The 121,896-nt window shown below is 43.3% G+C and overlaps 1 protein-coding gene across 1 annotated transcript; it reads left to right on the top strand.

Annotated features, from left to right (window-relative positions):
* The first annotated feature begins 264 nt into the window (after positions 1 to 264).
* myo6a (myosin VIa) lies at positions 265 to 103,519 on the top strand. Its single transcript, XM_070925343.1, has 36 exons — positions 265 to 281; positions 15,995 to 16,129; positions 20,939 to 21,008; positions 21,315 to 21,388; positions 22,658 to 22,787; positions 23,624 to 23,729; positions 25,099 to 25,154; positions 25,261 to 25,358; positions 25,912 to 26,076; positions 29,627 to 29,707; positions 35,337 to 35,517; positions 40,095 to 40,239; positions 52,625 to 52,782; positions 53,635 to 53,726; positions 55,107 to 55,179; positions 58,393 to 58,520; positions 60,007 to 60,102; positions 60,532 to 60,702; positions 66,365 to 66,403; positions 66,570 to 66,663; positions 71,161 to 71,291; positions 71,378 to 71,455; positions 72,771 to 72,900; positions 74,966 to 75,056; positions 77,425 to 77,575; positions 79,702 to 79,910; positions 82,091 to 82,169; positions 84,652 to 84,812; positions 85,597 to 85,635; positions 86,796 to 86,831; positions 87,545 to 87,583; positions 90,514 to 90,617; positions 94,152 to 94,283; positions 96,632 to 96,658; positions 100,095 to 100,313; positions 103,320 to 103,519. The coding sequence occupies exons 2-36, from the start codon at positions 16,013 to 16,015 to the stop codon at positions 103,517 to 103,519; spliced, it is 3,900 nt and encodes a 1,299-aa protein (XP_070781444.1). The 5' UTR covers positions 265 to 281; positions 15,995 to 16,012.
* Positions 103,520 to 121,896: the final 18,377 nt, after the last annotated feature.

The raw sequence follows: 121,896 nt of genomic DNA, 5'->3' as shown, positions 1-121,896 counted from the left end.
CCCCACCCCGGACCCGGACAGCGCCCCCTGCAGGGAGACCCGCTCAGCAGGGCACTATTTATCCAGCTCGTGACGTCACGGGGCCAGCTTCCCAGGCTTGCTGCGGGAGTCGGAGGCTGCAGGGCGGGGAGAGTGTGGCCCAGGCTGCCGGAGCGGACGCCTATCATCTGGAGACACCCGGCACGGCTGTGTTCGGGACGTGCGCTTCATCCCTGGGATTTAAAAAAAAAGAAATTCCTTAAAACAAGTTGCGGAGTCCCGGGAGTTCACGCACAAACGAGGTAGGCAGCACCGGCAGACGCTTGCATGCACCGGGGGAGAACCGATCGCAGTAAGACGGTGATGTTAGCTAGCTGACACACAGCAGCGTCCCGGTGCTAGCAGCCAGCAGCACAGGGAGCCTGTCAACACACATTGTGGCTTTCCCAGGAGGAAAACCGTCAACACATAGCTGAGAGCTCTGGCACATATCCTTTGCTAAACAGCAGTTTACTCCGAGCTGTAGTGGCCACCGGGTTTTTGTCGGTCCTGCACTCAGCGACGGGAAATTTGACGTTTTAACAACATAAATGGAGCTTGGGTTCGTCTAGCTTTGTCGAGAGGAGTCGACGCCAGACTTCCTTCGAACATATTTCAAGTTCAAGTGTTTTTTGAGGATCAATAGAGGCACGTTAAAGATACATCGCCCAATACATATTTTGAAGAAATACTAGACAATCTATAATTCGGCATATAAAGAATCCACCGTGCCTCCCTTTATTTCAGAAGGGCTTCAACTTTTTCAATTCTCTCATCATCGCTGCCATTTCCACCATAGGGTGTATTCTGGTGAAAGAACACAGTGGAAATGACCGGCAAACAATATTTAAAAGTTGGATTATTCAATAAATGGTGTTGCTTTGTGGATTATGTACATGCCGAATTGAAGAGACTTATCTCCCGAAACTGTAAACATGATGGTTGATTGTTCATAGCGTGTCAATGTGGCTATTAAGCAACGCGATTCCAAATTCTCGAGTTTTTTGAATGGGGTTCGGCTCGGCGTGAGATAGTGGCTACACCGCTACAGCGGGGCGCACATCGGAGCGAGCATTTAGCACGAGCCTCATTACATTAGAGGGAGTTCAGAGGGGACACAGCTTGGCAGCCGCGAGGAGAATCCACTGGTGCGTACATGACACGGGAGGCTATGTTGTTGTACAGCAGCAGCACCAACATGTCAGACCTCACTATATAACCACGGCTGCGGCCTGCACACACACACCCACACCGCTGCTGCTGAGCCTGGGACGAAGAATCAATGGACACGCTTTGCATAAGACAAAAAAAGCTGAGGCCGGTGGGCTTGGCCATTGTGCTGTTATTGCCTGAGAAATGATGAAAGATAATGTGGCATCTACAGAAGCCTGGACGCAGGGAACAAGCTCAGCCAGTGCTGTGGTTTCATCTGTGTTGCATGATTACATAAGAGCTCTCATTGTGTTTGTCCTGAGCTTGTTTTTTTATGCTGAAGCTGCTTTGAAATCACTATTATGGTCATTTTATTCTCCCAAAGCCTCTCAAAATCTGAATTACTCACAGAAGCACATTGTGTTGTCTATTTTTTATGTCCTGCATTGTCACTGTGATATTTCTTTATGGACCTACATGCAGTTTGTGGTATGAATGTACTGTTCCCATAGTGCTGTGGTTGTGTCCGTCTATCATGTATTTGTTTGGGCAGAGGCCTCCAACAGCAAGCTCCTGATCTCTGAAGGGACTTTGACTGTTGCACTCCATATCCTCCTTTTATGGCCGTATTGACATATAATTACGTTATGTCACCACTCAATAGTGCTTATTGTAACCAAGCTGTCCTTCCTGAGTTCAGGGAGGTTCAGTAACTTCAGGGATCAAAGTCCTCTTCGGGAAACAATCCTGAATATCTGTCTGATTATTCAATTACTTGGATGAGCTTTCTTGTGAAGCTGTTGCCACGGTGATATGCATCTCACAGCCTTGAGGACTTGGATTGTAAAAGTGATTGGTGTTAAGTAAGAAGTCAGAGCATGCTTGCTTCTTTGGCTGCAGAGATGTGACCAATGAAGTGCGCTTGGCATCTTTTGCAATGGCTCATGTCCAAGTGTCTTATTCAGGATAAGCTGTTTATATGCTGCTTCATCCACTTAACAAGTCCTTGTATACATGAGAAAGCTGAAGATTCAGAAAATTAGACAACTACGGTAGCTGGCAGTAGGCGAGTGAAGGCCTCCGTATACTCACGTTCTGGTTAAAATGCTCGTGTTAGGTGCACGTTTTCTTTCTGTAAACGGCTGTATTGTGTTGTACTTTCCTCACATGGAGGAAGCAGCTGGAGGAGGAAGAGGGAAAGAAACCTAGTCAAGGAATTCCTGGAATATCCTGGAAATGTCAGGGAATGTGGTTAATTATATATGATATACTTGTGACACATGTAAGAAAACGTTCATCCTAGAGTCGACCAAACACAGTCACAGTAGCTCCTGCAGCTTCTCTCTGCCGTTCTTTTTACGTCCCCCCGTCATTGTGTTCACCATTGTTCACCATTTAGTTCAGTACAAAGTTATTGGATAGAGAGAATAAAGCTTTCCGTGCTAACAGCCTCGCTAACAGGTCAGTTAGAAACCTCTTTAGCTGCTAGCTGAACGTTTGTTCAGTAGACGTGTTTGTATCATCAACTGAACACCTCTGTTACATCATACAGTCACAGAGGCCCTGATTGGCTGTGTTATTTCCCCACCAGAACTTTTGATTGGTGCCTGAATGTGAGACGTTAGCTTAATGCTAACCGCTCTGCAGCATCTACTTTCTCCTCACTGGTGAAGATGGAGCAGGAGGGTTCATACATATCTTGTTTCTGATGGAGGTGGTTCTGGAGGGCTTTGGGACCCCCCTGCCCCCCCCCCCCCCACCCCCCCCCCCCCCCCGTCAGCCTTTTGTAATTAGGGGAATGTGAGCTGAATTAGTCACGCCACACTGAGCAGACCACAGTCTCCTGTTGATGGTGATGAAGAGTGTCGACTTACACGCCGTCTGCGAGCCCGGCCGCCTCGCTCCGGGGGGTTTTCTGATCTCCGAGGGAGCTGAGACGTCGTGGAAGGAGTTCACTTTGTTGTTGTGTTTTGGTTCACACACACGCTGCTGGATTACGAGCGAAGCAGGGCTTGTAAACACAAGTCACGTGGACCCACATGTAGATCAGTTGCTGTGAGGGGCCATAGAGAGTGAAGACAGACCTGAATCCAGCTTCTGTAACTTAAACGTCACCTGAGGATACTTCACTATCATATTATGTTGAGGTCACATCATCTTTCCTCTACGCTTTCCCTCCGTCGGCTTTTTAAACAAAGATTTTGAACCCATAGGAACCGCTGGCTATCAGATGTCAACATCGGTCTCTTTCTACCCATGAAGCTTTGCATTTCACGAGCTCTTTCCTGTAGTCGGCTCAGATTTCCTTCTCACTCCGAATGACAAACCAAACTTTATTCAAACCGCTTTTAAGTTGATTATTTAGTCCTTTAATCAAGTAGTCAGTTGACAGAAAATGCTAATGTTGAGACCGTTGCATGTAGTGTTTCAGAAAAACTGATGCAGCCTCAAAATCTGCTGATTCATGAAAGCACATCATATTTACAAGATTGACCGAAAGAACGTATGAGATGAGATGTAAATGACCACTGTTGACGTCAGAGGAGCTGTGGTCTGTATTATGTGATCATGACTCTGAATGTTTGGTTCTGTTATCGTACATGAGTCAATGTGGCTTCTCGACATGAAGTGCGATCATCATCGTCAGCCTCACTCGCCTTCGCAGGAAGTAGTTTTGTTGCTGTGTTTTTTTTTTTTTTCAGTTTGAAAGTGGCGCCGCTAGCTGCAGAGCCACGTTAGCAACATTAGCTTTTTTTTTCCTCAAGATATTCCTCTTTTTCTTTGACTAAGAAACGGCCCCATGTTACCATCTCTTTATATTTTAAGCGTTTAGCCGACAGTCCAGCTGATCAGGACACATTGTTCACCTCTAAAGAGGACTGAACCTTTACCTCCGGGTCACCGTGACGCTTTTAAATTTGAACTGATCACTGACAGCCTCCTTCACAAGCTGTCTCTTATAGAGCTACTGTTGGACTCCCATGTACCAGCCAGTGGCTTCAAACCCTTTTCTCCCCCAACAAAGCTGCAACGCTGTATTCTCAACAGTATTTCAAAATCAACATTCAGACATTTAGCTCACTGTGAATCCCACAGGAAGCTTCAGTGAGAGTAAGAGTATATCAAGCTTCAGCGTTACAAGCGGCTGGTGGTAACAAAGGAAGACGGGGTCTGACAGAACACTACAAACATCCTCAGAAACTATTTTTACTCTCCAGGTTTGGTGAAGTTTATTCTTAGTCGTCGCTGTCGCCTCGTCTGCTTTAATCACTAGTTTCTGTGTTGAGCGGCAGACCTGCGCTCCCCCTCCCTTCAGGCTGCTTGGCTCCTGCGCGACCGAATCATGTCACGTCATGTCAACATGCAAATGAGCCCAACCCGTCATTATGGTGGTGGCGGCTGTAACCGTAGCAACAGGGAGCGCAGCCCCTTTTGTCCGCTGATCCCCGCAGGATCACGCGTTGTTGACCTTTGGAACCCAAAGGCCTCCTGGTACGGAGTCAGACTCGAGGTCTGGTGCCACAGATGTTGAATTCTGGGTAATATTTTCTGGAGGAGGGCCTGCTTTGACATGATATGGGCGCGTGTTTTGGCTGGTCTGAATATGTTTTAGATTCAAAAGAAGAGCGGTGGACTGAAACTCGGAGACAGTCCCTCCTCTGCCTCCAGCTGTTCGTCTAAAGAGATTCATGCTGCTGACTCAAACACGAAGAAAGGAAAATATAGATTCCTTCCTCTGAAATGGTGTTTCCTGCCCTGGTTTATCACATTGCTCATTAGTTTCTGTGGCTTTACTCCAAGAGGACTTTGACCCGAGTTAATCCGGCTCTCTGTAACACTTCTCTTAAATATTCCAGTGACACAGGAATACTTGTTTTTAGCGTTTTACAGCTCTGAGCCATGTACTTCTACCTGCTGCTTTCTTGTGATGTTGCTGATTTGGGGAGTTTGGGATAAAACTGTCAGTTACATGCCTCTAAATTATCGGGGGGAATCTTGGCACCGGTGGACATGAAAAGCTGGTATTTTACTGATAAATTGTCCATTTAATCAGTTGAGTATGGTGGATTCTCTCCTCTCAGAACGTGTCTAATATTAGAGGCCTCACAGTGTTTTCATTCAGAGATCTCTCTCTGGTTTCCTGGCTGTTATATTTAGCCGGTCCTCCTCAGGACCTTCACACTTGGTCGCTATGAGTTACGCAACTGCACGTCTTCCACACTGGACGTGTTCAGGAGAAACCTGAGGTTCAGGTTCATTTTCTTGGCTGCATAAACACAGAGAGTGTGTGTGTGTGTTTTTTCCCAGGATGCCTTTGGCTAAAGAAGTCGATTCAGCTCCGGTCTTTTGATCCTTGTTGTCCTCTTTGTCTGTCCGATGTCTCGGTGTCTCAGTGGAGCCGGACGCTTCCTCTCTTTTCTTTGTAGGGCGTCTGCATAATGTCCCTGTCTGTCAGGCCTGTTAAATAATCTGATCACCAAGACCACGAGAAAACTACCACAGTATCACAGCGAGGACAGGAAACTGTGAAATAGACGAAAGAAACCCTGACTGCTGTTTTTAACTCTTTGTTCTTCACGTCTTCATACCTATAAGATAAAATAGATCCTCGTGAAACAGCCCATGTGACCTCTTTGGGTTCAGTTAAGTTAAGACAAGTGAAACTACTTTGTTAAGATTGTTTTAGCGGTCGACACACAGTTCAGGGTGGGCTCTCCCCCAGTCCAGAGGCTGGTGGTGATGCACCTGAAGCTGTTTGCTAACTACAACAAACAGTTCAGTCAAGCTAGCAAACAACGATCAGTAAACTGACACAAACACGTGGATGGACTGGGGGCTGCTCCCTCATGATACCATCGCACCATACAATCGGATCAGTGCTTCTTCGGTGCGTTTACATGCAGCTTCTTTGAGATCAGCTGTCCGAGCCCACAGTGACGACGCGTAAAAGAGGTTCATGAGGTGTTTGGTAGCATAGCGATGTCATGCTACTTCCTGCTTTTGCTTTTGATAGACAGCATTCGATTGTCCACGAGAGGTTTCCTGTCAGGAGAACGTTACCGCAGTGAGGACAGTCCAAGATGCTGATTACATTTACTTATATTGCTTGATAATACTTCTGTGCTTTTACTTTAGTAACACATTGAATTCAGGATTTTAAATTGTGGTATTACTACTTTTAAACTTTGAATCTGAATCCTTCGACCAGCTTCTCTCCAGTTCAGCCTGCTGTAGGTGAAGTTACTCGTACTGGTTCACCCGTACCTACCAGTTGCACCTGGGAAACGCCCAGTAAGGCCGCAGTCATCTACTGGTGACCACTGAGGCTTTTCACTGCCCGGACCTGAACGTGTCTCACATCTGAAAGGTGCCTGCCGTCTGCCTGCACTTATTAGGATTATTCTGTGAAAAGAAGCCTTAAATCCTCCTCCCTGCTTTCAGTGTTCAACGACAGAATCCTTAATTCGCTGCAGAGGATGAGGATTTAAGACTCTTTGTGTAAATGTACAACTTTTTAGCTGCTTATGACACATTTTATTGGCATTAGACTTCGCCTGGAGGAGGATGACTCTGGTCAATCTTTAAACTGTGTCACAGGGAGTTTGTTAAACATCAGCACTTCAGAAGGGCCTCCGCCTTGCTGAAATCATCAAAAATGAAGCTCCGGCCTGGTCCCACGAGAGACGTGCGTGATCTTAGAGGTCGACGTTCCCTTTTGATTCAAGTAATAAGACATTTTTGACAAGAATCCCTTCAGATTTGTTTATTAAAGACAAAGATTTCTTCTTGAATTGAACAGTAACGTTTACTGTGTGTGTGTGTGTGTGTGTGTGTGTGTGTGTGTGTGTGTGTGTGTGTGTGTGTGTGTGTGTGTGTGTGTGTGTGTGTGTGTGTGTGTGTGTGTGTGTGTGTGTGTGTGTGTTGGGAGTCACCTGCTCGCCCTCTGATCCGTCAACACGCCCTGTGGTGGCGAGTCTGTGCTGTGGGTGGAGCAGCAGCAGCAGCTAATGATTGTTTCAAAGAATGCTGGGAAACATTCACGACCAGATTCCTGACAGGTTTTCAAAAGAAATCATCATCATCGTCATCGTCAGTGTCCGTTTGATCACCAGCCAGGCTTCAGTCTGTTTACGGTGGAAGTTGGACACACGGTGTGAGTTTGGTTCCTGCTGCATGGCGTTGGTGTAGAGCTGATTTATAGATCAGCGTTCATCACATGGACATGTTGTACATCATCAGTCCATATCTTGCTTTAACTGCCAAATGAACCAGGACTGAAATCTCAGCTGAAACTTTGCTTTTATTTTAGTTACAAATGTTGAAAGCTGAATCTAAATGGATTCGATCAGGATTTGTTTTTGATAAGCAGATTTTATAGACTGTTGATGCGCCGTAATTCCCTGAACGCACAGTAGAAACGAGGCCCAACGGCTGTTTTAATGAAGTATCTGTTGAAATAAAGACTTTCCATGTTGCTCTGAGCTTCAGGACACCTGCCAGAACAGTTCCTACGTGGATGTAAGCTGAGGGAGGTAGGAGAAGATCCTTTCACACATTTGGATTCGGCTGATCTCTCTACACCCACTTTGCCATTTCCTGAAATGTCACGATGCAGTTGTGAGCGAGGAGGAGGAGGAGGAGGAGGAGGAGGAGGAGGAGGAGGAGGAGGAACATGGAATCATTATGAAGGCTTGTGTAAAGATAAGCAACATGTGGGCCACCAGCTGTACAAAGTTCAAGTTCATCAGAGGAAGAATGAGGCGTTTCAGAGCAACACGACATCATTTTCTGCTCAATTAGAGAATAAATGTAAAATAAGTGATGAAGCATGGTGTTAATTATCCCCCAGTGAGGAAGATGATGTGACACGAGCTGAAGGAGTCAGATATGTAACGAGGGTTAGACACTAAATGATGTGCGGTGAGGTGTTCATGTTAATGGGTCCTGGTGGTCTCTGCTGTTTTGTCTTCGTGTGTTTCGTGTTTCATTTCTGTATTTTTGGCATCAAGTAAATTTTTAGATAATAAAGTTAATCTGCTTAAATTGGAATTTGATATGCAAACAAAAAGCAGTACATAACATTAGTACATTATGTTACATTCTTAATATTCTCAACAATATTTCCACTGTTCACAGCTCAGATTCAGTGTTAAGATCATTAAGGTTCTTGTTTATCTGTAAACTTTATTGTCAAATAACGACTGAAAGCACCAAAGATGATTCTTGTTGCACGACGAGATCAAACACAAATATTGGCCAATACATCATCAATATTTGTCAACCTCAAAATATTACCGATACTATTTTCATCATTATTTAGTCTGCAGATACAGCTTGCTTTGTCTTGAGAAGAAATTCAGTTTTTTATTACGTAAGACAAAGAAAAGCAGCAACAGAGTCATTTATCACAGAATCAACTAACTGATTAATCAGTGAATCCGTCTTCACTGTACTTTAATCTACAGTATATGTATTTGTATGGTAGTTCCAGATGAGTCTGATGTTTTGGTCCCAAAAGGAAGATTTAAACTGGTGTAGTTTAATTTTAGGACGGCCTTCCAGCCCTCTGAGTCTCTGTGGACTGACGCTGTGTTATTGTCGGTCTGCCCTCTGGGTTTGTGTCCCTGAACACGTCGCGGGCTCTCTGTGCACCACGTGACCGGACTGAGCGGCCTCGACAGAGCGACGACGCAGATCCCACAATGTGCGGCCTGTTTGTCAGCAGAGGAGTGGGTTCAGACTCTGCTGCCGTTAAATGTGTCGTCCTCTCAGACGCACAAAGCAGCAGCTGTTTGCGTCACTTCGCGTTCTGATCTCGGCCGTGTCCTCTGCTGTTAAAGGATTTTCTGTTAAAGGCAGGAAAACCCTGACAGACCCGACCCTGCTGTGAGCTGATGAAGCTGCGTTTCTCCTGTTTGATAACAAGTTCACAGCGTGATGTTCTGTCCAGATGTTTCCAGCAGCTGTACATGTTAAATACAGGTTGTCTGGAGGAAGTTTGGCAGTGAAACCTCCTGTAATGTTACGAAACAAGACGCCTGTTTTCCCTTCTGTCTCTACGTGTTTGTCATTATTCATCGTGCGGCTTATTTGCAGTTTAATAATACTAATAATGCTAATAATCATGTCATGAGCTCTTTGACACCACAGAACATGAATAAATACATAAAAAGCATTGAAGTGCTGTAAAAAGCCAGTGTGAACAAACGAACCAGACCAGAACTAAGACAACCAGTTATACTTGTTCCTGAACTACAGAAAGCACCTTTTAACCCCCGAGGCCACCAGGACCCCCCCCCCCCCCCCCCTTTAGTCTCATTTCTGACTCAGACCTTGATCCTTGTCTTGGCCTCAGAGGTCTTCAGTTACGCATGTTGAAGAGACTCTGATTGGCTTTTAATGTGACAGCGTGAAGTTCACGTTTTCAGCAGCCAGCACCCCCCACAGTTTGACCCGGGACTAATAACAGGCAGATGACTCGGCCTGTTGTGTTCAAACAGACTCAGCTGGCTCATTGTTCGTGTCGTGGGAAACTGTACATGAAGCGATGCTCATCGCGCTCACATTCACACTTGTTGGGCTTCAGCGCGTCGAGGCAGCTGCAGTTTTGACAGCGTTTCTTTACGCACCAGCGCTTCAGATTCACCGAAAGTCCCTTATTGTTATCTAGTTATTCTCTGGATGAAATAATGTGTCCATCGTTAGGAATACGTTGATTTAAGCTGTTTTTAGTCTCCATAATATTTCTTTTTGATCAGAAATATGACCTTTGTTTGACATCACATCACGTCTTTGATTCAGTGTTCGTCTCTTTCAACATCAGTATGTTTAAATATGTAAACTCTGAGAGACTTAAAGCTCGTAACCAAATACTGGACCTCTTTGTCCGGGAGCTCAAAGCGCTGTGAAGGCCAGGTGTGGAAACAAAGAGACAGACAGACAGACAGACAGACAGACAGACAGAACGCCTTGTCTTTGTCAAAGTGGTCACATGGTCACAAAGCTGCAGGTGGTTTGTCTATCAGGAAAATCAAATTCAGTAAGTCAATTAAGATTAAAACAGCAGTCTGGCAAGATCATCTTGACTCAATGTCCACTTACTAGTGTTTTTTTTGGAGCTTTTAACTTGGGCTTCCCCCTGAAGGTCGATGATTTTTAGCCACGCTAGCTAATAATCCAGACTGAGACTGAATGATCTCACATTCATGTCCCCCAGAGGATGAACCCCTCTGACCGTGAGGTGTTTGGTTAGTGGTGAGATCTCTGGATGAACTGCCGTGATGTTTCTCATAATAGTAATGAGTATTTATTAGAGACAAAGGGATTAGTTTCTTAGTTAAACATTCACTTCTCAGTTGTGAGGATTTGCTGTTTTTATGTGACTGTAAACTAATATTGTTGTTGTTGAGATGTGAACTTTAGGCTTCAGGCCCCTCATCACTCGACCTACGTGTGGATGTCCATTCACGTTTTCATTGTGTGCCAGATTTACGTCATTTAAAGCGAGTACCTGAAGGCGTGAGGGGCCCTCTGATGGTTTTAATCCGGGACTGATGAAGAAAGAGGGAATAAGTTGTTTCTGCTGAAGTGAAAGTGGTAAAAAAACCAAAAAAAAAACCTCAGCTTGTTGTTTTTAATGCACTTGACTGTTTCACTAAAGGAAGAAGAACTGATTCAGCCAGTTTATTTGCATTTTTCTCTCTTCAATTAATGTGTTCACTCACTGTTCCCCCAGTACAAAACCTTAAAACCAGTTTCGGGACACGTCCGTTAGCATAACGCCGTCTGTCTGCTGGAGCAGTGATGTCTGATGGCTGCGTTGGGAGTCATCAGCAGATATTCACTCGGCCCTGTTTGCATCTTTAATTTCTCACCTGACTGAGGATGTTAATGGGAATAATGTTGCGGAGGACGCCGGCGGCTCGATGCGCGTTAACTCGCAGGATTTTCAGATTTAGGGCAGTGGCTGCAAATAGATGGTACCGTTTTAGTTTCAGGCTTTGGTGAAAACACATTAGTGTGATCATGAGAGCTGCAGTCGGCGCTCAGCTCTGCCATTAGCTGACTGTTGTTGGTACTTTGTAGTTTCTGAGTCTGCTGCTTCAGACCGGAGGGATCAGCCGTCTCCACAGCGGGAGGCTTTTGAGCTTTTCAGCCAGCCGGTGAAACCAGAAATTATTGGGTGAGACTTTTGGGGATAAATTTAGCTGCAGTCTGGTGTTAAATTTAGTGTGCAGTTTTTCAGGTTTCATCTCAGAAAATGGAAGTTAGAAGTCAGGAATTCATCCTCAGACCGTCGGGACGGTGAACTGACGGCCCTCTTTCTTCTGTATTCTGCTTCCTGTCATGAATATCATCATCCTCAGTCAGTCCTTTGTGTTGTCCTGCACATTTGCATATTTGGAAGCGAGCGTGTGCAAAGTTCATTGTTTTGCTTTACAACTGTGACACACTGTATGTAGATTTCTATATACTACACAGCGGGCCAAAATACACAAGTATTTGAATACTTGTATTACTACAGTAACTTTACGTGTTATCCTTTATATATCTCTCTATCTCTCTTATCTACCTCTTATTTCTTATTCTTTATTGCAGCCTTTTCAGCCTCAGGAGTGAGACGCCACCCTGCATGTCAGTCACTGCACATACTGAACGAACCTCCGCCTTGTAGGCAGACATGACGCGCGATCGATTAGTCAGTCCGGGAAATCAATTAACAGTGTTGATAATCATCACTTTATAATCTCTGGGAGATTGTGATGGGCGTTACCTCTGCTTTTACCTGCACTTCATAGGCTATAAAATGGACGACAGATTGATTGATGATAAACCGTCTCACCTGACGACACCTGGGTCACATGAGCTACGTCCGGTCGTGAGCAGTTGTGTTTCTCAAAGCTTGTTGGATGAAAACAGCTGCTGGACTTTAGTGGATGAGAGCGGTGAGACTGAACCAGAACGGTGAAGTTACAGGCTGTGAAACCAAAACCACGAGCTGTTGTTGGTTTAATAACGTGTATGTTTAAAGTGTTTTTTTGTCTCTGGAGTGGCGTATCGTCCTACTTTTGAATTGCAACTTGAAGTCACATGATGTCATGCCCCAGGTTGCATGAACGCAGCATAATTCGGCATCTTATTACCTGGAATAACCCACATTATAACCCCCACGATACTTCTGAGAGTTTTTATTGGTGCGTCAACAGCTCAGGAGGTGATGACATCACATCCTGTGTGCTGCCTAATGTTCAGTGTGTCGGTGTGTGTGCTGCTGCAGTCAGACGTGACCTTTAACCTCATTGTTATGAGTACTTTTACTTTTGATACTCTTACATTACATTATGCTGATGATACTTATTTCCTTTTGCTTGAGATGAAGTGTTTTTAATTTGAGTTGTTGTTGTGAAGGATCCAAATACTTCTTCTACTACAGATATAGTGTATTACATATGTCTCCTTCCTCTTTTAATGTAGTTGTACTTCAGACACTAGACGATAATATTATGAAACCCAGTCGTTCATATCATCAGTGTGAGGCTGATAGTAGAGTACAGATGTTGACTTTGCATTTCAGTTAAGAGAAAACGTCTTCATCACCAGTGAAGCAGTAAGAGTGACGGCTTCAGCTGTGTTGGATATTGACCTCCTGTCTTTGAGACTTTAGGAATATGTTTGTTCTTCCTGCTCCTGTTTGTGTTGCAGGTGAAGCTGCTGTGCGCTGAGCGGTCAGAGGATTGATTCAGCCTCCCTCCTGTAACGACCCCTTCTTATATCACAAAGAAATGCGGCTGCTTTGTTCGGCGTGGGGGGGAAGTTTACAGCTCTGACAATGACTTACCAGCAACCTTTGATTCACTTCCAGTCATCGTACCGTCGGGCTGAAGCTGCTCACTGTTCAGGCCTTTTTCTGCTTCTGCTCAGGTTTATATGCACAAGATGGTTTACCTGAACTTAAACCATAACCACAGTCTTTCTCTAACACGTATAAACGTACTGTACCTATAATGCAGAGGTCGAAGAAATGAATGTCTGTCTGGTGATGATAAGGTTTCAGTTTTTAATGAGAGTCATGAAGCCTTTATAGACGTTTTGGACAGATATACAGTTTTTATTGAAATCGCTGTGATGGGGAAGACATTTGTATTTAAAACGTATTACATTTAGCTTTAATTTGGCAGCTACAGTTCTCCCTTAAACTGAATAAATTAGAAATATATTTTTCTTATCGTTAACAAATCCCACAAAAAGACCAAAACCAACTGTGTCAGTCCGTCTCTCAGTCCTGTCTGACTTCCTGTCTGTCTGTCTGTCTGTCTGTCTGTCTCACAGCCCATTGGTTCCTGCTGAAGACTTCGATCTTCAGACAAACAGGAGGAAGTGATGCATTTGTTGAACTGTTTTCATGGTGAACAGCGAGGCTCATTGATGTGTTTTTAATAGTTTTTAACAACATCGGCGCTCTGTGGCACAGAGGAGGACGACATGTCGCACAATGCTTGTTAGTAGATTTTGTGACGATATAAGAACCAGCTGCACATGCACATATTTCTGTTTCTGCAGGGAAATTATTATTATTATTAATAATAAAGATGTATTTTAAACACCTCTGCACGTGTCACTCGGAGAGCGATGAACACCTGAAGGAGTGAAAGTGATCAGGCCACGCTAATAAAGTCGACTGCGCTCAGACGGTTATGGCTTAATATCCATAATTGAGTTTGACAGCCTCTTGGTGGGGCACTCAGGTAGCTGAACTGTGGGGTAATTACTTTAAGTTCCCAGAGAAAACACAGAAAGCTGTTAAGTTTGACAGGAAGCCGCCGTGTGCAGAGAGAGCTGCTTCACATCAGCTGAGTGGACGGAAACTGTAAGACACAGCGTGGCTCAGTGCCTCAGATCTTATTGGCACCCGAGTCGGGGCTCATTCATATTAACGGGGTCAGGAGGATGCTCCTAGTTTGCATTTGAGTGTTCTGGGTAAATGCAGATTATATAAGGACTTGAGCTGTACAGTAAAGGAGCACCTGGAGCCTTAACTTCCCCACACCTCCTGAATGAAGAGCGATCTCTGAGCTGGAACACAGTGTGCATGTAAACATGGTCCAGAGGGCTGGAGGCTTGTTTTTCCTGTTTCCTTACACATGCTGGTAGTTGTGGTCTGCGGTCCCTCCGGCTGCTTGTGTTCAAGGAGACAACAGAGGTGGAAGTAATGAAGTACAGCTGCAGTACTCTGGTTACATTAACACGTACCTTTGGAGTCTGGTTTTTAGTACAACGTCCCAAGTGGAAGAATATTGGAGTGTACCTCTACTTTCTGTCCAGACTGAAATATCTCAAGATCTACATGATGGATTGGCACAAAATTTGGTACAGACATTCATGTTCCCCTCAGGATGAATTGAAATAATTTTGGTGATTCTCTGACTTTTCCTCCAGCGCCATCATCTGGTCAAAATTTCATTTTGTCCAATACTTTATGACCAAAATACCTGCAAAACTAATGACATTTCCGTCAACCTCAGCCATACTTTGTATTATTAGCAATTGTTAGCATGCTAACATGCTAAACTATGATGGTGAACATGCTAAACCTTCTAAGCATCAGCGTCCAAACATTGCCTTTATCATGCTAATGTTAGCATTTTAATCAAAGCACTACCAGTGCAGCCTCACAGAGCTGCTAGCATGGCTGTTTTTGGGGCTGCATGATATAATTTATTTATATAACACTTATCAAAATCATTGATTACTAACAATTATTTCCATTATTTATTAACCTAATGATTTTTCTCGTTAGCCAATTAATCATTAATGACTTGAAATGATTAGAAAATAAGGAAAATGTCTGATAATGACTTATTTTAATATTTCTTTCCTCTGAGTTGAGATGACAGTTACACAGCAGAGGTACATGACCTAAACTACCCCCCCCCCCCCCACCCCCAGAGGGAGAGGCAGCAACACGATCAGCTGCCAGTTTGACTCAATAACGCTGTAATTGGTTTGTTGGCGACCACAAAGCTGCAGAGAGCTCAGGACACATGAGTCGATGCAGTTTGAGGATCGCTCCAATAATTCATCTCCCATGTGAAGCGACCACATAACAGCTACTGCTGCGACTGTTAAAGATGTAGGCAAGTTAGAACAACATTAAAACATCTGCAGGAAGTAAGAAAATCTGCTTTAAATTTAGTCCCAGCCTTTAAAAAGGCTGATAAACTCAGATCAAAGTTTAAATTCCCCCGTTAGCCTTTAAGATCCAGTTGTTTTTGATTCGGTTTAGTGAGAAAATTCTTATATATTTCTAAAAATGGAACATAATAAGAAGTTTCACAGACATCCAAGAAAGACGATGATTGTATGTTGAAATGCAAATATCAATGAATTAAGTAGGAATGCAGACCCCCCCCCCACATTAAGATATTTGGAAATACTCCTTAGCAGCCATTTTATTGTGTGTTTTACTTTGTTTCATTAGCATTCAGTCATGAGAGTAAAACTTTATCTTTCATGTTATTTACTTTTTATTCTTTGTTTTTACTATAAAGCACTTTGTAACTTTCTTGAATGAGCCTCATAAATAAAGTCAGTCATGTGTAGCTCACTGGGTTTGTGTCCTGAAGGTATCTGATTGTTGCACAGATATCTGGAAGTAGGCAGACAGAAATGCGTCTTTGCTTCTCGGCAGTTGGCAGCGATGGATTTAGTGTTTTCTAAGTGGAGGTTTCAGGAGCTGTAAAATCCAACTCATGAACTTTCATGTCAAATAAAGAAAACGCTGTACGTTACAGACTCTGACTGTTGTGTATGTCATGTTTTCCAGAGCCCTCAGAGCGGTGCGATGGAGGATGGGAAGCCGGTGTGGGCGCCCCACCCAACGGACGGGTTCCAGCTGGGAACCATCGTGGACATCGGAGCCGACAGCCTCACCATCGAACCTCTCAAACAGAAGGGAAAGGTGAGCGAGCTCTGAACGTACAAGTACAACCGCTGCTCTGAACGTACAGCTACAACCGCTGCTCTGAACGTACAGCTGCCCTGAACGTACAGCTACAACCGCTGCTCTGAACGTACAGCTGCTCTGAACGTACAAGTACAACCGCTGCTCTGAACGTACAGCTGCTCTGAACGTACAAGTACAACCGCTGCTCTGAACGTACAGCAGCTGCTCTGAACGTACAGCTACAACCGCTGCTCTGAACGTACAGCTGCCCTGAACGTACAGCTACAACCGCTGCTCTGAACGTACAGCTGCCCTGAACGTACAGCTACAACCGCTGCTCTGAACGTACAGCAGCTGCTCTGAACGTACACATACAACAGCTGCCCTGAACGTACAGCTACAACCGCTGCTCTGAACGTACAGCAGCTGCTCTGAACGTACAGCTACAACCGCTGCTCTGAACGTACCGCTGCTCTGAACGTACAGCTGCTCTGAACGTTCAACTGCCCTGAACGTACAGCTACAACCGCTGCTCTGAACGTACAACTGCCCTGAACGTACAGCTACAACCGCTGCTCTGAACGTACAGCAGCTGCTCTGAACGTACAGCTGCTCTGAACGTACAGCTGCTCTGAACGTACAGCTGCTCTGAACGTACACGTACAGCAGCTGCTCTGAACGTACAGCTGCTCTGAACGTACAGGTACAGCAGCTGCTCTGAACGTACAGGTACGGCAGCAGGTAGCATGTGTTGAATAAAGGAGACGATATCTCTGGTTCCTTTTTATTTCAGCTGTCCATCGTGAGTCTGACGGTGTTGATGTCACTGGTGATCTCCTTTTAGGTGTCGATCTAAATATTCGTATCGTTCAGCGGTGACGACGGTGCAGTGAAGGATGTTAAAACAGTGTCCATATGTCCCTCCGGTCCGTCCTGGATCTCTCACGGCTTCAGTTTCCCTCCGATCTGCATAAAGCTGCAGTGTGTTGATGGTTTAATGTGTGTGGAAGAGGCCATCATTCAGTCAGTGATCCACCTGCAGGACCTGCAGTTTACAGCCTGCAGGTCTAATGAATCAGCGGCATCTGAAGTCAAGTGGCTCTTCACGTCAAGACAAACGGGCTTTTCTTGTTTGCTGTTAATTCACTTTTCTGCTGGATGACGTGCCATATCGCCCTCAGCAAAGCTTTTAATGTCACTGAGAGCCCGTCGCCGTGGTAACCCCTGAAGCTTTGTGTCCGTCTCGGTAATCTGTCCCCCGAAGGCCTCTGTGACTGAGTGCTCCCTTTGAGAGAGCCTCCTCTCTAATTCCGTGTACTGTCGGTGTTTAATGGGAACACGGATCTCGGTGTGTGCCGTCCGTCATACGTGATCAGCTCAAGTGGGAAAGTTCAAATGTTTGTACCTGGTGGTGGCGTCGCTGCTGCATGTCTCCTTTTAAATCTTATGATTAAAACATTTTCCTCATCCATCTAACCGTCCGGCTGACCGCTCGCTGTAACGTGTTGCAGCTGGAGCACTTTTACAGCAGTTATTCTGCAGTTACACAGTTTTTATAACCTCTTGTTCTCTACGTGACCAGCTTCTGTATCCAGGAGTGTTTGTTTACTGGTTACTACGACTCTGATCTCTGCACTTCATACAAACGGTAGTGTGTAAAGTTAACTGGCCTCTTGGATTTTAAGGGAATACTCAGATCAAAGTTTAAGCTTTGATTCACAACAGTAACAATGGATTTTATGGAGCTCCAAAGTCCCAAAAAATGAGGTTCAGAACGCACAAATTGACTTTTGAGCAAATTATTATAAAACAAATATCTTTTCACAAGATATTAACTTATAACTTTTGTGCACAAGATAACATAAACATAATATTCTGGGATGTTTGCAGCTTGATAGGATTTCTATAAATCCAGTTGTCACTATGCCTCAATACACAGCTTCCTTCCAGTTCATTATGTATTCAAACGCAGTTTCATGCATCAAACTGAAGCTGTGTGTTCAGGCGCATGTTATATTGCAGTTAATGCTGCATTTTCTACAGCTTTTTGATATTGTAGCTGTGACATAATGACTCTGGGTCTCCATTGCAATCCACTGTAACTGCTATGAACCTAAGATGGCTGCAGCTGCCATCCTGCATGAAGCAGCAACATACAAACCTCTGACCGACACTCACAGCGCTGATTTTCAGGAGTATTCCTTCGTGCCTTTTCTCACTGATGTAGATTCCTTCATACATGGCTACGTCCGGCCTGCAGAGCATGTTTTTGTGCATAAATGTTGTTTTTTTTTTATATCTTTGCTCAGTCGTGCTGCTAATACAAAATGTCTTGGATGACTTTTATGCCGATTATACAGACATGAGTCTTATCAAGAGCAGGTTTGTCATTCTGCCTTCTCTCCGCTGATGTTTCCTCCTGCATCCTGATGTTGACTCGAGCTTCTTCAGACACTGACAGCTTTCTCAGGTGAAGATGGGTTTGTCATGGCAACGCTGAGATGTCTGAGTTTTCATGCCATAAGGTCTGATTGTGCTCGTTGGATCCATGTGGCCTTTGATCAGATCGATGAAACATGATTGATCGAGCCTTTTGTTAGTCAGATGATCAGTTTACAGTTTAAAGCAACTTTAACTAAAACCCCACCCCATCTGTGGCACATTAAAGGAAGACAAACAGTACTTTTACACTACAACTGTAGCTTTGGAAACATGGAAACTGGTGCTCTTCAGATCTGTTCTCAGAGAGGGTTTCCGGGCTGCAGCCGAGGCCTGTAACAGTCAGAACAATGTCCAGTCTGTCCGGCTGCAGCCGGTCGGTGCCAGTGTCTGACGATGTGCTCACTTGCTGGCAGACCTCCTGTGGTGGACGTCAGGAGAAAGACCGAGAGCATGATACCCTGTCATACTATCGGTCACAATGGAGGACTCTTTGTCCTTCAGTGTCTGTGTGTCCCAGATGGTGTCCACAGTTTGATCTGCATCACTGTTGGAGATGGAGAGGGGGGGGTGTTTGGCTCTTTTTTGGAAAAGGTTTAGGGAGGAGAGGCGGCTGAATCTGACGAGGCTTGGTGGCAGATAGCAGTATTGCTGTTAGCTTGGTGAGTTAACGGCGTTGTATTGTGATAGTCAACATGCTCTCAAGATAATAATGATAAATACTGTACATGCTAGCGTCCTAGCAATGTCCAAGGTGCTAGCATGCTCTGGACTGTTAAGCTAGGTGCTCATGGTAAAGGAATAAGGAGGCATTTAGCTTAACTTAGCATAAAGACTGGAGGCAGGTGGAAGAAGCTAGCCTGGTACTAATAATAAACTAAAACCAGTGGCTGCTTTTGAAGAGGAAAACTAAAACCTTGCAATACTTTGGAAAATAAAGGATCTCTTTATCCTTTAGCCAAGAAATCTGTCCAGGAGGTCCTGTAGAAGCTGTGGTGTTAAAGATAAAGTCACTGGATGCCATTAAAGTAAAGCTTATAATAATTATAAATAAAACACGTAAACATTTGAACAGAATTTAGACCAATGACGGGGGTGCTTGATAGATCAGCCTTAGCGGTGATGAAAGGGTGAACAGTGTTCAGTGTTTTTTTCCTCAGTTTACTGGCCTTGCGTCACCTCCCCCCACCTCCACCTCCTCCTCTTTCTTCCCTACTTTCTCCTCTCTATTCTCCTCACGCGGCGCAGCGTTGTGGAATCCGTCCAGTTTGGGCTGAGAATGTGGAACATGCCACCACTGGAAAGAAAGAATCGACTGTACGTCACCTTGGCACCGCAGCCTTGGCGTGCCGAAGGCCTGCGGTGCCTCTTTAACGGGGCCGATCGAGGGGCTCGGCCCTGCAGAGAGAGCCTGTAGGAGCTGGCAGTGATTGGCCTGCAGATACCAGAAATACAACACCCAGCACCCCCCTCTCCAAAACACTGAGTCACATGTGTCCTCATAAACCCTCCTGCATTAGATGGCTGATGGAGCGAAAGCAAACCTCAGCTGGAGCAGCGAAGCACAACTTTGGTACCTTTTTGAAGGGTGATTTGTTAATTTGGGGAAATGTTTCTTGATGACACGAGAAGGAGACGCAACTAAAGAGCCTCCTGCTTTAATCTTTCAAAGTAAAGTACAAGTACCTCAAACTTGCAGTGCAGTTAAAGAGATTTGAAGTGTTTGTTAGTATGAAATCTTCTCTGACGAGACTGTTAATAATGCAGAGTGGAGGTGTTGACTGGTCTCTGGGTCTCAGTCAGCGTCCTGTCTCTGTCCAGCCCCCCCCTCTCTGATCCTGTTACCTCCTGACTCCAAATAATTCATCAGCCTCCAGCTGCAGCAGCTGGTATATTTATCCTTCTGGGCGAATATTATTATTTAAGGTTTCAGGCTGAAACGCAGGACTGAAATAATCTGAGAACAGAAAGAAATAGATTTTCTAAAAATAGAAAGAAATTAAGATGAAGATCTTTCTGTGATTCATTTATCACAAAATAACTGATAACAGCAAACCTTTAACTTGTTGGAGACATTTATTAAATTATCAATTAGATATTAAAAACAGCATCAATTTGGGGCTTTTTTCCCTCTCAAAAACCAATAATGAAGCTTCAAGAATCCACGTTTCCTTTGTTGATGTGGTTTTATTTAACCGGATGTTGTCTTTATATACTTTGGTCAAACGTTTTTGTCCATAAATAAACTCTTACAAACCTTTTACAGACTTGATCCTGTGTTTTGACGCCTGCTGACGCTGAACTCACATGAGAGTTTTGACTGAATGATTCATAATCTTTTCTGTATTTAAGTCTTCAAACTTTCCTTTGACTCTTTCTTTGCAGACATTTTTGGCTGCTGTCAACCAAGTCTTCCCTGCAGAGGATGATGTCAACAAGCATGTGGAGGATAACTGTAAGTTTATTTTATTTATCTCATTTCTCCTTTCACCAGGATTTAAAAAAAAAAACTAAGAAACTTTAATCAAAATAAAAACAGGCCTGTGAAAAAGACCTTTAACCCATCAGTGGGTCAAAAGGTTGGAGATTCATCCTTAAAACACAGCAAATCACGTCCCTCTAGTAATATTTAAAACTAACCATCATCCCTCTCCTTAATGTCCAGGAGGCTGAATGTATTTGTCCCCAGATGGCAGAAGTTTTGATACTTGTGAGATGTGTTATTATCATTGCTGCTGCAGTAACTTCTCGTGTCTCTCAGGTTCTCTCATGTACCTGAATGAAGCCACGCTGCTCAACAACGTCCGTGTGAGATACAGCAAAGACAAAATCTACGTAAGTCCTGACGCGAGGACGTAATCAGAGCTGCTGAAACACGTGATTCATTGTTTGCTCTTCCTCCACAGTGTTTTCAGCGTCTCTTAAACTTGTAATCTTCATCTTTAAATTGATGAGAGAAATACGCAGTGTGTTCTAAATCACAACTGCAGGACTTCTTCACTCCCTGACCCAAACAAAGACGTCTGAGTATCATCAGCAAAACAACCAGTTTTAACCTGCCTGACACACACACACACACACACACACACACACACACACACACACACACACACACAGGTACTTACATGCAGACACTCGTCTGATCAAATCGTTTAAACATGACTTTCAGTACAAAGTGATGCAGCTCAAAGTGCTTCATAGAAACAATAAATTAATAAATATAAAGTAATGTAAAAGGAGAACAGGTCAGAAACAGAAGTGAGAGTGATGAAAATACATCTTCATTAAAAGCTGAGGGAAACATAATGTCGGACATTAATGAGCTTCTCAGAAAGGACCTCAGTCTGACTCTTTACTGTGAGCAGGTAAGTCAGAGTTCAGGTACGAGACAAGGAAGTAAAACACATTAATGTGGTGAACACGCCTTTATATACACACACACACAAGTTAAACCTAGTTCTAACCTTAACCCTAAACACCAGACTTAACCTTCAAACAGCCCTTTGTGAGGACCGGACAACATGTCCTCACTGTCCAAATAAGTCCTCATTTTCCAAAACTGACCTCACTCTCCAAAAATATCCTAATGTTCCACAAATGTCCAGCTTCCTGAGCATGACTCCACTTTTAAAAAATGTCCTCAGTTTCCTAAAACGTCCTAATTTTCTAAAAATATCCTCGCTGTTGTCCAAAATGTCCCGACTTTCCAAAAACATTCTCATCCTCATGGTCTGAAATTCAAATTGGTCCTCACAAGGACAGAAGTACAAGGTTATTCTCACACACACACACACACATTAACACACGAGGCTCAGGTGACCTCAGGTGTGTTTTCTTATGAACGTCTTCATCATCTGTGTGTGAACGCTGACATCTAGTGGCTGAAGAAGGAACTGAGAGACATATTTATTGATATTTATTGCTAGTTTTTTTTAGTCCTGCTCTCATTCAGATAGTTGTTGTTGCAGTGGGGTTCTGGGAAATGTAGGAAAGCACTAAGGGAAGTACACAAGGCAGGTTAAAGGGAACGTGGATATCAGTGAGAATCACAAAAGAGGTTACGAGGCTGCAGTAATGATTTTTGTTCTTCTCCTCCTCTTCCAGACGTTTGTAGCCAACATCCTGATCGCAGTGAACCCGTACTATGACATCCCAAAGCTTTACTCGCCGGAGACCATCAAGCAGTACCGCGGCCGGTCGCTGGGCACGCTGCCGCCGCACGTCTACGCCATCGGTCAGAGAACATAAAACACATAAAACTCTTCTTTAAAGAACACAAAAAGGTTTGAGGTGGGATGAGCTCGGCCTCGTGCGTTCAGGATTTCTACTTCAGGTTTTCTACTTTATGTTTCAGGCTTGTTTTCCAAAGTCCAGGTCCTGAGTGTTTGTTGGGATTAATGTGAGCAGGTTAGCTAACGGCTAGTTTGTCAGGTTTCTTCTGTGGCAGCTGTTTAAAGAGATAGATCACAGACAGGATGTATTATTGATTAGTCATCCCCAACGGTCTGTTGGTTGTAGTTTGATTATTTTACAGGTTTTTATTAGATTTGACTTTAATTTATTCCTCCGTAAAGTCTCAAGGAGGTCTGTGGACGTCGTCACATTCAAATGTACATAAATAAGTAAATAAGCTGTTGTAAGAACACAACACAGCGTTGTATTGTTTAGTTCATTTGTTTCTCTTATCGTCTGAACGAGGACAAACTGATATGTAATGATACTCGCCAACTCGATGACAAAATGACTCTTCAACAACCTAAAGAGTCTAAATTTAAAGGACTCTGGTGATATTGTCATCAAATCCCATGAAAAGCCCAAATCCGACAATCACCTGATCCTGCTAACAAGTGTTGTAGTATTTCCTGTTGAAGTTTCTGACGTGTCCACCAGGCGGCAGTCAGCGCTCAGATTTCCCACCGTCCTCTGAACATCACCCGTCTTCTCTCCACTGATTCGTCGCCTTCGTATGACAGGAGTTTAATATGTGTCTGATTATCGGGCTCAGGTTTGTGTCCTTGAGGCGGAGGAACGTTTAATCTAACAGCCGCTTCCGTCTGTGTCGCTCTGCAGCTGATAAGGCGTACAGGGACATGAAGGTCCTGAAGATGAGCCAGTCCATCATCGTCTCAGGGGAGTCCGGGGCCGGGAAGACCGAAAACACCAAGTTTGTGCTCAGGTGACGACGCTGCGTCTGTATACCAGATATATAGATACATAGAGAGGAGTCGCTGACGAGTGATTATAGATCCAAATGATCTGGTGTGATTGTTTATATCTAGTAAATCCTTGTTATCAGGTGAAAACGATTTTTTCTTGTGTTCTGTGTGTATTCACGTCACACATAATGTCAGCTCTTGCAGCGTGTTTTCAGTGGAAGCAGGTTTTTAAAGTATTTCTAGTATTTATTTAATGATCATTATGGGATGAATTCTAACATGACTGAAACTGATATTGCATTGTTCATTGATGATGTGGACGACCTCTAAAGGGTTACACAAGAACAAGAGAACTGGTGTTAAAACTGTGAAATAAAGTAAAAGTCATCAAAAAGAGAAGAAGCAACAAAAATAACCAGCAGTAAAAACTTGTTTACTTCACATCACATCACTCCACTTTATTTTACTTTACTTCTCACTTCACTTTACTTTACTTTTTTAAATGTATTTAACTTCTCCTCACTTCATTTTACGTTACTGCTTTTAAATTCATTTCACTTTACTTCACTTTACTTTACGTCACTTTGATTTAATTTACTTAAGTTTACTTCACTTTACTTCACTTTACTTTGTTTTAATTTACTTCAGTTTACTTCAGTTTACTTTGTTTTAATTTACTTCAGTTTACTTCACTTTACTTTGTTTTAATTTACTTCCGTTTACTTCACTTTACTTTGATTTAATTTACTTCACTTTACTTCACTTTACTTTGATTTAATTTACTTCACTTTACTTCACTTTACTTTGATTTAATTTACTTCACTTTACTTCAGTTTACTTCACTTTACTTTGATTTAATTTACTTCAGTTTACTTCACTTTACTTTGATTTAATTTACTTCAGTTTACTTCAGTTTACTTTGTTTTAATTTACTTCAGTTTACTTCACTTTACTTTGTTTTACTTTGTTTTAATTTACTTCAGTTTACTTCACTTTACTTTGATTTAATTTACTTCAGTTTACTTCACTTTACTTTGTTTTAATTTACTTCAGTTTACTTTGTTTTACTTTGATTCAATTTACTTCAGTTTACTTCACTTTACTTTGTTTTAATTTACTTCACTTTACTTTGTTTTACTTTGATTCAATTTACTTCACTTTACTTCACTTTACTTTGATTTAATTTACTTCAGTTTACTTCCCCTTGCAGTAATTGAATGTGCCACAGAACATAAAACCTCAGACATATACAGGATTCATCAGTATTAGCGTTGCTGATATTTAGTCTCATTAATATAAATGGAGTTGATAAAGAAGTAAAGTACCCCCCCCCCCCCTTTATATACAGTCTATGTTCCCAGGACTTGAACTGTTGGTTTCTCCCGACAGATACTTGACCACCTCGTATGGAACAGGTCAGGACATCGACGAGAGAATAGTGGAAGGTAAGATTCCCTCCTCCTCTTCCTCCTCGTCCTCCTCGTCCTCCTCTTCGTCATGTCATGTTTCTGCTGAATGAACTTCTTTAATCTTCGCTCTCTAATCCTGCAGCGAACCCGCTGCTGGAGGCTTTCGGAAACGCAAAAACTGTCCGGAACAACAACAGCAGCCGCTTCGGAAAGTTTGTGGAAATCCACTTCAATGAGAAGGTGCTTAATACTGCGTTATTAAAGACTAATGACGTCTTCAAACGTCAGCTGGTCTCCAGGCGATACAAACAATGAATCAATGAGGATGCCTAATAGCTGTGGTTACTTAGCATAAACTGTTTATATTGATCTTCATATGTAATTTATGAATATCGCTGCGTTCATGAATAAACACAATGTTCCCTGAATCATCTCAGATGCTTACTCAGCAAAAAACTACCAGTAATGAGGCCTCACTTCCTGCAGTTTTTCATCATTTTACTCTTTTGTCTGTGTACCTGCTGCAGACCTGCATACATACTATAAATCACTATATTTCCATATATTCTTCATGCACACATTGTGACCTGATATATTGTTATTTTTGCTTGTATTATCCTGATTTCCTGCTTCATTAACTGAACTTTCCTCCGTGTAAACTAATGTCAAATCTTAATTCTATAAATAGAATGAACAGGGTGTGAGGTCAGCGTGTCCTGACAGATGCAGTCAGGCGGTATTTGCGGTATTTGTGGTATTTAAACGTGTCTCCTGTTGGTGTTTGCGCGCTCAGAACACCGTCGTGGGCGGCTTCGTGTCGCATTACCTGCTGGAGAAGTCGAGGATCTGCAGGCAAAGCTCGGAGGAGAGGAACTACCACATCTTCTACCGCCTGTGTGCCGGAGCCTCGGAGGACATCAGGCAGAAGTTCCACCTCAGCTCCCCGGACACGTTCAGGGTACGGACACGCCGGACTTCCTATGTCAAGCCTTTAATGTTAATGTTAATGAGCGTATATGTGTGTGTTGGTGAGAATGATTTCATGTCTTGAGACATTTAATTTCAGTGAATCTTCAGAGAAACATATTTTCATCCAATCGATGGCGAACAGATGTTCCTCAACATCTGGAGCCTCCCTGTGTCTCTGTATCTGATAAGAGGTGTGACGTCTCGCCGTGAGTCCTCGAAGCCAGCGGTGTCATGTGACTGACGCTGACCTTTGACCTCCTATTTGCATACGAGGAAGGGAAGAGAGGCTTTGCCAACAACATCTGATCGCTTTAGAGGTCTGTGGAGAACTGGTCAGAACTGGTCCCAAGTAGACCTGGACAGGCCCAAACACTGGCAGCATGATGATGATGATGATGATGAAGAACAGATGATCAGAGCTGATAGAGAGTCCACTTGGAGCCACTCAGATATTAGACATATTGACACACAGATGCGGGACATTATCTTACTTGATTAGACTGAATATAATCTGGACTCGGCCTGACTTGGGTCCTGGTTCAGGTCTCCACCAAGAGGATTTGTGAAGACTTCTAAATCCCTGTTATTGTGGACTGTTTACGCACAAATGTTCCAAGAAGAAGAGTGAGAATCAGACCGGTGAACACCTCAGAGGGCGATGAAACACCTGCTCCCTCCTCTCTGTGGCTGTTATGGACACCAGAGGGCAGCACTGAGCCGCCACTGAGCCCAGCTGTCTGTGGAACCAGATCTTCATTAAAGCTGGAGCCCGTCTGGCTGCTGTACGCTCTCTGAACTGTGTTTATGAGTTGTGGATCGTGGAAAGCGAGCAGAGCAGCATCAAATGGCCGCGTTCACCATCAGGATTGTTCCCCATCCAACATAAATTGTTCACCTCCAGTTACAAACTGCACTGAGAGCTGGTAATGCACAGATAACGGCTGCTACATTTCAGCTGTTGCTCAGATTTATGAGGACAAGTATTGATCTGTCAGCATCGGAGCTCTAAAGTTCACTCTGTCGAAAGGCTCTGAGAAAACTGCAGTTTAGACTTAAAGTACAGAAACTAGACGGCTTCCAAGAACCAAAGCAAACCTCTTTAGACCAGATACAGTCAGAGTGACGAGGAAACAGACTCAACTCCCTCTTCTCTCACTCACAACTCTGAAAACACAGAACAACTGCATTACCATAAACTTTTGATTAGTAGTTTCTTGCAGAGAGTCAGAGGAGAAGGTTGATGCCACTCTATGACGTTTTATCATGTTCGCTCTGATGAACGTTAAGCCTAATATTAACTCTCCTGTTAGCTCTGGTTGTGGTCTCCTCCACCTCCTGAGGGAAACATCTGGCTCTTTAGCTGCTAAATGCTGCACGATGTTCAGCAGCTCGAGTGCAGCGGCTTCATGGCAGCTTATTTAATGAAAACGCAGTCAGACTGAACTAAAACTAAAAGCTGCACAGAGCTGTTGCTAAATCTCTGTGAGTTGGACACCTCATGTTGGAGATATCTGATCGGTCGTTGATAGATATTGATTGATATAGATATTGATTAGTGCAGCTGTAACGGCCCTGCACCTGCCAACTGATGGCACATCTGAGCAGCCTGCAGTAAAGCTGCTGTCGCTCTGCAGATTAAAGGATTTAAAACTGAACAAAACCATCGTTGGGTTCAAAGAGAGAGAGAGAGAATTAAGAAACAAGACATGATGACGTATATCAGTGTAATAAAAACAATAAACGGGGGCATCTGACCTCTGATCAAATGAAAACTTCGTCGTTGCTCTGCTGACTCTTCCAGAGTCTCTGAGTCTCACTCGTCTCCTCTTCTGTTGGAGGAGAAAAAAAAAACACTTTTTGAGAACTTTCTTTTGTTCAGATGCTTCTTTTTATTGGCAGCGTCTCAATTCAATAGTCTATTCTCACCTGCATCATTGTCAGGCCTTAAAGTGCCGACGCCGGCTCGGTGCTCTCCGCCGGTGTCCCCCTGCAACTTATTACACCTCCCACAGTCCCTTCAACAGCTTCTAATGGCTTCTCAGATCTACAGCTTTCCCTTCTGCTGGGGGGAGTAAAAAAGATTCAGTGAGGTGTCTTATAATAGAAGTGGAGGGTCGAGCTCAGCGGCCGTGATGAACTCCTAAAGTTTTGTTTGTAGGCCGGAGGGAAGGATGAGGTGCGTTCGGGTCTGAGCAGGTTTTTCAGGACGTTTTCTAAAAATGTCTTTGGTGCAAAGTGATTCACAAAGTGCAGATAAGACCTGAAAGAGAGGCACAACAAACACTTCAAGATGTGAGAGGTGTGTGTAGAGCACTTTGTGTACATGCAGTGATGGAAGAAGCACTCAGATAAAGTATAAATACCTCGGTGGGGAAGTAATCGAAGTAAAAGTCCTCCACCAGCATAAAATGTCCTCAGGTGTCTCGGGGGGGTTAAGCTTTTAGGAAGGAAAGGAAGGACACAAGAAAAGAAGAAAGGAAAGATAAAATAGTAGGAAAGGAGGAAACAAATATGGATAAAATAACAAGTGAAAGGAGGTATGAAAAGAAAAGTAGAACAGGGGGAAGGAAAGAAAGAAAGAAGGAAATCAGGTATTCAGGGAGGAAAGAAGGAAACATGAAACAAAGAAGAGCAGAAATGAGTAAGGAACATAAACAACGAAGGGAAGAAAGACAAGTAAGGAAACAAATATGGAACGAGGGGAAGAAGGCAGGACGTGAGGAAACAAATACATAAGAAGACGGACAGAAGAAGGAAGTCAGTGCGAAGGTTTCCCTCTGGCTTCTCCTGTAATGAAATGCTTCAGTTTGTGTCCATCTGCTCGGGCAGAAGGACTCCTCTGTCCCGTCTCCCTCCCTCCTGGGAAGTTTGTATCAGAGTCTTCATCACCTTCATCACGAAGCCAGCTGGAGAAAGGCCATTAAAACTGGTTCAGAATCAATTACGGAGAGGACGGGAGTGCTTTTTGTGCAAATGCTAATTTAATTATAGAGATGAATTCTGAACAACTGAAGAGCAGAGTGATGAGGAGACACTCCGGGATCACAAACCTTCCTTCACCTTTTCCTCAGCGGACTGGGAGCGCTGCCTCCTTCCAGCACTTTCCATGAACTAAAGCACAAAATAATACAAGAACTTGTGCAATTCTTAATCACTTCATCGCACTTGTAGTTATGTTTCGTTGCAGCTGAGATGAAGTGTAACTTAATCAGAGTTGTTTGCATTACTTGGTCAGTTTATTAAAAGTTTAGATTTATAGTTAATAGTTAACTAATAGTTAAGAAAAGGTGCACGTCTGTAGTTAAAGCTGCCAAACGAAGGTTATGTGTACATTCAGTGTATTCGGTTCAAGATGCGGTTAGCCTAGCTTAGCACAAAGAGTGGGAGCAGGGGGAAACGGTTTCTTTCCTTTATTTCGGTCTCATTCTGTGAAGCTCTACGAAGCTGTTCTATAGGCGAAGTGCACGGTGTCGTTCTGGTTGAATGAGCTTCAGTGTTAATCATCGTGCTCATGTTTCTCCTCTTTCTGTGTGTTGCAGTACCTGAACAGAGGATGCACTCGGTTCTTTGCCTCCAAAGATACAGACAAGCAGATCCTGCAGAACCGCAAGAGCTCAGAGGTACAGTACACTTCAGCCTTCAGACTCCATCCGAGTCCATCAGTTCTGAACCACAATCCATAGAAGAAACAGACAGACTGACTGTATTTCTGTGAAGGAACCAGGTCCAGCTACACCCTGAACGGCCAGGAGCTCAAAACACTACAAATATATCACAGCAAGTTAAAGACCGTTGACTGACGAAGGCCGTAATACAACCTTCATGTGACAGTTAACAAGAGAACATGAGTGGAACAAACTGAGTTGACTTAACTGTTCCTGTGTAAGCAAAGCTTCAGCTACATCAGCTCGAGTACAAGTACGCGCTGTACAAGTACACGCCAGCTGAGCTGCTGCTGTGGAAATAAGATGTGTCATAATCAGCTGCACAGTTTGCTCAGCTGCCTTCATGTGTTTGAATGAGTTTGGATGTTAGAAGCTGAGTCTGTCGTTCATGAATAATGATCATAAAGTTTATTTATGTCTCATCTTTCCAAAACCAGGTTTACAAGGAAAGAAACCTGATCAAAGCCATGAACATAAACAACATGAACATATACATATAAATCAGTATATTTAAGGAATTACTCTCATTATTGATTAACGATTATAATGAATTAATGATTATAAAAATGTCACGAAATAAAGAAAAATGCCCGTCAAACACTTCCAGAGCCTTGAAACGTCCAAAGCCTCAAAGATATTCGGTTTTAGAGGGACGCTGTTTTTGTTCTGAAGCAGCAGTTTGATCAGATTATACTGAGATTATCAGCGGTCACCTGTTCTAAGGTGCTTCCTCTGGGGAACATGACCCGCTCTAAAAAGTGACGAAAAGAGCTCACAAACAAGTTGACGACGATCTTTGACCGAACTCTTGTGGCTCAGAAAGAGTTCAGATTCCAGAACAAGAAGTAAAGTCACAGCAGAGGATGTTCACATGAAAAATCAGACAGATTTCACGGAATAAGATCATTTTGAGGACCTCGAACTCTTTGTCTTGGCTGTCCAGCGGTGGAAGAAGCACTCTGAGCTAATTTTATTAATAAGCTGCAGTGTGTTCGTGTCACTAAGGAACCCGTCGCTCTGCAGACTCCATTAGCGCCTCCTTAAACTGACTCAGCTGACTGAATTTAGATTTCTGGCCTCCGGCTCCTGGTTTCCAGTCTTTCTCTCCGTGTGCAGCCCGTCACCTCCTCCGTTATCTCGCCGTCTGTCCCTCTGATACTCTTTGTCCGTCTCTTTCACATCCTCAGTATCTCCGATTCATCAGGTTCTGATTGTTGCCGTCTGTGTTGGACTCTGTGTGATCCTCAGGACTGACGCTTTGTTCCAAGAGATTATGCTGTGAATCTAGAGACCTGCTAGCGCCACCCCCTCCCAAGAGGCTGCAGGGTTCACTGATGATTATCTGTCATGTTAGAGGCTAAAGAGATAAGGATTGTCCTGGAGGTGGTGGTGGAAGAAAGGTCACTAACGTCTGAAGGGTTCAGTCGTGATGAAGGACTCTGTTCGGTTTGTTTTGATCAGAACTTGTTCTCACGTCCACTTGTCCATCTGTCGGCAAACAAGATGAAGCGGAGCGTGCCTCAGATATTTCATTATTCGTTGTTGTGTTTCCTGCCTGGAGTTCCTCGCTGCCAACCAGCTCTGCTTTTATAATCTCATCATTTTCACAATAAGTTCAGATGTTTATATTCAAACGGCAAACATTTTAATTAGCAGCCTGGCTAAGAGCCTCAGCGTAGCACAAAGACATCGACTGCGCCGCATTAATAAGAAAATCTCATCATGTGAAATGAGCTCCTTCCTTTCGCCTCCAGCCTTTGATTAATTATGCACAAGTATTCGATTAGTGCGGCTGTATGTGGCGCTCCCCGCAGTGCAGCGTTATTAATTATTATAGCCATGAAGAGGAACATGGATCAGGGATTGGTGCTCTGCTCTCCCTGCTGGAAGATAAAACCTACTGAGACTCATAAATCCAATCATATCAATTCATAATTAAGTCCACTGCTTTCTCTGAAACATAGAGGATCCACTCTGGAAGTCTTTGCATTTTATCAAACCTAAAATAATGCATCATGATTTGTTTTAATATTTTTATGCTGCAAAAGGGACGGTGCCTGCAGGATTTCTTCTTGTGCTGGTGTTCCAAACCAGCATGAATCTCTTTTCTTTATTAAGCTAATGCATCAATATACACAAGACAGTGATTAAGTAACGATAACGAACATACTGTTTGACGACGAAGTGTAAAGAGCAGATTGAAATGGGAGAGTGAGACCAGTTTAGTGGCCTCTCCACAGGCCAGTTATCTCTGAGTGTAGATATAAACTGTAGAGCTGCCGGGTTGCTGTTTCTACTTATATAGTTGTTCTCCTCTCTTTCTGTTTTGGTAACTTTTTTGTTAAGTACTAAATAGTCTGCATTACACCCACAGATCTTCAAAGGCACGAAGTCTTTTTAGATTTGAATATATGAGGTCTTGATTTCAACATTGATTTGTCTGATTTATTTGCTGTCGTCTGCAGCAAACCTCCGCTGTTCTACAGTCTGTGAAACCTGTTCAGCTAATTCTTTCTACCACACTGACCCTCTGATGTACTGCTCCTCTCTTCTGCACTCACTTGTTGCAGGAAAATAGACTTTAGATACGAACTTCCCAAAGTTACCTGCAGAGATAAATAAACGGAGAACATCCTGCACGATGTGTTCAAAGATCTGTCTCAGACCTCCTTGGTCTTAAAATTAAATTCAAATTACTTCAGCACACACTCTGTTTCCAACAGCAAACAGATCCGATGTTTGTCTTCAGATAAAAATACATGTAAAGACATTTTCCTGGTAAGAAAACAAAGACCGGGGAAGAAAAAGAAAAGTTACACAACGTTAGACGAGCTCCACTTTCTTAATTCATTAAGCAACACGATAAGAGTCAAACTGTGGGAACATTCAGAGGCAACAAAGGAGTGGAAAGAAAAAACGGTAATGAAGCCTGTTTGGAAAACTGAAAAACAGACTGAGTGCAGGACAACAGCAACAAATTGATCCCACGTCCTTTGTTGGAATCACTGCAGGCCTGTGTTACCTGACGCAGTTTGAATGGGAGTCGTGTTTTGTACAAAGGAAGCACACAAACAGTTGGATGTAAGGAGGAGCTTTGTCCCGGGAAATGAGCTCAGAAAAGTTTATTTCACTACTGCAGAAAAGGAGTCTGCAGAGACTCGGGTGAAATAACATTTGCAAACAATCCTCGGCTTTGCGCCTCGCCGGGAGGGAAGAGTGGGCAGCGAGGCGGCTCCGATCATATCTGATAAAGTATCCTGCGGTCACTTTAAGGTAGCATCAGATTCCAGTCAGATGAGGCACGATTAAACTGCAGGAAAACAAACGTGAATTTGAAGTTCCCACCCAGGAGAGAAGGTGGAATCCCCCCCCCCCCCCCCCCCCCGCCTGGTGCTTCAGGTTCAATAAAACAAACGCACCAACTGATTATCTGCACATTGGGTTGAGGCCAGGTGTAGTCGCAGGTGCTCTTTGCTGTATTCTCTGATAAATGATGTGCTGTATGTCTCCTCACTGCTCCGTCTCACCCAGGACGACCAGGTGATTTGGTGTTCCTCCTCCTCCTCCTCCTCCTCCTCCTCCTCCTCCTCTTCTTCTTGACATTGATGTGAATGTTTGGGCCCGCTGGGTTCACATCTCCTCTGAGTGTCTGTGCGTTAATGCATGCTGAGTTTTTCATCTTTCTTTCACCTCTGGAGTGCTTTGTATGGTTTCCCACTTTCCTCTGCTGTATAGAAAATATAGAGCGTTTCAATTGAACGGAGATCTCTTCTGATTGCTTTTGTGTATCTCAGAATGTCACAGTGCAGCAGTGAATACGCCCCCCCCCCACCGTGTATGCCCACTTCCTGTCAGCACAGCAGAAAACAAAATGCTGATGTAGAATTTGAAAAGTGTCCTCATGTATCGATGTTTACATTTTACATTCTGGGAAATGGTCTCATCACAAGACATAATGTTTATTAGCTCAAACTCCAGTTTATTGGCGAGTCTGCATTATTGAGCGGCAGCCTCATCAGATCAATGCTTTCACAACATTACTGTGTGGGGAGGGCAGTTTTTCCACTTAGGATAGTGTGGAATTACAACAACTCTGCCAGCGTCTCAATACTCAACAGCCAAATACATTTGTTGTTTTTAAGAAAAGAAATGTTTAGACATTTGAATCTGCATCTGTGATGAGTCTCTATTAAATGTAGATTGTGATGGACAATAATGAAATGCAAATGTCACATTTTCTTTACTGAAATGCAGTATTTCTTAAGCAACAAGTAAATATACTAGTTTAAAGCTGCATTACTACGTTTTTGACCACTAGGGGGCATAAAAATACCAGAACATGCTCTTTAAACTAAAGCCTGTTCACTTCTTTCTTTTTAACTTTCTACCAGATTTCATTCAAATCTTTGAACAGCTTTGTGAGGTGTCCTGCAGACAGACAAACAAACAAACACGTCACCTCCTTTGGCGACGTAACGATGCAGTAAAATGTCCAACTGAGCAAAACACAGAAACAAAACAAATCATGTTGGAAAGACTCAACAACTCAACCGAAACCTGCTGATGTTCTTTGTTGTGAATATGAGCGTCAGTCTCTTAAAGGTGTCTTTACGAGCATGAGGCACTGCTGGCTGTCCCCACTTACCCATAAATCTTTGCTCTTTGTTAACTTGTTGCTTTGAGTCAGATTTTCGGGCGTCTTGGTGCAGTTTATTGGCTCTTATCTGAGTTTGAATGGCATTTTTCTTACCTGACCAAAAACCAAATGTAGAAAATACTCCAATTGCTCCTAAAATAAATAAATGAATAAAACTCAGCAGCTACAACAGAGATGCAGCAGAGATGCAGCAGAGCTTTGGTTTACCTTCCTGCGTTCATCTCCTTTATTAGACTTCACGAGCCTCAGTGAAAAAGCTAAATGAGAATCGGATGAGAACCTGATTAAATAGTGGAACCAGCTAAGCAGAAGAATTCATTTCCTACTTAACTCTATGACAGGGGACAGCGAGCGGCTGGCGTCTAGTTTAGCCTGCGGATATCATCAGACTGTGACATTCTTGAGTGGGTTTCTCAGGTTGTGTGTGTTTGTTTCCTACTTCACTATCTTTGCCTTCTCTCTGCTGCAGATTGAGGTTTTTCATGCATCGTTCACTCTGCTTTATGGAGTTCTTCTGTACAGTATATTCAAGCAAACAGAAAAACAGTTGCAGTGCAGTCAAGGATTTGTTCATCCAGCAACTTGGAAATGAAATGATTCTCAAGGATGATGGGAAGTTTAACGCCAGTCTGATTTTTAAAAGAGTGATTTAACAAAGCCACGTTTCTGCTCGAAATAACAGTAGAACATATCTTTTATTGACCTGACTGAAACACACAAAGAAGAGAGCAGGTAGAAGTCTGAGGAAGGAGGTGATGAAGGTGAACTGTTTGGAGGGAGAAGTCAAAGGAAAGTCAGTTGTGGAAGGTGAAAAGTTGACAGTATAAATGCAAATAGGTGCTGACCAGGAAGGCTGCTGTGTTAGAAGCTAGATGAGTGGAGGATGTAAGTGGCTGTATCGGTCAGTAACTCGCTCTTGTTTCTCAGCACATGAAGGCGGGACCTCTGAAGGACCCGCTGCTGGACGACCGCGGCGACTTCAACAGGATGTCTGTGGCCATGAAGAAGATCGGCCTGGACGACACGGAGAAGCTGGACCTGTTCAGGGTGGTGGCCGGCGTGCTGCACCTCGGCAACATCGACTTCGAGGAGGCTGGAAGCACATCGGGTGAGCTGCCACGACCACGTGATGGCGTTCATATGACGTTTGTGTTAATTACAAGACCTCGAACGACCAGAATACAGGCGCGCGGCTCAGGAAACAAAAGGCTCCAGATGTCAGATGTTGTAAAGCCACTGTGGCGTAAATATGAAGTGATTTGTTTCAGATAACTAACAAAAGGCAAACTGCAGATTCTGACAAGGACACAGAAGCTCGGAGGCTTTTGTTGGAGAGTATTGAAGAGTTCAGAGGTGAAGATGTTACTGGCTAATGTGCTGCGACATGTTCGTCACCACGTTCATGCAGCTACTTCAATGACTGTGGGGAAGTCATGTGGACCAGCGACAGGAGGTTTAAGGCGACGCTCATAATTAGATATTTGTTCATTTGCTCTTAACCGGTTACAACATCCGCAAAGAGCATCACAGTCGGCTGAATCCACTGTGACTGCAGTCTGGCAGGACGACAACACGCCGATCCCGAGTCCATGCCAACTTTGTAATAAGTCACGTACAGAATGTCAGAAAAATACGTTTTCAAATGGACGAAAAGGGCCTCGTTTCTCAAGGTGACCTCTGCAGTCACAGTTTGACACAGACGGGTTTTAAACTGGTGCTTTCAGGGACGTTTTGTTTACTGCGTTTCAGACAAACATCTTTATTTTATGTCTTTCCCTTTATTCTATATTATTCCTTTTATCAGAAGATAATTTGCTGACTGTAAACCGACTGTTGGTCGGACTAAAGACATTTGAAGGTGTCACTAACTGTGACGGCGTTTCCCTCGATTTTCTGACATTTTAACAAACCAAACAGTAAATTAACTGATGAAGAAAATAATTAGCATATTAATCCATAATGAGAATAATCATTAGTTGCAGTCCAACACAGAATAGTTCAGAATGAGCTCCACAGTAAAATCCTGCTTTTACATTAATGATGATCTAATGATGTAATATAAAATAGTAGAACTGCTTTTAATACAGTATATTTAGTATATTTTCCTGATTATAGTCGCACACTTTTACCGAAGTTAGATTTTCCACGCTTCGACTTGTACCAGAGTATTTTCGCAGTGTGGTATTAATACTTTCACCTGCTGTATCATTTGAACTCGGAGGCCGCTGGTATGATGAGGAGGATGATGAGTTTTCAGACAGCAGCCTGCAGCGCTCTGTGATTGCATTTGCTCCGTATCAGAAACCATCCATCTCGCGTGCTTTTCGGCTCCTAAACGGCTCCACTTTGGTCGCTACGAGGCAGAGGCCATTTTGATCTTATCCCTGAAGACTCTGCCCTTTGATTGATCGCTGTAATATTCGGCTTCTTCTCGGTCCGGCCTCATTGTGGTCAAAGATGAATGCTTTTGGAATGTGTGGCGTTGGTGTCGTTTTTCCATTTGTGATTAAAACCCAAAGGGATCATGACGGGCAGCGTCTGAGTTATTTTACTAGAGGGAAATAAGTTAATCACATAATTAAAAAAAAGTCATACAATAATTATACAAGCTATCTTTTCCAGTATTACACCCTCCATGTTTGGCGTTCTGCTGCACAGTGGTCTCAGGTTTGGACTGAACCCCCCCCCCCCCGGGGTGATTCAGCCTCCATGAAAATCAACTCATCCTTTGAACTTCACCAGTGAAGTTCCTCAGCTCGCGGTTCCTCCCCGTCGTTTTCGCCCCCCCGCGGGGCAGAAGAGGAAGCGCAGCTGGGCGCCTATTAGATAGACTGTTTCTCACAGCGGGGGGCCATCATGGCGCTGGTGTTTTACAGCAAGAGAGGAGAGTGTGTTCAGTCAGGGGAGGTAATCATCCAGTTTGAGACGGGCTTGGCTTACAGTCTGCAGTTTGGATAGAGGTCTCTTGAGGGGGGGGGTTTTAGGGAGCTCTTAACGAATATTTATTTGTATTTGGAGGCCAGAAGAGCTTTTCTTAACTCTGAGCTGAGACTGAACCATCCAGAAGATACAGACCTTTATAAATCGCTGCCGTCCAAGAATATTACAGGTCTGACAAATGCTGACCTGTGGAATCAACCGGTGCACAACAGAAGACGTGGTCAGAAAGACGGGAGGGAGGCGGAGATCCAGACAGGCCCGAACGTGGAACATAATCTGGAGAGGAGAGCTGCAGATGTTTAGATGTCACAGGTCATATTTATTGGGATTTATTAACCTTTATCCACAGTAGATTTCTGAAACATGATGTAAACTATGAAAGTGAAAGCGTTAAGGAGCTAAATATTTTAGTTTGAAAGTGCTGTACAAACATCACTGAGTGAGAATTCAAACCATGACTTTCAGCCTGACATCTATATATATATATATATATATATATATACTGAGTTCAGTGTGTTGGACTGAAGCTCGTGTTTATGAAGATCGACCGGCTGATGGGCGGAAAAGGTTTGTAAAAAGCTTTGAAATAGAAAATGTGGACACCTTCTGCCCCCAAATCTTGTCCCTAAAAGCGTCGTCTGGCTCAGCTGAATACTTTTTGACAACATTATGAACAGATTTGTTAGCAGATTGATTTCTGTGTGCGTTCAATGTGTTGCAGATCTTTGCACATTTTAAAAACCAGTATTCTGACCTGCTGGCTGTCAAACTGGTCTGAACGAACTCGTCTTGGCAAAACTGTCCGTGTCTTCCGATAAATCTCTGGACCTTCTGGGCGCTCGGAGGACGGTCAGACCGTCAGAACTCAATTCTTCTCAGGAATCAACTTATTTCAAAGTAAACTGGGAAATCTATCAGGAGAGGCTGCAAATAATGACGCTTAATTAACTCGGAATTAGGTTTGAGTCCTTGGCTCTCCTCTAATGTGGACTTGGAGCGTTTCCTTCCGCAGGGTCTTCGTTCAGTCCAGACATCGATTTGATATTCGCTTAGCTTAGCTTTCAGGAGCTATTGATCGCTGACATTCATCAGAGAAGCACCTCCAATGCTGTGGAGCGACGTCACCAACCAGCAGAGTGTTTGAAGGCCGTTGACATCACAGATACTCTCATTCTGACGACATGCAGAACCGGCCGGTGCTGATGTGTATCTGCTTCTCTTTTTGGGCTGTTGCTCTAACAATACGACTTTTTTATCTTCGACTTTATATTATAATAAGTATTATTATACATTATTATAATTATCCTTTCCTAGAAATTTGAGAGCCACAGACAGGAAGTCAGCCTCATCCTTTTCAATACGGAAAGTAATCATCAGAACATTGTTAGCAAGCTAATGATTGCGAGTTTAATAAGCTTCCACATCCCGATCAACTCATGTGAACTCTTGACACCTTCATCAACTGCTGCAGCCTTCAAGACGTTACGAGAAACTTGCGGATGTACGAACACCTCTCACCTCTCTTTCCTGTTTGAATAGAGTTCCCTCTGCGTCGGCTCTCTTCTCCTGCAGCCCACCCAGTTCCTTCCGGGCTTTGTTCATTCCTCCCTGGACTTGCACGGTTCACAGCTCGTGGGTGTTGCTCGCTCGCTCCAGACATAATGAGCGCTGCGTATCGCCCTCACCTTTAAGTAGGGCGCACGTCGGCTGAGCTGTCAATAAGTCATCATGGAAGTGCACGTTGTTGCAGACATGCGGGGGATTTAAAAGATTACTTTATTCATATTTTCCACCCACTTAATCCTTTGGCATGTTGTCAGAGGCTTCCTCCAGCGTGGATCAGACACTTCATACCTGTGAACACTTCAGCTCGCTGTGACCTACTTGACTTGTATGTTTTATGATTATGGTGTTGAAGGAAACTATGCTGGAGATGTAACCTCCAACCAGAAAGGGCAGGAATGAAACTCCAAGACGCTCTCGCTGTGAGGCCAAACTGCCGACCGAACATCAGTTCATCTCTGCTGAGGCCCAGAAGACAGAGCTCACTATGATGTTCACACATTCAGTTTGTGCCCACTGAAGCCTTTCCAAACGCTGGGATCATGTTCAGATCTGTGCACATTCTGTACAGGATCCAATATAGAATATATCGATAGAATATATGACCTTATTATATATTTGTGGCTGTGAAGGAGTAAATAAAACACAGCTGGTTTCAGGGAAATAGCACATATGAAGCAACATTTCTCATCACGCTCCTCAGCTGTTTGTTATTCCAACAAACAAAACAAAAGCTGCTGTAAAATCCTGTTTTTGAGACATTTAACGTTGGATCTTACAGCAAAGATAGAATTTGATGACCGGCACTGCTTCTACTTTATTTTCCACAAATATGATGTGCAGCAGCAGCCACCTGCCAGGCCGTGAGCTTTAAACGATATTACTGAGGTGAAACTGCTCCGACTGGGTCTCCGGTCTTACCTGTGCCTTTTTAGTTTAAAGCAATCGCAGGCCAGTTGGGTCTCTGTGTACTTCGTGCATGTCATGTCACAGGGTTTTTGTCAGTATTGTGATATGAGACTAGATATCCACCTCCACCTGTTTATATCAAAGTAATGTAGCTGGAAAAATACCTGGATGTTTGATTTTATCACCCAGCAGCGTTCAGCATCAGTGTAAACCCTCAGACCCTCTTAGTCCTGATGTGTGGGGCTGATGTGTGCCCTTCTCCTTGTCTTCCAGGTGGCTGCGCCATCAAGAACCAGTCGAGTCAGACGCTGGAGCACTGTGCCGAGCTGCTGGGCCTGGAGGAGGAGGACCTGAGAGTCAGCCTCACCACCAGGGTCATGCTCACAACAGCAGGGGGCGCCAAAGGAACAGTCATCAAGTAAGAGGCCTGCCCTGACTGACACACACACACACACACACACACTGATGCACTTAAACACATGGACTGCATGCACCCTGATATTAATGGAAAAAACTAGAGATTTGAGAAATGTTAGAAAATCAATTGACTTCTGTTCAGCAGAACTTAGTTTTTTTCCTTTTTTATTCTCCTGTAAAACATCTCAAGACCCCTCAGATGTACGTTGCTGCCCCTTGGAGGGGCCACACACACAACACACACAACTCACTGACTTATTAGCACTTGAAAGCTGAGCAGGTTTGATCCACAGGGATGCATATAGGCATGAGTAAGCACACACACACACACACTCACGCTGGTAGAGCAGATGGTTGATGTATTGCTTGTCTTGTTATCACTGTCCAGAGAGACGAGCAAACACTTACTCACTTCGGCTGACATGAGAATATACAGTAAAGTGAGACGAGGCTCAGAGGAGCTGCAGCAGAGCTGGTCTGGAGTCTGACGGCGCTCACGCCGCTCGCCTCCTCACCTCCTCGTCCAGGAAGACACTCGCACATGAACTCCGGATCAGATCTCAGTTGTTATGAATGAAGTGGTGAGCCGTCAAATGAGTTTGATTTAAAGTTCATAGAGGTGACTGAACGTTACGGGAAGGTTGCTGTTCACGTGTCTAACGTATACTGGTGTATCTACTTCAGTTAGTCGTTTCCTACATTTCCCAGAAGGCTTTGTGAAGTGAAGGTGGCATGACGTAGGCCCTGTTTATTAACATGTGTCTTTGGTGATCCGATCAGTGAACAGCTCTAAGTACAGGTGATAAGTTCGGTCATGCTTTATTGTTTAATGTTCCATTATTTCCTCATAATTCCCTGGAAAACTGTATAATTGTAGTGCAAATAGTTCTGACGCTGGTGTGTGTTAACGTGCTTCGAGTCTGGTGGTCCTGAAGTTGGCTCGGCATACGTTGGAAGTTTGTTTAGATGGGTGAGGAACCAGCAGCTCGCTCTTAGCTTGTTTTGTGTGAGCTGTGTTAATGCAGCCAGGTTGGAATCTTTGTGAATTTAGTTTTGTCTAGCAGCGGGCCATTTTGTGGGACATGTGTGATGAGCTGTGGTGCTCATGGGTACTTTGGATCAGTAGGTGAACCTCATTTCATGCCGACGATACTCCTCATGTCCCCATCAGTCCAGTGTCCTTTCATATTTCAGCACCAGATACTGAATCAAACATCCGATGTAGACCTAAAGAGCATGTGAAAGAACTGTGTTCAGATTGTAGGATACTTTTAATTCCAAACTGCTGGAAATATCTTCACTCATCCCCTCATCCAGAGGAGTAAGAAGACAAATACACCACCAACAACAAAATGGACCCTGAAATACAACATTCAAACAGTTCTGCACAATAGACTTATATATATACATATATTAGTGTATATATATATACACTAAATCCAGTGGGAAAGAAACAGAATGGATTCCTGTAATTTAGACTTCACTGCTACCCTCCATATCACTCATGGCCTTGTGGTGTTGGCAGTGACCTGTAGCCACACAAAGACATCATATAAAACAAAAGACATATTACATTTCGTCAAAACCACCAACTCTTAGCTGTGTCACTTTCTTCCTCCCCCATGGCTCTAAAGGAGGGGGGGGGATTCCTGTTTACAGGCTGCTATACCGAAGGTGACCTTTATGCTTTGCTGCAGCTTGAAAAGGGATCACAAATTATGCTGATAGAAAACATCCTCCTCTAATATTATTAATGGCCCTTATTTAGAAAGGAGAGGTGAATAAAAGCACAATTCATCCAGGCAAGAGGAAGAAGTTATTTATATTTATATCATGTTTTATATATGATTTATAGATGTTATTTATCCAGGAGCAGATGCACTGTTGAGGAATTAAAAGAAGAACACGAGCTGCTTTCTTTATCACAGGGCTGCGTAGCTTGTTTACTGATAGCACCACATGCTAAACTGTGAGAGGCCTAATTTACATGTACAATGTACAGTTACTAATGTGTGTGTGTGTGTGTGTGTGTGTGTGTGTGTGTGTGTGTGTGTGTGTGTGTGTGTTCCAGGCTTTGATTTATTCAAGAATGTACTCGGCGTCCTTTACCTCACATCATGTCGTGGTTTCATTTTTTTAATGCAGCCAACAAGCTCTTGGACGTGATTCCTTGTGGTTTACTTCATTAATTCATTCATTTAAGGTTGTCAGGCTTCCGGTCCAGTCTGCGCCACCTGCACGCTGACGTGTGCCATCTAGAGGCAGGAATATGACAGGAAGTCTGATTGTGTAGAAGTCTATGGGAAAATCACCCGACTTCTCACTTGATTTATGACCTCAGTGAACATTTTCCTGATGAGTTCATGGTCTCAGTCTCTAGTTTCAAGTCTTCTTCAACACAGCATGATGCTCATTTAGTAAATTATGTGTCCCGTTTAGAGTGAAACAGACGATAAAACAGGGTCTGCTTTAGGGCGGGGCTACCTTGTGATTGACGAGTCGCTACCACGGTGACCTGTCAATCAGGATAGAGGCATTCTAGGAATCGGCTGTTCATTATTTTTCCTGTTAGCAGCTACTTCGCCAGGTGCAGCCAGGCCTGCAGAGCGTCCTCGGGCTCTCAGATCCCCAGCTCCACCCTCTCCTCCAAATATGGTCACTTCTGGTTAAAAAAAAACAAGATGGCGACGGCCAAAATGCCAAATTCGGGGCTTCTCTTCTGTAACTTCTGTTCTGGATCTGCCAGCTGTGTGGAGGTGTGAACGCAGGCGGAGTTTGAACTTCTCACGCTCTCTTTTTCTTTCTTCATTAAACGGCTTCCTTCACTTTTTGTATGAACAACTGAGTGCGACAGCGTGAATGTCTCTGACACGTTCGCCGCTCTCCCCACTGGTGCGATTAATCGCGTCTCAGCCTTCTCTACGGCTGCAGGCTTCTTGCTTCTTGCTAACCGCTCAGCTCCCTTCACTCTAGAACAAAATGTTTAGTAGAATGAAATCTCAGAAATAAAAGTTTAACTCTTTTCTGCCGCTTTTGTCGAGTGGCTGTAATTGAAGGATCAGAAATAAAAGTTGCAAGCGATGACTTTTGAGAAGGGATTAACTTTAAAGCAGGTGGACACCAGCGTGACGGGGTGACAGATTAACACTTAAACGAACTTGAGGACACGAAATGAGCAGCTCGGACCGACAGCTTCGCCGGTCGGCTCCAGCTTAGCAAGACAAATGGGAGCCTGTGAGGCGGAGGTGCTGAGTATTATACCATTTCTTACGGCTCAGTGCTCGACGGCGAGGGAGAGCTTCAGGTGTTAAAGCGTACCTCGGGCTCAGAGCTAAACACCCCCCCCCCCCGCGCTGCTCTTTCATGAAGAGTTCAATTCAGCTAATAACTTAATCCTCAGAGTGATGAAGAAGATGAGACGGGGGGGGGGGGGGACACGACCGCAAACCACCAGGCAGTGATGAGAAAATAATAGGACATATCCAGACCGCCCTGGAGGCCGACCCAGAGGCCTGTTGACAGGGTTTAAAGGTCAAAGTAGCAGTTGCTTTTCTGCAGAGTTGATGTCCGTCAAGTTCTCCGTCCTAAACAGAAGAAGACGACCCAGTTCAGTGTTTTCTGACCTGAAACGGTTCATGTAGGCCTCTTTAAGTGACAGATCTACAGAGTTTGAAGGCTCATCAGACACCAAAATGCGACGTGGCAGTTTATAAAACACTGAGACAGAGTTACTACGTTAGCCAACGCAGCGCTTTGCTCGAAAACATTGCATTGCATCGAAAGTTGAACCAGATTGAACTGTGACAGTGAAGAAGACTAATGATGATGTCTGTCTGGACAAAGACCTGGACAAAGACCTGGACAAAGACCTGGACAAAGACCTGGACAAAGACCTGGACAAAGACCTTTCGCCGTGTTTTTTTTGGAGCGTGTGCTTCTGAATTCAAGCAGGTTGCTTTGAAACAGCTTCGATGGTGGATGGTTCTTTGTTTTCAGCGTCTTAAATGTGAAAATGTTCTAGTTTCTTTCTGTTTTCTGCTGTAAAGGAAACGTCTTTGAGTTTTATAGTGTTGGACGGACAAAACCAGCTTTTTGACGATGTCACCCTCAGATTCTGGGAAATTGTACTTCTTCATTTAGACAGAGAGACAGACTGAGAGACAGACTGAGAGAGAGAGAGACAGACAGACAGACAGAGAGACAGACTGAGAGAGAGACAGACAGACAGAGAGACAGACTGAGAGAGAGACTGAGAGAGAGAGACAGATTGACAGAGAGACAGAGACAGACTGAGAGACAGACTGAGAGACAGACAGAGAGACAGAGAGACAGACAGACAGACAGACAGACAGACAGACAGACAGACAGACAGACAGACAGACAGACAGACTGACTGACTGACTGACTGACTGACTGACTGACTGAGAGACTGACTGACTGACTGAGAGACATACAGAGAGACTGACTGACTGACAGAGGGACAGAGTGACAGAGAGAGAGAGACAGACAGACTGACAGAGAGACAGAGACAGACTGAGAGACAGACTGACAGAGAGACAGACTGACAGAGAGACAGACTGACAGAGAGACAGACTGTCAGAGAGACTGACTGTCAGAGAGACTGACTGACTGACAGAGGGACAAAGTGACAGAGAGAGAGAGAGAGACAGACTGACAGAGAGACAGAGACAGACTGAGAGACAGACTGTCAGAGAGACAGATTGTCAGAGAGACAGACTGACAGAGAGACAGAGACAGACTGAGTGACAGACGGACAGAGAGACAGACTGTCAGAGAGACAGACTGACAGAGAGACAGAGACAGACTGAGTGACAGACGGACAGAGAGACATACAGACTGACTGACTGACTGAGAGCGAGACAGACAGAGAGACAGACAGACAGAGAGACAGGTCCCTGTCTGTCTTTAGCCTGAACCCAGTGTCTCTGAAGCCTGCGGTTGTTTGCTCGGCCTCGACACGCCGTCTGAATGCCAAACCACTCGCCTCGATTTCAAACCTCCCACGCTAATGTTTACTTCTCCTCTTTCATGCGAGGGGAGAGGAGCCGAGCAGATGAATTAAAAGCTGTTTCCTGTCTTTGTCTGTCTCTCTGAGTGTCAGCTGACGCCGTCCTGCCTGTCAGTTACACTCTCTGTAAACGGACATGCGTCTGACACTTTGTCCCTCTGCGTACTGCTATATATATCTAGATATATCTATATATATCTATATATGTATGTATATGTATATATAGTTCCTTCTCCCAGCTGCACATCACCGTCACTATATTGTGAAACGTTGCTGTAACTGCAGAAAACAAACAAAGCCGAATCACTGGGAGGACTGTCAACAGTTTATCACCTCTGACTGATGATGAAAACAGTTCCTGGACTCTGCAGTTTATATCAGGAGCCACCAGAAGAAGAAGATGTTTTCAGAGTGAAGCCCGAGGAGGGCGCTGTTCTTCCAGAAGCTTGGAGAGTCTCTGCTGGTGGCAGATGGTGGACGGAATGAAAAGCTGATGGGAAAAATCGCTTCCAACATGTTTCTTCTCTCCATGAAAGCCAAAAAGAAAAACCTTTAGGCTGAGAAAGCAAAAGATCTTCTTTGCACAAGGAGGCGGCAGACTTTCTGGTGACGGCAGATGGTTGAAGGGATGGAGAAGAAAAAGGTTTCTAACATGCTCAGGGAGGAGGAGGAGGAGGACTGACGGGAAGCACAATAAATAAACAATAAATACAGAGTTTTATGGGAAATGCAGTCTTAACTTCCAGACACAACAGTAGTACTTATACATGATGTAATTTAATCAGTTTCCCAACTGTTGATAGAAAGAAAATGTTCTAATGTGAATATAAAAGGAGGTCTGTCACAATAACCAGATAGAAACGCGATTCAGATTCATTTAATATGATTTCGTTGGATGGATTTGGAGAAATTAGATGACTTTTCCAAAACGACCACCATGTTTTTCCAGATTGAAGTGACGACGACTGACAGGAACGATGTCTGAACGGAGGAGAGAGCTGTCAATCATCTGTTGGACAGGCGTCTTTGAAATACAGTCTGTCCCAAACAAATCAGCCTCTTTAAACTGCAGTGAAGGAAAACAGTAAGATTTAATCAAACACACAGTCTGAGACCAGTGGAGCTGAAACAACAGCTCAACATTTGGATAAATGCTCATGAAAACATCAGTAGTACTCTTGTGTCTTTGCTTTAAGTGTGGAGCTGGACGCAGTTAGCCTAGCTTAGCATAAAACCTAGAAGCAGTGGGAAACCCTGCCTCTGTCCAAAGTTCAGTAATACACCTACGAACATGTCTAAAAGTGAATCATCAGCACCAGACCTCCAGTCTGTGGAGCAGCTTGAATCTGTCCTGAAGCGGATGGAGTCGGCGTCGAGTCGGCGTCGAGTCGGCGTTGCGTTACAGCAAAGAGAAAGAAAGCGTTGACGCAGTCGAATCCTTACAGTTACTTCATTGTATGAAAATCTCACGGATTATTATTTGGTTTCACAGTTGTTTTCAGGGATGCAGTGAGACCAGTAGGTGAATTTGAGAGAGGCGGCGGGCTGGACTCCCTCCAGCTGGCTGCTTCACCTAAGCTGGTTATTTATTTGTGGGGTTATGTAAGCAAGAGTGCAGACGGCTCTGTGTGAGAGAGGGAGAGAGACAGGCAGACAGACAGACAGAGAGAGCGTGGGAGGGAGACGGGATTTAGAGAGAATTAAAATCTGATATTTGTCTTTGTGTTTCCTTTATTTGTGTCTCTGCATACTTTGGGTGACAGAAATCGAATTATGAGCCATGACTGTGAATCAAGTATAAACTGTGAGAGAGAGACAGGGTTTACATGTGTGCTGTGATTTGATTTGATTGTGTCGCCTAGTTTCTTTGTGTGCATGTGAATGGAGGCGAGGAAGAGGAGAAGATGAAGAAGGAAAGGGTTGATTGAGAGATGTGTGAGTCGGGCTGGTTAACGGCACTGATCTCCCCATTTGATTCATTTTGATTTGATTCTACTCTTGAAGATATTCTCAGCATTTATCCTTGAATTTAAATGTCTTTTTATTCCACGAGTAGCAGTTTATATTTAGACTGAAAATACCTTTTGGATTACAAGTAACTACGTTCTGCTCGTAACACTTAGCGCAGATTATCTAGGATCCCGTCTTTTGCTCAGTCCCAGCCGGTGGAGAGGGTGGAGCTGATGGAGGCTGTGAGAATAAATCAACTCTTCCTGCGAATCAGATCTCCAGTTTTTCTGCCATGAATGGTGAAACTGGAAGAAGGTCATTTTACCAGTCACTGCAGTTTTCCACATGAACATCATCTGATTCAGAATCCATTTTACAAGTTCAGTACAAGTCGAGCCTCAGTCTCCATAAACAGGCATCCTTGTTACTGCGGTGAAAGGGATTTGCCCTAAAACTTGTCTTCTAAGGCGGCGCCTGTCCCCAGGCTTAATGACACATAACACATTCCAGTTGTTGGGCCAGTTATAAACGTGGTTTTGAGGTCATGAGTCACAGCTCTCTCTGCAGATTACAGTCCATGTTCTCGTCTTTCCGTCCACCATTTAATCCAAATGTGGCATCTTTTCCCTCCTTTTCTTTGTCTTTTCCATGAAAATAAGATTAGAAATGAGCAGAGATCAGCTCTTCTTGGATGGATGCTTGTTTCTGCTTTGGTTCAAGAAAACATGAGAATTGTGTCTCTTGTGGGATTTTCACTCTGATCACAGTCCGTCTGTCGTCCGGTGTGTCGTCCTCTCGTGTGTCTGTCCAGACTTACAGAGAAGTGCGTGGTTGGTTGAATTGGCCGTCATGTGTGGGGCGTCTGGTCTTTGTAGGTTTCATTAATCTTGAGTTTTTGTGGTCGATTGAGTGACTGAATACATTAACAAGCGTCTCTGTGAGGTGAGGAAACATCCTAATTGAATAATGATGACTTTGCAGGACCTGCTTCTTCCTCTGTTTTTATTTTTGGCAGCGTGAACGCAGCATCAGCATGTCACTGCCACCCACCTTTACAGGTCTGTAAGGAGGCCTTCCTCCTGCTTCGACAAAAGACTCCCCCAAAAAACTAAATTAGCAGCGGACTGACATATTAGATGGGAGAAGAAACAAAATGCCAGATTTACAGACAAGTTATAGTCACGACGTCCATCATCGAATCTTCAGGATATTCACAGAACAGTGGTTGACAAAGTCGATTCACATCTTAATAAAATGTCAATCTTTAAAACACAATTTAATTTAGAAACTTGAAACTTAGTGAACCCTGTGACAGAAGGACAAAGCATTGGAGACAGACAAGAAGAAAGCAGAGAGCGCTTTGAGGGACAGACAAAGGAGACGCTGAACAGGCAGTAAAATGACTGTCCGCCCAAGAACAACCAAAAAACAGCATCGAGAGACGGCGCCCTCTAGCAGCTGTAGGAATTATGACTCTAACGCTGGACTGTGACATGGGGGACCACTAGGCTGCCATTTCCCACCGTCAGTCATTGCTGTCTTCTCTTAACCAAAAGGGGGGGGGGGGGGTTATAATCCACACCTGCAGTGTTGTATGATACTTAAACTCTGGACATCTAACATGAGTGTAATTTCAACACAGCGAGGGACGGAGGGAAAGAACCAAAGGAAAGGAGGGCAAAGAGAAAATGGGAGATGCCAATCACGGCGCCCCCTCCGGCTGAGGTCAGCAGTTAACAGCTTGTGAGAGTCGAGGGGAGGGGGTTCAGTCCGTCAACCAGATGTGCCATTAAACAAACCTGCAGGAAGTCCGGCGGCCTCACCACATCCATCTGAATTTCACCCGATACGTCTCCGACTTCATGTCATTCAGACGTTCGGATCGTTTCCTCCCCTTAAGCTCCTGCTTGTTCCTGAATTTCTGTCTGTGTTTGTGAAGTCGTGCTCCCAGCCGGCGAGCCCGGACCCCTGCAAGTGGTCCATCAATCTGAGGAACCGTGAGATAATTAACTATCAACTATTAATTAACTAACAGCAATAAAACCAAGAATAAATAACGGAAGCAAACGATCTTTTAGTTATGGATGGAAGATCTGAGGGCTCTGGATGTAGACCAGTCCACAGGGAGCACCACCAACGAATACGAGACTCTTAAAATCGCTTCTACGTTTGACTGGTAACCAGTAAAGGTCACCAGTTAGCTTGTTAGCACACGTCCTTTCTTGAAAATCAAATGAAGTTTACTGTAAAACATCACTGAAAACAGAAATCAGACTCGAGCTAATGGACGTTACGGGAAGGCCCCGACGTAGCAACGCTAACTACGAGCTAACAGCCAAGCTAGCTAACCACATGCCCCGATAAGGAGAAAGACTGCAGAACGTGATGTTTGGTAAATCATCATCATACAAGACTCCATCTTCATGAAGACTACGACAGCGTGTACATGAGTGATGATCAGCGTGTGATTGGCTGTATTTATATTAGTGCTCACAGGGAAGTTTACAGGCCATAGGATGTTTTCCTTTGAGCTTTACTGTCACACTCACTGAAACACAAGGAAGTCACTTTCAGATTGTTTCCACAAGTTTGTTTGAGTGTCAGAAAAAGAGAAAAAGATGAGTTTTTTTAAAATCCTGCTGGCTCGGTCAACCTGTAGATGAGCGGCTTAGTGTGATGTTGTACAGCAGAACAGAGTCAGGATGTTTTAACACAAACCTCCAGTATCTCTTAATTACATTTGTATATCAACGTTCCTCTGATGGACGAAAAGTCCATTTTAAGATCCATTATTTCCCCATGTGGCGTCTTTGAGGACGGCGTCAGGGAGCAGCTGCAGACCAGCAGGCGTCTTCAGAGAGCACGATTTCTACACCAGCGACATCAGTAATTACACCTCGAGAGAGAGAGAGAGAGAGAGGCTCATAGGGAATACACATTAGGCTACTTGTACGATTAGTGTTCTGACATTATGCTGCCCTGGCATTTAGACCTCTTGGTTTTTAAATGAGAGGGTCTCACCGCGGTATGAAAACCTCTGGCTGCAGCGCTGCAGCTCGCATGAATTAAACATGGCAGGTAGTGGAGGAGGGCAGGGGTGAAGGTGAGGAGCTGTGGGAGTGCTGATGGGTGATAAGTCAGGTTTTAAGGCTGCTCCGGTGTAACTGTGACCGGCTGCTGGAACACTTTTTATTCAGAGCTACAACTTCCTGTGATATTTACAAGTATAGTAACTAACATTTGCCAGAGCTTTTGAGATGCAGCTGAAAGCTACAGAAAAGGCTTGTAAGTAGACCTCGAGTTGAGATTTTTTAATCAAACCACAAGAATGAACTTTCACACGTAATGTTTCATGCTCAGTTTAAACAGGAGGATTATGTTCAGAGTTCAGGATGGGATGTCGACGGCAGGATCGTGTGAGATTGACTTTGATTAAATAACAGACATTTCAAAAAGAAATAAACACAAAGTGTAAACAAAAGACTTGAGTGTGTCCGAAACACAATTTCAGCCGTCGGATTTGTCTTAAAAACATGGGACACAAATGCAAAACATGCAGAAGGAAAAGAAGCAAACAGAAATGTGAGTGAACCTGACGACTGATGAACGTCTTCATTCACATGGCTGGAAGTATGTGGCAGATAAACACGGCTGTTTACATCTGCGCTTGAATAAATATGGGAAACATGCATATACATATATACACACATACAGCACGTAGTGAGGTCTGCACTGTAAACTGCAGATTGCAGCTTTAGGGGGTCTGCCCTTCTCCCAGTAGGTCGTCCTATCACAGCATAATGTGTTAGAAAAGCACCAGCGAGGCACCTGCAGGGATCAGGCGGCAGTATTCCCGGGACATTGCATGTGGCTTAAAGAGGTATGTGCAGAGGAGATAATTTGTCAACGAGATGGAGGGAGGGAGGTGGATTTTGGAAGTCGTTATTCGGAGCTTTGGGAGCCCCTGAGTGCCACTCGTGTAGAGTTATTTCCCGATGTGTCCTTGAGTGCACTGCAGTCGTGCTGAAGTAAAGTCCAGAGGTAAAGCCGGTGCAGAAGCTTCAGCCCGGCTGCAGATTAATGCGGTACATTTTATCTGGCCCCTGCGATCGGGTCACTCCTTTTGTCTGCCGCTATTGAACCGCGCACTCACACACAGTCAGAAGCAATTACGATACCTCCACAGAGCGTGCTGCCGGTTATGGTTTCCTTTTATGGCCGCCGCCTCGCTCTCGATCTCTCTTTCTCTTACTGTCAATAACACAATTATCTGCTTGGAAAGTCAGAGCCCTCTGCGTTCAGCCTGCATGTCACTCTGCAGGTGAATAAGGAGACCCGGAGACAGATTTGTGGTTCAACTTGTTAGTTTAGGCAATTAGCTGAATAAGAATTCTTAAGTTACCAAACATCAACAACTTAAAAACCTGCAGGGCTTTTAATGGACAGGGCTGCATGCTGAGCCTTGGTACTTTTTTACCAAATTTTCTGTCTTGTCTTTCTCCAGATATACTGTTGACTATTTTTTTCAGTCTATAAAAGGTCAGAAAATCGTTAAAAATGTCCCAAACTTCCCAAGAAGACACATGGTTTTGTCGATCTGTCCGAAACCCAACGACGCTCAATTTACAAGAATACAAAAGCAGCAAATCCACACATCTGGAACGAACCATTTCTACTTGATGAATTACTTGAACAAAAGAATAGTTTGTGATTGATCCTGTCAGTCGTTTGTGTTTAAACAGGTTTACACTGTTTACACTGCTTCATGGAAATAATATTTGTGTTTAATAGAAAGTGCCAGATCAGATAGGAGAGCAAATCTGTTGTGATTTATTATTTCCATCTGAGCAGTTTTAGAAACATGTTCATTTGCTTCGATCACTTTAACCTGTCAGATTCAGCTTCTCCTGCAGGAACAGTATGTACAGCAACATGAGCTGCACTCCCATTCAGCGTTTCACTGCCACTGCATCTTTCATTATTATTTTGCTACAGACACTTTTTCAATATTTATACTTCAGCTGACACTTCAGGCCCTTTCTGCACTTCACCTTCAAGTGAAACTTCAACTCCTACAAGTGCTTTAACTTTAATTGACCCTTCAACTCCGTCAAGTGGTTCGACTTAAACCTGTTCCCTCGTACAACATCTCCCAAGCAAACATTTCACTATTTCAGACATTTAACATATTCAGCTTTCAGTGTAAGTGGGCGCACTTCAATTAACTCTAACTGTGACTGTAAGTTTTCTAGTAGTAAGTGAAACATCCTGCATCACCAGTGGACCATGTGAAGTGCAGCTATAGGTTAGATGGTTTTACACAGACACTCTGTGTATCGTCTCTCCTGCAAACCACCGGGACACTCCACCTTATGTTGACCCTTCGACCCCTGTGTGTCTTTGTCAGAGTGCCGCTCAAAGTGGAGCAGGCGAACAACGCTCGGGACGCGCTGGCGAAGGCCGTGTACAGCCGCCTGTTCGACCACGTGGTGACCCGGGTCAACCAGTGCTTCCCCTTCGACTCCTCCGCCAACTTCATCGGCGTCCTGGACATCGCTGGCTTCGGTTAGTATCCCTGAAAACCTCTCGGCACAGAAACAAACGTGTGAAAGGCGGACGGTAGAGATGTCAGATATCAGATATCAGCACGTGTTTTCTGGTTTGTCAGTGTTTTTGTCGTCTGAACGACTCCAACAGAGTCAGACTGATCCTTCGCTTCACATTATTCCTGTTCAACTTTTATTCATAACATCAATCATTTAAGATGATCAACTTTATAGTTTTAAAGCAGAACATTCAATATGTGGATCAAGTAGTAGTAAATAAGGCGAGTTTGTATCTACTGCCGTTATTCCAGCGTGTCAGATACATAGTTAATGAACATTCAGGTATATAGAAGTATCTGATCAGACTCTGTTGGCTGATATCTGATGTTGGACTCTGATGGGGGCCAAAAACACTTTATCGGGTCACTTGTTTTTTTTTTAATCTGCTATAAAACCTCTTCAGGATAAGAAAGTTTCACAAAGTCTCAAAACTCTTCAGCTCAAATATGTTTGTTAATGATTGTTTAAAAAGTTTCATGTACAGATAATCTTTAAACAGAAGTTCACGGTGATCAACAAAAGATTATTTTGAATCCCAACTTCTTTGAGTCGTGACAGTTGTATGAGATTTATAAGGTATTTAAAAGTATCTGACTCTTCTCGAGTGACGGAGAAGAAAGAAAGGGAAGTGCTGGAATATCAGACTCTGCTTCAAGTTGTTTTAAAGTACAGAAGATGTTAAAGAGTTTGTCTGCGAGCCAAAGACGCACTGAGATCAGAGGTTCCACACAGTGCTCTCCTAACACAGTGTAACTTTCCTCTGATTGTGACGCAGCATCTTTAACTGACTATCTGCTCCTGTTTTTTTCAGAGTACTTTGAACACAACAGCTTCGAGCAGTTCTGCATCAACTACTGTAACGAGAAACTGCAGCAGTTCTTCAACGAGCGCATCCTCAAAGAGGTGAGAGCTGTCATTCAGAGGGTTTTATTCTAAAAAAACCTAAAAAGAAAAACCAAATCAGCCACCTCAGATCCATCAGCCAGCACTTACAAACACCGACAAATCAAAGCAATCATCTGGGGATGACTCAGGACTTTGATTTACACGTTGATGTAAGTGCTTTTATTATTGTAAGCACTTATTTTCTACGAGAAGCTGTCACATTTTCAAATTGTGAGTGTCACATTTTTGAATTAAAGTATAGATTTTCCAAAGCCCAGACACCTCGAAACATAAAGCCCTAAACTCTGATCACCTTTAAAGTAGAGTTTCATTCCAAAACATAATTTTTCCCTTTTGAAAGTAGGCTTTATGATGATCATTACTGTTTATGTCAAAGAAACGAGAAGAAAGAAGCTGGATGATTACATCCTGTGAATGTGTTTCTCTCAGAAATACCTTCTAGATAACAAACAGCTGCAGAAACATGATTTAGAAAGTTGTATGTTGCTTTCAGTAAACTTGTTTTCATAACACCAGTTGTCTTATTTTCAGAAGAAAGTCTCCATTTACAGACTTCTTCTGCACCCAAACAGCCATTAGCAACAGCCGACATGAAAACTAATGCTGTCCAAGTCTGCGCCGTTTCAAACTCCACGTTTCTGCTGTGGGAAATAATGATGCTCCATATATACGTTTTTGTAACTCGGGGTCTTCACATAACGAACTTGAGGCACTTGAGTGTTCAAACCTCCACCAACGCTGAGCAGTTGTCGACCTTGGAGAGTCGCTGCCTCCATTATGGTCTTACTGTTGTTTGGAGTGGCGTTTTTGACAAAATCAATTGTGAAAGAAAAGCTGTTCCGCTGTCGACCCTGAGGTCTGAAACTGTTGTTTAATAGTGCGATTGTACTCGTAATTGCAGAAACCAAAGTTTTGCATCAATAACAAAATATATTTGTCTGCTAAATTGAATTTGTTGAAAGACTTCTTAACAATGTGGCATCATTAAAGCTACCTCAGAAAGGGCAACTTAAAGGATGTTTTGGATTGTGCTTGACTTTCATTTTGATCATTTTTTAACAATCTTTGCCTTTTTCTTTTTTTACCCAAATGTTAGATGTCTCATTTGACCTTTAAAAAAACCCAAAACCCTCATTTACATACGGAGATGTTGGCGCACAAACATCTGTTAGCAACGTGCAGCATGAAAGTCGTAACCTTAAGATGCTCATTTTGCATGAAAGTGTTATAGCAGAAATCCCCGTCTAAGAGCCATTTGTTAGAGAGCTAGGATGCCCTCCAGGCGGAACCACAGAGTCGTCCCCGTCCTCATTAGACGGATACACGGCGCGAATATCTTTATGGATTCTCATTATAAATATCTCATTTGCTTTCCAGGAGCAAGAGCTGTACCAGAGGGAGGGGCTCGGAGTCAACGAGGTTCACTATGTCGACAATCAGGACTGCATAGGTATGAAGACGCCACCCATCATTCTGCGCTCATGATTGTGAATTCAGAGCAGCTCCAGTTACTCGTCTTCCACATTTGTGCTGTTAAGTTCAGTGTTTCTCTGCAAAGGTGCTGATTTTTACCAAACGTAATGTGCAGAACAAGAACACGAAACAGATTCCCTTTCAAACTATGTATTTTAGATACTTTAGGTAACGCTGGTGATGTCAACAGTTCAAATTACCCCTCAAATATCCAGAGGGTGTTTGAATCTCTAGAAGAACATACATCTACTCTAAAGTGACTGGTAAGACGTACAGTTGACAACAGATAGTTCTCCTTGGTTTGATTCCTTGGTCTTGACTTGGGTCTTGACTTGGGTCTTGACTTGGGTCTTTCCTGCCCTAAGGGACTTGTAGCTCTTTGGACTTGACATGGGTTTCCTTGACTTCACACTTGAGTTGGGACTTACAGATCTTTGGACTTTAAGGTCTTGACTTACCACTTTCCTGTCTTGACTTGGGACTTGTTGGTGTTGACTTGTAACTTGATTTTGACTTGAAGGTCTGACCTTGGAACTTGATTTTAAACTGACTTGACTTGAGACTTTCCTTACCCGTCTTGACTAGAAACTTACCCGTCTTTACTTTGGACTTTTTGGTCTTAACTTGGGGACTTGTAGGTCCTAAGACCCAGACTTGTGACTTGAATCTGGACTTCACAGCCAGGAGGTGAATTCAGACTTTGTATTATGTCTGTTGCTGCGTTGCATTACTGATCCGTTACACAGCTGCATGTATTAAACCTGTAAAGCTCTTTCAGACAGACAGTTCTTGAGTCTCTGCCGGAGGTGTTGGAGGGTTTCTGCTGCTGCTGGTTTTGCTTTGTAGTATTTGTGTTTGTAATTTCCTCGTTCAGGGGTTGCGCTCTCACAGTCTTGAGCTATACAGGAGGGCCACTGAAAGTTGTGTTCACGAGCCCCGAGCGGCAGCACGCTGCTCATTATTGGCTTTAATGCGCTGCTGGCTCCGAGCCCTCAGTTTTGCGAGAGCTGCCTCTCCACAGTTTGACCCCTGATCCTCTGCGCTGTTTCATGGACAGACAAAGTACAGAGGCAAATTGATGAAGCCCCAGAGCATGTGAACCCCTGTCCCGGCTGGAATGTGCCTTCATTACTCCGTAAACAGGGAGGGAGATGGATGTGAGGTGATTAGAGATGGAGGAGGTTAATTATGCTTTTTGCTGATGTCCAGTTCTGTGAAATAGCATCAATATTAGTTGCTTAACTACAGCAGAGTCAGCTGGCGGGGGGGGGGGGGCTGTTCACAATGAGCTCTGTTCACTGGCTCGAAACTGTAGATTACTAAAATATATTTGTTCGTTCGGGTTCCTGCTGTCTGTTGTGAAAGCAGAAGCTACTCTGTCCTCACAAGAACAGAGAGGACATAAAGAAGGAGACATTAAAACAAAGATTAGAAACTAATAAAAACTACAGTTCTGTTACTTCACAAAACATCAACTCTTTTTATTGATTTACTTATAAAAATGACCAAACTTACTTAACAGAAATATGTGTAAGTATCATTCTTTGAATATTCAAGGTACTTTTTATACAATGTATTATTATTTTATACAAAATTCATTCATTCATGCACTAATGTATTCATTCAGTTTAAACTTATAGATGACTAACGTCAGATTTAATTAATTCGCTCATTAATTCGAGCTTTTAGTTTATAGATATTGTTAATTGTCCAGCCACTTCTCTCTCAGGTTATGGACTATTGTATAAGAAAGATGAACAGTTGAGTGATTCAGCTTCGTCCAGTCTGTGTTCATGCTGTTCCTTGTGACTGGCAGCAGGTGGTGGGGGGGGGGGGGGGGTGGAGGGATGTCTCCCGAGGTTTTCAGAATAAAGTCTGGCTGCTGGTCAGAGATGAATCCACTGTGCTCAGGGCTCCTCTGGTCTCGGTTAGTCCTGGATGCAGTGAGTTTGTGAGTATCAGACAGCTTCTCTCCACGTCAGGAAACTGAAAGACTCTGTTTGTTTTCACCTCGGCACGTCATAAATAAACAAACAAACAAACCAAAAGCAAAAGTTCAGCATATTTGATGAAGTTGGTGTTCTTGCATGATTCTTGCACCTCTCGGGTTGTATCCACATGGTTGAAAGCACTAAATAAGTGTGATGTAATGTAAAGGTAATCCTGGCACCACAATGAGGACCTCACGTCATCCTCTGAATCAGTGAATCATCTTCCATAACGTCCGTCTTGTCTTCCTTCTCTCTTTTTTTACTTTTTCAAACTGAAATATACATAAAATCACACCTTTTTTCAGCCAGTAAATTAACGTCGTTGCACTGTCAGTTGATCCTGCTCCCAGTCTATAGTTTTCCTTACAGTAGTAGTTATTTTCCAGAGAAGATCCAGGACTTATTGTTATTCTGTCCTTTCAGGCAGAATTCTTGGTCGATGTGTTAAGATACTCTTTAATGTATAGAATAGGCCAACTTCCGCTTTCGTTAACAAGAACATTATCTAAGATCAGAATATGGAATGACACATTATAAGATGACAGACCCTGCAGACTCAATTCATCCATGTTTGACAAACTTTTATCAGCTTCGAGTCCATCAAATTTGTAGTATGTGGACCAAAAGTAGTCGTAGACGCTGTATAGTTGTAATGGTTGTAATAGTTGAGTGGGTAGTTTAGTGTTTCACTATTCAGTTTCAACAAGTTAAATCTGATAACAGTGATTCCTCGGCTGCAGCTGGGTTCTGATTATGTCCTCAAGTTGATCTGCAGAATCTGTCTCACAATAAGCTTTTTCAGACCGTCGAATGTTTTTGGTTTTCCTTAAAAAGTTGTCTTTCAAATAAACTTGCAGTGTTGTAGAGTTTTAAAAAGACTTCTCCTGAAATCATAGTGATAAAATAAACCACTTTTGCACCTTCAGTGTACTAATGTAATAATAATAATAATCACCATTAGGCGACTTTTCATTAGGTTATCCCGCTCCCCCACCACCTTCAGTCAGATCAGGTCAAGGAGAAACCGTTTCGCCTCTTCCCATTTGATTAAACTTTTATGTAGATTTTTAATCGTCTACATCACCCGTCCTTGATTTAATTGGTTGCATTGGCCGGTGGCCTCAGGTAATCCGAAGCAGCTTCATTAACGATGCAGAGGCGGCGTAGCTTCTCTCATGCTCCTCATGCTTTCTTTACAGACCTGGTGGAGGCGAAGGTGGTCGGCATCCTGGACATCCTGGATGAGGAGAACCGACTACCTCAACCCAGCGACCAGCACTTTACAGACACTGTTCACAACAAACACAAGGACCACTTCCGCCTCACTGTGAGTGACCCCGAGACACGAGGAGGAAGTTGTTCCTTTAAAGCTCTCAAGAGATAATAGAGACAGACAATAGAGTGACCAACTGGAAAACAGGGCATTACTTTCGCCTCTCAGGCTACATGCAGGTTGTGGCGGTACACAGCCTGAGAGCGAGTCTGCAGGCAGCACTGAAAGAAGATCTTCCAACCTTCTCTGAATGTTTTCTAGCTAAAAAAATAATCCTTCAATTAGAATTTTTACTCAAATTCAATCAAAGATGTGGCAGAAAAGTTATACAAAATTATAGATGCAAACACGACACTATCAGGGTTCTATTAAAGACTCTAAACATAATATTTAGTTGTCTAGTGCATTAATAGTGCAGCAATTTACACAATATTTCTTAGTTTTATTTCTATTTAATTGATAGTTTTTCATTTTACCATTTTATCATTGTAATGGAGAGCACAATAACCAATTAAATACATGTAAAAAGAGCATCAGTTGGTCACATAAAGCTGTGTGTCATCAGCATAGAAATGTACATAAGATTGTACATGTCTCCTGATCCACCACCAGGGGGTGTCTTCATCATCAAAAGGTTATTACAATGACATCACTGCATTAGTTCTTTTTGTGTATTTATACATGAGGCCTCATTTATTTAGTTCAGTGTCCTACTTCGCGTCAGGTTTAGTGTTACCAACACTGTGGTATCCACTAATTATGTTCTTTGTTCCCTCTAAATATAAACAAACTAAATGATATGAAAATGAATGACGTTTCCCCCGGCTTTCAGTCTTTATGCTAAGCTAGGCTAACTATGTCCTGACTCCAGCTTCATGTCAGAATTTTCATCTAACTCTTGGGAAGAAATTAAGTTTTAAGAAATACAGTGTCACAGAATGTCCTTTCAGAAGATGGCAAGCACAAATAGACAATCTGAACAGCGCTAACAGTCCCGGCCATGCTCCTCATTATGTGACTGAAAACTGAAGGAAACAACGTCTATCATCATTGGAAATTACAAAACACATCAGACCAATGGTTAAAGGATCCGCTCACTCGTTTTCTGAGTTACCACTCGTACTTTCATTTAATTGGATAGAAATAAAACCAAAAGTTTCTGCATGGCTTGAAAGTAACATTAGAAGCATTCACCTGAAAATCACGCACTTTAAAAATGTTATTGTTTTGGTTTGTTAAAAAACAGATTTTAAAGATGTTAACTACAGTATTTCTGTCCGCATTGTTTTTAACACTTTAACCCAAATGTTCTTATAACGGCGTCGTCTCATGTTCAGACCAACACAATACGTTTCAGTGAAGAATACGGTTCGCTGTCAGAGTGATGAGGTGAAGCTGAATTACTGAACACCGACTCTTAATCTTCATTTCCAGCTGACAGTGATTGACAGGACCGGGAATTAGCATGTCATTGTAAATGGAAAATATGCGTTTATTATTCACACGTGTGTGTGTGTGTGTGTGTGTGTCCGTCCCTCAGGTACCCAGGAAGTCTAAGCTGGCCGTCCACAGGAACGTGAGGGATGATGAAGGATTTATTGTCAGACACTTTGCAGGAGCCGTGTGCTACGAGACGGTGCGTTCAACGCAACACGCTCCGCGCTGCCGTGCCGGAGCCATCTTTAAAAATAATGTTGCATAAAATGTTTTATTTCTTTGATCACTGGAGTGTAGAAAACGCTCCTGACTACAGATTTTTAACATGAAAGCGAGTGACCAGTCAAATGAGATTATATCCTGATAGATTACCCAGGATGCTCCCAGTATTCTGACATTTGCTGCTTTGAATATGGTTCTTCACCTGCACAGTGAGCAGAGGCAGCAGGTAGCAGATAAGTCATGAAGCACAACCAACCAAAACATTTAAATTTGAGAAAATAACAGGATTTTGAAATTGAGATTCTGCTCTAAGGTAAAGCTGAAACAGAAGCGTTCAGGTATGAAACCAAGCAGCTTCCCTGGAGTCTGAAAACATGTACTCTGTTTGAAAATGTCCCTTTCTCAGACCAAGTTTGTGGAGAAGAACAACGACGCCCTGCACATGTCTCTGGAGTGTCTGGTCAGCGAGTCCAAGGACCGCTTCGTCCGCGAACTCTTTGAAAACTCCAACAACAGCAAAGACGTGAAGCAGAAGGCGGGAAAACTTGGCTTCATCAGCGTCGGCAACAAGTTTAAGGTGAGAAGAGGTTGAGGTGAAATGAATTTGTGTGGGTGCAGTTTTTCAGTGTAAAAGTTAAGTTTTAATTCTGTCGACCAGTTTACTCCACTGTGTCACTGTGACATTAACACAGCTGCTTTAAAGCGGTGAGGTCGATCAGCAAGATCAGCGTCTTCTTAGTGCCTCTAATGCAGCTTCTGTTGTGTGCAGGTTTCTAACAGTGCGTTTTAAAGCCCAGAAGCATTTACAGATATTGTTTGTGTTAAAAACTCCCAATGAGGTGCTTCTTTCATAGTTGAACGGTGTTTAACCCCCCTGCCAATGTAGGAATTAAGTAATTAAAGTACTCTCTGAAACTGACAATCCAAACAGTGATTGGCAGCTATGAACATGTTTGTCTTTTAGATGTGGTTGGACGCACAAACTAGTTTGAGACACCCGTCAGTCCGCTTCTTAAGCTTCTTAATGGAGCAAAATGTATGAAATCACCAACAAGATGCTTTTTAGGAGTTAAAGTATTCACTGAGACCCAAACGTCTTGGGAGAAATAAAACTTTACTGTGTATTTGAAGAGTGAAGTTGGGGGTTTTGCAGATATAATTAACGTCAGCGATACTCTCTTGAACTTAAGAATAAACTTTTCAAACCTACTGTACTGTATTAGTGTTAGCTGGACACAGGCAATTTAAAAGTCCTCGCTGCCACTCTGACGAAGACATGCTGTCTGTGAAAACATTTATTTAAAGGTGCTTCAGACTTTGTACCTTCTGATCTGGTCTCGCTGTTTTGTCTGTTGAGGCGGCGGTTTGAGCCTCAGGTTGGCAAGTAAGTGTGTAAATGTGCAAGAAAAACAAAACTCAAGGGACCAAAATAGACTACAGGACACAACACAACAGATCTACCGTACCTGCAGCACTCTTGCCATAACTGTACCGATGATGCCAACTTATCAAGGTATCACGGGCAGCGTGACAGTGATTTACGGAGGCTCGGAAACGCTACACGCAGCGCCTTTTAACAAGCAGGTCTGGTTTTGGCCGCCTCGCCGGATATAGATCTGATAGACTGTGGTCTTCATGGTCAGAATGAAGCCGTCAGCGCTCTGGTTCACTTTAACAAAGATCCCATAAGTACATCTTAAGTATAGGGAGTCCAAAACCCTAATCACATGTAAGGAAAGTGTTTTTTGTTATAAAACAAATATCAGATGATCAGATATTGTTAAACTCTTGAATACTGATATCGGTTGGCCTCAAAAATCCAAAAATCAGTTGGCGGTAATTTCATTTCATGGGTACACAAGGACATGTACAAAAACACTCTTTACTTAAGTGCAGAAAGTGTACTTTTCACTTTTCTCTGTGAAATTTCACAGAGTTCCAGAGTACATTTAGAGAACAGAGAGAGCAGCTTCTTTGTTGCCAGCTGTGGTTGAGGAGGGAGGGTTTCTACTCTGCTCCGCTGTGACTCATCCGGCTCTGCATCTCGCCTTGATATGTGCTCCACTGTGTCGCCTAACTAAAGGCGAGGTGAGACAAACACCAGCGCTTGGCTCCACTCAATCAAAAAAGCCCATAACCCGAGGGAACGCTGGTGTACGGTACAGGCAGCGGGGAAATGATGTTTTATGGAATTCACAGGAACACCGGTGTCTTTGATGTACGAACATTTTATCCTTTCATGCGTGTGGAGATGTGATTTATATGCGTGACACATCACAGATCCTCGCCGAGGCCGTATGGACACTGTCCATCACTGAAGTGTTAGATCCTGCATCCAGAGCTGCACTTTGAACCAGAAGTGCGGCTTCGCTATTCATGAAAACACTGCATTGTGCCTTTTTGAGTTCTTCTTGAGGTTATGTTTTGAGGCTTTTATTTTTGCTTTTATTTGACTGGACGCAGGAGAAACGGACAGGAAACACGAGGGGAGGGAGAGAGTGTGAAAGGGGTGATATTTAGTGAACAAGAGCAGCATAAGAGAAATAAATATTTTTTATTATTTAAATACACACATGCATACACCCAGGTAGAGTCATGGGTCGGCTACATGGACTGTATATAAAGATGGACAACAGGACCTGCGTCTTCCATCATTATATACAGTCTGCGGTGGAGACGCGTCGGCCATCTTTATATACAGTCTGTGGTGGAGACGCGTCTTCCATCATTATATACAGTCTGTGGTGGAGACGTGTCTTCCATCATTATATACAGTCTGCGGTGGAGACGCGTCGGCCATCTTTATATACAGTCTGTGGTGGAGACGAGTCTTCCATCTTTATATACAGTCTGCGGTGGAGACGCGGCGGCCATCTTTATATACAGTCTGTGGTGGAGACGCGGCGACCATCTTTATATACAGTCTGCGGTGGAGACGCGTCGGCCATCTTTATATACAGTCTGCGGTGGAGACGTGGCGGCCCCTGCAGCAGTTCCGGGTTTAGTGCCTTGCTTCGGGTCACGTTGGCAGCGGCAGGCCCCGACGGTCTGAGCGACTGCCGTACCAAACACTAATCATGTCTGTTGTGTAGATGACACTGGGAAACATTCAGCACTTATTTGAGAGGATTGAAGCACAGAGTTTGGTGGATTTGGACTCGATGCTGAGTAGATTGAGATCTTATTACCCGCGAGCTCTGTTACCCGTCGTGTTTTCCTAAAGCCCCCTTCATTCCGCCGCCTCTCCTCCTCCTCTGCCCTGCGTCCCCTCTCGCTATTCGAGCTATGATTAAGGTCTAAGAGGGTGTAGAGGTGGATCCAAACAGGCAGACAGGAACGGAGCTTTGGGCGGTGAAACCGAGCTGTGATAAATCTGAGTCAGCCGAGGCGACTGGAGACGCCGCCTCCTGGCTGGAGCAGCGGAGGGGGATCGTGAGGCGTGGAGGGCGTGGAGGTTTTCATTAGAACCAGACAGCGTAGCTTGTTTCCAATTCAGGGATTGAATACATCATAACAAGGGTGTCGTATTCCAGAGGCTCGTCCAGACACGGCTGTTGAGCCAACCTTGTTTACCCTGAATGTGAAAGATAAAACCAATGTGTCAGATGCAGCTGAGCAGATTCACTGCAGGGTCCGCTCTGATGACCCCCGTCGAGTCGTCAGATGTCACCCGAACATGTCTTATTTAAATGCATCACGTGATCAGGACGGAGGATGTAAATCATCTAATAAGCCAAAGTCTTCATTTGTAAAGCACAATTAATTCACAGGAGTGTTTTATATAACTTTTATAGCAAGGCAGCCATTAACTTTGTTCTTTTTAGCAGCCTGGATACATCATCATCACTACATGTAGGCTGTTACTGATAAAAGTTAGTTATTGCGTTTATACAATTGTCGCTTGTAGAGATTATATTCAAATTGAATACATTTTTCTAGCCATGGCTCTGTGGTTACCTGCAGCAAAGTTCAGCATCACTGTTACCAGTTTCAGCTGATTGAAGGCAACTTCCTGAAGGTTAACGAGGAATCTTTGCACTTAATGAGTTGAGCAGTTGCCTTTAGTTTAGTCTGTGTGAGATTAAAGTGGAAGGTTAGGTCAACTGTCCAAAGGCTATTTACTTAAATCATAGATGTATTAAGACAAACTGACATGTCCTCCCAAGATGGCACCCCATTCATTGCCATGAAAGTTGCTCACTGGGCGATTACGCTGTAAAAAAAGTCTCCTCAGGCCACCACGTGTTTGGGCCCATGGATCATACCAGATGATTAAATGATGCAGCCTTCTGGAGTTGATCATCTGGATCAAAGTTAGTTTGGGCCGTATATGATCATCTCAAAGTGTCGTTGTCTGCTCTTTAATTGGACGTTGCGTCGCTGCGGTTAGAACATCTGATGTGATCATCAGCTGTTGTGTTATTGGACAAATGAGGACAGTGCTGTTATGCTAATAGCTGCTAGCGGCCCCCACTCTAAACAATCTGTCACTTTCTAATCACCGTTTGTTTGGCAGCGCGCTCTCCAGTCTTTCCCTCATTGACCTTAATTAGTGTACATTTATTTACATTTACATATATTTACATTCACATAACGCAGATGCTCTTCATGTTCACAGTCACTTGAAGAAACTAATTGAATAATGCATCACCGACACTACGAGAAGTTAAAGGGTCAACATGCAGCGGCCGGGGAAAGTTCCAGCACGCTGCTGTTACAATATTAATGATTCGTCAATAATTAAAGAATTTGATGAATGAAGAATTTGTTAATTTGATGCAGAGAATACTGAATAGAAGAAAATTAAAAATGAATGAAAAGTCTAGAAAGACCCCACCCAACTTCAGAAACTCCACCCAACTGGGCCTCCAAGATGGAAACAAACGCTTTGAATTAAAGCTTCTGGGCCCTGCGACTACTTAAAGTTCAGCCGTTAAACAAAGATTTATAAAAGTTCTGCTTATCGGAGACCCTGCTGGCGTTCCAAGCGAGTCCCATCAAATGTAAAAGAATGAATCCGTCTTGAGGCGAGACCGCCGCCTGCAGAGTAAGAGGAGTCCTGCTAATGAACACCAAACTGAAAGGCTTCTCTCTACGAAAGCTTATCAGGGACAAATGCTTTTTTTCTCAGTCGTCCACCTCAGCAGCATCTTCAGCCACGAACGGTGAAGCTCAGCGCTCTCAGATAATTGTCGCCTCTTGTTCCAGACAGTAATACAATAACCCAGTGAAGGTCTGGCAGACGGGACCGTCGTAGTGGCCAAAGCACTTGGCTTCAGGTACCGACTGAGCGATCAGGAGAGTTCGACCTCGACTTAATCATCATCATCATCAAGTGTGAACAGAAGACTATCAGAGAGAAGAGATCAAATCTACGAGAGAGTTTCTTTGTTGTTCAGAGACTCTAAGACTCTTAAAGTAATAAAAATATTAAAGCTGTTTGGTGTTTCTATGATTTTACTGATTATCTTTATGTCTGTTAGATTTAACATTTGACGTGAACACTTTATCTGTCCAACATGCAGCTTCTGGTTGTAAAGAGAAGTGAGACAGTGGTTGGAAGAAGAGTTTTTAGGTTTGATAGTTATCCAAACTTCCCCTTCAAGTTTAAAGTCGTCACACTAACATATACCTGTCTAGGTGAAAGGGCTAGTTAGCCTGCTGGCCTTCCAAATACCAAATACATACATACCGAAAGGTTTACAACAGGGTACAAGAGATAATCAAACCTTGTATTTTTATTATTATTTATTTACATTAAAGCTGCCGTCTGGAGTTTTCTCGTACAAACAAAAGTTTTATGTTTACATTAAGTGTGTCCTCCTCCTCCTCCTCCTCCTCCTCCTCCTCCTTTGCTGGTGCATCACAGTGTTTCCTGGCCTGTTGGCAGCACCTGTTGATTGGTGGGAAAGTGTGGAAACAAAAGCAGGACGTGTATCGCGTCACCTGTAAAACCCCACAGAGAACCTTTGAGAAAGGAGAGAAATGAGGAGAAAAGATCTTCGTCAGGATAAACTTCAGAATGTTACACATAAAGATGTATTATTTGAAAGTATATAGACGTCTATGTAATCTCTTGGTTTTGTATACTGTGTCTTGTAATGTGGGCTGCTGGGCATGACTTGGGAACAAAACTAACAAACCACATTAACCAGATGTCAACTTGTTCACCAGCTCAGCTCGTCTGCGTTTACGTGATCGTTAAACTGAAACGTGTCTTCCTGTCCTTTTTGCTGCAGATGCAGCTGAACATCCTGCTGGAGAAGCTCCGCAGCACGGTCAGTGTTTCTTCTTCTTCTTCTCAAGTAAAATCAGCTGTGAACACCCACAGTTCCTCTGAGTTGCCCAGAGTTTCTCATGAATTTCTCGTGTGCTCTGTAGTTCCTGCTGTGACTGTAATGATTTCGGTTTCTCTCTCCTTGCCTCCCTCCTCCACTCCTCCAGGGCTCCAGCTTCATCCGCTGCATTAAGCCCAACCTGAAGATGGTCAGTCACCAGTTTGAAGGAGCTCAGATTCTCTCCCAGCTGCAGTGCTCCGGTCAGTGGCATCGTCTATGGACTCTGGTTCATTTGAATGTAGACCAGATCGGGAATGTTGGTCTGTCTTAACTGAGAAGTTTACCTCACAGACAGCCTGAGGTTGTTCGTGTGTGCAGAATGTAAATGTTGGTTTCTCCCTTTTCTTTAATGTTCTTTTAAAGTCATTTTACAGTTTTTTTTAATTCTAAAAACACTTCAAATTGAAGTCTCTCGTCTTTTATAATCTTTCAGTTCAGTGCATTTAACTCATCTGTTCATGCGCTCAAATGAACTGTAATTTGTTAAAATGCAAGTCTTCAGCTGATTGTTGTCACTGGCCAAAAAGAAAACAGTGAATAAATACATGAAACCTCTCAAATGAACTCAAAGATAAGGAACCAAGGACAAACCGAGGGACACTTCGGCAGTGACTCACCGTCGAAAACATTTCAGAACAATTACTACGAACAAGCACTTCTTGTTTCTGCTGGAAAAATATATAATCAAAGTTAACCGCATTGATTTAGTTCATAAAAACTTTGACAAAACATCCTCAACTCAAGGTCCACTCACTTACTCTTCCTGGAGCTGCCTTTCAATTATATAGTCGGTTTACAGTTCACACCAATAAAAAGCAAACTGTTTGTTAGAAAAACAGACACATTAAGGTCACCGTGAGACTCTCAGACCAAAGCCAAGAATAACAAAGCTCTTTTCATGGGTGGATTGAACCAATTCAACAAACAGATTGAGCATTGAGCTGCAGCATATTTGATGTTTAATAAGAAAAGTTTCAAGGATTTTTGTATTATTCATAACATATTGATGACAGGATTAATTGCTAATTTTCAGTTTCATTGAAAAAAGTGTTTTTGTTCCTAAAACATTCAATCCAACCCTCAAATTCAAACATCTACAAATGAAGGCGTGCCCAACATTTTGAGCACAAACAGGAACTCCAGGCCTTGAAAAGTCTTAAAAAGCATTGAATTCAGTTTCCTAGAATTACAAAGGCACTAGGAGGTGTTGGTGACAGTGATTGTGCTGCAGGAGGCTGATCAATCAATTAGTGTCACTCACTGCTAACTGCTAACTTTAGTAGCTTATAGCGCTATATAGCATGTAGTAGCTGGGAGGCTCATCCACTCATAATGGCTTAAATTAAATTAAGTTAATTAATCATTTTAATTGGTTACTTCATCCATCCACTTTGGGCCGTTAATTTAATTAATTATATAATTAGGAATCATCGTTATAACCTGCAGCGAAGCACTGGGGTGAAGTGATACTATTGTAAGTCATTCTTGGCCGTATCGACTGGTTTTCCATCATATTTTCATACTCTGGATGATATGATCATGAAATCCATGAGGTATTAATTAGGTCTTATAAAGTCTTTGGTTGGGTGAACGCTGCAGAAACCCTCATCGCCAGATAACGCGTCCTCAGCTGCCCTTATTTCCTGCGTCCTGTGTCGTAGATTCCCGCCTTATAATCTTGCTTTGTGACTCTGAGACCGTTTTCTTAAACTTTTCCTGCTCCCCAAAACAGAGAACCAGTGACACCCCCCACCCCAACAGGTTTGGAAGAAAAGAAATTATGAGCTGGGCTTTAATATCCTCAGAGATTCCGATTTTGCTTTCATCCACACAAACTCAACGATGCCCTGCTCAGATACTGCACCCCGGCAAGCTCTTTATCAGTTTTATTGGACTGGGAATCGAAGCGTTGATGGTTTGGATTAGACGGGGGAGGCCTCTGTGTACCAACATGGCACGCTTAGATCCACAATGGGATGTTCAGCTGCCAAAAAGGCCTAATCCTACAAAATGAAAGCCAATGATTGTGAAGGGGGAGCAGGTAATCTCAGGTGAAACACTTTGATCCTTTTTTTATTAAACATATTAAATAATGAACGTGTGCTGCTTTTCAAAAGGGATATTTGTGCCGAACAGTTGTAGGTTTTCTTTCTCCGTATGGAGAGAGAACTGCACTGATGCATTTCTCCTTGTTAGTGGCTCATGTGAGTATTACATGAAGTCGTTTTGTAGTTGTTTTTTTTCTGGCTGACTCATCAGAACTACGTGAAAAAGGCAGATAACTTCTATGAAGACTATAAACTGCAACCAGGATCACATGATCGTATCATGTGAGACTAAAACTGACTAACTCAAAAACAAGGATTCAGTGTTACTGAGTACAACCAACAACGGTTTAGTCTCACTGACACAGACTCGGGTGTCTTATCTTCACTGGGATCGAATGAAAGTTCAGGTACTGGTCCTTGTACGTGGTCTTTGTCTCCAGATCTCAGCCTTGATGTCGGTGAATATGAATGATGATAAGATCCAGTTTCACATAAAGCTCCTACACTTATTCTGAGAACTTCTGTCTTTAATCTGGGAACCTTAACAAACCAAATACAAGAACCAGAATATAAACGCACAGAAAGAAGTTTTCCGTTGTATTTTGGACCCCTGACACAGGGATGTGGATTTAATGGCAGCCTGAGACGGGGCTGGATCCTCTGACCACAGCAGCAGAAAGCACAGATAGGCTTAGAAGGCTTACAACATCAGCCACACATTGAAGCTGTGTAATACCTCCTAAGTTAGCAGTAGGACTTAATAAGCAGTGAGTGATTTCACAGGGAGCCAGTGGAGGGAGACTAACACCCAGGTAACATGTTCAGGAACTCGGCTTCACCCCACTTGAATAAGTTGAATATTTCTAACAGTGAAGCGTGGATCTGGTTTCAGTGCTCCGAGGTGAACATACACACTTCTGGAAATAGCCTTGATGTAATTGTTGAGGAAGAGATCTTCCGACATGAAGAACTTGTCTTTTTTTATCGTCTCTTTTGGGAAACTGTACAGCAATTACAATTATAGGTCTGATATGAGTAATGTGCAGCTTGGGGGCCTCCAATCAGGGTCTCAGCTTTATCTGAATTCACAAGAGGACCGTCAAATTATCGGGGGGGGTAAGGCTGAGAAAGTTGAGATGTTCAGTGGAATAAAGTGCTCTCCACAGATTTGGCATCATACAGTATTTTGAGCCTCGCTGGCAACGTTGGGAAACACACATTGACTTTAAATGCAACTGCGCCACCTTTTGAAATTCGCAGAACCTGCAACTTTTAAAACATGAATCAACACTTTCTTTCTCTTTATAAAAGCATTGGATTGTTAACCAGTAAAACACCCCCTTGTTCATTCCAGTGCCCTCAGGGGTTTTGCTGCTACAGCCTTACCTGTTCAGGTATGGCCGTTAGCTTATGGTGGCTAATGTTAGCTAAATTGCCTCTTGTAGCCACAGTAGCTGCTCTAGGCGCCAACGTCTGCACATGATATGCAAAAGCTAATATTAGTGTTAGGGTGTTGTGCACTTGTGGTAATGCTAGTGTTAATGCTAGCAGTGGCTTTCAGTAGCGTTGGCATTATGCTAACACTTGTGTTGACATGCTACAGCTCCATGAAGCAGCTCACCCGGCTGAAGTGTTGGGTTTGAAGTCTTGTTCTGTATATCGAGACTTGGGATGTCACTGTCTTTATTCTCCGTGACTTTGATAATTACACAATTCTGTGAAACTGAATATACTTAATGTGCAGGGGACTGAGAAAATCAAGAAAGAAAAACACTTGATGGAAAAGGACGTGATGACAGTTACAAACTCTGCTGTGAGTTCATTTACACTGAATGCCAATTAGCAGCATCTGTCTGCTATGAAAGTGAGCCCTTTGATATTCGCTTTCAAAGCAAAATGAGATGACTAACAATGTTTCAAAGAGGCCAAATTATCCGTCTCTACAGGGGGCCTATATAAACAAATTAATTTAATATGTCAAGGGGAACATTCTGTAAAGTCACGACAACATAAACTCAGACAGACGGCGCTGACGAGAAGGAAAAGGTCACAAAGTTGAATGTGCTGTAGACACTCAGCTGACAAATGATGCTAATTGGAATGCAGCCTAATATGACTTTGCTTTTCAGAAGTGTTTTGCTGTTTCAAAGATAAGGCCCTTTTTAAAGGTGCATTATTGGATCTGTAGTGCTTGAGATCATCTACACTGGTGTTTGTGTTTAAACAGTGGATTGTTGGAAGTTGTACAATATGAGTACTGACACAGTATCTGGGTTTGGGTAGTGACTCCTAAGTGATAATGGCTCTAAGGATGGCAGCGGTTTCACCACTTTGCTCATGCCTGAAATATCTCGTTGCCATGACATTTTGCACAGGTATTCATGTGTATCCTGATGGTTTTGGTGATCCCGCTGACTTTTTATCCAGCGTCACCAGCAGGCCAAACGTCATTTATCCAGTGAAATATCTCAACATCTACTAAATGTGTTGGCGCAGAATTTGGTGCAAACATTCATGGTTCCCAGGTGATGTATCTTAATGATTTTGGTGATCCTCTGACTTTTCCTGTAGCGCCACCAGCAGCCTTAATTTGAAGGAACTTGAACTTCCTGTCCAATGACATTCTCTTTCTACCTCCTGCCTCTGTAGGTATGGTGTCAGTGCTGGACCTGATGCAGGGCGGCTTCCCCTCCAGGGCTCCCTTCCACGAACTCTACAACATGTACCAGAAGTACATGCCTCCCAAACTCACCCGCCTCGACCCGCGTCTCTTCTGCAAGGTCAGTCCTCCGATCCAAGCGCGCATTACCATTTTCATACAGCCACATTTCCCTGTTTGTCAATGTCCTGCGTGTTTGTGTTGCAGGCTTTATTCAAAGCTCTGGGACTGAACGAGAACGACTACAAGTTCGGCCTGACCAGAGTGTTTTTCCGGCCCGGGAAGGTGAGACTTTTTGAAAACCTGCTCAATTCCCCCCTCGCGCTAGCTAATATAGGTATTGTTCCCCCAAAGAAAGACAATAGATTCGGAGGGAGAGCACATTAGTCATCTTGGCTGCTGAGGTGAGGTGAGATGAGGTTTTTTCGAGCCAACAGATGGGATTTTTATTTCTCCACCAGATGAATAATTCATCACATTTGGTTTCGACATGTGGCTTCCAGGGGGGCTTTGTGAAAGTGCATGCGTTTGTTGCAGAGGACCTCGGTACACGCTGTGCAGGACAAACTGCGAGTGTAACGCTGTAGATTTGGCTCAGAGGAATAAATAAATACTTATGTTGCCTGAACTCGGATGCTTTCATTGCTCTTCACGTCCCTGTGGAAGGTTCTGATGTTTGCAATGATGCCCGACATCACACCACACGGCACTTGTCAATAATTGTTTTAGCCTGCAAGGAGCCAGAGATGTTTGGGATTACAGCTTTAGCAAACTTTAGATTTCAGGCTTTATCTATCTGTCTGGATTTGATGTGTATTCTGAGGCCAAACACAGTCTTGGTGATCTTTTATACACACATCAACATACATCGACACAGTCTTTCTAGCTGTTAACATGATGATGGGAAGCTTTGGACATCTGAAATGTGAGGGTCAGCTGCCCGACAGCTCTCACCAACAAGATATTGGAAGAAATTTTGAAAACTGTAGTAGAAATGCACGTTGAGAAAATAATAATGTGAACTCGGCAGCTTGCTTCATTATTAAGGCAGCATCGGCAGACTCAAGGTTTGGAAGTCAGAGGTTTCCAGAGAGACGTGATCACAACACAACGAACGTCAGCTGCACTATCGCAGCTCTCGGCAGACTTTCAAATAAGTGCAGCAAATGTGAGAAAGCATTGAACAGCGCTGACAGGACCTGCATGAATGAAGAGGAGAACATTTCATTCACTGTAGCTCAAATAAATATATGCGTTTATGCTTCAGTGAAATATGAAGTGGATATTCACAGACATCAATCTGTTTTACTACCACCAATGTTACTACAGGTTGATCTCTTGATCAGAATCAAGATACTTCATGTATATTACTGTGAGCACCCCAATATTTAGGCTCCAAGACCAGTGCTCTAACCACTATAGAGCCTCTCTTAACTTCCTGTGCTATTCCATCTGAGACAGCATCAGGTGGTATTGTGGATATTGAGCATCTGAGCTGGAACCGGAGAAGGTTTTCTATTGATTGACGAATCTATTCATGTTAACTCGTCAACCCTCTCAGGATCCGAGCTCTGACCGTCTGCCTCTCACCTCTCTTCAGTTTGCAGAGTTCGACTCCATCATGAAGTCGGACCCGGACCACCTGGCAGAGCTGGTGAGGAAGGTCAACAAGTGGCTCATCCACAGCCGCTGGAAGAAGGTCCAGTGGTGCGGGCTGTCCGTCATCAAACGTAAGCAGCATCTGTTCTGGTCCCACAGTGTTGTCATGGCAACAAAATCCTGAAAAATCATTGACACAAGTGACGGAAGACGTGTCTCCGTCCACATATTAAAACCACCTTTTCTCAGGCGTGTACAGCGGACGTGTGTTTTACATTTATGAACACACAGTAGATCCTTCAATCCAGCTAACGTCTTCCAGTTTAACATAGTGGCCTTTATTTGATGAGGTTTTGTGGGTGTTTCTAATTAAAGATGGTACGCTACATGCCAACATTTACACGCACTGAGCGAAGCAGTTATTGGCCATGTTTGGATTAAAGTTTTACTCAGTTTAAGCTGTTTGGATGCAGTTTCGTCAGGCAGAGATTTTCTTCCCATAAATAAACCAGCCGACAGAATATTTTACTGATAGGGATTTGGAGATCTGGTACTCAGGGTCCCTGTTGATCCAGACTTAACAAAAAGTACCATCTGTTGTCAGAATAGAACTATTATAATATATATATTATATACGTGAATACAATAAGAGTTCATCAGTGACTTGATGCTGTCATGATCGTAACAAACTATATAAGGAAAGCTGTGTAATGTAATGTTGGGAGGGGCAGCATCACAATGAACTCTGCAGAGAGAAATGCAAAGTTGTAGACAAACGAAGGAAATGCCGGATGACCGACGCTGTGAGCTTTACCACAAGCTGCAGCAGCGACGCTTCATCTCAGGGAGGGATTTTAAAGAGTTCCCATCAGAGCCAGAGTGTGTCAGTACTGGAAAAGGAAAAGTGTCACGAAGTCACATTTCCTGATGAAACCGAGGATTGTTTCGGTGATTGTCTTGTGACTGAAGAAGCTCCAAAGTCAGAAGAAATGATTACACCTTTATGAAATATATAAAGCTTCAGGGAAAGAGATGCTGATTCACCCAACAGAGTCTGCATCGATTTAACTCAGTTTATTGATTAATATTGAGCAGCTGGACGTTGTTTTTGTTGGTGTTATGAGAGTAAGGCAGCCGTCATCACCTGGATCACACAACAGTGAAGAGTGATTCTCTCTACATGCTCACTTTAGCTCTCTCAGTGCATTTGCTTCTTATCGCTCTCAGTTCTGTCCAGGCAGCCATGTTGGAAATCCGATCATGCAAACAAGCGATGGATCAGTATGCACAGACGGCAACAGAGAGCACCCGAAGGGCCTCGTGGACGGAGTACAACAGTGAAAACAAACCACGGGCGGTGTAATCTGCCGCAGAGACAGACTGCTGTTAATAATGTGGGGTTGAGCTCCTGGAGGAGTCGTATATATCGGTCTGCCTTCTTGTGTTGATCACTGCTGCTTCTCTCTCTCTCTCTGTTTGTCTCTGGCTCGATCTGTCTCACTCAGTCGCTCCTCTTCCTCTTCATGTCTGTCTCTCGAACTGTCCTCATCTCTTTGTTCTCTCTATCGATCGAATTGAAAATGAGCTTCATTGGCAGGAAGTGAAGCGAGTGTTGCCAAAGCGTATCATCATATCCCATTAAGAATAAATACGAGGTTTCTAATGTTACAGCAGCAGAAAGTATAAACAATAAAACCGGTTTCAGTGGGTCGTTCGTTCAGTGGTGTGATGATGATGTAGAAGTTAAATATTCTGAGGTCATACAGCATGTAGTGATGTTATCGATCTCTGTCTGCTTATCTTTCACCCTTCATCTCTCCGGCACTCCCTCTTTTTTTTTTTTTCTTTCTCTCTCTCTGATTTTCTCACTTCACTTCAATTCAAACTCGCTTCACAGCCGCGACAGAAAGAGCGTCTGTGTCAGCGAAGGCTTTGAAATCCCATCACGAAAGAACTCAAAACATTCTACAAACATGACAGAATGTAAACTATATTCACTTCAAATTAAGTCGTGTATCCATACCGCCAATTATCAAAAACTGTCGATAGCTGATGAAAAAGAGCGATAACGAGAGTTCCCACGGGGAATTCATCATTTTAGAACAGACCTTCATCGTCGTCGTCGCAACACAAACTACTTGTTAGAGGTGACGTTTGCAGGAACTTGACGGTGTTTTGCTTTTCTGTCTCTTGCAGTGAAGAACAAGATCTTGTACCGGGCCTCGGCCTGTATCAAGATGCAGAAGACGGTCCGGATGTGGCTCTGCAGGAGGAAGCACAAGCCTCGGTGGGTGTCCGGTCCTCCTCCTCCTCCTCCTCCTGTAATCTTTCTTCTTCTCCTTCTCCATCGTCCTCTCTCTGCTCCTCCATCTTCTCTGCCTTATTTTCTTCTCCTCCCCTTTTTAAAACACATTTCTCATCCTCACCTCCCTCGGCTCGCAGTTCTCTGCTTCCTCCGTCCTCCCCTTCCTCATTACATCCACCTCCTTCTCGCTCTCTTCCTTCCTTCTCCTGCAGTTACACCCTAGCCCCCTCGTCTTCATCTTCCTCCTCCTCCTCCTCTTCCTCTTCTTCTTCTTCATTATCTGCCACTTTCACAGCTCAGCAGTGTCAGTCTGCCTCACACACACAAACACACACACACACACACACAAGGAGGAAAGATGGAGTATGCAGGTGAAGAAGGATTTTTTTCCTCTGCAGGGGGTTTTAGTGTGATCTGGCAACCTGCTGGTTGGTGCTAACAGGCTGTGTGATTGTGTCTGCATGTGCTGTGGGGGGGGGGGGGGGGTATGGGGGCGCATTAATGTCTGGGGCGGAGTTTGGGAACATTTTAGTTTAGTTTTATTTTATTACTTTAGTTCTGTTGACTTTATTTTATTTTATTGTTGATTCAAAAAGTCCTAAACGAGTCGCTACGCTCCCGTCATTCATTTCAAACTTGAGTAGTGACCAGAGTCTAATTCAGCATATGATTATGTGCCCTGGTGATTTATTTCCATCACAGTCAACTGCACATGTTTTTTATAACGTAATGTTCGAGTGAAGTCACAAGGCGTCGGTGTTAAAGTCTTTTTTGATTTCTTCATCAGATGCATGACCCGTGTCGTCATGTGACCCCTGCAGCAGAGTCCAGTCTAAGTCGGACTGTACGATTTATAGCAGAGTCCTGAGGGGCCGAGATGTTAGCGATGGAGGCCGCCACGCTAGCATTTGTGCTAGCAAGCTAGGCTACGCTGTGCACTGTTGTGTTCGCTGGCTTCCAACCAAATGAAAATGAGTTGCTTCTTATTTGAAATGCAGTGGTTGCTCGTTCCACATGCAGGCCGTCTGTGTGGTGACGAAGCTCTTTCCTGCAGCCACAACAGTTAATCACAGGGTGGCTGAAATAAACGCTGAGCGTGTGATGGATCAGACTGTCAGCAAAAACCCGGGATTGAGATTATTGTTCCATTAATTTGTGGACTCTATAGCCGGTCAGTGTGTGGACGTGTCACCGGCACTTAACGGCCTCCTGCTGCAACTTTAAAAAGAGTTTGAGTAGCTTTTGACTTTGGTTTGAAACCCAGTGTTCTTAAAATTAAATATACACTCCAGTAACTTTTAAGTCAGATTAAATATTGTGATATACACTATGTTGTGTCTATATGTTTGTTTCAGTCCCTTTCTGAAGCTACCGTGTCCTCTCTACGGGTGAGATTCAAATCTAATTCGACACAATCTGATTATTTCACGGCCGCGCTGTCACATCAAATAAAGAAATCTACATGGCTCATCGTTTATGCACTTTTCCCCAGAAGTCAACCTGACATAATCGAGACTTTGGAAACTTTGAGATCTTGACTGGAATTGAGAGTAATGTTCCTTCCCTGCATTTCTTGGCTGCTCAACATGATTTTATACTGAGATTAAAGGGCCACGCCGCCCTTTTTATACGTCAAGGTCGGTTTAGTGGTCATGGGGAGTACAGCTGTGTAACGTCTGTCTAACAGAAAGGCTGAATTGTAAACTAGGCTCAGGTTTGAATGACGGGGTTGTCGGGGGTCTGGTAGAGTTGAGAACTGGGACGAGCTCCTGGTCCCAGTAGTAAAAGTCCCATTCATTTTTCTCATAGACAATGTTACATGACTCTTGGATGGACAAGAACCTCTCCTGGTTGAGCCATCGGTTCAAAAAGATTAATAACTCTGAATCTTAAATAAAAAGTTAACTCCCAAGGTGCATTTCATCAACATATATCCGATCACCAGGCTTAAAATACGGTCACATTTGCTGTTAACGGGGGCCAAAACGTAGAGACAAAGCTGAAATGGATCTCATCTTAAATTCATTCAATTTTGGAATAATTTCAGCAACAACGGCCACAAGTTTTGCTCACAAATTCAACGACAAGGTGTTTTGACTTTGCTGCCGGTCTGATTGGCGCCTCTGACTGGCTTCTTCTCTATAGCAACGACAACGAGGCTCATGGGTATTGTAGTATTTAGAGGACAAAACGTGATTTCTCAGAAACTAAGCTGAAAGTCAAACTGGTGGCCGTAACATAAACGTTTATCAACATTTACATATTGATATTGTTTAAAGAAATGGAATCACCCCTTTGAATGTACAACATGTATGTGGTTCTTACTAACTACTGTGTGTACGTGGTTTAGGATCGATGGGCTGGTGAAGGTGCGTAACCTGAAGAAGAGGATGAACCGCTTCACCGAGGTGGTGGCCGGGCTGAAGGAGGGCAAACAGGAGATGAGCAAACAGATCCAGGAGCTGGAGGCCGCCATCGACGCCCTGATGGTCAAAATCAAGGTGGGTGGGACGGACAGTTTGTTGTATTTAAAGCCTCTACATCCCTCAGCGAGAGCTCTTTGTGGTGCTGTCTGCTCTGACAGACACGAACATGTGAAGAGTTTTCTTTCAAAAATAGGATATTTCCGCCGTTTTGACAAAAGTGCCACCTCCTCTCAGTCGGTGATGGACAGCATGAAATTAAACCACGTTCTGGTGCAGTTTGACAGACAGGTGGAGCCTGAAGTCCCTGCGTGACGAAATGAGAACAGTTTGGATTTAAAAAGTGTAGAATGATAAAGTCCAGGTTGTGATGTGGCTGAATAAAGAGGTGGTTGTCATGATCGGGAGACATTTACGCTCTTCTCATTATGCTCGTGCTGTTTGCTGTTGAAGTGGATTAGATTGTGTGCTTTCTCTGACTTTAAGGTCGCCTTCTTTTGAGGTAATCTTGCATATGAATGTCAAGAATCTTTCATATCCGACGGTAGATTTCTTTTTATTTGCCTAATTTTCATGATTTAGCGTTGCCGTCTTCTTTATCTGCCCCCACTTTTTCTTAAACGTCCGGATTAGATGGACAAACACTGGTCGCGGGACTCAGCGGTGAGACGTCAAACCCCACCCTGCAGCTTTGTCGTACAGTAACTGGCAGCAGATGCGTATGAATATTCATCCGCTGCGAGACGGCGACACGTTTCCCTCCTCAGGTCTTTGTAAGCCGTCAGACGCTTGAACATACATGCTTCAGGATCTGTCTGCAGCTCCGACGTCCTCGTCGTCGCAGTGAAGGAGATGTTTGTATTTCAGGCAGTGATTGTTCACGTTGAAGCAGCATGTAGAGGAAATAAACATGCTGCCTTCAAAGAACGTGCTTCTCCATCTTTGCTTGGGTGTTGCTGAACCGTAATGGTTGCTAAGGTGTTTCTAGTTGGTTGCTATGTGGCATCCATGTAGGGATACATGAACGTTGCAGCCGTATTTGACAGCTGAACATTTCCAAGCCATGGGAATTAATCTGCTGCTGTAACAGCCTCCACGCTTCAGCGAAGGCTTTCCACCAGGAAACTAAGCTGCTGCGATTTCAGGGTTTCCCACAGTCAATAGGTCAGCAGAGGTGGTAACCACTGCTGTAATCAATCATTTGGGCTCTAAAATGTTCAAGGTGACGTCTTTAAATGGCTTGTTTTGTCCGACCAACGGCCCAAAATCCAAAGATATTATATTTGCTGTCATAGAAAACCAGCAAATATTCACTTTTAAGTGGATGAATTGAGTAATTTTTGACAATGAGAGCTCTGGTACAAAGAGTTCACACAGTGCACAGGGTCGGTGTTTGGGTCGGTTCCTAGGTGGTAACTACGGTGTTCGGAGTGTTTTTGAAGGAAGATGAGAACAGGATATCACCAAGTATGAGATATTATAGTGTTGTGAGTCGCCCACAAATCACAGCAGGCAGGTCCACAAATACCAAAAAAATGTGCAGAATTGTTGTGAAAATAAATGGAAAGTAAATGAGAGCGATTCAAACTGAGAGAAAGAGTTAGAGACGGATTCTAAATGTGACAGCAGAGATAATGAGACGCAAAGATCTTCACATTTATTGTTAAGTCTGTCTGTCTGTTTCATTATTCTGTAAGTGGTGTTGAGGCGTCCACAGAGGGAGGTCATGTTGTTGATATGGTTCTCTTCTCTTCATTGTTTCTTCTCAGGAAAACACACTTCTCTGGTGTAGAAAAAATACAGATACCTGAAAGTAGAGCCTGAACTGAATCTGTTGAGTCTCTCTCTCCTCAGCACCTTAATCAGGGAATATTGTAGATTCTCGTCGAAGGTCATGAGTACAACTCTTTCTTTAACAGAAATAATGTTTTCATTCAGTGGTTTCTTCTCTGTTGTACCGTCAACAAAACTCAACACATTGAAAATGCATCCATAAAGGGAAGGCTGCAAGACTTTTAATGTGAAAATTCTGCAGGAAGTGTTGCGTTTTATTAAGACAAGCGGTGAACAGGGACACACGGGGAAATAAAGGCCGGTCTCAAATATAAGCCTGCCCCAAATAAAGGCCTCTCTGCCACTGAAGTAAATGTTTGAGAATGTGATCATCGTGTTTTAACCGTTGATCGTGGCTCTGCGTCTGTCAGAGCACCATCATGACCCGGATCGATATCGACCACGAGTACCAGGCCCTGGTGACCCGGTCGGAGCAGCTGCTGACCGCCATGCAGAACAAGAAGAAGGAGGAGGAGGAGCGGGAGCGCCTCCGACGCATCCAGGAGGAGATGGAGAGGGAGAAGAAGAGGAGGGAGGAGGAGGAGCAGCGACGCAAGCAGGAGGAGGAAGAAAGGCGACTGTGAGTTTTACATTTCAGCTCAGATGAAACGTTTTTCTTTTAGCCAGAAATGAAAAGGCGCTTGTTAAAATGTGGTATGGCATGTTTCGATCCGAGAAAAGCCACTGCTCAGTGAAAAACGCTGCAGTGGACAAATAAACTGTCTGTCCGCTCACTTTTAAAGGTGCCGGAGGGGATTTACATAATGAGATCGCTGCTCCGAAAGGATTTACTCTCATAGAAGCTATGAAGTGTTATCAGGCTGAGTTGTTGCTTTTTACATTTTCTGCATTTAGCTGACACTCTTGTCCAGAGTGATTTACAACGAGTACAGAATAAGCTTCAGCTCCCCAGTGTCTTCAGTGTCCGTCATTACAGCAGAACAAAAGCAGGTCAAAGGTCACAAGCCTCAGAGGTACCAGGGAAAGCTCAACAAACAATGTGAGTTAGTTCATGTGTCTGATGGTCTCAGCAGTTCAGTTGTTAGTGTCTCGTCCTGGCTTCATCTAAAACATTGAGATTTAAACGGTTAACCACTTCCTGCTGACTTCCTGGAGTCATAAAGCTAAAGATTAATTCTCCAGAGACGTTAACTTTTTGTTGAGATTGTAGATGAAGACCTTTTGTTTAAGAAAGAGGCAGCTGGTTTAGTTTGTCAGCACACCTTAATGTTTTTCTTAATGTATAATAATGTATATTTCCAAGTCTAACAACTCGTAATCCTCACGTCTAAGAAGATTTCGTCAAATCGCTCCAACCTCTTCCTCGTGGATGTAGAGAAGCCCTGTAAGAACGAGGAGAATCTGCCTGCTTCAGATTCTGTATTCTGTCTCTGTTCAGTCCACAAACCTGTCCTCAGGTACCCGGCGCCTTGACGTGTCCCCCTCTATTTCCTACATGACACCATGTAAGCGGCCGCTGTGGTTTTGAATCCATCAAGCTTTCAATCGTATAGAAAGTCTTTTAGGAGGACTGATGGGGGCCATTGTGTTCGTCACAAACCACTACCCGCTAATATAAGACATTACAGACGACAGCCAAAATTTTATGGCCCACTTTCTCTTCCCTTTCCTCTCCTCCTCGGGCGAGTTATGAACTCCCAAGATTCACCTGAAGGTCACAGCCTGAAGGTGGTGTCGGCGCTCTGAGCTGCATCACAAGGCTCGGATAAAGTCACTGACCCTGTAATTCCTTGTTTTATAGGGTTTCCCATTTCATCGTAGATCCAGCGCAGCTTTAATCCAAACATTATTTATACAGATGTGTTCAAGTCTGCCCGTCGATGGAAACGTCTCCCAGCAGACTTTAGATCCCTGAAGCATTGAGGCTGCAGAGCGTGCTGTTTTTCTTTCTTTCAGGCGTTTGGCTCATGTTTCTATTCAGAGCAGTTTGCAGCTGCAGAATAACCTTCAGTACCTGATGACCAGAGACAACAAGCAGTCAGCAGTGAGCAGTGCAAATGTCAGCGCTGCAGTGCTCTGACGGTTTCCTGTGAGCGCAAGACGAAAATAAAAAGGCAAAGAGCAAGAAAATAAATAGGAGTTTAAGAGCAACTGGAACATATTTCTGTCTTTGTTTGATTTAGAAACAGATTCGTCCAAGTGGAGCTCAAACAACACGATTCATCTGCAGCCGTCTCGATAATTGGATTAAGTTTTCAAGCAGAAATGACCCAAATCTTTGATAATTAACTGCATAATAAACTGAGTATCTGTGGGTTTTCGATTATTGGTTGAATAGAATCTCTCTGAAAGCTCTTTGACGGCATCATCTTGGCCTTTAGGACGTAGTGAAGCACGTTTCTCACGACCTTTGGACCACACTGTTAATCAAATGATCAAGAAAAGAACTGTCTGGATTAAAGATCTATAAACATACTTTTAAACAACAGTAGGAAGCAAAGCTGGTGTGAGGTGATCAGGTTTATATGCTTCTTCAAACTGTCGCCGAACACTTTTCCAGAAGACTGACTGTGTTTCTCCTCCTCTGTCTTTCTGTCTCTTGTCTTGTTTGATTTATTCTCCTTCACTGCTCTTTTATACATCTCCATTTCTTTTTCCTTTGTCTCCCTCCCCATCTGTTCCTTCCTCTCTTTCCGGCTCTCTCATTTGTCACGTCTCCTTTCTCTCTTTATCTCTTCATCTTTCTGCTTACGTCCGTTCACTCCTCTTCCTCCTCCTCTGTCTCTTTTCCTCCATCAGGAAAGCAGAGATGGAGCTGAAGAGGAAGCATGAAGAGGAGGAGAGGAAGAGGAGGGAGGAGGAGGAGAGGAGGATCCAGGTGGGTGTTGGGTCACATCGCTGCAGGCGTCCTGCAGACGGCAGCCCTCTGTTGTTTTCACCCGGTTGATGCTTCACTCGGTTCAGTCCAAAGGTGCAAAACAACAGACGGACTGAGCACGTGCACAAGAGATCACGACTGTAAGGAAGAGCTCTGAACGCTGCGCTGAGTTTAAGTTAGCTGCAACTTGTGTTGGAGAAACGCTTTGATTAAAATGGTCATGGCATTGAGCCTCTCCCACCTGGAGAGAAAGAGGTGGGATCAGGTGCGAGTCGCCAAGATGAGCCGTCACATCGTATGAAAGGCTGTATACTGACGGAACAAGTGGAAATTATGCATTTATTTAATACAAAAAATACCACCTTGGAAATTCTTCTAGAACTGTACATAGTGGAACATGGCGGACTGTGCTGCAAGTAGGGAGTGGTGTTGGACATCGTGTGTTCTGTGGATTATACGCAGTAACGAGGACACAGAGAATATAATATTACAAACTTCTCAAAATCTCTAAACACAGACAGATAAAACCAAAACTGTTGGCGTGGATAGAAACCACGAGAAGGAAGTGATTTGGGGAACTGAGCCTTTAAGAACACAAGGCTGTATATACATACATATATATATGTATATATATATATATATATATGTATATGTATATATATATATATATATGTATATGTATATATATACCTGTAGGTTATGTTCATGTTCACCTGCAGCAATCTGCTGTTTTATTTTATGGTTTGAAATGCAAAGTTACACATGGTGGCATTTTTGATCAGTAACTCCAAAGTCATTTTATTCAAACAGCCCAAAATTCCCTCAGAGGGTTTTTACAGTCTGCACAACACACACAACACCCCCGATCCTTCGACTCTTCAGCTGGTACTGACAATAAGCAAAAGGAGGGATCGAGCAGTAACGAGATGAAATGTGATAAACCTTCAGCTGCGTTTGCTCTGAGAGGTTCTGCCTGACTCGCACCTGAACGCCTCACAGTGCAGACCAACACAAAACAAATGACAAGAGTCAGATTTGATGGTAATAATCCAACATGAATCTATCAGTCTCTGCACCAAAACACACCATCATTTATCTGCTCCAACAAAGTGATGAACTTTTAGCTCTCGGATTAATCCGCCGGGTTTTAGCTCCAAATATTTTGGACTGGAGTCACAGATGGAGTTAAAGTGGAAGGATCCCACAGTGTGTGTGTGTGTGTGTGTGTGTGTGTGTGTGTGTGTGTGTGTGTGTGTGTGTGTGTGTGTGTGTGTGTGTGTGTGTGTGTGTGTGTGTGTGTGTGACGGAGAGATAGTGGGATTTACGGTTCGCTGGGTTTATGTTTATCATCCAGCGCGTCTCCGTCCGGCCCATCTGTTGCCGTGGCGGCTGGTTCCTGCGGGTCCCCGGGGGGTCGACCCGGTCCAGATCAAGTGCAGATTTTAGCAGCGAGCGGAGGCCGTTCAGATCAAAGCTGCTGGCCGGGGGCCCGGAGCCCCAGGCCGGGTTACCCACACATCTCCTGCTCTTCCACCAGCTCAGAGTTGTTCTGCTCGGCACGTTTCCTCTCCTCTAAATATTCATGACTCCCTCTGCGGGGAGGGGGGGGACATCAGTCACACTGCGAGCCTACAGTTGTATTTCTCTCCTTGTTCAGACGTCCATCGTTATGATCCAAAACATGATGTGAAGCATTTGGAAGTGACGTCTACGTCGCCGAGTGATGGTCGGCGTCAAACCACAGTTGATATCATCAGTCGGAACGTGCGACACCTTCAGGTCCTCGTGTCCTCCTTCAGTCGCTCAAGGAGCCGTTTGACTTATGAAAGTTGTTTCATGAAGAAAGGTGGAAACAGGAGCATTAATCATCAGTTTAGCCCCCCACCCCCTTCGCCGCTCTGCGTCCCTCGTTCCTCCTTTAATGAGCAGGACGGAGGAGATGAAGTCGCCCCCCCCCCGGCTGCAGCTCCTCTCCTCTCTGTTTGGAGGTTGAAGGGCGTCTGTGTGTTCGTGCCGATGCATCGATTTGATTTTTCTGCTTCTGTGAATAACAACAAGTTTGCTGCTGCGTCTCTTCCTTCAGTCAGTCCGATTAAATAAAGAAATCAACGTCTTCAGATTGTAAGATGTTCAGTTTCCTGTGATGTGAAACACAAACAAGCAGAAAATACTCACATTCAACATAAATGACTTAAACAATTATAGAAAAATACAACAAAGTCGCAATTGTTGTCCGACACGTGTGGATTTAAACTATAGATCCAATAGAGACAGTTGAGGGAACACAGCGCTCATGTGCATGCAGAGAACAGCTGTAAACAGCTGCTGTGAAACACTCAAATGTTCTTGTTCTTAATGTCCCGAACCGAATCCTTTCAAGCGGTCGCAGCGTGAGGCGCCGGCCACGCTGAGGTGGATCTGGAGTCTGAACTGACACTTAGTTCAGGCACACATGTGAAATGCTTCGTGTGTGTGTGTTCAGGAGGAGATGGAGGTGCAGCTGCAGGCGGAGCGGGAGGAGGACGTGGCCCGGCAGGCCGTCCTGGAGCAGGAGAGGCGGGACCGGGAGCTGGCTCTGAGGATCGCTCAGAGCGAGGCCGAGCTGATCCCCGAGGAGGTGCAGAACGACTCGGGCCTGCGGAGGTAACATCAGCGCTGTCCCACCGTCTCGTCTCTGCTTTCATATTTTGTATCCACAGAGACTTCGTCTCTTCAAGCTCAAGGAGGTCTGGAGGACTCACGAGTCGCTTTAAGAGCTGGAGATCAGTTCTTCTTTGGTCCCGACTGAAATGTGTCTGAGGATCAGAAGCTGGTGGAAGATTGTTGATCTTGATTTATTTTATTTAGACAAAGTTCTTCAGCTTCTTTTGTTAAATGTAAAAATGTAGATCTGCAGGCCGCCAGACCTCCATGAGCTTGACGAGACCAAAGTCTGGCTCAACCCTTCTGAATCCATACCAGACCCAGACCCCGAACCTGTGACTGCAAACAAATATCATATAATAAAGATAGAAATGAAATGAACTGTCTCAGCAGATGAGGGACCTCTTTCTGTTCTCTAAATGTAGCCTGCTGCACTCTCACAGGGATCAGGGTCGCTCTTCAAAGTCTGACTGATTATTCAGAAGGAGTTGATACTTTATTCTCTTCAGAGGCTTCAACGTTCACTTGCTGTAGATTTTAGGATCCTGAAGCCCAAACACACCACTGATTGTGTGTCACGCTCTGTCAACAGAGAGAGGCTGAAGAGCAGTCAGACTTCCTGTTTCTCACTTTGACATTTTGTAGACTGGAAGTTTCTGTCGGACTGTGACTCTGAAACTGTTGTTTAAATCCGTCTGAGACGAACTGCAGGAACCGTCGCCTCCATTCAGTCCTGTTTAACCATTTTTCTTCTTCTTCTTTGTTTTCTTTTTCTTCCTCTCAGTAACGGCTCCTCAGTTCCATCGTCCCCAGAGAGAGCAGCGTAAGACCCGGCGATTTGACCCTTTAATTTACTCCCCAGTCCCACCTGCCCCTGACCTTTCAGTCCGTAACCAACCCCTGCATGCTGTAACAATCTGCCAGCCGAGCACCGCCGCCTTCCCCTCACAGTGACATGCTGATTGCAACTAACAGGCGCTTTATAGACGGCACTTTTATTTATTTTCATCATTTTTTTACCTTTTTATTTAACCAAAGTAATTAGCACCAGTTTTAATTGTAGCACCAACGTGATTGTCACCCTCCAGAAATGTGATCAAGGTCCGTATTCATCAAACGTCTGAGAGTTTAAACTCTGAATACTATAAAGAGACAAACGACAACAAATGATTCACTCTAACTTACAGCAAAGTGTGGGAGTCACCTTTATAGGGAGGCATAATTCTGTTAATTAAACATTTGAAAGAATAAATAACAATTCTTCTCTTACAGTTTAACACACTCAGAAAGAAAAATACTGCAAAACTAAAAACACATTTAAAGGCTACAGGCTTTATATAAACTATTGTTACTAATAAATACATTATTAGATGACCATAAATATCTAAACCACAAAAAAGAAATTTGAAAACATAAAAGAAATCAGATATTGTGTTTAACTGACATTACTGAGTCAGACTTTATGACTCTTCTCTACTTGTCACAGCATGATAGTGTGCCAATGATAATAATAATCATCAAAAATAAGTGAAACAGTCGGTAAAAACACCACCAGGACACACGTTTCCTGTTTCAGGTGTCTTTGGAGCAACTTTCCTGTAATACCACTTGTGGCCACAGTGGCCGCTGTTCTGCATCTGTCTCATAGTCCCATTCTGAATAAACTTAACGCTGCCTTTGAGTCCCCAGTTAGTTAACAGCACAACTAAGTGACTGATTAAATATGAGAGTTATTTTAAGCACTTTTTTAAATCCAAAGACATTTGATAAAATAGCTTTTATTCTTGGGTTTGTTCAGTCGGAGTTAAAGTATTTCTACTCTCAGCTGTTTGATGAATGCGGGCCGTGTCCTCTGATCAGAGTGTGGAAGAAGAATCACTTCCTGATGAGATGCAGGGGAAAGGACTCACCTTTCCCTCTCTTGATTGGTTTGTAATGTTCAGTGCTGCTCCGCCTTATAATCCTATAATCCTCTGTTCACAGCGCTGCTGGAACCACGAAGCTCAAGAGCTTGACCATGTAGGTTTCCTCTCAGTGCACCAAACACCTTCAGGACACTGTGTGATGCTGCATGTAGATGTGTTAAAGGTATATTTAGACCGGCTGCGTGAATCAGATGCACTCCACTGTAGTCTACAGCGATTTCCACCATCTGCTGGTTCTCGGGAACACGAGCAGAGAGGTCGAACCGGTCCAGCGATGCATCCTGAAACGTTAAAGCACTCTGAGCGGTCGCTGCCGCGGCGCTCGCTTCGGTTTCGGGTCCGTAGGCCTGAGCCCGGCGGCCTCCCTCGCACTCCTCACTGCACTTACCATGAAGCGACCCACATACAAAGTCACTCTGAAAGTTGAAATGGATGCTTCACGTCATGACTCAGCTGTAGTAGTGGCCACATTACACTGTTACACGCTCTGAGGATGCTGGAGTGCCGCATCGTAGCACTTTAAACAGCAGGTGGTTCCAATCCAGCCCTCTTCTTCTCTGCAGTGTGTTTTTTCTCTTCCTGTTGTAGTGCTCTCATTACAGATATCACTGCAGCACTTTCTGTTTTATCTACAAATCTAGAAGTTAAAGACAAGAAGCAAAACAGCCGGCAGGATAAAACAGTTGTAGTTGTTCCTCATGTTATGTAGAATCCATATTCATCAATGTTTCTGTTTCTGTGCAATCAGTGTTTTATAAAACCAACAATATACTAACTTTTTCAAACTGGGACCGTCGTGCTTTTTAGGGAGGAAATGGCGAAGGAAATGACTGAACTTCTGGCTCGGTGGGTAGAACGTCTCTGTCTTCAGTCAAAATCTGACAATCGATCGCTTCAGTTTGTTGTGATTAAAACAAGAACATGTGATGGTGAAATCCTCTTAAAGAGTCCAGCTGATTCTGTTGATCGTTGATGATCAAAATCTAATTCAATAATTCTGATTACAGGGTTAATTCCCTCGATGACATTTCAGATCTACTGCAGGTTACTGATTGTTTTTCCTGCTGCACGCTTCCCCTCGTTTATCAGCTGCTTGTTAAACAGCTGATGTTTTCTCCTCCAGTGCAGATGTTCCAGCTGCTCCTCGGTCTAAATCCAAACATCACAGGTCTGCAGCTCCAACCTGTTGGACATTTCATTGATTTAAAGCTGCGGTCTGTAACTTAACGCATTCAAAATGAAACTAAGCAAGTAATGTGAACGAAAGCGTGTTATTTACTGTAATGATGAGGTCATCCAGGTGTGGTGCGACTTGAAAAGCCTGATCAATATTTATTGATGGGCACAGAAAGTGTGTCCAGACACCGGCCGCTCCGTTTTTAGGCCTCAGCAGTTGAGATCGGTCTATTATACACGAGGCGAGAGCTGCGTAGTTTAGTTGTTCTGTTTTAGAGACTCTGGCACATAATTAACAGTTTATTTGGATTTTCCTTCTCTTTTCACGTTCTGAAGGATATTCTGAGATGTAAAAAGTGAGGAAACCGTCTTCAGCTGTAGAAACTGAGTTTTAAGGCCCCACCCTTCATTTAGCAGACCATTAAAAAATTGTGCTACGTGGTTTTTCAGCTTATTCTACTTGAAAATATGATAAAACTGGTTGAACATTGGCTTTTTCCTGCTGTTATTAGGAGCGTTACTGCTGTAAACAGATATGAAAAGACCAGGACTGATGGCAACAGTCCTGTGTCTGGATTGTAAATGTGGTTTTTAGTGCGGTGTAAATCTTCCAGGTAACCTCTGAAGTCACCTGCTGTTTGTCAGGTAGAGCCGTGAGACGGTCTGAACACGGAGACGCTGTGCACTTTCTCATCAGATTACTTCGGCTAAATGGTAATTCCCACCTGTGTTCCTCTCGGCGTTAGTGCGGGTGTGAGTGAGTCCTGCCGGTCTCTCCTCCTGGTCCCTGACCTGCTGCTAACTGGCTCAGGCCGCCTCTCGCTACGCCACAAACGCACAGCGACAGGAAGTAGGAGCAGAAGGTGACTGCAGCGCTCAGCCGCTTAGCTCGCTGCCAAAGCCACCGCGTGCTTTCGAGAACACGGTGCAGCCGCACGGGTCCGAGGCCGGCTCCCGCTAATCATGAAACGCAGAGCCGCCCAATAGGATTAGAGGACCAGCCGGGTCCCGCCTCCAACTTCCCAGCGTTCTAAAAAGGGCAAATCCCGGTCCCAGATTAGTGAGGCCTGTCAGCGGCGGCGTGGAGGAGCGAGCAGCATGCCAACAGCACGGCCCACAGCTGGAGAGGAGCCCTTTATTCTGTCGCTCATTCATAATGTAACACCGTGAGCTGCCACTCCTCTCCAGAAACTCACCGCCGTCACACCAGAGGTGCTTCCTGACTTCCTGGAGACTGAAACAGCATGCACTTTAATGATGTCGTTCTCAGACCCTCCACTGTAGAAGTCTTTCCTTTTCCTTTTAACGTCAGTGCTGCTAATCTGACTTCCCCGTCTGTCCTCGCTTCCACCTGAACATCTGCAACAAGCCTCTGTCACTGACATCTGTTGAATTAAATCTGTGATTCTTTCAGGTGGGTGGAGTTTACTGTAAAAGGTGATTCAGGTAGTTTTGATTTGGCAGCTGGTCTCCAGCCTTTTATTCTGTCTCTCATATGAAGAGATGAAGCTTTGTCTTGTGTTTAAAGGATAATTCTATTTTATTAATTTGTTGTCTTACTTTTGTAGTTTTAGTCATCTGTTCTATTGGCAATAACAACAACTTAGTCACCAAGTTAAGCTGAGCTTGAGCTGAGATCTCGTCTTTTCTTACGGGTTACTGAACAGTTTTGCCTTCTCGGGTCTCTAAACATTATTCAGATGAAACATTTGAAAGAAAAACGTACATTTTGGCCATCGTCCTATTGGTTACGATAACATCATCCAAGTCAATTTAGCAGCAAATAGAAACTGGAGCAGTGGGACGCTCAGACAGGCTGAGACAGGGAGACCCTGCTTCGACTTTGACTTTCAGTAATTGCGTGCACACAGTTTTGCTGGTTCATTACCGGCATTTCAGGTGCGCTCACTTTCAGTTTGACCTCCAAATTAAGTGGTTTAGATAATCTGGATAAACTGTTGGCAGCCCGTCTGATCGTCTGACAGATCCCGTTTGTTCGTCTGTCGGGCTTCTCTTTAGGCCTCGGCGCTGAACCTGGTGAGAACAATGTTATCACAACTGTCAGACATGATGGCTAAACCTACGAAAATAAGACCCTGTTGGAAATTACACAAAATGAGTCTCGGCCTCAGAAGCTGTCAGTGTTTTATCGCCTATCGAGCTTTGAAAATGTTCAGTGTCATTTATTACATTTCAGAAAGACTGATGGAGGCCCTCTCTCAGAAGATACGTTGAGCCATGAAAGCTAATGTTAGCTAAGCTAACTCTCCACTCATCAGCTCACTGTTAAATCACATCTTCTCTGTGACCTTTGAATATAAAACACCCTGGGATTGTTTGTTGGAGTTGTGGGGACAACGTCACACTGATTATTATTATTATTCTAATTAGTAGTTGTACTTCTACCTGACACGCTCTGTAAACTCCACCCATCTGGTCCCTCTCTACAGTGCAACACATTACCTGCTAATCCCTTTTGACCCAAGTTGGAAATGAAGGGAACAACCCCTCCCTCTGCTGCCGGTATCCCACAGTTCACTGCTGCCAGTCTTTGTTGTTGTTGACTTCCTGCGTCCATCTTGTCTTGTCTCCTGTATCAGAGGTCCACAGGTCCAGGCCACCAAGGCTGCTGCCGCGCCCAAGAAGTACGAGCTGAGCAAGTGGAAGTACGCTGAGCTGCGGGACGCCATCAATACCTCATGTGGTGAGTGTCACGGTTTAGTTCGTCACCGCGGCGTACGTGTCACGGACATGTTGACACGCTGCAGTGTATTCCTGCTGAACACATTTGGTAACAGCCAACAGGGTGTTGCTGGACTTTATCCCCAAACACATCACATGCTTGTTTTGTTTGTCAGTCTGTTTTTACACTTTTTACACTATGAGTATTCATGGTCCCCAGAGGATGAATCCGAACATTTTTAATCACCTTACCTGGAGCCCCCGGTCTTAGATCAAAATGTGAACTTTGCATGGCTGATATTTAATAACCTTAATGACCCTGTGACCTCTCCACCAGTGCTTTGATCAGCTCAAAACTTTCTCTTGATAAACACTTTAAACATCAAAATCTAACGAGCCTTTATTTTACTCAGCCAATTCATGCTCCCCCCTTTTGATTGGACCTCTCATGAACTTTCCTCTCGCACCACCCTCAAGTGAAAATGTCAACTTTGTACAAAACATATCAGATATCTCTTATTATAACAGAAAGAGTGAACAAACAGATCACATTCCTGCTCCCCAGAGGATGAACCGTGACCTCTCCACCAGTCCCTGCCTTGGTCCTTGACGTGGTATCTTAAAAAAACTACCTGACTTCCTTAAAATGTGCTGTGTATATTCTTGATCTTCAGAGGATGAATTCAGCCTTTTCTCTAGCGCCACCGGCACCATCAAAATGTTGAAGACAAACTGCCAGCAGTAATTTGCTCCCCAGGGGATCAACACTTCAGATTGTTGGCACTTCATAAACTTCCCTGTTGGCAGATAGCAATGAATCTTGTTCCAGCTCCACAGAAGATGAACCAGTCTTAAATGACCCATCACTTGGACAAACTTTACTTTTTTATGGCTCTGACAAAAACTAAATTGCAGGTAATTTACCCTCGTTTCCACCAAATGGACGGCTTTGACAGAAATATCAGCCACAGCTCACTTTCCACTCCACTTACTTTTCTTTTTGTAAACTGCCTCATTTTCTGACTACTTCTCTCATGTGGGAGTGAATTGCTGGACGAGCAGAACAGAGTACAACTCTTTTAACAAAGGTCATCGTGATGATACCGCGGTTTGTATCCTGTGTGTTGCCAACAAAACATGACAATACCAGGAAGTCTCGTGATGACATATCAGACCTTCACGCTGACGTTTAAAAAGCAGTTTAAAGGAGCTACATGTAGCATTGAATCATTTCCACATTCAGTTGTTATGACAAAACATGGCTGAGAAGATATGTGACCTCTTGTTGACATTATGAGTCACATCTGGATCAGCATCTGTAGATTGTTAAACTACACAAACAGAAAGAGGAATATGCTGAATATGGTCTCAGGCTGCAGAAACACCTTCGCTAACAATACAAGTGCTGTGAGAGAGATTCTGTCACACATCATCTTATTTTGTACAGTTATTATTTCAAGGTCGCTCAGTCAATTTGTCAAAGTTACATTAGTGTTTAAAAATGAAAACACTTCATGTTAATGTGAGCGCTCCAGTAGAAGAAGGCTATGGGCGACAGACAAGCAACATTATGTCACAGTTTATTAGAATTTATCTAGCAGAGGAGTTCTGTGTGTTACAGCACGAACTGTCAGGCCGGGCAGCTGTTTCGCTAGTTTAAAGGGGGCATTTTTAGCCATGCTAGCAGCACGGCTCATAAAGATAGCAATGTTGTTGTTGTCATTGGGTTCAGACATTCATGTTCCCCTCAGGATGACTTTACAATGCTTGATTGAGCATGATTTCTATGTGTTTTTGGATCCAATATGTTGATGCACTGTGTCAAAGCGAAAATAATAATAGTCAGGTCATATAGGTGATGTTGTGCTGAGAAAAAAGATACCAAACATTGGCATCATAAACCTTTTTTTTAATGTGGTATATAAAAGCAAAATTAAAAGTTATTTTACTGACTTTGGTGGGTCTAGCGCCATCATCAGGTCAAAATAATTGTTTGGTTTAGAACAACAAAAGTTCAGTTCAGTCTTAGAAACCTTGGACAGAGCCAGGCTAGCCGTTTCCTCATTTTAAGTTTTTATGCTAAGCTATGCTAACCAGCTGCGGGCGCTAGCTTCATATTTAGCATGTGAAAAAAGTCAAAATGTTGCTTCAAGTAACATTTTGAATGCATTACTTTTACTTGTAGTGAAGTATTTTTACAGTGTGGTATTAGCTACTAGCTACTGATTAGCTGTTAGCTCAGCAACATGTCAACATAAAGGAGGTCAGAGGGAAGTGGATGGACAGATGCTCCCGCCTCCTTCGGCTGGCTGTGATTGAATGATGGAGGACAGTTAAAGGTAAAGAGCCGAGTGGAGAACGTCCTCCGCTTTCCTCTGTTTTCTTCTCATGATGTAGAGTTTAACCAGGCGAGCGGGAGGGACGGGAGGGACGGGAGAAATGAGTCGGTTAGCTGTTAACAGGCCGCTCAGGTCGCCTCCCAGACAGAGGAGGAGGTCGAATACTGATGTGGTCACGTCCGCCGCTCACGACGATCTGCAGAGTAGAAGTCCAACACAGCAGAGCGAAGAGGGCTTGTTGACACCTGCCACATCCCCGTTTGTTCTGCCGTGATTTCATCTCTGCTCAGTAAATGGAAGTTGTTTTTTTGTGTGGTGGGGGGGGGGGTTTCCTCACCATTTGTCTGCCTGCAAAGTATTTTTGTTCAGTTGACGTTACCTAAGCACTTAGTGTGCATTAAGCATCTCACTGCACGCTGTTAGCCGCGCTCTCAGGATGATAAATTGAATGTTTTTTTTCTTTTTTTCAACTAAAGTCATTTATCTGAATCATCCTGATGAAATGTGTTATCTTAATGCTGTGTGTGTGTGTGTGTGTGTGTGTGTGTGTGTGTGTGTGTGTGTGTGTGTGTGTGTGAGAGCACATTAACACACTGTATTGATTTTTTTGTAAAGATATTGATGAACGGCAGTTTAGAGGGGAAATGAACAAAAGTTAATATATCCGCCGATAATAGTTGTGTGAGCTTTAACAGTTTATCTTTGTGGCTTCATCATTAACAAATACTCAGAAGTGTGTGGACACCTCTGACCACGATGTCCTCAGATCAAGTGAAGGGAAATCTTATTGGTGAAGCACACAATGACATACAAGAGGGGTACTTGTACCTCATGGGGGTACATGTAGCTCAGCTAATGTACAAAAACTGATATTCTGATGTACTAAAAGAACATATTTGAGTATATTTGAGGTAAATAAACACCCAAATAGGATTACAAATTGGTGTGCGGCTGATATTCAGTAGATTTACCACCTTCTGCCGTTAATAAGCAGACAAGACATGGCAGTCAGTTTTGACTAACTGGTAACCGAAAACTTGAAGTTTTCACCACCAGCAAGTGGTAGAAGTGTGATGGAAAACATGACCAAACTTAATGGAAAAAAAGGTGTATTTAAAGTTTTAAGTCTGACCCGAAAGAAAATACAAATACTACCAGAAAATGAAAGGTAACCGTCAGTCTTTGTTTTTACTGATCTGTTGAATCTGTCCCTCCAGACATCGAGCTGCTGGCCGCCTGCAGAGAGGAGTTCCACCGCCGGCTCAAAGTTTATCACGCCTGGAAGTCAAAGAACAAGAAAAGAAACACGGAGACGGAGCAGCGAGCACCGAAATGTGTCACCGACTACGGTACGACGTTACAGAACTGTTAGGATCTTTAGATGATAAGGGGTTTTTCCCAACAGTGAAAACAGTTTTCTTTTTCATGACCGCAAAGTCAGATGCTTAAAGCTCTTTGTGGATTCACAACTAAAACCAAAAGACAGACACATGCAGAGACTCGTTCCATCCGATTATTAAAGATGTGTTTGTGTAGTTCTGTTTAATGAATCTCAATCATTGTGGAGCTAAAAAGAAGAAGGTGATCACATTACTGCAACGTGTTACTGTTCATCACACATACCAGTCACAGTGATATCTCAATCATCATCATCATCATCAATCGGTAGAAAGATAATGAATGATTTAGTTTACAGACGTTCTAATAAAAGGTAAAATGAAAAGAAGATAAACAAGAAGCATGACAAACTCGTGGGGCGTTCAGGGTCACCGACGCGGTCGCCCAGACGACGTTCAAACGCGAGGAACAAACGGACTCTGTCTCTCACCTCTCCGCCGCCATCCCCTCATCTCCTTGTGCCACACGTCGAGTTGTCATGACGACAGAGAGCTCTTATTCCGAGCCATCTATTGTGCGCTCTGCTCAGACTGCTGATTGGACCGCGAGGCCCACACACACACTTTCATCCTTCGTCCTCTGCTTCCACATGAGGCTTCAGTCCTGCTGCCCATCGGCCTCACGGACACAAGCTGCACTTTAAGCACTTAAAGGGGGTCCTGGTCTGTCTGTGGGGGAGGGCAGGGGATATCTGAGGGCTGAATCTGTCCCAGGACCTTTGTCGATCTTCATATGTTTAGTTTCAAATGTTCTGTTTTTCTTACTCACACACGTTCAAGAACACTTGTTAGTTCAGTGTGTGAACGTTCTGTGATCAGATACACGTCACAGGTTGATACCAGGTGTGAACGCTGGAGACGGGGGCCACGCTGATGTTCATGAGGCACTTTACAGTTTCACTCTTTTCTCCTGAACCTGACGGCCTGGAAGCAAAAATCAGCACCGACCGAGAAGTTCTCCACCAACGGGTTCCAACGCTTCTCCAGCAAATAGTCTGATCTTCACCGACATGGTTCCAACGCTTCTCCAGCAAATAGTCTGATCTCCACCGACATGGTTCCAACGCTTCTCCAGCAAATAGTCTGATTTCCACCGACATGGTTCCAACGCTTCTCCAGCAAATAGTCTGATCTTCACCGACATGGTTCCAACGCTTCTCCAGCAAATAGTCTGATCTTCACCGACGAAGGAGCTCTAAAGATGAACTCGTCTGTTTTTGATATTCAGGGCCGTCTTCCTCTTGGAGTCTTGACACAAAGTGCACATATATTAAGTGGTGATGCACACGTGACTTGACAGCAACATGAATCTCATTTGGGAATATTGTTGTCGTCGTCTGCCGAGTAGCATCGTTACTCTGGTTCATATAAGACAGTGCGTCTCTTTCTCAATGCTGCACAGTCTGCAGAGTGCTTTCTAGTTTAAATAAGATTTAGATTTCACTACGGGGCAGTTTGCCGTCTCCTCTCTGTTACAGTCACAGTTTAGAGAGTCAGGATGGATTGGAGGGATAAAGGCCAGAGGAGTGATGACGTGACGAAGGTCCCGGTCTGGATTTTAAACCAGGACCTCCCAGATAAATGTTCATGTTATACATCTTCACCTCTGAAGCGATGAGGAGGCGCGTTCATCTACTGTGAAATTTAACTTCAGCTTCGTCGCACTGCGTCGTTAAAACAACATGTCAGAGCGGCCTTTTGTTTAAAAACCAGCCTCATGAATCCAAACTAGCATCTGGAGCAGAAAGTGTTTCATCAGTTCACACATTTATAGGTTTTACACCTCTTCCTACTGAAGACGTGTATCTTTAAACACTCCTCACAGATATATAGCTTCATTTGTAGAAAAGGTTCAGTAACTTCCTAAAACAGCTGCTCGCTGTAGCAGGAGGAAGTAGTGCATTTTCAGGACTATTTCCAGCGGCGGAGGAATCCACATTTGGTGCTCCAGTGAGTATTTGGGGTTTGCTGAGCGCTCATATTGTTTTTTTGAAATTTACCGCTTAATTTTTCTAATTTTTACACCTTTGAAAAATAACTGCAGTGAAGAATACACTGAAGCATATTTATCTTTTTACTCTTTCTTCTCACTCTTCTCTTCATTTTGTCTGAACTAACACTCTAAACCTCAGACTGCGGGATGATGATGATGATAAATAGCTCCAGTCATGTTCACTTTAGTTATCATCATTTATATATATTATTTATACGTTCATCCTCTCGTCTGATTCATTATTTGTTCCCATGTTGCATCACTTCCTGCAGTCTTGGTCTGTGTAACCTGGCATGTTTACTTTCAGATCATGCACCTCCTGTGAAAAAAGCATGTAAGTGGTCCTCCAGTGTGTAACGCTACTAACCGCAGAGCTTCATCCCCCTTATTAACCCCCCCACCCCCACCCCAACATAGAGGTCTGCTCTTAACTGGGATCACTGGTGGCCTCGGGTTTGTGCTTTGTGCTGCTCAGTTTGATGGAAAAGTTTCCCTTTCGGTGGAGGAGGAGGAGGAGGAGGGTGGATGGGTTTCCATGGCAACCGCCGCCTCCATTGAGACGTGCGTGGAGGAGATTATTTGAATGATTTGGAGGCACGAAGCTGGCGTTCTGTCTTTATGACCGGTGCTCCGGTGCCAGCTCTCACAGGGGTTTGATAAAGAGCCGAGGTAATTCCTCCGAGCTCTTAAGGCTGCTGTTATTGATACTCCCACACGGAGAAATTCTCAAGGAAGGCGAGGAGGGGGGGCTAAAAAGAGGGAGAGGAAGGACAGAAGGCTTTCAGGGCAGTTTGCCTGGCTGGCGTTTGATAGCATCACATTCACGGCAGCGTGACGAGGAAAAGGCCGCCGCGCCCTCTGATTGGACGAGAAATGTTGTAAAAGGTGTCGTTGTCGAAGCAGCGAGCAGACGCTTCACTCCATTCACTCCTGACTTAATGAAGATTTTAGATACATAACAGCCCATTCAGCTGTATGAGACATCCAGCACAACTGACTCCAGATCTGTCTTCACACCGTCACTATTACTGAGTATTTCAGTCCTCGCTGGAGGTCGACTGACTTGTTTTTTATTTGAAGGCTAAAGCTGGTAGTCGACTGGAGCCGGAGATCATTCATGTTGATATTTGATCATTTTATTGCAAAGATATGTTTCATCAAGATTTATATTATATATTATAGTTCAGAGAAGCCTCCTAACGATAGTTTAGACCATCTGGGACTCTTGAACTCTCCATTGAAACCAGACTTATGAAATCCTTAAATTTCCCCAAATCACACCAAACATCCATCCATCCGCCATACATGCATACGTACATATATACATACATATATATGTTGTATGTGTTTAAATATGTATATATACATTTCATAATTATATTATTATAGTCCCTGCTGAGATTTCCGCTGACACCCACACAGTAGAGGTTTTGGGGTGGCAGCTTTGTTTTTGTTGCCCTAAACATTTAAAACTATATTTGAAAAACTCGGCAGCAATGACTCAGTCACACCAGGGAGAAATTAAAACATGTGTTTGGAGGGGCTTGGTGCAGTACTACTAGTCTTGGGACTAGCTGGCAAACTGCTGTAACCGGCAAGTTTACCGCTAACAGACTGTCCAGGTGGGACGGGGCCGTTCATCCTGTGATCTCAGGATGCATCATTTAATTCTTTACAGAGTTACTGCAGAGTTTATTCAAAAGCTGTATTTGTGTTATTCATCCTGCGTCAGCAGAGATACAGTCATGCGGGACTTCGGCTCAGACCTCATATTTGGCTGAAATGTTGGAGCAGAGTGTGTTTCTGAACTCCGTCAGGTCGCCGATCAGCATCCGTACGAACGGGCCGCAGATCCACGTCGTGTTCGTCAGCCCTGAAACCTCGACGAGCCGCTGAGAGAACTCGGGCTCTTTGTGGCAGGAAGTACCGACAAACTGTAATCAACAACCTGACGGTCTCCTGCGGGGAGTTACGTTCAAGAGCCTCTCCGGAGAGTCTTTCTCACTTTTTGCTGCTTTTCTAAACAAAAAGTCCTGATTTTTTTTGTTGGTGAAGTTTTGGGGATATTTTCTTGGCTTAGTTCTTTTTCAATGTCTCGCCTTTTGTGAGGTGGTGTGAGGGCGCCATTTTGTTGGTGATGGTGAAGCGATGTGTTGCTCTGAAACAGATGGTTGTTTCAAGTTTTCAGACTCATTTTAACACGTTGTTTAAATCTTGGAATCAGTTTTAAAATAGTTAATTTCTGACATTTGGAATACAATAAGTGAATCAGCTTCTTCCAACACACTGTTACTTAAATCAAGAACATTCTTTTAACAGGCTGAACTGCGTCAGAAACAAGTGATTTTCTGTCCACATTTCTTGATTTTAAAACTGAATCCAGGATGAAATGACTGGTTAAAATGATTTTTTGCAGAGCGCTGATTCAACAAGCTGCAGCTCGAGTCTCTTAATCATGTAGAGTAAAGCTTCCTCAATCTCTGCAGATCCTTATTTCACGCTCCACTCTGTAGAAAGATGCAAATAACGTAGGTTTTATGTTCCACGAGTTTGCAGACCCCTTCATAAACATCTGCCACGCTTCATGTCTCGCTGATTTCTCCCCTCTGTCATCAGCGCCGCTGTGATCTCTGCTGACCCTCCTCTAACAGCAGGACTCGCTGACTTAAACATGAAGACCGGGGAATGGGTTTATTATTCAGACCTGATCCGAGAACAGCGGAGCGGGGCTTAATGTTTACATGCAGCGAGTTAATGGGGACCTGCGAGAGGAAACGTACCCGCTGAAGTCAGCTGACATTTCAACCTGGTTGTGCTGACTGGGATTCTTTGTTCCATGTTTGCTTTTTTTCATTTTGCATGAGCCTTGTTCCAGTGCGGCCTGCGTATTAACAACTGTACAATTCACCTAAATGAACCTTTAACATTAACACTGTGTACCGTTCAAGGTCCAAAGTCGCAGTTACAGCTGCTTCAAAACTGTTTCTGCAAAGACGAGATGCTGTTAAATACATGTTATTGTTCTATGTTTGAGCTAGCTATGCTAAGCTAACTGGCTACTCGCTTTGAATTTACTAGAACTAACATGTGTAGCTTATATCTGGATTTGTTTTTCGGGACAGGATGAACATACTGGCTCTGGGTGTTTTTTTTTTTACACCAAACTTAAATACTTTAATCTCTCTGAAATTCTTTGAAATTGTTTTTATTCTTGGATTTTTAATACGTAGTCACGCCAGCCGACACTGAAACACATGTAGTGCAAAAGTAACATAATCTTGTCTCGAGATATTGTAGAAGACTTGCTAAAGAGTCCTCCCATGTGGACATTTTGGGTCGTTAAAATTAAGTTTTTCCAAATGTAGTCTTGTTGGGCTGCTTCAGTGCACTTGTCAGAATACAAAACTGGAATTTCCAACTATCTTACATCACTGAAATGCACCACACCACATTGCACTGAAAATACTTTTGCAATACTATATTTCCCTTTCCTCTTGCCGTCTGTAAGGAGGTCAGACTGGCACCTACTGGAGCTGGTAAAGACAATATTTAGCTCAAGGGCACCTCAGCAGCGCCGGGCTGGGACGATACTCTTTAACTCTTTGAGTTGATACACAGGCTGGAAACAGGAATGAGGCTGTTTGCTCAGTAAATCTTGACCATCTTTCCCATTAACTGACCCCAGGCTGCATGCAAACATGGCCGCTGGCTCCTGATCGGTTGCTATCGTCTGTGGAAGACGCCTAACTTTTTTCCTGTGCAATCAACAGCCCAGCAGAACCCAGCCCCGCCCATACCGGCCCGGCAGTACGAGGTGGCCATGAACCGGCAGCAGCGCTACTTCCGCATCCCGTTCATCCGGCCGGGCGACCAGTACAAAGACCCCCAGAACAAGAAGAAGGGCTGGTGGTACGCTCACTTCGACGGGCCCTGGATCGCCAGGCAGATGGAGCTGCATCCAGATAAACACCCCATCCTGCTGGTGGCAGGTCAGTACAGCGGGGGGGTTTATAATGATAACAGTCGTGGACAGAAGAAGGTTCTCGTTGTGAGTAAGAAACCGTTGGTTTTGAAGAGTCCACAAGGACTTATATGGACATAGTTACAGATAAAAACCAGAAGAAAGAGAAATGAAGTGAGCAGACATGATGATAAATAAGTAAACAAATCGACAAATATTCAAATGAGCAAACAACTGGTAAATATACAGCAGTCACTGAAAGGTAGTGCAAGATTGTATGAGCTGCAGCTAGCTAACTATACATGACCTCATATACAGGACCTCATGCTAAAAGATGAGGCTAAAGCCGTTTATCAGTTATCAGTGGCAGATCATCAGATTATCAGCTAACTAACTAACCATGCATATGAAAATCAGATCCCTTCAGTAGTGTTAAATATGCATTTGATGGCTATCTACATATATGATGCTAAAAAAGACTGAGGCTAAAGCTAACGGATCTCTAGGTAAATAAAGTTGTGACAAATGGAGGGGGTGTAGGAGGAAACAAGGAAAGGATAGAAGAAGAAAGAGAGGAGGCTGAAGGACAGACGGCGATGCGTCGATACTCCGACACCCACAGAAACAGAAGAAATCAAAAGTGACACCTCATTGGCCGGCTTTAATAAACGCTTGACTTTGTGACAGCGAAGCAGATTCATCGTCATCATCTCTGATCGTTATGCACCGTCAGGTCGTTCACAGCCGAGCGGCCGTAAACAGTGTGAGGCTTTTATTTTTTAGGATATGAATCATGGAGGACGGCAGGCTTCGGCTCCTCTCACCTCTCGTCAGAACAGGATGGTGACAAATGTGCAGCGTACATTTATTCATACCATTACTTTATATGTAGAGAGTTCAGGACGTAAAGTTTCTCCTGCTACAGCCGTCTGCAGTTCACAGAACCATGAAGAAGAAATGATCCATCCAGACATGTTAAAGTCAAACTGAAAATCAGTCTTTGTTGCAGATAAAATCCACGACAGAAATGAATTCCAGACGTGTAGTTTGACAGCTGACAGGAACGCCGCTGCTCAGCTGTGAACGCCAAGCTAACTGTTTTCCCCTTCTTCCAGTCTTTATGCTAAGCTAAGCTAAGCTAATCATCTCCTGACCTTCAGGTCTGTGCGTAACACACAGACAGATTTAACTCTCAGTAGGAAGTAAAGAAGCAGAACTCTTCCTTTAGAGAAGTCACTCACCTGCACAGACGGATCCTTTAACTTTAAACTGCATTATATATATTATATATATATATTTTGTAATATTTCTCGTTTTCATTTTGTATTTTAGCACTAATTACATCTTGATTTTCTACAGTTGCTGTTAACATATTGTTAGAATCAGAATAATAAAGTATAACGACACCCCTCCCCAACAGGTGACCCTCATCCTGCCTCTCAGGGTCCAAATAAATGAAAGCAGCTGTTCTGTTGTTAACAGTGTTTGTGGCACAACAAGCTGTAAAACCACAAAACGCAACACTAAAACAAGTCGTGTTGTTTCCCCATCTGTCTCAGCATATGTGTGTGTGGATGAGTTTAAACCTCTCGACTCCTACCAGCGTTTTCCTTGACTTTGACTGAAGGATTACGGTCGTCTGTGGGTTGAAGAGTGTTCGTGAGCTCTGGTTTTATGAAACCATGTCGCTGCACGTCTGATTTCAAAACTGTGTGGTCGTCAATCGGAAAAAGCTTCTTCTTGTAGTGAAAGTTGGTATTTTGGAGCAGCGGTGTTCACAGACAGCAGCACTATGTAGGTGACTAACTACCTCCTGGAACACTTGGCTAACACACTGCTGCAACTTGTTATTGCCTTCACAGCTGCAGATGTGGCGCGTTATACTGACTGAATGTAAATGTACATCATTGAATGTGTTCAGGGAATGAAATATGTAGTCTGCTGAAGTTCAGCTTCACTTCTACAGTTTTTATTCAGGATACACAACAGCTACGTCACCAATCAGCTGTTTTTTTATTTACGATATTTTGTCGTGTTCTCGTTATGCCGCGTCAGTTAAGATAAAACTGTATTTACCAACTTCATCGCAGCATCATTTGAACAGCAGGACAAAAGTCACACATTGATCCGAAACTTAAAAGTTAAATATCTCGACATGTCACACATTAACATTTAACATTTAGCATGCTAACTTCAGCATATTAGCATGCTAACATCCTAAGTGTCAGAGTGACCTGTCTCATTGTGCCACATGTAAGGTATGAATGTTTTAATGTTAGCATAAAACATCAGTGTAAAATATTTAGAGAAAGCTAATTCAAGGATGTCAATATGATAACTTTAGTATCATAGCATGCTAACATGTTACCATACTAACATGCTACATGTCAGAATTTACATTTCGGTTAACATGGTTACCTAAATCATGTTGGCACTATTAAAATCTCACATGCAACATTTAATGTATTAACAGGTTAACTCCTAATATTAGCATGCTAACACTATATACATGTCAACATGTTAGCATGTTAATATCATAAATGTTAACATACTAACTTCAGCATGCTATCATCATAAATGTCAGAGAGAACTATCTCTCTGTTTTAACGTTAGCATAAAACATCAAAGTGTGCTAACACAATAAATGTTAGCATGTTAATATCCTAAATATCGGAGTGAAATATCTCACATTCTACATTTAAGATGTTAGCAGGGTAAGCCCTAATATTAAATATATTAATAATCAATAAATGTTAGCATGTTAATATGCTACATGTGGGGATGTCATGTTACCTTTCAATGTGTTTCAGCATTTTAATAAATGCAACACGTTAACTTGAGCATGTTAGCCTGCTAACACATGAAACATTACATTTACTAATTTAATTTCACATCATGTGTTTTACTCCTGAAAGTTCACTGACTGGTTCGACTTCCAGCTGCCTGTCAGTCGACTATTAGAGCAATTTTTTGGACTAAATGATTAAGAGTTGGTTTTTGGGAGGCTAAACGTTAGCATATCTTCATCTTTCAGGAAAGGACGACATGGAGATGTGCGAGCTGAGTCTGGAGGAGACGGGCCTGTCGAGGAAGAGGGGAGCCGAGATCCTCCCCCGGCAGTTTGAGGAGATCTGGGAGCGCTGCGGCGGGATCCAGTACCTCCGCAGCGCCATCGAGAGCCGCCAGGCGCGACCCACCTACGCCACGGCCATGCTGCAGAGCATGTTCAAGTGACGGAGCCCGGGGGGGGGGCCGGGGGCCGGGGGCCGGGGGCTTCTCGCCGCAAACAAAGGGACAAACACACCAGCTACCTAACACAGATGGCGTCTGAGCGTACTGCACCAGGTTCTGACTGGCGTTCACGTGAACAGCGATTTTTCTCAACTGTCCTTTTGTTTTTCTTCTGTTGTCGTTTTTGTTCTCGCTGGCTGTCACTTCCTCGAAGGGGTGTGGGGGGGGGGCGCGAGGGCAGGGAAGCTTTGCAGTGAACCCTATGCAGAAAAATCATAACTAAATTATCACATCCGGTTGTTTCCAAGGAATTCTGTTCTGTGTAACATCTCTGCGAGTCTAACTACGAGGCCTTAATACTACTTTAACAGGGTTTCATTGCCAGAAGTAGGACTTTTGTTGTTGTTCAAAGCTGCCTCCCCAAACAAGAAAAGTCCTCTGTAATTATGCATTCCTGATTATTACACTGAAGTCTCACTGGTGTGTCGCTTGCATCTTAACAGCTAGCTGGTGATCCCTCTCCTCTTAAAACCTGCTGTTTACATTGTCTCCACGTGGTTCTTAAAGGGCCAGACACACTTGCACAAGGAGCCGTCGGCTCACCGCGACGCAGCGCTGCACGAGCGTCCTCGAGAACTCCTCGCGACTGCGCTCATAATTAAGTCGGATATTTGCTAGTACTTACTTTTTATTTTACCTCTCGTCTTTCCAACCGAATGTAACTTGAGACCTCGTTGATTTGTTCTCGTAGTGATTCCTCTTTTCTTCTCATCATGTGTGATTTAATGTGTAAAGCTAATGAGAACGGTCCAAAAACGTTTGACTTTGAGACCAAACATCGCTCGAAACATTGAACCCTCGTTGGGTTTGTTTCTTTTCTTTTTTTTTTTGACCAGAGCAGTAATTCAGCTCCTGATTAGTTTTTGTCTGCGTTTATCAAGCAAAGCAGAAAATGTGAAATAATTATGCAAATGCTGAGACGCAACTCCTCGTGGGCTGTTTGAGACCAGATTAGCGCTGCAAAAAATACTCATTCTTCAGTCTTCAAATTTGATCTTTTTACACGAGGAAACATAATTTGCCAATGCAGTGATTCCCAAGGCAGTTTCACGTTTGTCATTGATGTTAAATATAAATCACTCCAAAATATCATTTGATTCCAGAAATGTTTAGAAATGTTAAAATCTCCTGTCAGATTGGACGTTTTTCAGCTGCGTGAGAAGCTCTCGAGCTCGTCGTTAACTCTGTACGATGCACTGGTACCTTGAACTGGAACATTCATACGACACTGAATATTTTCTATACAGCACACTCAGTATATGCAGCCAACCGCGATATTCCAACTGGAATGTAAAAGTTTATTTTTGAAAGAACAGTTTCTACTTCAGCGGCTCGGGAACGTGAGATTGTCAGGAGAAGCAATAAATCACGCAAACTAAGAGACAAAACAGGCCTCTGTGACGGGTACAAACGATTTAAAGACAATCTGCTGCGACGTTACACCTTCTCTGTTCACCTGCCCAGTTTGTTCCTGAGCTTTCTATTCCTCTCCAGGCTCTTCCTCTGCACATCGAAGAAGGTGACTTAGATCGTCTGAAAGCATGAAGATCTGTCTTGTTGCAAAGCAGCTGATCCCTTTTACAAATGGCATTAACATGCAGGACAGCAGGCGAGAAATCGATGAGCGAAGGTCTGATAGTGATCGATCGGTTAATCAATCTCACAACTCTGTCCTCTTCTTGATGATCTGTAGGAACTCATTTGTGTATTCTGGATTCAAGACCATTGTCAGACTGAACAGCCAACAGCTGAGCTGCGTGAGGCCGACTTTAAATCGCCATGAAATTCGAATGTAGTTTTGCACGGCTGTCTAAATCTTTGTGACCTTTAAGGCCGACTCTCGTCGTCCCTGTAATCGTTGCTGTGGTTACAATATTAGTTGTCAAGGCAACGGCACAGCTGCGAGTAAACTGACCAGTAAAACTTTATCCGACCAACAAATCTGCTCACAACAAACGTGCAGGTCTCCACCAGCGTCTTCTGATTAAGATGCATCTTCTCCCCTTCATTTCTCTGTGGCTGCTTCTCCTTTAGTTTGCACCTGTAACATCAGGTGCATGCAGGACAGGGACCGAAGAGACGACGGACAGTTCAGGTTCAGTCGATTTTAAACCTAATCAGAAAATTCTAACTTTATTGTTGTAGAGCAGAAATTAAGTTTTGTACCAAATTGCTTCCAGTTTGATGAACGCAGCCACAAATGCTGAGAAGCTGGATATTAATATCTCGTCCAAAATGCCTTCATGACGCATACAGAAGCAGGTGAGACGCAGCGTTTTCCCGCCTGTTTGAACGCATGTTAATTCCGCGTGTAAAGAGGCCACATTCTGAGCTCCGTGTGATGACCTTGAAATATGTCCTGCATTTCCTACGAGCTGTTTCTCTCCACACATTACAATCATTCCTCGGGAAGCACTGCCTTTTTGTCCACTGTCATTTTTCTAACGCTGATCTCTCTAACAGATGAATAAATGCATTCCATGTTTCACTCACCTCTCTGCTCGTTCTTTGACTTCAGCAGCAACCGAACTACTGGCTCTTACGTCGTCACGTTGCCAGATCTCAGATATTAACTTGGAGAACGCAATTTTATTAGAAATGATGGACAAAAACTATGAAAATAGGACTTCCAGGTTCCTCCTGTGTCGTTCTGTCCCACTGAACATAAATGTCACATTTTTATGGTATTAAAGACACACTGAAGATTTTGATTCTCCCGTTTAAAGGAATAATTTAACATTTCGGGGAAAACACTCTGTCCGAGAGTGAGACGAGGAGATGGATATCAGTCAGGACGTGGTTAGCTTAGCTTAGCTTAGCTTAGCAGAACTAAATAAAATCTACTTTTATGAAGCCTACAATATGTTCAGTCTGGCTGGACTGCATTATATTCAGAGATGTTTCTAATATTCTCATGTATGTAAATAAGGAGGGAAAACAAGCTAAGCTAAGCTAACTGCATCCTGACTCCGGCTCTGCACCTCACACAGACATGAGACTGATCTCTTTAGTCAGAGCAGAACATTGATATTAGAGTATAATCCTAAATGTGGAACATCAGCAGCAATCAAACTACAGCTGAACACCTTTGAAAGAAATGAAGAAAATGACGTCTCTTGTTCAACACAGTTTGTATTTTCAACTATTGATTGTGAAACTCAACTTTTAAATGATCATTTAACACTTTAAACAATGAAATGTCCAAATTACAGGTTGTTTTTTCAATAAAAACATCAATAAATATCAATAAACATCAGTCGATCTGAGAACAGTGATTTTCTATTTACATGAACTGTACAAGAGAATAAGATGAAGATATTAGAACGCTACCAACTCACAACATGTTGATCCTGTGTTGAAAGGGGAAACTTCGCACTCTGTTGTCGACCTGATAAAAGAGAAGCTACGACAGCTGGAGATGTGATTCAGGTCCAGATAAATAATATCTGTCAGCCTCAGCTGGACTTAATTTAATGACAATGTTAGCATGCTAACACGCTACGCTGAGATGGTGAACACGGTAAAAGTCTTACCTTCTTAACGTCAGCATGTTAGTATGCTAACGTTAGCATTTAGCCCAAAGCATCAGCTAAGCACAGCGGCACACAGCAGCTAGCGCGGCTGCAGACTCTTGGTCTTAGTCTCCATCGAATCCGAATACTGTAGGATAGGAACGCTCCTCATCACTGGCTCCCAACCTGGGGATTAGGATGCCCCCGAGGGCTCCCAAAATAAACCTGAGGAGTTACAAGAGGATTAAAGGGAGAAACACTGGATTCTTTCACCTCGTGGTATTGCTTGATTGTCAGGGGTCACAAGCTAAAAGGGTCGGGAACCACTGATCTAGATCACCATGAAAATGGCCCAATTTCCTACTCGTCACTACAGTTTTTATCCAAAGCGATCGTTCAGTCCCAGTTTATAAGAGGTTGAGGTGTAAACGGGGTGAGGAAGCTGTCAAAGCTTCTCATGAGATGAAGTGAGGGGCCAGCTGAGGGTCTTCAGTGTTGGACCTGAACAAAACAATCAGATCCCTGACGCCAGGTTCCTGTTTTCGTCTCCATATTCAAGAGCTTGTTTCCTCATCAGACACAAAGACCAACCTATTCACTACAGAAACACAAACGGAGTCAGCGGACGTGTACAAAAACAGTCCAGAGTCGATCAATATCCACCCGATCGATGCTGTCGAGTGTCCGCTGAGCTCCTCTTCGTCGCCACGCTGCTGCAGACGCCGGCTGTCCGACAGTTTTCAAAGTGGCCTAAATGTCTGTTTCCCCTGAAGGGATTTGTCCTTTGGTGTGAAGCTCAGAGCTCGGAGGAGTTTGGAAGCGCACAGTTTGTCCTGAAAACTCTTCAGCTCATTTTTGATTTTTTCACCTGTGAGGCCTTGACGAGTCCCGAGTCCCTGCTGCTGAGTCCAGTTTCATCGAGTCTGCGGGGAAGACAGATGTTAAAGTTTTACATGTCACGGCGAGTCAGAGACCACAGATTTACAACAGACATCCTGCGTCACCAACAGGAGGGTTTGAAAGAAGTGGGTCTTTGAATCCTACATTTCCCATAATGCAACTCAACAGTGTTTTTGGACACACACTCGGGACTACATGAAAGGACATCGCTGCCTCCGCTGAATGTGATCTGTCTCTGTTCATGAAGAAGAAAAGTGCAGGAACAAGGACACATTTCAAATGTCAATCATCTGATGTTTGTTGTTGACACAGTCGGAGGTGTTAATTGAATTATATGCTTTAGCATTGAGGTCATAGTTAGTGATGCTGTTGTTCTGGTCTGCATTATATTCAGAGGTGTTTCTAATATTCTCATGTATGTAAATAAGGAGGGAAAACAATAAAAACACCTAATATTCAACGTGTCACAAGTCCAAACAACATATTGTGTTTTAACTTCCTTTTTATGTAAAATATGTGTTCATCAATGAGCTTAAAAGGTGTGTTTTTGACCTTCAGGACAGAGCCAGGCTAGCTGTTCCCCCTTTCATCCCTTAGCTAAGCTAAGCTAAGCTAAGCGCATCCTGCCTCCAGCTCTGCACCTCACACAGACACGAGTTAAAGCAGAATATTGGAGTATGATCCTAAATGTTGAACTGCTCCTTCAAATCTTTAAATTGTCACAAATTTAAAATTAAGGAAGGATTATAGAATAATCATTAATAATTTAATATTAATATTTATCATCATTTATCACTGAGAACCTTATTCTCCGTGAATGTTGGCTTGTACACTCTCCTGTGGACGACCAGCCGACCTGACTCACTCACTGAGATTACGCTCGCTTTTCAAGCTAGCAGCTAATTGGAATTAATTAATCAAGCGCACCAATTTCCTATAATTAGCGCCAAACGACACGGCCCAGGAAATGATTAAGAAGTGACAGACCCGCGACGTAAAGGGGGACTTCGGTTAGTTTTAGGTGGCCGACCCGGCGGCAGCTTCAGCCTGCAGTGTGCAGTAGAAGGCCGCTGACACGTCCTGAACCTCCCTCGCAGCTCGGCGGCGGTTCAGACCCCAAAAGAGGATCACAGAGGAGCAGACTAATCACCCCGAGAAGAGACGTGGACTCGGGACAAATCCTGGTGTTTACCCGTAGGCCAAAACAGTCTTGACATTTTAATTAGTCAGCGTTCAGCTCTGCGTCTGTTTAAACACACAGCAGCTTTAAACCAATTTGGGTTCAGACTGGCAGGACGGATTACAGCCTTTTGTTTAAGTAAAATGACCACAGGAGGACCTGCGGGGCTCTCTGCATCACCTGGTGACACTATCACCTTCTTCAGCTCTCATTTGCAGGCTGCAGCCTTGCTGAGTGTGCATGATCTCTTCTCCAGCACTAACACATGATTGCACATGTGGGATTTCACCAGAACGACCTCGCTGACGGCAACAAGCGCCTCTTACCTTTTGCGGTATTCTCAGGTGACGTCCAATCCGATATATTTTCTTAACTGGCCAGCCCCGGGAGGGAGTAGCCGTCTTTGGATCTGTAAAAAGAGAAAAATGAAGCAGGTGTGAAACTGAAACTGCTGCTTCAGCAACTCTGAACACAAGCGCTGGGAGGACTCTTCTGGTCTCCCTGTCTAGTAAAGAGATTCAGGGAGAAGAAATCACAGAACACCTGCAAATACTGCAAATGAGTTGAAATACAGAAGAGCTGAAGAGAATCATCCCAGCAGGGAAATCCCAGACTGCACCAGGAGCAGGTGACACAAACTACATATGATGGCATCCGGAGATCAGCTCTGTTTGTTTCCTCTGTGATGCACGTCGTCGGGTCTGAATATGATCGCTGTTCCCGGCTGCTGTTCGTTCACATTAACCTTTAATACTGAAACCGTCCCTTCTTCTAACGCCTACTGGTCACACAAACAACCAGCCAGTTAATTGTATTCGAGACGCTCAGAATCCAAAAACAGCTTAACGCTTTGTAACACGTGAAAAACAACAACTTGGAAATCTGCTCGAAACACAAACACTAACTGGGCGAGAATCCAACCAAAACAAATCTCGGCAGGTAAGCCAGCAGGTGTGTGGCTGCAGGACAGAAACGTGACCTGGAGTACCAGGGGCGCATGGAGAGCAAGGTGCAGGACAAACCCTAAACTGCTGAGTTTGGGACATAAAGAGTCTCAGGGGTTTTTCCCCTCAGTGCGTTTTCTGGGAGTCTTTTGATTAACAAGCCTTTATCTCACACCACAATGATTTCGCGGCTTCTTCCAGCGGCTCTATGTGTTGTCAAGCAGCCAAGTAAGATTAAAAGCAATGTGCAGCTCTACAGTATTAACCTCCGGGGTTCTGTTCTGCTGTTTTCTGCTTCTCTGTCCTGTTCTTGGCCGGTCTGGACGCGGGATTAGACCAAACAGGGTTCAGTGTTAATGACAGCTGGCAAATCCAAGATGACTGCAACCCCCGAGAACCCCCTCAATCCCCCAGACGAGACAGAAAAGCTGCTGGAACCTTAGATTCCAGAGAGGCAACCAACTTTAGCTTTTCTGCTGTTTGTACATGTAGAACTGATCAGCGGATCGACTGAATGTTAGTACAGTAAATTAAATGTCTGACGTTGCTTCAAGTGATTTCAAATCATCATCGTCATGCAAAGACTTCACTCTTGTCATTTACAGCCACCAGCATGCAAACCTGCTCTGTTCAGTGTTTAAAATAAACCATCTAAAATAAAATATCTGTTATTTAAAACCATTTTAATTTGAACAAATCAAGGATATTCTATTCTATTCCTAAAATAAATATATCATGTATTGTCATTAAACTCTCCCTTTCCACAGTTTGGCTCATCCCTAGCTTGTTAGCTAACTAGCGACCACGACAGACGGTAATGAAAACAGGACGCCAGACGTCTCTGTAAGTAGCTGATTTCATGGCAGGTAGTTGAGGTAGTTGTACTTTATACTTACACTCCACTACATCTCAGAGGGAAACACTGTACTTTTCACTGCACTGCATTTATTTGATAACTTTTAGTCACTAGTTACTTTGCAGTTGCAGATTATTAACACAAAATATAGTCAACAAATAAATTATGATGTATTATTACAGGTTAAGATGAGAATCCTGAAATGGGAAATTCTGCATAATAAGTGCTTTTATTTTTGGTACTTTAGGTTTCAGTAAAAACGCAGCTTTTACTTGTAACAGAGTATTTCTACACTGTAGTATTGCTACTACTTTTTACTGGATGTTGTAGTATTGGAGCGCAGTAGCTCACAGAGACGTTCATGATGTAGTTCTCCTCTGACCAGAGGCTAAATGGAAATTCAGAAAATTAACTTCCTACTGTCTGCGAGTGCAACAGGCCTGATAAAGATAATAAGAATGTAACCTAAAAATATCTTTGCAAAAGTTCAGATGAGGGGAAATGAACGCTTCAATAGAAAACTCTCTGAGGTGCTCTGTGTCAGGAGCCGAGGTGCTCAAGTCTAACAGGGTTGAAATTAGATTTTTCTGGCAGTAGAAAGGCAGCGACTGTGAGCTGGTAGCTAATAAAAGAAACGCTTTCCATCCGTTAAAAATCAACTTAGCATTGATTTACAGTGGAGAGGGCTGGAGATGTGAGAGAGAGATTAGTCTGTGAGCGAGTGTAGAACTGGAGGACGACAGAATAAACATAATAGTAGTTTATTTGTGTCTCTCTAAATGTGTTCAAGCTGAACTCAAAGCAAACACGAGAGCATGAAAAGACAGACTGACGCCATCTGAGGCAAAGAAAGGTCCTGTAGGTCCAAATGTTTCAACATGATTTAGGGTTGTTGCTAATTAGCCCACCACAATCTCCCAATCGCCAAGTACACGTCATCAAATGGTTTGTTTGTCGGACCAAAAGTTCAAAACCCAAAGATATTTCGTTTAATATCTTAAAAGTATTTGAGGAGCTGGAAGTAGTGAGTCTCCAGTCATGCTAGCAGCTCTGTGAGGCTGTACTTATACACAGTGGTATGCATGCTAACATGCTAACATGCTGATGTTTAGTAAGTATTACTGTTCAATCAAACTGGCTCATTAATGTGGCTTTAACACACTGGGTGACATGTTCCTTCGTCACCATGAACACACACACTGCAGTTTATCTGGACTCAGTTAATCCGTCCTGCTGCTCACTAGAGCTCCACATGTGGATTCATCCACCGCTGAAAATAGTCCCCAGCAGATGCACTATTTCCTGCTGTTTGTTTGATCAAAACTACAGCGAGCAGCTGTTTGAGGGAATGACTGAGCCTTTTTAAATATGAAACTATATATTTGTGTTTTTAAAGATTTACGTCTTCAGTAGGAACCAATGTGCTGAGAGCTGAGAAACTAACGTCATGAGATTTGTTTACAACAGGAAAATATAGAATAAAACTAGCCTACTCCCAGCAGTTTAAGTCAGTAGAAGTTTTACAAACTATCAGCTCACTAAACTTTGCTAAACTAAACATTTTAGAAGTGCTGCGGCTCCCCACAAGGGCGTTTATTAAACAGTCCAAGCAATAAGTTTTAATTCAGTTAAAGTTTCTTAATCTAATAAAATCTCCTCTCTGCGTAGGAACCGACACCCTGCTAATGAACCACAGTATTAATTACGTTTTTGAGCAACATGAGCTTTTAATGACTGATATTTTTAAACTGAGACTGTGGAGCACCTTTTAACTTTGCTGCTGACGCCTGGCCTGTTCATCAGTGCTGATCACACTTTAGGACAACCTAATAAATTGCGTGCTAGCTTCTCCTTACTGTCATTAAGTGGTGGCTGAATGACTTTTGGTAGTTTACAGAATATTGAACATCATCTGACTGGTCAGGGTAACAATAACAATAAATAATCATGCAGGCAGGTCCTGTTCCATTAGCATGAGAAGCTCCCTCTGTTTGAATCCTGCAGCCCCCAGAAGGAAAGCTTTACATCAGCCCGGTCGGGCTCTGGCTGTTTGCATATAATCTGGGATGACAAACATACAGCTATCTGCTGTTAGCAGGCTATCCATTATTGTGTTTTGAAGAATGGATAATTAATTTGGTAGCAGCTGGTTTCAGCGACAACATTATTAAAGCAGCATTAATTGATTTCTGCTGCAGCTGTAAACACAATACTGACATGTCATCACATTATAAAGTTGTTTCTAAGAACATGTTAGCAAACATCCAGCAGACGCAGAGCAACATTAGCACTCAGTTGAAGGCGTGGGTGTCCGATATTCTTTTAGCTAGCTCTCTGAGTTTGGTCTCCACCAACTCCTGAGGGAAATATCTGCCTCCGACTGTGTCTGTCGGCCGTTTGGTGCTGAGCACGTCGTGTACGGTGGGTTTTCAGAGCAGCTGCTGATCAGAGCCATGAGACTGAACCAAAACACCGTGCTGAAAGACGCTTACATGCTCCGTAGGGAACTCTTCAGGTCATGTTTGTAACATATATTGATTAATGCAGCTTTAATGTGGATCTTGACTGGCGGTAAGACAAACCTCGATACTCATCTCCAATCGTTTACCTTCACAGCAGCTCAAAAAGCTTCTTTTTTTTCTCTAATCAGACCCGGCTGCAGGTTTAGCAGACTGTGTTTCTTATTTACCTGCACAGGGCTCCATGTCCAGGGACTATGTGACACTCCCCTCCTTTGCAGTAGTCCGGCTGGAGGACACACAGACTCTGACAGGGCAGGCCGTCCACCGACAGGAAGCCCGGCTCGCACAGACACTGAGCCTCCTTGGTCCTGCCGTTCACCACGCAGCGAGAAAACTCGTCACAGGACAGGAACTTGCAGGCGTCGGCCTGATCGGCTGCGAGGAGAGAAGAGGAAGAAAGCGTAGTCCACATTAGTATTCATGAAGAGTGTGAGTGCGCCTCCCTCTAACCAGCCTCCTCTCTCCAGGAGGTGCTGAGGACTGTTTGATTTTAATGAGAACCTCAGCTTCTGGTCTGCATTGAAATGTAAGATTTAGCCTCTGGCGTGGACGGCTTCCGAGACTAAACGTCAGAGACACTCCGGGGAAATTAGCATGTTTGGAGGGTTTCACGGATGAAATGAACACCACGGCGAGTCAGTAAACACACACACATATCAACACGTGGGTGTGTCCGCTGAGGTCGACATGGATGCACGGAGGGAGTCTGACCCACAGATCAGCCAGGGGACGTCATCAGCTGATCTCATCACAGGTAAATATCAAGAAAACTGCAGTACAGGAACGTCAGCTGTTGTTTCAGGTAGTTTGTCCACCAGAGAGCACAGAAAATGTGCCGCTCAGTACGTAACTACGTTTAAGGGCCTCTTATCAAAAATATCTATGTTATGAGTCAGTGTTAAATAATAAAGATCAGCTGATACATCCATATAAGATTTTTTATACTCTCAAATATCTACCAGTATCAGTCAGGTTCTATAAGTACTTGTACATGAGCTTTTGCATTTTATGGTGTTTCATACTTCTTCTATAGAAGAAGAGTAATTATACACACATCACATGATCACACTGACTCATCGTCACTGTCAGATATTTAAATAAAGTTGTGTTTTGGAGTCAGTGTGCAGGCTTTACACTTCTTTATTTCATACTTCTAACCACCAGGTTTCAGGAATTCATCAGCACCTCAATACTGAAGCTACAGGTCGTTGACTCAAGCCAGCACCCGTCTTCGACCAGAGGTTTCCATGTTGGGGGGGCCACACTGTAATGTAGTGTTCTGTCATCACTATGCTGAATTATAACAAACAAGAGCCTTTATTATCATTATTCCATATATTTTTGCTCTGTGGTGGACAAACTGTGATGGAGACACTGTTTCTAGTGTTTCCAGCGTAAACATCTGCCTATAATAATAATAATAATAATAATTATATAACACTCTACAAGAGACAGCCAAGTACATTTTTCTGTTAATACCTGAATGATGGCCCTTTACTTTTAATGGAGTATTTTTACTTTATGATATTATTGAAGTAAAACATCTCTCTCGTGTGTGGCTGGGTGCATATTACAGTACTGACTGCCGGTTGTACAACATGATTATTTCAGCAAAAACTTGATCCCCATTCAAGATTTGTTCAAACGTGTTGCAGCAGCACTTCTCATCTTCATTAGCATCATTCCCGCCCCGCGATGTTCTGAACAACCCCTCTGTGTGTTGGTGGATTTGACATATAGATCTAATTACTGGCTGGATTTGAATGTGATCTCTGCTCTCTGCCTGCGTCTCAGCTGTGGACAGATTCATATGGAGCCATGAGATGCACACAAAGCAGCACGGCTGATACAACATTATGAGACAGTATTATGACATGCTGGTTTCATCACACACATAAAAAGACATCATAAGACTGTGCTGACTGAGCTGAAAGTTTTTCTCCCATAAAGTTATGGAGTTATAAAAAACACAACTGGATATAAAAAGCTCAGACGTGAACACTTGAATCTATTCTGAGTAAAATAAACTGAGACTTTATTGCGATCTGTGATCTCAGAAAGTGTCCATAAAGTTCCCACTTACCTACTTCATGTTACTAATCACAGACAGATTCATTATTTATAATGAATGCGTCACATTTTGGATATTATATCTCACGCTCATTTTTATGTTTCAACAGTTTTGTTTCCTCTCTTCTACAGTAAACAAGTAGCAAAAATACCAAATACTCAACTGACACCTTCATTTCACTTTGGCTCATAAACGAAAGTATGAATTGGAGAGTTTTGATGCATTAAACCGTAGTGATTGATGAAAATGGTAGATTGTACTCATTGAATAATGATAGCATTAATAAAAGCATTGAACTGTAATTTTCCTGTTTTTATGGATGAATAAACTGAACCATTCTTTCAGTTTGACCATATTTTCCAGAACAAGTGTTCACATTTTGCAGATATGAGGTGAATTTGCAATAATCGATGTCCCTTAAAGAGACACTCCAGAACATTTCCACAGATGAAACTGCCAGCGCTTCATGCCGCTCAGACCTGAACTGTACCTGGTTCAACATCCAGAGAGCGGGTGTCGATCTGGATGTGCAGACGCTTGGAGGCGGAGGAGCAGAACTCCTCCAGGACGCAGTGGACGGCCTCGGTGATGTTGTACGGCACCGACTTGGCGAACTTCATCTTGCTGTTGACGACGACGCTGCCCTTCCTGAAGTTCAGGATTTCCAGCTTCTTGAAGCCCGTCAGGTTCGCCTGCAGGTACGGCAGCAGCTGGAGACAGAAGCAGAGAGGAAATTCACTTTGCAGCTTTGGTAGATCTGACGATTCAGACCCTGAAGGTCTCTGAGTGTGAGTACCCCTCAGAGGAAAGACGCTGTTACACATTTCACAGTTAATTTGATATTAATGACCGAGTGTTTGGTTTCATTTATCAAATCGCCTCATCTGAGGGGCTGCATCACTCATTCACAAGGAATACGTTTCTAAAAACGACAGACTCCTCCATCCTGAATGAATGTTGTAGAAATCAGAAAGAACAGAAACTACATAAAACGTAAATCCCTCTTCATCTCTGCTGTCGACACCAGCTGAACTCATAAGTAACTCTGCTTCGTTAGAAACGGTTGATAAATCCTAATTCTTTATGCCCTAAATGAATGGATTCAATCTGATTCCGTCCTGCATTTCATATGAATTTTGGAATTTCCTTCTATACAGCAAGTGATTTATTAGTTTTTATGGTCGTTTAAGAGTTGTAAAGATTACAGAACAGCTTTTAAATCAAACAAATATCTCTAAGAGGCAAAGCTGCTTTGGAGGAAAGAATCATCTCATTGGCTGAGTTAATCCTCAGTGAGCCAGATGTCAAAGACAGATGAGAGTAATGTTTTCATTCAGCACCAGCAATGTCTTCTTTGTGATTTGGGTGAACTGTGAAGGTGAAGGTTGTACTTGAGTCTTTTCTACTCCACTACATTTGAGAGGGTTTTTTTTTTTTTTTACATACAAAATATACAAAGAGCTCATAAACATGATGTTGTCATAAATTAAACTACCCAACAACACAATATCATTATATTATCATTCTTATTATTCATTTTATAAGTACCTGTGGTTGGGAGTCACTGCTCTACAGTGAGTCATAATGCATCATATTTATAGAGGCATACATACAGGACAAATGTCTGTTTATTCTCTACTAGCTATTTTTTCAGTTTCGTGCCATCCAGGTAAAACATAAGCAACTGTTGACACGCGGTGATATTGGATCCTAAAATGTTCACACACATATAATCATGAGGTTTTGTGCTAAATGATGTTTAGTTTAAAGACTGAATGGGTTAACAAACCCACATCCCAACACCTCGTCAGGGCGCCGCACATTAGGAGGTTAAATCTCAATCAATCCACATTTATCAAACATGGTTCCTTTTTTTCTACATTTCACAGGTTTATGGTCATTTTTACATGAAAGCAGAAAGAAGACATTTATTTTGTAGCTGCTGTTTGTGTGTGTTGAAATGATGAATAGATGTATAAGTGGCAGCGACTGCCACAGATGTGATTATGTTGTTTACTGAACAGATGCAGTTCAGAGACACGCGGCTCGCTGAGATGACTAACGGTGGCTTCAGTTTGCTTCAGTCATCAGTTTCCTTCACTGATTTCTTCTGTCGTCAAGGTCGTTTCCTTTAGAGCGAGTCCTCACCTCCAAACAGACAACACATCCACAAATTAGTATCTTTCAAACTCCTTTAACTTGCAGAAAGCCTCAGAGGTGCTACATTTCTGCATAGCACACAATTAAACTGAAAAAACAGAAACTATTCTGTGTCTCTAATTCCCATACGGCCGTTCATAATTACCCCCGTTGATGCAGTTAACAGAACTGTTCAGCCACATGAATACTAAAGTCCATCCAGAAAATGTGGCTCTCTTCAGGATTTAGAGCACTTTTTTTTAAAGATGCGACGTATCGGCCTGAGCCAATATATTCTGTTCATGTGATAATTACTCTCTGAATGGATATTTTACTGCTGTCAGCAGGCTGAGGACACACAGAAGGAGCATGTGACTGAATGAATAAACAGTCATTTACTTGTCAAGTTCACACAGTTTACACAGGAGGTGTATCTATACCTGGCCCCCACACCCCCTGTGTGTGCAGCGTGGAGGAGGCAAGCCTGTGTTGTATAATGGCAATAAACCTGGAGCCTTGAGATGAAGTGATGGTGGGGAAGAAATGACATCACTTACACAAAGGCCACTTACCACAGAAGAATGTTTGCGGTCAGTTTAACCCACAGTGAAGTTCTCCAGTGAGACACGTGATGACGTAACGTAAGGCATCGGTATTGTTTCTATGGTTACCGGCAGTCTAAGATACAGATGGGTAACGCAGCAGGACACAAGGGCACACTGAATGGGTCCATGACAAAGATGTGACTCATTCATTTTTTTTTTAGAGTTAACTGTTAATATGATCAGCTTCAGTTTCCCTGTAAATGATCTACAGTTGCTCTTTAAACATAAACTGCTTTCTGGCAGTTCTCTCTCACAGTGACTGGCAGGATTTTATTCTGTAATGACCCCTCGGGGCAGTTTGAGGAAACATAACGAATAACTGATTGAAACTAAAATCAAAGTTTACAGCAGAAGGACATAAATGAAACACGTCTCTTCTTTTTGGCCGTCACTACACTGAGTCACTGAGTCCAAGCTGAATTCTCCTTCATCGAGTCCCTGAGATCTTTCCACCTGCCCAAAGTCCAGCTTTTCTCTGTCCTCGTCATCCAGTGCTCATTAAAAAGAACAACTGATGTAAATTCATAAGAGACACATTTTCATTTATCATGCAGAAAGATTAAAATAGTTTTCAGCAATAATTTCACCAATCATTCCTTCAGGGAATCAAGATTTTATACCATAAACTGTGGAGAAGGTAAGGGAACACATGTTCAGGCTCCTGGACCGAGTCCCGCTGAAAGCTTTGTGTTTCAGCCTCAGCTCGTTATCTTCATTTGTACCAACTCCAGCAGGTGATCGTTGCAATCGTTGCTTACAGCCTGAATGCAGCTTAAATGTGTAGATTAATCAAGGTTCTGATTGATTTTTACTTCGTATTGTCATGTTTGAAACATGTGCTGCGGCTCAAAGGAACTCGAACCTCATAAAGATTTTTTTGGTGTGCTGACTGTGCATCCCTCTCGGCCTGTTTAATGGGAGCTTCCTGGTGGAACCACGGCCTTCTAATAGTGGCCACTGGTATCCTCCCAGTGCGAATGGTTTACTGATGAATTACTGCTTTTTGAGAACTGAAATATGAAAACAACCCCACAACAGAGAAATGGATTCATAGCAGTCAATAGAAACAAATGAGAAAATACAAGAACTTCATCAAGTAGCATATTCAAATTGCATTATATTAAAAACGTACGATTAAAACGTATATTTAAAACATAATAGGATCCGAAAACTGTAATCATACAAATAACCAGGAACTTAAGGTCCACTATACTTTGATTTTAGAGCTGAAACAATTAGTCGATCACTAACTATTTTGATAATTAATTAACCATTTAAGTAATATTTACAGCAACAAGATTAACAGTCTACTGCTGAGATTAGCATGCTAACATGCTCACAATGACAATGGTAACAGGCTTTAATGTACCATCTTCACTTTCACAGTTTAGCGTGTTAGCATGCTAACATTTGCTCGTTACTGAGGCTGATGAACGTCATCAGTCCTGCAGGTATCCGGTCAGAAACCAAAGTATTGGACACATTAACATGTTGACCTGAGGATGCTCTCTCTCTGATTTTTAGTTGGAAAAATCTTGAAACGTAGCCGAGTGCAGAGGGTGTTTTCTATTTAAACAAAAGCATCTAATCGCACAGAGAAACCACAACGCTGCCTCTCTGATCCAAACGATTCAAACCAGCTGAGTGCAGGCAGCCAAAAGGGCATCTAAATTAAACTGCTGCCTGGCTGCTAATTGAAGGGATTTACAGCCTTTAGGGAGGAGTGCTAATCAGAGCTACATTCAAATGAGTGTAACTGGCAATAATAAAAAACCAAGTTAAAAGGAGAGTGTGTGTGTGTGTGTGAGTGTTTAGGCAGAAAGAAGAGTTGAGCTCCTTTCTCGAAACATTATTTCATCTAAGGATATTGATTACTATCTTTAGACTCAAACAAACCCAATCAAATATCTTTACATAACTCCTGAAAGGTTAAATAGATGTTAGGTACGAGAACTCACAGCGGTGTCATCTCCTATTTATGACTATACTCCCAGAGCACGTCCTCCCTGCCTCATTAATTTAGCACACTCATTGTTTGTAGTAAAATGAAAGCTGTATTGTATCTGCCCGAGCTTGGAGTTATTCTCTCACTTCCTCTATTGACGGCCGTTCACAACACAGCGAGCTGCAGGTCTGACTCTGAGGGCTTCTGGAGAACTCTTTCACAGTGAAAACAAAGCCACAAATGAGCAAAGCAGCTGCTGGTGTTCAGTAATTGTCTTCGAGTTTCTGTGTTAATATCAAGTCATAATGAAATTCATAGGGGCAGGTCAAACACCCGACAAGGGTCCTCAATGGTCTTAATTGTCAGAAGCTTTATTACAGGGACTTATTTTCTACAGTGTCACAAGACTGAGGTTAGAAAACTCAAATTAGAAAACTTGGATTTAAAAATTCATAATTTCTTTTGAAAAAATACTTTTATACTTATATCTGACAGCATATCAGCATCCGAGCTAAAAGTGGATCTTAGTTTTTATTTCTTTTACCTACAAGACAGCAGGGTTTGTAAATTATACCTTTGTATGTTTTAACTTTCAGGAACTCGGTGATCCAAATGTAAATAAAACTGACACCTGCTATTGCCTCAGAATTGATTGACAGGTTTAAATACAGACTTATCACGAGACAATAACTTCATCTATCACGTGACTAATTTAATTACAACTAATTAACCTCAGCATGGAATACTGGATTACGTGCTAACAATTAAGCCATCTCCATGACAACTGAGCTACTCCATCCCCCGAGGGAGATGTGGTTGAAAGCTTTGGAAAAAACAAGTTAGTTAAATTTTGTTTCCTGGAAAGAAATCTCAACACACGGTCAAAGTTATTCATGTTTTCTGACGCTGTTAACGTAGCACTATGTGGAATAGGGACTGTTTCTAGTACTATGAACGGTTACTGACATGAACTTGTGATGTGAAATAATATCTAACAATAACCCAGGGGTGTCTCTCTGGCAGTCAAACAGTGTAATGAATCCTTGAAAACTCGATAAATCACAAGGCTCAGACAATCAAAAGTAGTTTGTTTTGTTCTTTAGGTGGAGAGATGGGTGAAATGAAATAAGATGGGCAGAGCCATGCTTTAAAAAGCAAAGTTGTATTCTTGATACCAAATAAATCTTATTATGAAAGGAATATCTTGAAGGTTGTGATCACTGCAGTGTCCATACTAAATGCAAAAACATACAAAGCTTGCTATAACTGACAACTAAGAGGCTGTAAATGGGATTTAAATTAGATTTTCATTATATATGATAGTGCTGACAAAATCCCTATACTTTAAATTTACTTTATATACCCCTAATACTTTAAATTTAAAGATTGACTTTAAACTTTTTACCCCTATTTTCATTTGAAATGATAAAAACTTGGTAGTGTGGATATTCCATCATTTAAAATCAGATATATTTGAGATATTAATCAAAGTTCAGCGCTCTGGTTTAAAATGATTACTTCCAAAGTTTATCACTGTATTGTCTTCCTACTCACCACGTCTAAGAAGGTGTTCTCCAGGGATCTGTACTCTGAAGACGTCTTGTTGAAGAGGTCCTCAGAGAAGTCCATGTTGGTGACGCGCAGGC

Source organism: Enoplosus armatus, chromosome 19 (genome assembly GCF_043641665.1).
Source record: "Enoplosus armatus isolate fEnoArm2 chromosome 19, fEnoArm2.hap1, whole genome shotgun sequence".
Taxonomy (NCBI): domain Eukaryota; kingdom Metazoa; phylum Chordata; class Actinopteri; order Centrarchiformes; family Enoplosidae; genus Enoplosus; species Enoplosus armatus.
Note: the sequence above shows the minus strand (reverse complement) of the source record. Positions and strands in the feature narration are given on the sequence as shown.

Coding starts and splice junctions, on each gene's coding strand:
- myo6a (XM_070925343.1), top strand. CDS start 16,013: ATGGAGGATGGGAAGCCGGTGTGGGCGCCCCACCCAACGGACGGGTTC. Junction 75,057..77,424: donor AGGAGGAAGCACAAGCCTCG/GTGGGTGTCCGG, acceptor TACGTGGTTTAG/GATCGATGGGCTGGTGAAGG. Junction 96,659..100,094: donor ACCTCCTGTGAAAAAAGCAT/GTAAGTGGTCCT, acceptor TGCAATCAACAG/CCCAGCAGAACCCAGCCCCG.